This window comes from Pteronotus mesoamericanus, unplaced genomic scaffold, assembly GCF_021234165.1.
Source record: "Pteronotus mesoamericanus isolate MK-2021 breed Mesoamerican mustached bat unplaced genomic scaffold, CSHL_Meso_final contig_98, whole genome shotgun sequence".
Lineage (NCBI taxonomy): Eukaryota > Metazoa > Chordata > Mammalia > Chiroptera > Mormoopidae > Pteronotus > Pteronotus mesoamericanus.
The window spans coordinates 8,290,439-8,412,334 of NW_026555295.1; the positions used below are offsets into that span (position 1 = coordinate 8,290,439).

The 121,896-nt window shown below is 42.4% G+C and overlaps 1 protein-coding gene, 1 long non-coding RNA gene and 1 pseudogene across 2 annotated transcripts; 1 reads left to right on the forward strand and 2 right to left on the reverse strand.

The window, feature by feature from the left end:
- Positions 1–61,916: 61,916 nt before the first annotated feature.
- Positions 61,917–95,681, reverse strand: B3GNT2 (UDP-GlcNAc:betaGal beta-1,3-N-acetylglucosaminyltransferase 2). The gene is made up of 2 exons (XM_054586917.1): positions 95,419–95,681; positions 61,917–64,495 (listed from the first exon to the last, which is right to left on the reverse strand). The coding sequence occupies exon 2, from the start codon at positions 64,484–64,486 to the stop codon at positions 63,293–63,295; it is 1,194 nt and encodes a 397-aa protein (XP_054442892.1). The 5' UTR covers positions 64,487–64,495; positions 95,419–95,681; the 3' UTR covers positions 61,917–63,292.
- Positions 95,682–96,249: 568 nt separating this feature from the next.
- LOC129081355 (uncharacterized) lies at positions 96,250–110,400 on the forward strand. The gene is made up of 4 exons (XR_008530302.1): positions 96,250–96,666; positions 97,585–97,659; positions 98,362–98,545; positions 109,090–110,400. It is a non-coding gene; the product is annotated as an uncharacterized LOC129081355 (long non-coding RNA).
- Positions 110,401–115,528: 5,128 nt separating this feature from the next.
- On the reverse strand, positions 115,529–119,185 carry LOC129081379 (phosphatidylinositol N-acetylglucosaminyltransferase subunit P-like; annotated as a pseudogene).
- Positions 119,186–121,896: the final 2,711 nt, after the last annotated feature.

Here is a 121,896-nt window from a genome sequence, read left to right on the forward strand (position 1 = left end):
CCCACATCTATTTGTAGTTCGATGCCATGGTTTGGGTTGATTGTTGTTTTTTTTTTTCCACTTGATCTGCCAGGCCATTAATTCATTTTTCTATTTTGCCCATATGCTCTTTAAATTAATCTACTGAGTTTTTAAATTAGAAAACCATATTTTTAATTCCAGGAAGAAAGTTTTAATGCTGTAGTTAAGTCTTCTTAAATGATCTTGGGGTAGATTATTCCCAATTATTTGTTGTTCTCTCTGTAAGTTGCCTATACATTTCTACCCCATTGACATCATGCTGGGAGGGCAACTTGCTCTAGCCAGTGAAATGAGTAGAAGCCACATAATTCACTTCTGAAAATAAGTTTTAAGAGTCTTCATGTGCTTCTGTCATTTCGTTTTCCCTCTTCCACGAACTTGAACACTCCAGAGAGAAGCCCATTCCTTTAGTATGAGTCCATAATAGAAAAGGCATGCAGCAGGGCCAAAGCCAGCTTGTAAAAGAGATACAATAGGACTGAGACGTAAACCGGTGTTTTCACAGGCTGGTGAAATCCTGGGATTAGTTGCTATCACAGCATCATCTAGCAAAAGCCTACTCATAAAGCTAATAGTCATTTTTTGTTCAAATCATTGCATGTACCCTCCAGCAATTATGCTTGACTCAGAGCCACTTGTGCTGAGTGTGCTCCTAGTTTTCATTCTGCCTAGTTACTGGGTTTCCCTGTGTGCATTATTTTCATTTGATTACATGGCTCTGGTTACCTTTAGGGCTCAGGTCCAGTCAGCTAAAGTTTCCTTAGGTGGTGGCAGGCCTACAGTCTTTACACCATAAGTTAGTAATATACCCATTAGCAAGTTGTAGTCCCCAGTCCAGGAACCAGGTTTAGGCACTAAGAGACAGATTTTATATCCCTGTTCTTTTCAACTACAAAGACTAGTGTTCTCCCAGCCTCCCAGCTAGGGAGAAATCAGCTCTCCCATTTAACTACCTGGGGCCTGAGAAGAGTAGGTCTCCCAGAACCACTCACAAATTCTGGTACCCCGATCTTTTTGCAAATGGATTCCAATCATTGCATGTATTAGACTGTTTGATACTCTCCTACAAGTCTTTGATATTGTTTTTTTACTCTTTATTCTCCTTGTGCTTCATTTTGGATAATTCGACCAATTATCAAGTTCACTTATTTTTGTCCTCAGCTCTGTACAGTCTACTAATAAGCCTGTCAAAGAAATTCTTTATCCCTGGTATTGTTTTATTTCTAGCATTTCCTGCTAACTCTTTTTGATAGTTTCCATATTATCGCTAAAGGTCTCATATGTTTATATACGCTATCACCTTTTCCACTAGATCCTTGAACACACTACTCATAATTATTTCATGTACCTGGTAGTTCCAACCTCTAGGCCATAACTGAGTTTTGTTCTGCTTATTGCTTTTTCTTTTGTTTTTAATATCTCTTAATTTTTGATAGATGCTGAAGATCATGTGTTAAAAAAACTATATATTATCTTATTCCCAGAAATAGGCACATCTCTTCTGTCAAGTCATTACTGGGGGGAGGTCAGGACAGAGGTAAAGTCCATCTGGCCAGAAGTGACCTGAGTTGAGGCCTTGCTGCTGCTGTTGCACCCTCAGTGCACCACTGTTTCCAATTCATTCAGAGGTAGGCTGCTAGTGCTTTGTGCTTAGTAGGGGAGCTGAGGTGCTAGAGATACTAAAATGCTTTCTCAGTGTTCCTAAGCTTTGAACACCTACTCTTGCCCTTTGCCCTGATATAGATGGCTATTGTTTTATTACTTGATGTTAGACTCATGACAGGGTCTGAGAGCATTCTTGGCTCTCCGGATCCAGTCTCCATCTAGGCAGAGCCTGTGAGCCTAAGGGGGTGGGGCCGTCTCCAAGCTTCTGCTCTTTCCCTATCACCATGGCAGCCAAACTCTGCCTTTTATCTGTGGCAGAACATGCCTCCCCAATGTACCACTTTGGCATGTGAATTATTTTGAGCTGAAGGCAATTGAGACTCTGAGTGCTCCTGAAAAAGTTTTACCTCTCCCTTAAAGAGTTTAAATATGGGGCCTTGCCTAAAATAAGAGTTATTACCAGAAATTACCTTTTATGATGTAGGCCACAGCAAATGTCTAATTATTAAACATCTGTTCTTGTCCTATGAATGACCTTCCTCCCCTCAGAAGCCCCAAGGTGCCATATCTCATCCTTAGCTCAGAATGTCATATATACCTCATTTTACTTCCTGTTTTTAAACCTTCTGTGTATGTTCGGTCTCTCACTCTCTCTTGTGGGGTTCCCATATGTACATAAGTAACTAAATTTGGTCATTTTTCCCTGTTACTCTCTCTCGGGTAGATTTAATTATTAAACCAGTGGAAAGAACTTTGAAGGGCAGAGGAAAGTTTCTCCCTCCCACCCCCACTCCAGGTTTGGGTATAGAAGAGCCCCTTCGCCTGTCTTAGCAGAACTCTGCTCTATATTGGGAGAGGATCTTCAGCCCAAGAGGTTTTCCAATTTCTGCCTCCCCAGGGGAAGATGAACTTTGTTTTGATTCCTACCCCAGATACAGTGGATTTTTGCCAGTTTCTGGAGTTAGAAGTTCCTACTTACTCCCCAAAGGCAGCCAGATTCTGCTTCTGTTGAGAATGTTTGCTGCCCTTCCTCTAGTTGGATAGGCTTTTACATGACAATGGAGCAGTCTTTGGAAGTGAGTGGTGTTTCTTGCTAAAGTCTGGGGACAGGCTACCTGCATCATCTTGAGTCTTACTCCATTAAGAGTACTTCTCTCGTTCTTTTGCTCGTCTCCAGTCTTTCTTATGAGCACTTAGTGAAGGTCCATGGGAAAGGGCTTGTATGTGATTAAAACTCCTCATCTATCTGGGGCTCCCAGTTATTCTAAAATGATATAATAAACCACACTCAGCCTTAGGGATAGAACAAATTTTAGTTCCTTTTTTTTTTTCCCCCACACTCATGATGACTACTTCTTGCTCATGTTCTCTGCCAAAGAAAGGGCCCACTTCAAGGTTCTTGAGTTGAGTGTGGGTATCCCACACTCAAAAGGTTCCTGCATTTTCAATTTTACTGGGCCCCATAGATTACATAGCCAGTCCTGGCCAAAGGTAAAATAGTTCCTCTGTCCTGTCTCTTCTCAGACGGGCTTGTCACTCTTTAGAATTCAGTTCATTTTGTTGCTTTGTAACTTTAGTTCTCTGATGGGTTAAAAAAAAAGTTATGACTTCCAGACTCCAGGCATACCCCATTTGATTGCATTTCACTTTATTGCACTTCACAGATGTTGAGGTTTTTACAAATCGAAGACAAGCCCCTCCACCAGCAAAAAGATTACATCACTTTATTGTGATACTTGCTTTACTGTGGTGGTCTGGAACCACACCTGCAATATCTCTGAGGTGTGCCTGGATCTGTCTTTTTCTCGTTGTTTAGATGGGAGCTAAGTTCTTTATTCTCTTGTAGCTTTCTCCATCCAAAGTACAAACAGAACTCTTTCTATTAGAATCTGGGGCCTCAAAGGGAGGTAAGAATGATGTGTTTGGCTATAAATCTGTACGTGATAACCTGCCAAAGGGTAGGATGGTGAAAGACAATTAATTATCTCTGGATGGTGTGACTCTTTTTTCCTACTTTTTATTTGGCTGTATTTCCCAAATTTATTTTTAAAATGAGTAATCATTACTTGATAAAAACAACCAGAACGCCAAAGCTTGAAGCATTCCTTTTAAACAACTGTTCTAAACGACACTGCAACATTCCTGAGAGCCCATTTTCTAGACTCATCAGAGAAAATTGCATATTCAGGGGCACCTGAGGATACTGTGTGGAAAGTCCATGCAAAAATGAACAGACCTCTGCTGTTCTAGGACACAGCTCCTTCTGCCCTGGCTCAGGTGGCAGGAAGGCCACTCTCTGGACATTTGGTTCCAGAGCTACCACTCTCCCCCCTTTGTCCTGGCTGGGGAGGGCCAGGATATGGCCCTGTTCCTCTGTTCCCATTTGCCCTTGGTGGGAAAGAGCCAGATGCCAGCCCAGGGGGTACATGACTATTCCCCGCTGAGAACACATGATTTCCTAGCACTCTGGGAACTGCCAAGATCCTAGAGAAAAATAAACAGAATGGAGTAAGAACAATGGACAGGGAGTCAGAAGTCTTACTCCCACCTCTGCCACTAAGTCTGTCACCTCAACCAAATCACCAAGTCACTGTGAGCCTCAGTTTCCTCATCTGCTAAATAAAATATCAATCAGGACCACCTCACAGGGTTTTTTTTTTTGGAGGACCCAATATGATGATGTAATACAGAGTGTTTTGCAAACAGTAAAGAACCATCATCATTCACCTTGTTAAGTAAATTAGGCCTGGGAGTAGAATTGGGGTAGGGGAAAATAGACCCCCATAGCCACTTGCAAATCTAATATGGGAGTTGGCAAATTTGGAGATAATAACAGTATATCACTGTTTTCTTGTCTCTTAACCACTGTACTCTCCCCACCCATTGTGAAATCTGTGTGTGGGTGTGGGTGCAGGTTCTGGCTGTCCCTGTGATCACAATACTCAGGGGACCTCCTTCCTGTCCCCTTCTACCACAGCTCAGTGGGTATGTGTGTTGCAGAAAGGCCTTCCTTGTACAAGATCAAGTAGAAATGATTAGGTACCTAGCAAGTATTTCTCTGCTGACCCATTGTTAATCCTTTAGTAGAAAAGTAAGGGCCCCTTAGTGACAATGGCTATGACATCCTCTCATCCCGCCATTGTATTCGATATAAATGCTGCCTCGCTGATCTGTGTAGAAGATGGAGCTCCTCCCTCAAAAGAATGTGCTCCAGTCCTTGGGCCATAGACACACACGGTCCCTCTGCAGCTCCTCAACCCAAAGGGGACTCCAAGGTGCAGAGCTGAAGGAATATATAACTGGGTTACCCCGGAAGCTGTTTAGGCGGGGACTGGACTGGGGAAGGAATTGACAGGGCTGGCTGGTGGGCAATGGGACACATTTAAAATGGTGTTTCCTTTTGGTTAACTTTTCTTTGTATCATAGAACCACATGACCACTGATAAATTTTTTTTAGCACGGCTTTCTTTTATCATAAGTTATTAGTTCATTTCAAAATTATATATATGTGAGCATCTGTGAAAGTATCTCCTAACTCGAGATCTACAATACAAATAATTACACTACTTATATGTTGTTCCCCAACTCCTTACTTTCATTTTGCATTTATAATTTCCTTCCTCATTAAAAGTAGTTTAATGCTATACTGAATTACTGTTTAATTAATGTTAAATTATATTTAATTGATCTAATGTTTAGTTTTAGCTGTTTTTAAGCTTATAAAAAGGGTACCAGTTACAGACCATCAATATCACACTGCACATAGAATTATATTGTAGGAACTATGCTGCACATATTTGTTCATAGTTTTCATTGTCTCACTGTGTGAATATACCAGATTATTTATCCATTTACCTGTCAGTGAGCATTTTGTATTGTTTACTTTTATTATTATGTATGGAACTGTTAAGAGTATTCTTATATATGTATCCTGATATACATGCCAGGTCATGGAGAATGTCAATATTCACTTTTATAATACAGTTAATATGGTCAAATTTATCAATCCTTTCTCTTTTGAGGTGGTGCTTCATTGAACTTTAATAAAGATTTGTTAAAGGAAAACCTTCTTCTAGTGCAAGAAAAATAGTCATCTATCTTTTCGACCAAGATAAACACATGAAGACATGCTTTGACACTCTCCTGAATCCATTTAGAGCTGATTTCATTTGTGTGGTGTTAGATGGGGATCTTGTTTCATTTTTATCCATATGTGTCTTTCTATCTACAGTTACTGAATTGTTCCTCCCTTCCTCACTGATATGACATAGTTATTAACATTGTATTTCACACTGATTATTCAGAGGAGAAACATATTTTTCATTCATTGTCTTCATAAAACATTATGTTGACATATTATGATTAAAACATTACTTCAGAATATTATTGTACCTTTTTAAAAAACTGTTGAGAAGTTACCACTTCTGGAAAAGGTATTGCCCACTGGCTATGCTTCAGTCCTGTTCTTCCTCCGCTTCCCTCTCAGCATCAGGCAAGCACCTGATTGGTTCATCAGAGGCTGGAGCCAGAGGGAGGTTCTGCTATTGGTCAACATGGGACTCATGGGTTCAGTTGCACTAAAATCAGAGACAACTTCAAACGCCTGAGGGAACAGGTCTGACGATGCTAGTCTGGGAATGGGCTAGCTTAGAAATCAGTCTGAACAAAAGGGCAGCGTTATGGTTTGGGTTGAATCGCATTCCTCCAAACGCTATGTCCTAGCCTCTGAATCTGTGCATATGACCTTAGTTGAAAACAGGGTCTTTGCAGATGTAATCAAGTTAAAATGAGGTCATACTGAATTTGGGTGGGTCTTAATCCAATGACTGCTGTCCTTAAAAGAAGAGGGAAATTTGAACACAGACACATAGGGGAGAAGGACATGCGAAGATGGAGTTAGAGACTAGAGTGATGCATCTGCAAGCCAAGAAATGCCAAAGATTGCCAGCAACCTTGAGAAGCTAGAAAAAGGCAAGGAAGGATCCTCCCCAAGGAGCCTTCTGAGAGGGTGTTGCCCTGCTACTGCCTTGATTTCTGCCTTCTAACCCCCAGAACTATAAGAGTACAAATTTCTGTAGTTTTGGCTCTGGCCGGTATGGTTCAGTGGATTGAGTGCCGGCCTGCGAACCAAAGGGACAAGGGGTTCAATTCCCAGTCAGGGCACGTGCCTGGGTTGCAGGCCAGGTCCCCAGATGGGAGAGCAGGAGAGGCAACCACACATTGATGTTTCTCTCCCTCTCTTTCTCCCTCCCTCCCCCCTCTCTAAAAATAAATAAATAAAATCTTTTTAAAAAATAAAATAAATTTCTGTTGATTTAAGCCACCCAGTTTGTGGAATTTTGTTAGGGCACCTGTGGGAAATTGATACAGGCACCTTCTCCTTTACCATACTGTAACAATGGTTAGTGTGAGGGGATCACAATAACTGATAGTTCCCTGCCTTTCCAGTCCCCGTGAGGGTCCTGGCTCTACTCTCCTGAGTCTCTCTTGGACCCCCACCTCTGAGGCAAGGAGCCGTGCTCTGCAAACCATTCTAGAGATAAAATCAGGGGACGGAGGGAAGAATGGAAACAGCCGGGGCAGGAGGACCCGAGAGCCAGGAGGACGGTGGGAGCCCCCGTGGGAGAAGGCGGAGAGGAAGTATGAGAAACACTACGAATCTCAGCCTGCCGGCTGGGGGAAATCAAAAGACAATGTTAATGGTGGTTCCTGAGAAATGCAGGTGCAAGAAGTGAGTTACTTGTAGATTAGTTTTGGTTTCATGGTCTCTTGGCCACATCTTAGACCCAGCATGGAGCCTCTGAGCTGAGGCACTGTGAGATTTACTGCCCCCACATCAAATGTTTTCTGCTCACCAGGCCCTGCTAAGTGCTTGGCAGACATATCTTCTCTCCTTCTCACAGCAACCCTATGAGCAGAGTGCTGATTTAGATGATAAAACTGAGGCTGGCGAGTATTAGTTAAATAATCAAGTTCAAAAAGCTCTGACTGCCTTGTGCCCAGTTCAAAACTAGAAGAGGTCAGGAGTCTCAGGGCGGCCCCAGGAAGCTGGCCACCAGCCCTACAATCACACCACAGACAACCCTGCCTCCTAGGATGTCTTCAGAAAAAGGGAAATAAACCTTGTGGTTCTTACAGCAAGGCTCCTTTCCTGTGTTTCCCCTGAGTATTTTGGATGAGAATGTGTTTTTGACATTGAGGCCTAGCCAGCAAGGGGGACAGAGGTGGCAGCTATAGAATGGGCTCTGGAATCAAACTGACAGCGTTCCCCCAGCTCTGCCTCTCTCCAGCCGTGTGAGCCTGTTGTCTAATTCCCTGGGCCTCTTCTGTTCCCTTATCTTTAAAATGGGCATGAAAATAGTTTCCACCTAGAGAGTGGTTGTGAGGATTAAGTTAGTACAGTGAGTGATGCACTGGCACACAGTAAATGCTTAGTAAAAGTTGGCTCTTGTTATTATTAAAAACATGAGGCCTTCATCAGATCTGAGAAGACCCTAGCTACAAAAACATGTAATCAAGAAGAATCTGATAGGCAGATTTAATTACGTACGAATCAGACTCACTCTAAGTATATACTGTGCATAAATATATATTAGCTAATTATTGTACAATACTACATATATATTCAAAAATACATATATCAACAAATTTCCCCATGCAGGAGAATTCCAAATAATTTGTGAAGATAGGCTGCCCTGGAGGGGAGCCTAACTCCTTAATCTATCAAGTGTGGGCTACACATAGTAACTTCCTTCTAAGGAGTACAGTGTGGAGGAGGGTATGGGGGGAGCAATTTCACAGTGGAGAACCCTCACAGACACCACCTCAACCAGAGGCCCAAGGTCAACATCAAGAATGATGTCATGTCTACAACAAGGAAAACCTCAGACAAATCCCAATTGAGGAACATTCTAAAAAATACATGACCAGTGCTCTTCAAAACTATCAAAGTCATCAAAAACAAGGAAAGTCTGAGAAATTGCCAGAGCCAAGAAAAGGCTAAGGAAACATGACAACTAAAATGTACTATATCCTGAATGGGATCCAGGAACAGAAGAAGGACACTAGGTAAAAACTAAGGGTCTATGAATAAAGTATGGACTTTAGTTACTAGTAATGTATCGATATTGGTTCATTAATTGAGACGAATGTATCGTAGTAATGTAAGACATTAGTAGAAAGGGAAACTGGGTGTGGGGTACATGAACACGCGGCTGTTTTCATGGTAATTCTGTGAGTCTAAAACTGTTCTAAAAAACAAAGTATATTTAACAAAAATATTGGAAGCCCATGCTTTTGATTACTGATCCGGTGGGTATACAACAGTCTACCCCACTCATTTGTAATCCTGTAGTGCCACACGGTCTTTCTTAAGATTTTTGTCATGTTACCATTTAATATAGAAAAGAAGGCACTGAATTGGCTGTTTGGAACTGATTCTGCCGCTCTCCAGCTGAGTGACCTTGGACATGTTCCTAAACCACCCTGCCTCCCCTTTCACGTGTGTAAAGTGAAGGAGGTATGAAAGGCAACAATGATGATAACAATAGCTAAGAATATTTACCCTGCACTTCCTATGTGCCTGGCAATGAGCCTATGAGGAAGGTATGAGTATGACCCCCATTTTTAGAGGAGAAAATGGTTTCTATCCAAAGTCCTTCTAGCTCTTAAGGTGTAAGAACAACAAGGTTTCATTCCCTTTTTCTAGCCGCATGACTGCTTAGTCACAACCCCTCCAATCTCAGTTTCTGCTTCTGAGGATGAGGCTTCCCTATCTACAATCTAGAGAGACTTTGTGAGCATGAGAGAACAACACAGGATTTGCAGCAGGTGATAAATAAAACTACCTCCTAGGTTTAAAATGCCCAAGTTCATACACTCTTAAAATAGGTGCAGGAGGAGACTACAAGCAAATAGGTAGGTACAGGGAGTGTGGGTCCAGGCTACACCCAGCCCCTTCTCTGGCTGGATGTTCCCTCTTCCTTCTTCTCTCTGAGACCTGCTTAGGGATTACATGGTAGGAGGGCCAGCCAGGAGAGAGTCATGGCTCCCCAGCAGCACGAAGTGTTGGGATGGTCATGGGGACTCTGTGGCTGATACCTAACCACTTCCTAAACAGTCAAAGAATTGGGCCAAACCAGGTCTGCTTCAGTGGCAGCATGGTACAGTGGGGTCAGACAACAGAGAGACGCATTCACATTCTGCTCTCATTACCTTCTTGGGGACCTAGACGATTCTAGTCAAGTCTAATGTGTGGGCTAGGGGGTGGGGGGATGGCCCACACCAATAAGCAAACCTGAGACACCTGCTGGCGTTCAATTCAACTCAATTCTAACACTGTCTACCTGTAGATAGCATCAGATCCCACAGGCTCGGTCCCACAAGACTGCACCCTCCCCACTTCAAATGCCAGTCAAAAAACCAGGTTGTCACCTGCACTTCTGACCAACCAGCTATAGATCAGAAGCTCCAATGGCATCCCATCTTCCCTCTTCCCTCTTCAACATTAGGTTGGATTAATTTGCTACAATGGCTCACAAAACTCTGAGAAACATTTCACTTACTAGATCACAGGTTTATTTTAAAAGGACATAACTCAGGAACGGCCACATGGAAGAGATGCATACGGCAAGGTATGGGGGAAGGGCACAGAGCACCCTCTCCAAACATGCCACTGTCCCCAAATTTCCACATGTTCACCATCTCTGAAGTTCTCCAAACCCCATCCCTTTGGTTTTTCTATGGAGGTTGCATTACATAGGCAATACTGATTAAATCATTGGCTATTTGGCCAGTCATTCAACCTTTAGTCCCTCTCCCCTTCCCAGAGGTGGGGAGTGGAGTAGGACTGAAACTTCCAACCCTCTAAGACAGGATAGTGAGAAGCTACAAAAATTCCTTGGCAAGTGGAATAGAGAAAATGAGACAAACAGCTGAATACAATGGCTGAGCAATTTACAGGCAGGCACAGATGGTCGCCAGGGAGTGCCTGGCAGGAGGCAAAACTGGGAAAACAAGGACCTCGCTCCCAAGGTAACCTCTTCTCGCCTGGCCTTTCCTCCCTGGAGATAACACCTAGGCCTCAGTGGTAGTTCAACTCCAGGCCCAGAAAAGCAGCAAAACCAGGTGAGCGATGGCCAGAAGCAACTGCAACGACTGAAGACCCCCTGCCCTGTCACAGACCCATCACTGGAGACCATAACCCTGAAGGGGCACACCTGGAGAACCGGTGAGTATTCTACTGACACTCTCCCCTGAGACCTCTCCTAAGATTCTCCCCTGCAAGAGAGAGATAAAAGCCTCAAGACCAAGGACCCAGACCTATATCTCCCTTCTTCTCCCACTTCTTTCCCCACAGGCACGTGTCTCCTGAACTCTAAGCAGGGGTGTCCCCTGAGACCCATGGGCCACATGCAGCTCAGGATGGCTATGAATGTGGCCCAACACAAAATCATAAATTTACTTAAAATGTTATGAGATATTTTCATGATTACGTGTCACAATGTATTTAATGTGTGGCCCAAGACAACTCTTCTTCCAGTGTGACCCAGAGGTGTCAAAAGGTTGGACACCCCTGCTAAGGCAATCAGCCGCTGGCAGCTTGTCCTAAGCTAATCCTCTGAACCTGTCCCCAAAGCCCTCTTTTCTCTGACTTCTCAATGAACTAAGGTAACCCAGCCTGGGCTCTCATGTTGTTTCTTCTATGCTAAGCCCTTCTTTGTTTCACTGTCCCCAGCTTTAGTAAATGTATCCTCACAGCCTCCTGGATTCATGTTGTGAAATCTTTCCTACACAAAGTCAAGAACCTACACACTAGCACTGGCCCTAGGCAGGCCTGCTCTGGACCAGGCCCCTGTCTGGTAACATAATCGTTTGGTCAGTCCTCCTGGCAACCAACCCCCATCCTCATGTGTGGTCCAAATAGACACCTTCATGTGTCTCATCACAGGAAATTTCAAGGGTTTTAGGAGCTCTGTGCTAGACACCAGGAGGAAGATCAAATATATATTTTTTATTGTAAATCACAATATCACAGTACCTCATGGGCCTCACCTGCAAAATGGAGATACCAAAGTCTGCCCTGTGGAGCTCTTGCAAGGATTACAGGAGATACTCCTTGGGAAAGCACCTGGCCAGGCACCTGGCATGCAGCATTTTCATAGAAGCCACTTGAAATATATAGTCAATTATGTTAACTTTGGGTGGTGATAGAGGGTAACTGGACTTGTGGGGATCATTATGCAATGTATAAAAATGTTTAATTATGATGCTGTACACCACATATAATTTTTTACATCAATATATTATATGTCATTATACTTCAAAAAATTTCAAAAAAATTGAAATTATACTTCAATTTTTTTTAAGTCATTTGAATCTGAGATTCCTAATCCAAGTTCCTGTCCTTGGTTTCCCTACCTGTAAAATGGGGATGATAGACCAGCACCACCTCCCAGACTTGACATGAGGAGTCAGTTTGGACAGCTTTCTGACTACTAGATAAAGGGTCTCTCAAACTAATCTCAGGGACCACTCCTACAAGAACTATATAAATGAGGCAATTGCTCCCTGACTTTTAGAAGTCCCTGGCTGGCAGAGATACCTGTCTGTCTTAGAGACTCCCGCCCCCCCCCCCCCCCCGCCCCCACCTCCCCCGCCCTCCACCTCCCCCCCCCCCCCCCCCCCGCCCCTCCACCTCCCCCCACCCCGCCCTCATATCAAGGCCCCAGGTCTTCTTGCCTCCTTGCAGCCCAAGGACTAGGCCTGCCTCCTTTTCATCAGGCTGCCCCACCTACTCCCTGTGGGAAATCTGTATGTCCACAGGGGACCTGGGTTCAAGATCTTTTCTTTTTCCATTGCCCCATAGCTCAGCACACAAGCTATTTTTGTTTCACGAGTTTCACACCTAATGATTGTAGAAAACACAAATGAGAAAAAAGGCAGTCCTGAGAAGTTACAAAGTCCTCCCAGGCTGGTACCTGACTTTCCTCCTGAAGACTGTCAGAGCAAACGGGACTTTTACCTTGAACAGGAGATCCAGACACAGAGGAGTGGGTCACCAATGGAGAAATTTTAGCCAGAGACAGTTGCCTGTAAGAAAAGGCAGAGGGGAGACAGGTAGCCTCCACTCTTCACAAAGGACACCCAGTGATGGAATTCCACTGCTATAGAGACACCCAGATCCCTTGTGTCCTGGCTGAAGACAACCCAGGCAACAGAAATACTCACCAAAAAAATGAGTTATGAAAAGAAAGTAGAAAAATCAGTGAGATGTGTAACCAGGCTTTCTTCTCTAGTTCATAAAGCAGGGAGAGGCTGTGACGAAAATACCAGGGGGACCTTGCTGGCAAAATCCCACTCCCCATCACACTTCCGGCCTTGGGCTGAGGTTGAGACGGGAAACCGACACTCAGCAGAGGCAGGAAAGCCCCAGCAGGAAGCCGCCACTGGAAGAAGCCTTTACCTCAGACAGCATCAAATAACAGCACGTCTCATGACTCCCGTCTCATTTAACCCACCTCTGGAAGGAGTTAGGTCCAGGGTGATTATACCCATTCTCACAGGTGAAGAAATTGAGGCTTGAGATGGTAAGTAACTTGCCTAAATGTACATGACTAAGAAGTAGCTCAGATCCAACCTGAATTCTGAAACAATACATATTCATTCCCCCACACAGCCTGCCCATTGAATCAGTGGCATGTGGTTTTCTCAAGTGCTCTTATATCTCTGAGTACACGCATTGTGGCTGAGAAATACCAGGCATGGACCACGCCCCTCTCCATCTCCCACATTGCAGGTGAGAAACGGGGGTACATGGAGGTGAGGCTGCCAACAGCAGCTGTCTGTGTGGTTAGCCAACCTCTGACATAGACTCAAATCTATGATACCAGCGGGCTGCCTTCCACCTCTGAACACCTGGAAAAAATGACTCAGGGCACAGTGAGCTACGCAGGTCATCCTCATGTACAGAAGATGCCGCATAGTTTATGGAACACTTCAAAGTGGGAACATTGCCCTGGCTTTTCCCCGGGGCCTTTATTAAGTAAAGGTCACGCTATTTGTTGGAATTTGAGAATATTGGTGCCTGCCTCACAGGAAAGGGCTTCGGAGGCTATGCCCCTTTCAGGCTGCCAGTCTGGAGGCCTCTTTGCAGATAGGCCTGTATCCCACCCACCATCATGCCTCTTTGGACAATCATGCCTATGAGCTCCAGCTCACCCCTTCCTGCCTGGCTGTTGCAAGCTCTGTGTCTCTCTGACTGGACAGCCACTTTTCTCACCTACCTGAGGTCTGTGCTATAGAACATTCCAACCAGTCAAGAAAGGCACGAACAAAGAATGGCTCAGGCCCAAAGATGATTTCCGGTCTCCCTTTAGAGTGGCAATTTTTCTGGCTATGAAGAAAAGTTTCCGATCTTGACTTAATGGCTCCTGGCTCTTGATTCCAGATTTAGGGCCCCGAGATGGCCTGCAGCCCTGTACCTGGTCATCGCACTAAGACTTGGCTCACATATTTGGCTTCCTTCTCTGCCCAAAACAAAGAGATCAGCAACATCTGTAGCTGTCTCTCTGAGGCAGTACCAGAAAATAACCCTCCTTAGTCAAGCTCCTCCGGTGCGCCTCTGTCCCAGCAGGTGATAATTGTAGAGATGGTGACAGGTAAGTTGGTGGCGAGCTGGATGGAAACTTTAAGTGGCCTTGAATCACCCATTGCTCCTGCCTTTCTTGAGTGGGCCAACTGAGTTTGAGTCTTACTATCCAGTGGGTGGTGGTGCTGGCTGGGATTCATGCCTGTCTACAGAGAGGCCTCCAGAAGTCAGCCCTATCTTGGTCACAGCCTCTGAAACCCTTTCCTGGAGATCCTGGAACCAGGGCACACAGAAAAAAAATTTTTTTTAATTAAGACATTTTCGAGCAGTTTTAGGTTCACAGGCCAAATGAAGAAGGTACAGAAAGTTCCCATATACCCTTTGCCCCTATTCACGCACAGACTCCTGCATTATCAACATTTCCCTCCAGAGTGGTATTTGTTACAGCTGATGAACCTACATTGACACATCATAATTACCAGAAGTCCATAGTTTACACTAGGGTTCACTCTTGGTGTTGCCAAGTTTTTACCCACATCAAACAACACTGCAATCAACCACATGTGATGCAAGCAGCCAGCATCATTCTTGAAGAAGCCCAAATATGATGCCGTTAGGTCCTTTTTGGGGACATTAATTGGGTATATGGGCACAGCTGCCCCCCAAATAAGTTAGACACATGTCTTAGGTGTTCTCTTTTCTTAAACCTGGTTTGAGGCTGCCTTGAGGCTGAAAATAATCCCTGGCTCCTGGGGGATGTGGATATTGAGTCGTCCACATTTGTTCATGGGAGATGTGGTGACTGGAGGGTGGCAGACCTGACCCTTTCCTTACCCCAGGCTGGAAGAGAGGCTGGGGCAATGCACGGGCAAACAACAGTGCTATTTATACTGGCCTGTAGCTCTGAGACCAAAAAACTCACACTCGAGACTATCATGGCTACGATAAGTCAAGGGGATCAGGCCATACCTTTTGGCAGATGGGTGGGGACAAGGCGGCTGTCTCTAACACAAAGGGGAGTTTGCACTCTCAGTTCTCGCATGGCAGGCAAGGAAGAGTGCCTTAGGCTGGGGGAGAGAAAAATCTCCTCCTCTCTCTGTGTGGAGTAAATGGGCCTAGAGGCTGTTGTTAGCAGGGGTTTGGGTGGCCCTTGCCCGTTGGAGGCCTGTAGGTACCAGATAATTCTCTTCTGAGGCAGATGGTAATTACTTTCTACAGCTGCTTGCTTTATCCCCAGGCAGGGTCAGAAGTCACCAGCCATCAGCTACCATCCGCCACTCGGGAACATTCAAGAGACTCCTCCCTATCAATTTCAAAGCACAGCCTTCTACATTGGAGTGAACATTTTGCCCACCCAGGCCTACTCTTCGGGGGTCAAGGTCACCTTTGTCTTTTCTTTCCCGACTAGAGCTGTAAACCTGCTCTCCTAGGGTTCAGCAGTTAATTCTTCAAGTTCTTTTCATTTCATCCAGTAGTCCCAGCAGGTTCTTACACAAAGCAGATACCTGAAATTCCGTTTGTGTGTGCCAACACATATTCCTTCCCTTGCCCCGCTCTCGGCAGCCCAGTCCTGGCCTGCTCTGCGAGGGTCCATGTCCCAACACGAGTCACCTCTTGTCCCTTGGTGTTCATTCACAGTGGATGCTGATTAATAGCCAAAGCCAACTCAACCTACAGTACGGCATTTGACTGAAACCAAGAAGCCCCTCTCTCTAAATCTGCACTGGATTAGATGTTTGGGAAAAGAGAACGTTAAAGAAGCAGGCATCGGTCATTGTTCCCTGAGCATCACCCTGAACAGAGCTGTAGGATAGAGGCAGAGGGGACTCTAAGATGGATAGACAAGGCTTCTTCCTGGTAGAAACTTTCAGTTTAGTTTGGAAGATAAAGAGTGACCAGATTTGCTGTGTGCTAGCCACAGTCCCAGTTTATACATATTGTCCCACTGTAATTAGTATTTGTACTGCTTTCACTCCTAAAAATGTCATGGTTTGGAGACCAAATTCTACAGTCACCATAGAGATAAGGCATATGAAAAGAGAACTTAAAAATCTGGGGTGAACACACTGTTGGGTAAAGAGCTGTCGCAAAGTTTCTTAGAGAGGAAACCAAGTGCCCAGGTATTTGAGTGGCTTCCCAGGACCCTGAGGCCTATCGGGGGTGGCTGGAACCAGTATCTAAGGCTCCTTTCCTTACTAGCCCCTTCACATAGCTCTCCTAGCATGGAAAACAAGGCTTCCAAAGAGAGAGAGAGATGCACAGGGGTAGATGCAGTGTACAGTTAAGGATTTTAAACCTAGGAAGACTACTTGGCAATTACACACACTACAGATGCTGAATGCAGAGTGAAAAATAGCTTAGGATCAGTGTGTGAGAGACATAGAGACAGAGGTGATAGAGATAGACAGAGATGGGAGGTTAGGAGAGAATATGTCTGACTGCATTGTAGAGGCCCAAGTAAATTATTTAAGGGTGTTGCTGGGAACCGCTACCCCTGTGGCGGGTCCTGCTGTTGCTACACACTGGCTCCCTCTCCAAGTTTGCAGAGCTCTCCCGATGCGCACCTGTCCCAACGCTCATCATGAGGAGCTCCTCGCACAAAGGCTGAAGGTGAAGGCTCTTTTATCCCCTGCCAGTATCTGAAGTAGGGAGCTAATGGGACACCTGGCTTGGGTGCCCCTGTTCAGCTCAATTATTTACCTTTCTCGGGGAGATCCCCACTACCCACACCCTGGGATGTCCTCAAAGTACCCTGCTGATTCAGTCTGGGACCCCAGTGGGGACTTTCCCTGGACTTGAGAGAAAGAACAGATGGGGAATCCCCCACAGGCTGGGGACTGGTGAGGATGGGCAGGCCAGCGACACCCTCCGCATCCCCCTGCCAAGAATAACTTTCAAAAAGTCAAAAACATGGTATGATATGGATGAAGACGGAGGATATTGGGCTACGTGAAATGAGCCAGTCACAAGAAGGCAAATACTGTATGGTTCCATCTGTGTGAGATCTGAAGTAGTCAACTTCATAGCTATAGAAAGTTAGAATTGGTGGTTACCAGGTGCTGGGGCGGGGGTGCAAAGGGGGTTGCTATTTAATGGGTACAGAGTTTCAGTTCTGCAAAATGAAAAAGTTCTAAACATGTTTTACAACAATGTACATTTTTTTCAACACTACTAAACTGTACCTTAAAATGGTTAACATGGTAAATTTTATAATGTGTATGTTGTTTAACACACACAAAATCAAAAACATGATTCTGTAGGCATGGCACAAGGGAATTTTGGGGGGTGATGAAACTGTTTTGTATCTTGATTGTGGTAGTGGTTGCACAACTCTTTATATGGGTTGAAAGTATAGAGCTGTGTATGAAAAAAAGTCCATTTTGCTGTATGTTCATTTTTCAAATTAAAATTTAAAAAATATGGCTTTCATACAAATGGATACTGCATGTATATAAAAAATATATTTAATCAATGAGAGAACCAGCAGGATGGTAAAGTTAGTTCAAAAAAGTACAGGGGATACTTAAGTATTTATAATAACTGAAAAAAGGAGTATTAAAATAACTGCTAAATTATATCATAAAATAAACCCTCGGCCTTCTGACTAAAATATTTTTCCGAGATCAGACAAGATTGGGCATGTTCAGGGCGATATGGCTGTAGATCCGACTAAAATATTTTTATTTGTATCATTATACATCAAACCTGCATCACTATTCTTTTTCTACACCTTTCCAAATAAAGTTATAGAACACCCTAAAATCAATAGTAAACAGAAAGTCAGACACAGGTACACACTCCTAAAAAACCAGGCGATTCCCCTGGGCAGGCCTCGGGACAATGCCCGCCCCAGCGTGACTCGAGGGCTTTCAGGAATCCCTCTGCCCCGATTCTAGGTTTTGGACAACTTCTCTTAACTGTCTAGATGAAGGGAGGCAGGAGGATGTGAGCAGAGGGGGAAGCAGTGCTGTCGCAGGAGGGAAGGGCCCAGGGTGCCCGTTGCCCTGAGGAAGCTAGCTGGTCCACATCCTAGCAGTGTGTCAGGAGTTTCCAGGAAATCAGGCATTTAGAGAAAGCACTGCAAGAAAGCGAGCCAGGAAGGAGTTTCTGGCTCCCCAAACCACCCGGATCACCCCTAGACCCACCAGGCTCATTGTTGCCCCAGCATTTTAGACCCACAGCAGAAAGGTCCTGGGGTGGGGCCTGGCATCACCCTGGCACCACAGGCACCATTCTGACCGCCACGACTTCAGGTGGGTCCCCTCGCCTTTCTTTTCTAGGCACTAGCAAGGGGATGCTTATGGGACACCCTAACTGCTCCGAGGGGAACCCCAGAGTAAGCTCCAAGCAGATCTGCAGTGGGTTTGGCCTGCTCTGGACACCTCCACCTGCATGGGAGGGGCGTCTCGCCAGCCAGTTCCAGGCTGACATCTGAGTGCGGTGGACCCCAGTGACGTACCCCGAGAAACGGAGGCTCTGGAAACCGTGGCCCCTGGGCAGCTGCAAGGTCCTCCTGTGTGGAAAAGGGAAGAGGCTAAGCTGCTTTGCAGGAAGGGGAATGTAGAAAATGTGTGTGACAGGGGAGCTCAGAGCCCAGGGAGATGGTGAACCACAGCCTGTAAATCAAAGGCCCTGAGAAATCTGAGAAAGAGAAATCCGGCTGGGGAGGCAGGGACGGTCTCGGCCAGGGTCCCTCCAAGGCCAGTCGGGCGCCCTGTTTACAGTTCTGGTCACGCTGGGGCTGCCTGAACTGGAAGCTGCTGAATTCTTCACCTCTTGGGTGACGGTGAAGGGAGCACGTCACGGGCGATTGGTTTCCCCCTGGCACCGGGGCCAGCCAGCCTCTCTCCCGGGACTGAATAATTCAGGCCTCTCCGCCTAGCGGGCCCCTGGCCTGCAGCTGAGGCAGGGTTTCTGTTTCCCTGGGCGCCTCCCTACACTCTGAGCTTATGGGGGTTCGGAATGGGCTTGAAGTCAACACTGATAAGACCCTCCTGAGCCCCACCCACCAGCCTAGGTAGTCCTGAGCGACCTTCAGCTTTATCTCAAACAGCCGCCATCACAGGATAACAGGGAAGGTGTGTGTGGGAGGCAGGTGCGGGATATGGGGGGAGGAGTACGTGCTGTACCATATCTTGTTACCCCACACAGGGGTTCCCTGGCTGCCACACAACCCCTCCCTTGGGATGCTAGATTCACGCCTCGCTAGACACAATTCAAGGAAGTGAAGTCCCCATTACCCTCCCTCTGCCTTGCCCTTCTCCTCAGTTCCTCCTCCCCAACCCCCTGCCCCAGCCTCAATCCCAGCTTCCTCCATTCCTAAACTCAAACTCCCTGCCAGGTGGGAGGACCTGCACGGCAGACAGCAGGACTCCTGCCCCACGCCTCGCTCAGGACTCCAGGTTCTGTTCTCAACTGTCAGGAAAAGCCCCAGAACACAGATGTGATGGCGGGGTTGGGCGTATGATAGTTCTATGACTTGAGGAGCAAAGAGAGATCCTGTGGGATCTTGTTCCCTCTGGAAGGGCCAAGGGAAGGGCAGGCTCCTGGCATTCCTGTCATGGTCCCAAGTCAGGAAAAGTGGGGGTTAAGAGCCTCCACCCCAGACACAGGATGGGGCAGGGGGTCAGTCGCTGACCTGGGTCTAGGCCTCCCACGGCGCACCATACTGGCGACAAGCAGGGGTCTGGACAGAATAGGAGAGGGTTTCTGACTGTTGCTGTTACAGCAACAAAAACAAGCAACTCAGCCCTGGCCGGGGGGGCGGTGGGGGGGCTCAGTTGCTCGGAGCATTGTCTTGTGGCACCAAAAGGTTCCCGGTCAGGGCGTGTACAGGAGGCAACCGATGGACCTTCCGTCCTTCCTTCTTCCCCTTCTCTATCTCTCCCCCTCTTCCCACCCCCCCACAAAATCAATAAACACATCTTTCAGTGAGGGGAAAAAAAACCCAGCCAGCTCACATGGAACAGGTAAGAAGCCTTCTGCCTTGCCACGTGTAGTCACCAGCAGAGGCCCTGGCAGACAGCAGACAGGGCCTTCAGAGAAATCAGGGGAGGAGGAATGTGAGGATACAGAGGAGAGAGTAGTCCCTAGAGGATTCCAGAAAGTCCCCTCTCTCTTGGACAGCAGGAGCCATTTCAGTGGGGCTGAAAGTTTCTGTATCTCTTCCGTGAGAAGAGCCTAGAGCTCGGATTTGCTGATTTTGGCACTGAGACAGAACCGCCTGGATGAGAGGCAAGGAAAATACCTCTTATACAACCTTAGTTCACAAGCTGAACTTTTTAAAAGCCACAGCATGCCGCTGGTTCATAATAACATTGCTTTGATCTGCTCCACAGTTGGTGTTCTTACCACTAGGCCTCCTTCTCACTAGAAAGGGTCCCCTACCTGAGCAGCTGCGTTCCAGGCCTGTGCTGGCCCTTCACACCCTCACCATAGCCTTGTGAAGTGGGAATTAGCAGCCTGAGATAACGGAGGATCCAAAGGTAAGCAGCTATTCCTTAAGCAACTGTCTTCACCTTGGGTTTCTACCAATCACGTTTTGGATCCAAATGTAGATTGTCACATTTCCCTGTTATAAGTAATTTTGTAGCCTGTCACAAAAGACCACATATAGTATGATTTCATTTCTATGAAATGTCCAGAATAGGCACATTTAGAGACAGAAAAGAGATTGGTAGTTGCCTAGGCCTGGGGGAGGGTTAGGAGACATGGGAGTCTAATGAATATAGGGTTCCTTTTTGGAATAATGAAAATGTTCTGAAGTTGATTATGAAGATGGTTATACAACTCTGTGAATATATTAAAAACCACTGGATTTTATACTTTAGATGGGTGAATTGTATGATATGTGCATTCTATCTTAATAAAGCTGTTAGAAATAAAAAATGTTGACAGATTTTGAGTCATAATATGATCTGTCATTTGACCTGTGAGCTCCACATCTAGCCTCAGGTGAGCTATCCTTCTGCCCAGCATGCCCTCCTCAAATGCATTTTAAAAGCTTCTGGTGCAAAGGGTTGTAGTCACCCGCCCTGCCCCACCCTTACTCGTGGCAGTCACACTAGCCTCAGCCGCAGCAGGGCTCCATAGAGCTCCATCTGACCCTTCTGTGTCCACTCAGGTGGGAAAGGTTACAAGGGCCCAACTGACATCTCACCTGCCTGCCACGCCTCTGAGCATGGAAGGAAAGGAGCTATTTCGGTCGTCAAGAACATGACAGGAAGAGATCAGCAGAGGCTGCAGTTGAACAGGGCCACCTTGTACCCCGCTCCAGACTCAGGCACCCAGACTTGCACTAGGCTGGTGGTAAATTGAGGCCTAAGAGTCCAAAGAGAAGTCAACATAAGATCCCTCAAAGCTGTACTCCCTCCTATCTCAGGGTTGGTGCCGAGGCCTTTGGATGGTCTCCGCAGAGGACAGTGTGCCTTAAGATATTGGTTCCCTCCCCCGGGTGGGCCTGGGATGGCCAGAGCCCTTGGGCAGGTAACCTCAGGCTGTTAGCAACCTGGCCCAGGGCTCCAAATGTCCTCCAGTTTACCCGAGCAAGCCATCTTGTGCCAAGAAGTAAAAATGTTTTGGGCAAAATAGTTGTCTAGCCCAGTGGTTCTCAAAGGGTGAACCCAGGATCAGCAGCGTCAGCTTCACGTGGGCGCTTGTTAGGAATGCAGTTTCTCTGGCTACCTAGAGCTACTGAATTGGAATTTCTGGGGGTGGGGCCCAGCAATTTGTTTTAGCAAACCATCCAGGGGAATCTAATATGGATTAAAGTTTGAGAACTTGGCAGAGATTCTAAGGCCCAGGGGCAGAGAACCTGGTTCTGGTGTGTAACCTCAGCTCCTGGCCGGGTCCACCTGGTATACGGTAAGCAATCGTGAAAACATTACTAAATGGCGAATGAGTGAATGAACAGTGTACAGCTCCACTAGTCACTAACTTCTTCTCTCCAACTAGGTGCCAACCAGGACAACAGCAAGCTGATAAAAAGAGAAGGATGTATGTATATCTGATCATTCTCTCCAGCTTCTTGTTGGCACGGTTTGGTCCCTGAATTATTAAGCAGGACTCCCAGCCTGTTTCACGTTTTTCTTTTTAGAGATGAAGCCTTGGCTCTTTGACAACTTTTTCCTAATCTCCAGAAACAAAAGCGCCTTTTATTTGATTTCAGAACCAAGCTTTCCCCCTGCATTATTCTGACGGTGGAAAGAAAAGGAGGACGCAGCTGGAAGGATGTTTTTGTATTTTCAAGTTAAAAATGTAACCCCAAAAACACATCTGGCTCCCAGGAGAACCAAGAAATATAGGCCAAGCATTTCTTAGAAATCCTGTGGGGGGTGGGGGGCGGCGGCGGCTATACAACAAGAAACAGACCTGCTTCCCTTTCATACTCAGTTGGTGGCCAGAGGCTGGGTGGAGTTTAGTTCCTTCGCTCATATGATTCTGAATTATGGGCTGACTTTCAGATTCTCTGCTACTGCCACCTCCCTCTAAAGGCACAAAGCCAGGATTTCTTTGGGCTCATACCTCCCAAAACCATTGGCTTTGTCATCCAACCCAGTTCCCTTTTCCCTGTAACCACACACATCTCAGCTAGCAAGATGCTGGCCTCAGACAGGCCTGGCACAGTGCCAGGAGACTGAGGTGTTGCCTGTTTCTGGAGCGCATGGCTGCCTGCCACAGGCCCCACCTTAACAAGGTCACCACACTCCACTGACAGGAACTGATCGCCCTCTGGGGCTATCGCACCCGCACCGGACATCCAGCACCTTCCTTCTCCGCTCTTGTTTTAGAACAGGGCCCCTGCGGCAGTGTGATAGAACCACCAGACTGAGAAACACACCGTCCCTTATTTTCTGGGCTGTAGGCTCATAATGAAAAAAAAGTATTCCCCTTCCTCCAAATGGGTATAACCAAGGCCTGAGTCCTGGAGGGCTGGGTTTCCCTTGCACAGAAAAGTTAGCTTTAGCCTTAATATTTTTCAAGTGGTTAAAGAGCTGGTGGGAGGGCATGTGGGTAACTAGACAAGAAAGCCACCCAAAGAGCAAGAAAAGAAGAGAGAATGAGTCACCCACTCTCACAGGTCCCCTAATTCACAGGGGTCTGCACCCAGGGGTGGTGGGGCCTTGAAGGTGACAGTGGCACCAGGGGCGCTGGCCTGAGAACCTCCACAAAGCTGCGTCCTGGCTTAAAGAGGAGCCATGAGCCTGGAAGAGATCACGAGGGCAGAGGACAGAGGGCACTGGGAGGAACAGCCAATGCTGGACTGATGGTGGGGACTCTCCCCAAGCCTATGCAACCCTGGGCTTCCTGTGCACACCCGCAGCTGGGTGGGAGCTTGGGGGAGAAGGATGGAGTGGGAGAAGAAGAAGGGAATCCTAACAAATGACAGAATGTCTTTCCTACCAACCCAAGAGCCAGACAGACTGTCTTTCCTACCCCTAGGGTATGGGGTCCAGAGGAGATTTGATTGGTCATTTCTTACACTTTGGGGATCATGAAGAAAATTTCCCTTCTCCAATAGATTATCAGTTCCTAGAGAGAGGGGACAGATCTCATACTTTTATAATCCTGCTCTAGCACTTAATAGTGACAGGCACAAGGAAGGTGCTGGATTGACTGGGACTTCAATCACTTCTATGTGCTACTTTTCTTCCTCCTTCTCCTCCTCCTCTTCCTTACCTTCTTCCTTTCCTTCTCCTTCCCTCCTTCTTTTCTCCTTTTCCTTCTCCTTCTTCTTCCTCTTCCACTTCTCTTTAAAGTAACTTTTTAAGGTATAACTTAAATACACTGGGATGCACCCTTTTTATTATACAGTTCCATCAGTATTTACAGACTAATTTAGTCTTTTAATGCTATCACAATCAAGTTATAGAACATTTTCATCATCCCCCAAAGTTCTCTTGTGCCCGTTTGTGGTCAATGCCTTCCCCCACTCCTAGACCCAGCAATTGTATATCAACAAAGTCACACAGCATGTCATCCTTTTTTTTTTAAGAGGGGGAAGAGAGGGAGAAAGAGAGGGAGAGAAACATCAATGCGTAGTTGTCTCTCAGGCATTCCCTACTGGGGACCTGGCCTGCAACCCAGGCCTGTGTCCTGACTGGGAATTGAACCAGTGACCTTTCAGTTCACAGGCTAGCACTCAATCCACTGAGCCACACCAGCCAGGGCAGCATGTCATTTCTTTGTATCTGGGTTCATTTGTTTAGCATGATGTTTTGGAGAAGTAACCATATTTTTGTATGTATGGGCACCTCTTTCATTCTCATTACTGAATAGTAACCCCGTGTAGGATTATATCACAATTTGTTTATTTATTCATCTGTTGATAGAACTTTGGATTGTTCTCAGTTTGAGACCATAATAAGCTCCTAAGAACATTCAACGTATGTATTTTTTGTGGTCATATGGTTTCATTTCTCTTGGGTAAGTATCTAGGAGTAGAATCACAAGATCCTATGATAAGTATATATTTAACTTTTTAAGAAACTGCCAATTTTACCATTTATATCAGCAATGTGTGAGAGTTCCAATTGTCCTACATCCTTGTCAACAGAATTTTGTCAATCTTTTAAATTTTAGTTATCTAATAGATATGTAGTGATATTGCATTGTGATTTTAATGTGCATTTCTCTGATAACTAACGATATTGAGTATCTTTTGATATACTTATTGGACATTCATATACCTTCTTTTGTGAAGTGCCTGGCCAAATCTTTTGTTCATACTTTTAAAATAAACTTCATCTTGGAATAACTTCAGATTTACAGATAAGTTGTATAGATAATACAGGGAGTTCTAATATACCTTTCACCCTTTTGATCATTTTAAAAATTGGGTTGTTTTCCTTATTACCGACTTGTAAACATACATTATATATTCTGAATATAAGTGTTTGGTCAGATATATGCATTATAAATATTTTCTTCCAGCCTTTGGTTTGTGTTTCATTTTTTAATGGTATTTCCCAAAAAGCAGATGCTTTTTGTGTGTCTTGTCAAGTATACTCTTGCCTATCGTCACTTCTCAGCCTTTTGGCTAAGATCAAGCAAAGTTTTGCCTACCACAAGTTTATGAATTTCACCTATATTTTCTTCTACAAGTTTTGTTAGTTTTAACTTAATGTACCTCCAGTGATTAGTTAACATTTGAAACATTATAATTTTGAATAACACTCCAGGGGTTGTTAGTTAGCAGTTCAAAAATGCTGTCATATTCTACAGCAGAAGATTCATTAACTGGCATAAAGAAAGTTGGAAATGCATTTTCATGATATCCATGATATCATATCATATCAGCGCACGTAGCCATAGCAAGATCCAGGAGCTGGCTAAGCAGTGGCGCAGGCTGCAGGAAGGAGCTCTGAGGGCCTGTCAGGCCAGCCCCTGCCCTCTAGCGCCTTCCCCCAGCATCTGAGGCAAGGCCCTGCTTGATTTCTAACCACTTTTGCTGCCTGCCTTCTCCTTTGGAGCCAAGACAATTTGCTGCTAAGTTGTCACATTTTATTTTCTAGAGCCCCCAACCTTATATGATTTATTTTACTACTTATTGAATATTTTGGTATTAATTTTAATATTAACTAAACGTCTGTTTTGTTGTGTCCTAGTTTACTCTTCAAAATACCCAGGGAAATAGGTATTACACCCCTTTTGCAGACTAAGTAACTGAGTCTCTGAGATCATGGATCCTTAAGTAGCAGAGCCAAGATTCAAACACACAGTTGTCTCATTCTAAAGTCTTTGCTGTTTCCACTTAAGACATGGGATCAGGCCATCCTTCTAAACTTTTTTGAAATTTCCCTTCCTAAGGTCTAGGGTGCATTGACCATATACTTGTCTCATGCTCATCCCGAGATATCATGTATAAGCTTGCTGCTCCTTTTTGGCCAGAATTCAGTGACAAGCAACAATTCCTTTGACATTTCCTACATGTGAAGGAGCACTGAGACCCTGCTCTCTGATGCCCAGGACCGGAAGCAAGCCCATCCAGGCAAGCGGGGCCTTATACCCCAAGTCTATCTGGATGATCACCATTGAAAATCAGCTGTAGCGAAGGGTGCAGCTCAGAGCTAAAGGCCCCCACAGAAACTGAGCCACAGAGAACACCTAGAAAAACAATGAGGTTTCTCTCTACAGTGAGGTTTCACCTAAATTGTGTCCCAAAATGTCGATTTTTCTACAGTTGGCAATTTTCCAGAGCAACTCAATTCAAGACCAGTGTGTATTTATCTAATAAGAATTTGGCTCCTAAGATGCCAGAGTTCCTGGAAGTGAAATGAGAGCTGCTGCAGTCAGCTTGCAAAGCTGTTGCAGAGCTGAGGTCTGAGCAGGTACTGGGGGTGGCTTCCGGTGTGAGGCATAAACAGGCTCCTCTGATCCCCCAACAACACGCTAAGCCAATCTGGGTAGATCATTTTAGTCCCACTTTACAGATTGAGAAATTGAGGCTCTAACGGGAAAAATACAATTAAAAAATGAAATGTAATTCAATGTAAAAAAAAAAAAGAAAGAAATTGAGGATCAAGTTAAAAGTGACTTGAGAGGTCACTGATGATAAGAGGTATAGCCTGGCCAGCAACAGACCTTCACCTGTCAGACCCGAGTCCTGTCAGGGACACTAGGAACTAGAGACATGATCTGACTAGATTCCTGACCCGCCACCCTTCTCGCAGGCCTTGGCTACCGTCCCCGAGGCTATTCTCTTCCTTGACGGACTTCATGGCACTGGGCCTTTGGCTTTGGAACCCTCCTCTAGATAGTCTCTTGGCACATTTCACTTTTGTCTTATTATCTACTGTGGCAAATCAATCAACAAATGATTTCAACAGAAATGTATCAATAGAAAACCACCTTTATTATGCTTCCGGATTCTGTGGGTTAGCATTTGGAGAGGGCACTGTTGGGGTGCCTTTTCTCTGCACCATCATACCTGCGGCCTCAGCTAGGAAGCGTCGAACAGGTACAGGTGACTCCCAGGGCTGGGTACTGAAGTCATCTAGAATAGCAGTGTCCCAATACAGTAGCCACATGTGGCTATTTAAATTAATTAACATTAAATAAAATTAAGAATTCGGTTACTCAGTGGCACTAGCCACATTTTAAGACTTAATACCCATATGTAACCAGTGGCTTCTGAAATGGACAGTACAGATAGAGAACATTTCCATCATCACAGAAAGTTCTGTGGGGAAGCCTGCTCCGGAGGCCTTTTCACTCACATGATGGTGCCTGGTCTGGGATCTTTGAGTGGAATATCTGTGTGAGGCGTGGGCTTCTCACAGCATGGCTACTGGTTTCCAAGAGGGTGTGTTCTGAGGGGCAGCATCAGCAGAGCAAGTATCCTAAGAGGCCAAGGCAGAAGCTGCAAGGCTTCCTCTAACCCAGGCATGGAAGTCACATGCATCCCTTTTGTCACATTCTTTTGGGTACATGAGAGTAGCGTTGCCAGATAATATACTTATATTTTATGGAATGTACTTATACTTTAAAAATCCTCCATTATTTATCTGAAATTCAGACTTACCTGGACATCCTGCATTTTTATTTTCTGAACCTGGCAACCTTACATGGGAGTTACTAAAGCCAGCCAGGTTCCAGGGTGGGAGATTTAGATCTACTTCTTGATGAAGGTGTGGCAAGGTGACATTCAGAGAGCACATGGGATGGGAAATACTGCGGACATCTTTGGAAAAAATGATTGGCCACACACTGCCAGCTGGATCCTCATTCAAGTTTTGTGGCCTGAATGGCTAGATTTGGGAGAAAGGACTCTCATTTATCTGTTTTCCTTTTCACTCTGAGGTTTGGGGCCAACTGTTCTCAGATAATAGTTCTAAGCCCTAGTGACAATAGGCATTCTTCTCCGCCTACGCCATGGCCAAAGTTACAAATAAAAACAACCAATACTCCATAGCACAATTGGACACAATGGTTTTGCAAAAGCAAGTCTGCCTGAGGTGACAAAGCACTGTGGACACATCGAGTAATCAAAAAATGTTTGTTAGGAACCAATGGCTCCCCGTGTAGCACTCCCAAAGGTCCAGCTCAGTGGGAGAGATTCTCCTGTGCACACCTCCCTGTAGCTGACATAATGGTATGCATGATGAAGGTATAAAAGACGCTCTGTGCAGACCGAGATTACCCCCTCTCTCCACATATCTGCTGTGGAGCGCAACAGCAGATAGGTTTATTCTTTGCACAACAGTTGGTGTTATTAGGTCACATAAAGATATAAGGCCCACCCTGACTGGTGTGGCTCAGTGGGTTGGGAGTCATCCTGCAAGCCGAGGGGTGGCCGAAGGGTGGCTGGTTCAGTTCCCAGTCAGGGCATAGGCCTGGGTTGTGGGCCAGGTCCCCCACTGGGGGAGTGTGGGAGGCAGCCAATCGATGTTTCTCTCACACATCAATGTTTCTGTCCCTCTCTTTTTCCCTCCATCCCCCTCTCTCTAAAAATAAAGAAGTAAATATATTTTTTAAAAAGATATAAGGCCTGAAAGGGTGAGGCCAGAACTGTCCAAGGGGGTGAGTGAGGTTGGTCTCAATGTCAAGTCCTAGTCAGTCCAGAGAAGAATATACTCATTCATAATCTCTCTCTCCTCCCCTCCCGCACACTCTCAACCGAGGTGTCCTGATGTCCTGAGAGTCTGCGAGGGAGCTATTTAGAGAAGAGTGATAAGCTGGGATACCTCTTGCAGGCAGCAGTTAGAAGCAGGAAGTCAGGGCCTTCCCACATCAAAACTTGGTTTTTATCTCAGTAATCACTTCATGGAGACCTATAATGCATTCTGTGCTTCTTTTCCTTTCCTTTGGACACATGTAAAGAGAAGCTGGGACCAAGAGGAAAATAGCAAGGACATCATAAAATGTTAAGTGAAAATAGATAGGATACTAAACTAAATTATATATAATATAGTCCCACCTTTGTGTAACACATTTATTTATATATATGTATTTATATAGATATATTTATATACATACACACATACTGATTTTTATTTTCTTGTATGTATTCTATATTCTACCATTGAGCAAACAACATACGTTGCTTTTATAATAGGAAACACATAGACATTATTTTCAAACAAGAAAAAGGAGAAAGTGATTATTGACAGAATTCTAATTTAAAAAGAACAACTGGCCCTGGTGGTTCAGCTGATTGGAGTGCCATCCCCATACCAAAAGGTTGTGGGTTTGATCCCCAGTCAGGTGCATACCGGAGGCAATGGATCGATGTCTCTCTCTCTCTCTCCCTCCCCACTTCCCTCCCTCCCTCCCTCCCTCCCTCCCTCCTTATTTCTCTAAAATCAATAAATATATCCTCAGGTGAGCATTAAAAAAAAAAGAATACCAACTGAAGACCTATGAATAGCAGTTACAGCTGACTGTTTACTCAGCTGTCATTTCCTCTTCTTTCTTGTTAACCTAATTTGAGTCAGGGTCTATGTGACCAGCTAAGATGATTCATTATCGTTGGCCCAAAGCTCTTCTTTGTCAATAATTGATCTAAGCATGGGTATAGGACCGAGTTCTGCCAATACAACATGTGGAAGTCCACTGATGGCTTTTAGGAAAGATTTTACTTCTTGGTTAGAAACAAGAGAGAGAGAGAGAGACATACAAAAGGAAAAAGCCCTCTATGTCCTCCTTAACCTTCATATTAGGATGCTGTCATATGACAATACTTGGTGCTACAGCAGCCATCTTGTGACCAGGAGGGGAGGGAGACATTGCCAACGTGCTGAGGTGGCAGAAAGAAAAGAGGAGAAGCCTCCAGGTTTTCAATGAAATCACAGAGCCATCAAATTCACCCTAGAACTGCCCACTACCAGACTTATTATATAAAATAATTAAATCTGTATTGTTGAAGCTATTTTAGTTGATATTATATTATCTGCTGCCAAATACATCCTAAATAATATTCACTATCAGGTGACAAGGTTAGAAACCAGGATATATTCAGATAGGTGAACCCACTTGAAGTGCTAGGGAAAAGCCATGTTGAGTGAGTCAGGTCAGAGTGATATTGAAAGTATTTAACGACTGGTCTATCACGAGCACAAAACAATCCGAAAGAACACTGGCCCAGTCATAATGTGACACCAGCCACAAACAATGGATATTCCAATGCCAGTGTGTCCCAGCTGAGTATCGGCACCAGAGTAGTTACAGTAAATCAGGAGACTCAACTGAACCTATGCTCGGGGGTGAATTTGCCTGGACCAGAATCTGCCAACAGTGTGTCTCCGGCTCTACTTCCAAATCCAAGCCCTCTATCAGCTGAAAGTGTATCAGTGGCTGATTCAACTGTGAAGACAGTGCCTGGAAGTTCTCAACTTGTATACTGAACTGCTATTATGTTATGGTGGTGGTGGTTATGAACCGTTGATTTTGGGCTTTTTTTCATTGAAAAAGTAAGGTATGATCTTGATATAAAAAATGCCAACTTTACAAAGATTTAAAAAAAAATAAAAAGTGAGTCTCTCTTCCATCCTGCATTCCTGGAGGTATGTTACTAACAATTTTGCATATATTTGCATAAATTATGCATAGATATGCATATATTTATATATCATTTTAATACAAACAGAGCCTACCCACATATATGTAAATACACTGTTATTTCCACGATTTCTTAGCACTGTTCCATATCTGCATATAATTCCAGTTCTTCCTTTTTTACAACTGTGTAGCAGTCCATTGTATGGGTATTTCATAATTTATGTAGTGAAACCTCTGTTGATTAGCATTTAGGGTGTTTTCTATTACAAACAATGCTAAAATAAACACTACCGATTATAGTGTTTTCTGTCAAAAATAACAGAATACCTGAATAAAAGTAGTTTAACCCATAAGGATTTGTTATCCTATATAATAAGAGATCTAAGCTAGGTGAGCCAAGGGCGGGTTAATTCAGTGGCCCAGCAATGCTGTTAGGGGACCAGATGCTTTCCCTGTTTCTCTGACCATCCTCAGAGTGCTGAACTTCCTGCCCCGGGTTTGCAAGTAAGATGGCTAACACAGTTCCAGACATCTTATCATCATCCAACCCTATTCAAACAGAAGTCCATTTCTCCTTAGACACCTCCTTTCATCTAGGAGGAAAACTTTATCCAGAAGCCCTGCTGCAGACTTCTCATCACACATTACTGGCTAGAACATGCCCGTCCATAACCAATCACTTGCAAGCAGGAATAGAATTACTGTTATTGGCTTATACCAATCAAGATTCATCCCCCAGAGCTGGGGAAGAACACGCTTTCCCCGAGCGCAGTGCACCCTGACACTTGAACAAACTCAAGTTTCCTATTGGCAAGGGAAATGGTGAAATGTCTATTGGATAGCAAGCAAGAGGGTCTTCCCCTAATACTCTTGTATATCCACCTGTGTGCATATATGCAAGTATATTCATAGAACAAAGTCCCCGCAATAGACTTTTTGGGTCAAAAAGGTTCATTCATTTAAACTGGTGAGAGACATCAATGGAAGATTGGATAAACAAAATACAGTAATAAAATAGAATATTATTTAGTCTTAAAAAGGAATGAAATTTTGACACATGGTACAATGTGAACAGACCTTGAAGACATTATGCTAAGTCAAAAAAGCCATACACAACAGGATAAATGTTGTACTATTTTACTGATACATGGTAGCAAGAGTAGTCAAATTTGTAGACACAGAAAATAGAATGGAGGTTACCAGAGTGAAGGGAGAGGGAGCGGGAGCATCAAAAGGCTCCGGAGACGGACCGTGGTAACGGTTGCACAACAGTGTAAGTGAACTTAATACCACTGAACTGTACATTTAAAATGCTTAAAACGGTAAATTTGATGTTATGTATACTTTATCACAATAAAAAAAATGGACAGATATCGCCAAATTGTCTTCAAAGAGGCTTCAGCACTTACCTCTCTCACCCCTAGTGCATAGGGAGGTGCTTGGGTTCCTCACAGTACTTTGAGCCCAGTGCTAGATCAAGGGGCCTCAAGGGGTGACACAGAGCACCTTGGTGGATCTAAGAGAACAGCAGTACCTCTATGAGATCAGTAACAAAAAGACCGAGTCTTAGAAGCAAAGGAAGAATCCCCAGGAGGGGAGGTCTGAGCAGGCATTCCCTTCTCTTCTGGAGTTTATCGCCTGCGCCTCTTTCCTTAGGCGCTTCAGCCCCACTGTGGTGGCTCCCACGCTCTGCTACGCCTCTAGTTCTCTAGCCTAAGTGAGCACCTTTGTTAAGAAAAATTATCCCCAAATTGGAAATTCAGCAAAAAGGTCACTGCATATCCTTTCAATGCCATGTGACTGAGTCTGTGTAACAACTTTCAATACCATGTGACTGAGACTGAGTCTGTGTAACAACCTGCTGACAAGTCACCAGATTTTCTAAAGAAAGTAACTTTACACGACCTTCTAGTTACAGCTGAGTAGGCCAGGCTCTGTAAAGCTACATTAAATATGTAAAAGAAGGATACATTTTGCGAATGACTTTTCTTCCAGTAGGGACGTAAATGACTTCTGCCTGGTAGAATACATAAGCCCAAAGGTTGCAGTGTGATTGCCGAGGGTGCTCACCGGGTCCAGCTCAGCCATCTTTTCTCAACGTTCCTCTTTGCACTGACTGGATGTCCTTCAGTCTATCCCCCTTGGGCTAGCTGGTCATTATGCTGGTTCTCTCCTTAATGAGCTAAATGAAGGACAAGGGCTCATTGTCTGTTTGTATGAGAGCTATGTTTTTAACTTTTCGGAAATTATAACACTCTTAGCTCAAGCAGGCTGTCAAAATGGCTTCGTTAAGAAAGAAAGAGAATAAACAGGGGACATTTAAGCATCAACAGTCTGGTTTCTGATGCTATCATAGTTAAAGTGTTATCTACTTCATACCTTGTCCCCAAATATAACAAGCGGCTGCTCAGAAGACCACAGTGACACTTCTGACTGTCCCTTTTAGCTCTTCAATATCCACAGAGAGTGCCCTCTGGCCAGCTGCCAACTCCAGGCCCTCTGGCACCTCCAAAGTTAGACCACAAAAGCCCCGAAATCTACGACTCAAGTTTGGACCCTATTTTGTAATTTGCAGCTTGACTTTCCTTGGTTGGTGAAGAGGACTATAGGGACTGGTCATGGCTGTGTCCTCCCTTTTGTGGACGCCACTCTTCCACCACCAGTTGGAGGGGACTCAGTCCCTTTCAGCACCCAACGGTGTAACTGCATTTTCACTATGTATGACTCAGATGTGGTCTGGGAAGTCCTCACCCTCAGGAACTTGCCCCATCACTTAACTTTTGCATCTGAATGGCTTGGAGTGTGTGCAATCCTGGCCACCTCACTCCAATGGCTTATTCCCTGTGCACACCTATCTCATGCGCCCTGGCTATTTCCTTCTTTTGGTCCACCACTGGAACCCAGGTCCCTCCTGATTTCACAAAGCCATCACTTGCCCCAAACAGTTGCATACAGCAGATCTCATAAAGGTTTGGGAGAAGTTACCACCATTTTCACCTTTACTATTAGAACCTGCAAACATTCCTGCCTTTTTGAGTATTTTGCTGGCTCTCCCTTCTCAGGCCTCCTGCAGTGGTATCTGGTTATAAGTCCTTCCATTCTCCTTTTTCTAAACCTCTCCATATTCCCTCTTTTCTCTTCCCTACCCCTCAGCCCCTCCCTCTAGGGCTGTCTGGGAATTCACAAGTCTTCCCACCTTAAGGGGGACGGAGTAGCCCCAGCCCATTTGGTCTTAGATCTGAGTATTCACCTTTAACCCTGAGGCCAAGAAGTGAAAGGGTTCAGAGCAGGCCTTCCCAAGATGTGCCACTCTGGCATGTGAATTATTTTGAGCTGATAATAATCGAGACCCTGCAGGCCCCAGAGAAACTTTTACCTCTCCCTTAAAGAATTTAAATTGGTGGCCTTACCATACTAAGAACTATCACCAGAAATAACTTTTTATGACCTATCTATAGGGCAGGGCAAACTTCTAATTACTGAATATCTGCTCTTCTTATCATCCTGAAAATGACCTTCCTCCCCACTGAAGCCCCAAGGTGCTGTACCGCATCCTTAGCTCAGAATGCCATGTATACCTCATTTCCCCTTTCTCACATCTCACATCTCTTACTCTGTCATGTATATGGGATTCCCATATGTATGTATGTAATTAAATTTATCTGTCTCATGTAGATTTAATTATTAGAGCAGCTAAAAGAACCAAGAGGGTAGAGGAAAGTTTCTTCCTCCCACAAAAAGTTACTCTCTTAGACTAAGAGTCATTTCCCCTCATACAAAATAAGACATTTCTCTAGAATTGGAAGTTGGCAGCAATTGATTCTTGTTTAAAAGAGCAAAATTTTCTTCTCCCACCACACATGGGAGAGGATAATATAAATATACAACAAAATGGAGATGAGGAAGAGGAAATTTTTTGTCACACGGCTCCCAGAGAAAACGTTCCTGAATTTACCATATTTATATTCTCTTTCTCAGACCCCAACAAAGAGTTGGATCAGGATTTCCCTTTAGGGAAAGCCCAGTTTTCCATAAGGAACAGATAGATCACTTGTGGCCCATCCCAGGCATATAGTCTGAGGGCTCCTAGCTGTTGCAGAAATGATGGGCGCCCAGGAGACACTCTCAGCAGCTGCTAGACTGGTCAATACCAAAGCAGCAGCATGAAACCCTGAGACAGCAAAACAGTCCTGCATTGATTATCAACTCATAATCTCTACACTTTAGTCAGCAAAGAAATCAAAGAACAGTTAAGCTGCATGGTGTAATTTCTTAAAATAAAACTTCCTGAGTTTCTGAGACCTCATTTGGTTTTGCAATATTTTGCATATGTTCTTCTTACATTATCTCAACTCTCACACTTTTAGCAGACTTGCCTTTGCAGAGGCTGGCTTAAGAAAGCTTGATATTAACCTTGCTAACTTTGAATATGGGATGATACCAGACTGCATTAGCCTACTCGGTTGCCATAACAGGATACCATAGACTGCGTTGTCTATACAATAGAAATTTGGACTTCCCAACAGCCTGGGAAGTCCAAGATCAAGGTGCTGGCAAGATAGGTTTCATTCTGAGCTTCCTTCTCTTGGCTTGTAGGCAGCTGTGTGCTCTCTCTCTTTCTCTGTCTATGCACAGGGAGAGAGAGAACTGTCTCTGCACAGAAAACTTTCTGGTGTCTCTTTTGTGAGGGTACTAACTCCATCATGAGTGCCCAGCCTCATGACCTCATCTAATCCTAATCTAAGCGCCATTTCCAAAGGCTCTGTCTCCAAACACCATCATCATATTGGAGGGTTAAGGCTTCAACCTATGAATTTGGGGAGGACACACTTCAGTCCATAACAGGATCTCAGTTTTTGGGGCAATCTCCTCAAGTCCCAAAATATGGAACATGGAAATGACTATCAAGACCATAGGCTGCATTTAAACTTTGCAAAGTTTCCCATTTATCTTCCATGGCTTGAAATAGGAAAGCATTTAAAAATTATTACCGTAGTTTTTAAAAGTTTCTTACAATCCTCTTTGGATACTTCACTAGATTCGTAGGTAGTAGCATTCCTTTGAATTTCAAAAAGTTTCTGCCAAATGGCAGAAACTCACTCCTCGCTATAACACATTAAAAATGAACAATGACTTTCTTTCCACCCTTTTATATCTCCATTTATAGACTTTGATTCATAAGAACCCTCTGCCACTGGAAAAGTATAAAAATAAAATTTCATCATGGTATATTTATTACTGTTAGGGAAATATATAGTGTTGATTGTGCCTGATATTTTTTCATTTTTTTCTTTCCTATGTTGTTACAATGTTGACTGTACAATTTTAAATAAACAATAGTAAAGAATGACAGCTATTATTGATTGAATCCTTAGCATGTGCCAACAACTTGCCAAGTGTTTACATTCCTTATCTCTTTTAATCTCCACAAAGGTCTCATAAAGTAAATATTATCCAGGGAACCATGCCCAAAAATCAAATGCTAAGTATGTATAATTGCCTCCCTGCTCTTTGCCTTCTAAGCAGGTAGATTTCTTGAAGGACTCTATTCTCCTTTGTGGGCAGCTGTTGGAACAGGAAATGGAGAAGCCTAGAGAGAGGGCTGAATTGGAATAAAGAGGTGGAGACCCTGAGGGACTGGCGGAATCTGGACAGATTAAGGGCTGGAAGGAGAAAGTGAGGAGAAAGTGAGGGAGGAGGTGAGGGGTTAGGAGTTGCCCAGCAAGGGCTGGCAGCCTTCAAGAGGAGGCTACAGAGAAAAAGAAGAATGTGTCATGGTCACTACCATGGGGAAGAGAATTTTGGGAAAGAGCAGGGACACTTAGGATTTTTAAAGTTCTCGTAGATGAACTATAACTTACTCCTTCTTTCCTAGCTCCAGAAAAACCTCAATATAAAATATGCCATATTTCATTTAATCCAAGACCACAGGCTGTAAGATATTATCATTGCAAGATATATCATTATTTTTATGTGCCAGAAAGAAAGGAGGAACAGAAGGAAGGAAGGAAGGAAAGAAGGAAGGAAGGAAGGAAGGAAGGAAGGAAGGAAGGAAGGAAGGAAGGAAGGAAGGAAGGAAGGAAGGAAGGAAGGAAGGAAGGAAGGAGGAAGGGAGGGAGGGAGGGAGGGAGGGAGGAAGGGAGGGAGGGAGGGAGGGAAGGAGGCAAGAAGGGAGGAAGGGAGGGAGGGGTGGGAATTAGTGATACACTACGTAACGTTTCGTAACGTTTCGGGGTGTGATGGATCACATGTGACAGTAGTATACCATATAGTCTAGGTGTGTAGCAGGCTATATCATCTAGGTCTATGTAAGTACATTTTATGGTGTTCACACAACAACAAAATCATTTAACAATGCATTTCTGAGACCACAGCCCTGTCATTAAGTAGTGTATGGGCTGTACAAGTCCCCATCAACTGAAAATATGTGATTTCAAAAAAAAGAAGGAAGATTATTCTTTAATCTTTTTGTAGTCAGCTATACAGCTTTTCTTTTCTTAGTCCATCACTATTTGTGAGGTTAGATCTGAGCTTCCCAGGAAAGATTGGTTATATTGTATTTAGTTACATCTATTTTACAAATGAGAAAATTGAGCCTCAGAGAAGCAAAGTTACTTACCCCTGGGCTCTCAACTAATAAATGGAGAGCCACTATTCCAACCCAAGTTAGCTTCATTTCCAAGCCTGTGCTCTCCACTTTTTAAGTAAGACACAGTCAAGAGTTGGCCAGTTATTAAATCTGTAGTTAGCAAAAATAACTTAGGGTTAAAAAAAAATAACAGCTGATTTAACATCTCATACATGTTATTGTGATTCAGAACCTCCTGCCCCATCTGGAGAAAATTGTAGGAAACCGTTATTGAGATTTATGGCTCAAGAATTCCTTTCTCTCCTTTTCCAATGGTCTTAATCAAATAAGGCTAGGATGGTGAAATGCCCAAATATCCATTAGGAAGAATATCTGGGTCTAAAATCAAAGCAGATTCTGCAACTCTACCACTCAAGCATTTTCTTTCTGATTCAACAAAAGGGAAGACTTTCTGTGAGTCATGTAAATGGAAGAATATCAGGCTCTAGGACCAAACTCTAAGGACAATTTCTAAGATGAAGACCAAATATATAAAATGTAAATGAATGAACAGACCATGAATATGGGAAAAACTGTTCAACCTCATTAATTACAAAAATCCTGGACCCTCCAGTTCAATAGCAGGCACGGGACAACATGGTTTTGACACAAACTGGCGCGTTCAGCAATCTGTAGATTTTTGCTCACACTGATCCTCCACCCAAGAATGCCCCCACCGTGCTCATCAAAATCCGTCAAGGTGGGATCAGAAACTGCGTTTTCTGTGAATCTCTCCCAAATCCTCCCACAAAATGAATGGCTCTTTTTGGAATTTCCTATTATGATTCTGATTTTCTTCCTTTTTGTTACACAGGGAGTAGATGAAAGACCTCTCAACTAGATCATTGGCTCTCCAAAGGCAGGCCTGAAGCATTATTTGCTTTTCCGTTGGTGCATTTTTAATGAAGCCATGCCTGTAAAGCTTGAACACAATGACTGGTATGTAAGAGGAGGGCTGACTGAGGCCCAGAGCAAGGACCACTGTAAGAGTCCAGAATATGCCAGCCCAAATGCGAATTATTCTGAGAAACAGCAGACACAGCAGCTCTGAAAACAGAGCAGAAACTTCCCTTTTGTAAGAGAAATTTACGTCTATAAAGGAAATCTCCATTTGTTAGGCTGTCTCCTCTATTCCAGGAAAGCTGACTCTAGATCACAAGATCAATGGAAAAGGTATTGACTTAAATCTGCATAACAAATTTACCCATGTTCATCTTATTTTTCCTGGTCACTTTCCCATAACTTGCCTCCCCTGCACTTTGTGTTAGTGGAAGGTGTCACTGAAGCTCAAGTTCTAGCCACCTCTTTGAATTACTCTTCCTGAGTTTCTCCCACATATATGATATACATATTAATAAGCTACTCTGTGTATTCTCTTATTGATCTTTTATAAAAGAGGTCCCAGCTGAGAACCTAGAAGAGTAAAAACACAAGAGTTTTTCCGCTCCCATACACCACCTAGTTAATATTAGAACCAGCTGGAGCTAAGAACTGTAAGCCCAGACTGCAATGCCGCCCTCGCTCCTGCTGCCGCCCTGGTAGGCGGTCCCATAGCTATTCTTGATAGCAATAACAAAACCAACAACAAATACATAAAAAGTCCAAAAACTTAGAATGAAACTTTGAGGGGATAACATTCATTCATTTCCTTCAAATTTTATTATGAAAATTGTCAAACTGTTGAATCAAAAAGTTGACATGGATAATAGAATAAACTTCATCTGTATTCATCAGTTAATATTTTTGCTTTTTTTTAATTGAAATTTTTAAAAGTAAATTGTACAGCAAGACAGTGTACGATGGCCCCGATTGGTGTAGCTCAGTTAGTTGGTCATTGTCCCACAAACTGAAAGGTCACTCAGTGGCTTCCCAGTCGGAGCACATGCCTGTTGCAGGCCTGGTCCCCAGTTGGGACCTAGGCAAGAGGCAAATGATTGATGTTTCCCCCTTTCTTTCTCCTTCCCTTTCCCTTTCTCTAAGAATAAATAAATCTTCAAAAAAAAAAAAAAAAGGCCCCACATTACTAATTATTTCAGCACACATCTCCTAAAAATAAGGACATTGACCTACATAATATCTATAGTAATAATTTCCTCACATTATCTAATATCCAGTTCAAATTCAGATTCTCCCTAACTGTACCCCAAAATGTCTTTTACACTGTTATGTTTTCTTTTTCCAACTAGGATATAATCAAGGTTTATGCATTGCATTTGATATTTCTCTTTAGCTTTTTTTAATATAGAGCAATCCTCAACTATTTTATTACTTATGACACCGACTCCGAAAAATCCAGGCCATATGTCTTACAGAATGTCCCCCTGTGTGCACATGTGCATGTGTGTTACGGTGTAACTTCCTCTGTGACCTGTGTTTCCTATGAAAGAGATGTTGGGTGATTCAAGCTAAACATTTTTGGTAAAATTGTTTCACAGGTGATACTTTATATTTCATAGTGTCACCAAACAAAAGGACCCGTGGCCGGGGGAGGGGTGCCCAGATAGCTATCACCGAAACGAGACCCTCCTTCCCCGGGACCCCTCGGTTGTGGGTCCTTTGCCTGCCGCCCTTAGATTACGGCTCTGAATGGCAGAGTTTGGTGAAAAGGAAAGGAACTATTTATTCAAAAGTTATACAGGTTTGATTAAAGGCTAAATGTCACCCTTAAACCTAAAATCCCTTCAAAACTACCACCAGCACACACACAGCGTCCTGCCTTCCCCGCTTTGCCCAGTTAGGCCAGTCAGGGGTGCCGTCCTTCAGAAGAAAAAGAACGTAAGTCCGGGGCTCGGCTAGGCAGGCCTCTTGTGGGTCTCAGCACCATCCTCTGCGTCGCCAGGATCTCAAGCTCTTAATCCATAACCACGTGGCACCTTCTCATGGCCCACTAGCAAGAGTCCTTTCTCCCCTCTTTCTTCCCACGTGGTCTTCACACTGTTCCCCAGAGTCTGTGTCCCTTTGTCTCTCCTGCGGGCCCCTGTCTCTCCTCTCTCCCAGCTGCATTCTGTATTAAATCTTTTAAACCTTCCTGATTAGCTTTGGTGATATGCAAAATAATCCTCTTTGCAAATGAGGAATGAAGCAATCCTGTTATTGACATGCAAAATGGCTTCTCAATGGCCCTGCTCAAGGCTCCCATCCCCCATGGCAACCCACCCTGAGGTGGGGAGAATATATTTTTCTTGGACACCCCAATCTCTGGACCCCGTTACAAAATACCCTTTGTGGGGGGCCCTGGCTGTGCCCCGTTACAATAGGGTATCCCAGCAGAATGCACATGTCAGGTGTTCCTCTTTTAGTGGCTAGGTTGGATTGCATGGTTAAAGTGCTGATCAGCAGATATCTCCCTTGGCAATGAATAAATAACTTGTGTAATGACACCCTGTTCACTGTGTTCATTGCTGTAGCTCTCAGTTCCTAGCACATGCCACACCCAGTAGATGGATGAATTCTACCTTGGCCCTACAAACTTGGACTGAGCACAACACTGAGATCTAAACAAGGCACTTCTGCTATTCTGAAGTAATGGAGATGCTGTAGCCCTTACACAAGGCGGTAGGGACCCTGGAGCAGCTGCTGAGGGTTAAAAAGCTCCCCCAGCCAATGCCCCAGGCAGAGTTCCAGGGTCCACACTAAGTGCCGGAGATGGGCCCTCTTTCAGAGACTGTTGGGAGGCTACCCAGAGACTGCTAGAAGGCAGAAAAACAAAAATTTAAAAATCTGTCATTTCAAAGCTGGGAACAGTTTTCAGTTTTGCAGTAAGTGAAGACTCTAGAATCTCTCTGTTCTTGAAAAACCACCTGCCTAGTTCATTAGTGTTATGCAAATAAATGTTAAGAAATGTTTGAGCTACATTGCTTATTGTAATGTAAAAAGGTGTCTGTGTTTTTTGCAGAGTCAAAGCTCGTCAGTTTGTTCCATCAGAAGAAATGTGATAGAGTATGTGAGTGCGTGTGTTGCCTAAACACAGTTTGAAAATTCTCTGCACATAAACACTGTTGCTGGCAGATCTAAGATGGCAGTGGACTAGGTGGATGTTCTGTAACCGAGCAGACAGAGGCCCATCCACGTGACACCTTGGTGAATGATCCAACAATTAATGCTGGAAAGAACAGGTCTGTTTTTACAATATTCCAACCTTGGGGGTACTCAGAGCACTTATGCTCGGACCCCTCTTTTCCCACGAGACCCAGCACTTCCCTTGTTCCCCAAAAGGGTATCAGCCAAAACCAAGCCCAGTAGTTCCACATTTCTTAAATCGGCTGTGCAGTCTCGCAGCAGCTCTCCCCTTCAGGATCTGGGGTACATTGTCATCAGCCTCCATGGAATAGTCCAAAAAAACATGTGCCATGGTGCACTGGGTCAGAATGAAGTCCAGGAAGTCCAGATAAAGTCCAGGTTTGCATGTCAGCAGGTCAGTGTCTTGAAAGGCAAAGTCCAGAGTCAGCTAGACCAAGGCACAATCAGAGCAGCAACATGTCTCCTTCCTATCTACACCAGGTTGCATGGCCAGATCCTGACTACAGACTATGAGTTGCTTGCTTACTTCTTCCTCTCATGTGACTACTACACCATTCCTCCCTCACGGCTCTTCTACTCCCTTCCAAGCCACATGGCCGAATCTCTCATGGCTGCCATCCCCAGTCCAGGCAAGAGTGACTCAGTGATCCAGGACGAACTCGCCTCCCCTGTCTGTGTCATGAGTCAGGATACACCCTGAAAGTCATGCCCACCTTGCCCCAGCTGGTCGTACCGCTATTAACACAGCTATTAAATTAGCCTTTGTTATGGAAAGTATCTTAGGCTGTATCATCCATACCCCCCATTGCCCAACCAGGGACTATGGGGGTTTTCTCCTATATTCTCAAGCATCCTTTGCTCCATTACAGTTCCACTCACCTTTTCCCAGGACCTAAGTAGAATTACAACTAAAATACTGAACAATCAACTGAAGACTAGCTGAATCAAAGTCTTATAACCAAGGATTTACAGAAGCCACATTGAGACTGGCAGGAAGAGGCAAGCCACAAAAAGGGCTAACCCCACTCCTATGAATGGTGGCTGAGATTCCAGAGGGATATCTCAGCTGCAAAGTTTCCCCTTGAGGAATGTGGGGTCTCAAACCTAAGCTGGGCTCCCCAGCCCAGAGGACCATAGCTAGGAGGAGTGGCCCCCACATAACATCTGGCTGTGAAAATCAGCAGGGACTCTGCCAGGGAGAGACCTGCCAGAGAGAGACTGGAGTCTGCTAGAGACACAGGGGCCCTCTTAAAGGGCCAACACACACAATTTCATTCACAGCCATTCACCCTGGGCTCTGGTGGACGGAGGACAGAGGGGAATGGAGTAATATGAGAGAAGACTGGGATTTGTGGCTCTGGGAGAGAGCCGAGGGGACAGCTGCTGGGACCCCTGTACTGTGTCATTCTCCTGCACTGCAGATGCTATCTTTCTTGGATGGAGCACTCGCCTCCTTAAGGCATCAGCCTGAGGGGATGCAATAGCCCCACCCTCTGGAATCTCTGTCTCCCCCTCCTACGGAGCTCACACCCTGCTCAGGAGTCAGCTGCCTGGGCTAGTGTGTAGTGCTCTGAGCAGACTCAGGGGGTGTCAGTGACTGAGTGCTGTGACTTTGGGGCAGAGGCCATTCCCCTACTGTCCCATGAACCTGACTGGAGCCTCCCCGTCACAAGAGATCCTCTAGCCCCGCCCTCCAGGTTCTACCGGGCCTCATCCTCTGGTCTCCTGGTGGCCCCACCTTGCCAAGGTCTGGGCAGAATCCATGACAGACTGAGGTGTGTGGTTCTGGAATGGCACATTTTAAACAAAGACTGTCTTGTCTTTTTTGGTTGCCAGGTTTGGAGGGTACCTATCTATGCAATGTCATTTAAATGAGTTGGTGTTCGGTAAATAGCAGTTCTGTCACCTGCTGACATTGATACATTATGAATGGGTCAGAATCTGGCCACATTAATGTGGATCTCTTCACTGGGATGAACACATTATCCAAAAGTTTTCTTGACTCCTGGAATTTCGCAACATCTTAAACCTCTTAGCAATAAAATTCAGAAACAATTCACCAATCCCTACTTATCTCAAACCAACAATAAGCCCCCTCTGACGCCCTCAGGCACAGGCGATGCACTCTGAGGATTCACCCTGTGAAAGATGTTGGGCAGAGCTGGGACTGATTCTGTGCAGGGCCCAAGAACTCAAAATCTTTTCTGTCTAGTTATCTTTCTTTGTTCGTGAAATGTTTTTTTTTTTTTTTGCCTTGAGAGATTATCTATTAAAATAATCAGCGTTCCCTGCGTAGGTAGCTCAGTTGGTTTGAGTGTTGCCCCAATACACCAAGGTTGTGAGATTGATCCCCAGTCAGGGCACATGCAAGAATCAACCAATGAATGTACAAATAAGTGAAACAACAAATTGGTGTTTCTGTCTCTCTCTCAAATCAATAAATTAAAAAAAAAAATTAAATGAAAGAATCATAGTATTTTTGTTTTAATTTGTTAATACGGTGACCTACATTAATTTGGTTTGAATGTTGAACCAAACTTACAATCCTAGAATAAGTCCTACTTGTCCATGATTATCATTTATAGATACAATTGGATTTAGTTTGTTAAAATTTTGTTTAGAATTTTTCACCTGTGATCATGATGAATATTGATCTATCATTTTATTGTAATGTTTTTGCCCAATTTTGAAGTATGAATAACGCTGGTCTTATAAAATAAGTTGGGAACTGTGCTCTCCTCTTCAATTTCCTTGAAGAGTTTATATGGAACTGGTATTATTTCTTCCCTAAATGTTTAGTATAATTCACCAGTAAAGTCATCTGGTCTTGCAACTTTCTTTGCAGGAAGGTTTTTAACTATAAATTCAACTTCTTTCATAGAGATAAAGCTATTGAGGTAAATAATTTTTTCTTGAGAAAACTTCGGCGGTTTGTGTCTTTTAAGGAATTTGTCTATTTCATCTGAGTTTTAAACTTGTTGGCATAAAGTTTTTCAGAATGTTCTGTATGTTCCTGCTAATAACTTCAGAATCTGTAGTGATGTCAACTCTTTCATTCTTGAATGGTAACTTGTGTCTTCTCTTATTTTCCTTACAGTCTGGCAGGAGGTTTATCCATTTTATTTATTTTTTCAAATAACCAGCTTTGATTTTTCTCTATTGTATTCTGTTTTCAATTTCATTTATGTCTGCTTTGATCTTATTTCCTTTCTTTTGCTTTAGTTTAATTTGGTCTCTCTCTTTTTTAATTTTCTTAAGGTGAAAGTTGAGATTATTGATTTGAGATCTTTTTTTCTAAAACAGGAATTTAGTGCTACAGACTTCCTCCTAAACTTTGCTTTTACAACATTCCACAAATTCTCTGGTGTGTTTTCATTTTAAATCCTTTCAAAGAAGACTTTCTATTGTCCCTTTTGAATTCTTCTATTATCCATAGCTTATTTAGAAGTGTGTTATTTAGTTTATAAGTATCTGGAGATTTTTCTGGAGGTCTGTTACTGATTTCCAATTTAATTCATTATGGCCACAAAAAATACTCAATATGACTTTAATTTTATAAAATTCATTGAGACTTGTTTTATGGTCCCAAATGTGGTCGATCTTGGTAAATTTTCCATGTGCACTTAAAAATGTATGTTTTGCTCGTATGGGGAAAGTGTTTTGGGTCAAATTGACTGATAATGTTGTTCAAATCTTTTAGATTCTTATGTTCTGACTTTGTGCCTATCAATTATTGAAGAAATGGTATTTAAATCTCCAGTAATTGTGGATTTATTTCTCCTTGATGTTCTACCAGCTTTTGCCTCATGTGTTCTAAAGATCTATTAAGTACATAAACATTTAAGATTTTTATATCTTCTTGATGAACTGACCCTATTTTCATTATGAAATGTCTTTATTTCTATGAAATCAAATTTGTGTAATGTTTATAGTCACCCTGTTTTGACTAGTGTTTGCATGTGTCTTTTTCCATCTTTTTACTTTTACTCCAAATATCTTTATATTTATGTGTGTTTCATGTATGCAGCATATAGTTGTTGTTTTTTTACAGTTTTGCATGGAGACTTTATTACAGATATATGCATGTATCCTCTGTGAAGTATAAAAAAGAAGTATATTGCCTAAATGTTTCAGTTCTTTTTTTTCCCAATAGAATTTCTCTTAAAAATTTTTTTAACTTTATTTTCTTTATTTTTTCAAATACATTTGTCTCTGCCTTCCCCCCACCACCTTCCCCTGCCCCCTCCCCACCTCCCTCCCTCAATACTACCCCTTTGGTTTTGTCCATGAGACCTTGCAGCATATAGTTTTCTTGTTTTGGTAACCTATCTGACATTCTTCATCTTTTGACTGAAGGTTTCTTGATCATTTTCATTTAATGTAACTTGTCATAAATTAAGTTTTAGGTCTATCATCTTGTTACTTGTTTTCTCTTGGTTCTCTGTGTTGTTTGTTTCCTTTTTCTTCTTTTTCTGCCTACCTATAGAGTAACTGACCATATTTTATGATTCTATTTTATCTCCTTTATTGGCTTATTAGCTATAGCTCTGTTTCTTTAATAGTTGCTTTACAGTATATAATATATATCTTTAACTTACCACAATCTACTTTCAAGTGATATTATACCATTTTATGTATAATAGAATTTCACAGTAGCATACTTTGATTTCTCCCCTTCCAGCCTTTATGCTATTATTTTCATGCATTTTAGTTTTACATGTGTTATAAAGCCCACAACACATTGTTTTTATTATTTTTTTTATCCTCATCTGAGGACATGCTTATTGATTTTAGAGATGGGGAAAAAAGGGAGAAAGAGAAGGAGAGAAACATCCATCAGTTGCCTCTCGCAGGCACCTGGACCAGAGACCTAACCCCCAACCCAGGCATGTGTCCTGACCAGGAATCAAACCTGCAACCTTTCAGTTTATAGGACAACAACCAACCAACTAAGCCACACCAGCCAGGGCACATTATTATTGTTTAAACAGTCAATTATCTTTTGAGATGTTAAGGAATGCAGCCTTGTATTCTTAGCTCTGTTAAGAGAGGCCTTCTCAGCCTGTGATCTGAAATCTAAACTGAAATGGAGAGTCAGAAAATGACTTACGCCCCAAGCCTTTCTCAGAAATATTAATAGTGCTTCCTATCCATATTTCTCAGCCAGCACAAAAGCATGACAGCATAACGACAAAGACCAGATTAAGGGCACTGTGTTCCTCTTAAACCTACTTCTGATGGCCTCAAGTAGCTGCCCTTATGTTAAGGGAGAACTGAGCAGAGCAACTAGCAAAACTGAGATTTCAGAATGTTGAGCCATGTTTATATGAGCTATTATGAGATATTTGGCTGTGATTTCTCACTCATATAGCTGACAGGAAGCAAATAACTGGAAAGCCTCTTAAGTGTAGGGAGGACTTGTATTGCCAACAATACCACCAGTCAGGCCTGTAAGCTGGTCTTAAACCAGGGGGATTCCATCTGGTTCCCCTAGAGTCTGGCATTTGACTTTGCTTCCTTCAGCACTACTCCTTTCTCCAGGCTGGCCTTCTGTTTTGCTTGGAGCCCCATAGCTATAATACAGACCTGTTCCACAGCTCCCAATACCCCTGTACTACTCCTAACAAGGTCTGCTTGACATCATTCATGGGCCTGGGGTAGGCCAGCTGAGATAGACTTACACTAGGGTCTGCACCCAGGCTCCACCCTGCCCTCCAATTTCAAGTTAATCTACAGGTACCAGCCCCTACGGTCAGGCATGAAATGCCAATCTCAGCATCCAGGGGGTTGAAAGAGGAGACTTGAGATGTCATGGAATCTACTTGCTTGTCCAGGCAGGGTCCTCTATAGATGGACAACTATTAAAAAGGTCTTTCTCTCAAATAACTGAAGTGTCTTAGAAAATAACTTCCACTCAAGTTTCTGATTTTGTCATCTTCTCAATTAAGACAGGACTTTTCTTCTTTCCCCTCTACCCGAATACCTTACAGACAGAGACACCTTTGGTCATGTGTTCCTTTTGACTCCTCTCCACAAAATCAAAATATTTTCCGTTTAATTCAATTTTAAAAAATAGCCCTGGCTGGTGTGGCTCAATGGATTGAGCGCCAGCCTGTGAATCAAAGGGTCGCTGGTTTGATTCCCAGTCAGGGCAGATGCCTGGGTTGCAGGCCAGGTTTCCCAGTGAGGGGTGCATGAGAGGCAACCACACATTGATGTTTCTCTCCCTGTCTTTCTCCTCCCTTCCCCTCTGTCTAAAAATAAATAAAATCTTTAAAAAACATGTTTTGAAATAATTATTACTGAGCCCTCATTACTAAGGATATGTAATACACAGCTGGACTTAGAGGTAGAAAAATAGAAAGGAGTCTCAGTCAAGGAATGTTCTCTTCAGCTCAATGGAAACTGGAGTAGATCCCAGCTTTGGACCGGAAGCTTGTGCAATTTTGTGACCTCTTTGAAAAAGAACACAAAACTCCAAATACACACAAAATTTCTTTTCTTAAAATAAGGAAGAAAATCACAATTAAAAATTGTATAAGACATAGAAATACAAGAATCATAAAACCCAGAAAAATAACATATTTTCATAAACTGCTTAACATACCTCTATAATACCTTTTTTTTTTTTTTTTTTGGTCTGCACACTCTCTAATCACTACTTTATACAACAATAATTTTATGCAATAATTTTTATAGAGAAAACAGGATAATTCAGTCTTTTCTCTAGTATATTTGATCAAAACTTGCTTTTCATTGACTGTTTAGAAGTCTCTTTCAGCCTCACAATGGATTGTTTGTAAATGTCATGTATATTGTTACAATTTTACCAAATTTGAATAAAAGTATTAAGTTCATTTTATATAAGAGCTATATATAATTTCAGAGACTGTTAAGTTTTCCTGTTCAGTGACTCCTTGTATTCTTTGAATTGACTACATTCATCATCCAGTTTGTCACCAATGTTCTTTTAGTGGCTTATGATGAGTTTTATGTTATGTTAATATTTTATATCAAGAAAGAAAAAACTTAATAAAAATCTACATTGATGTGCTTGGGAGAGGCCATTTCAGGCTGAGATGAAGTATGAACAGAGCAGAGGCAGGCCCAGAAAAAACAGGAGTTCCATGGATCAAGTAAACTCTACAGGGGTGGTAGCAATGACTGACACGGGTGTTAAATCAGGTAGGAAGGTAGAAAAGAGTGTCAAATGTAGCAAATATCTGAGGACAGACTCTCATGCCTTTCAGTTAGGAATCAAAACCACTTCCAGCCAAGATGGAGGTGTAGGCAGATATGCTTTGCTTCCTTGCACAATCAAAAGAAGGACAACAACAAATTTAAAAACAAAAAACAGCCAGAACTGCCAGAAAATTGAACTCTATGGAAGTCCGACAACCAAGGATTTAAAGAAAAAACATTCATCCAGACTGGTAGGAGGGGCGGAGACAGGCAGACAGGGTAGAGAGGATGCACGGCAAGGCAGCAGCTGATGAGTGGGCAGGCAAGGAGGCGGCTGGTGGCTGGTGGACCAGTTCCGCATTTGAGTGAGGATAAATTGGGAGGAACAACTGGGGGGCAAAACAGACCGCAAAGTCCAGGGTTCCAGCGTGGGGGAAATAACCCCCTCAAAATCTCTGGCTGTAAAATCTGTGGGGGTTGTGGCAGTGGGAGAAACTCCCTGTCTTGCAGGAGAGTCTGTTGGAGAGACACACAGGGTCCTAGAACATACACAAACCCACCCACCCAGGAATCAGCACCAGAAGGGCCTAATTCAGTTGTGGGTAGTGGGGGGGATGACTGAAAGTGGGGCAAGAGCCAAGCAAGAGACATTGTTCCCTCTCTGGCCCCTCCCCCATATATGGTGCTACAATGCAGCAACATGGGTTGCCCTACCCTGGTGAATACCTAAGGCTCTGCTCCTTACAACATAACAGGTGCATGGAGACAAAGAAATATGGCCCAAATGAAAGAACAGATCAAAACTCCAGAAAAAGAACTAAGTGATGAGGAGATAGCCAATCTATCAGATACAGAGTTCAAAACACTGGTAATCAGGATGCTCTTAGAAATGACTGAGTACCGCCTCAAAATAAAGGAAGAAGTGAAGGCTATATAGACTGAAATAAATAAAAATATAGAGGGAGCCAACAGTGAAGGGAAGAAAACTGCGACTCAAATCAACAGTTTGGAACAGAAGGAAGAAATAAACATTCGGCTGTAACAGAATGAAGAAACAAGAATTCAAATAAGTGAGAAGAGGCTTAAGAACCTCTGGGACAACTTTAAATATTCCAACATCTGAATCATAGGGGTGGCAGGAGGAGAAGAGGAAGAGCAAGAAATTGAAAGCTTATTTGAGAAAATAGTGAAAGAAAACATCCTCAATCTGGTGAAGGAAACAGACATGCAAGTCTAGGAAGCTCGAGAGTCCCAAAAAAGTTGGACCCAAGGAAGCACACACCAAGACACATCATAATGAAATTACCAAAGATTAAAGATAAGGAGAGAACTTTACAAGCAGCAAGAGAAAAGGAGACAGTTACCTACAAAGGCATTCCCATAAACTGATTTCTCAAAAGAAACCTTACAGGCAAGAAGGGGCTGGCAAGAAGTATTCAAAGTCATGAAAGGCAAGGACCTACATCCAACCAGCAAAGCTATCTTTAAGACTGAAAGGGCAGATAAAGTGCTTCCCAGAAAAGATAAAGTTAAAGGAATTCATCATCACCAAATTCTTATCATATGAAATGTTAAAGGAACTTATCTAAGAAAAAGAAGCTCAAAACTATGAACAGTAAAAGGACAACAAACTCACAACTATCAACAACTGAACCCCAAAACAAAAATAAAAACAAAAACAAACTAAGCAAACAACTAAAACAGGATCAGAATCACAGAAACAGAGATCACATGGAGGGTTATCAGCAGGGAGGGGGAGGGGGAGAATGGGGGAAAAGGTACAAGGAATAAGAAGCATAATTCGTAGGAACAGGGGGAGGTTAAGAATAGTATAGGAAATGGAGAAGTCGAAGAACTTGTATGTACGACCCATAGACATGAACTAAGGGGGGCAGAGGAATGCTGGAGAGAGGATGGTGCAGGGTAGAGGGGGATAGAGGGGTGAAAATGGGACAACTATAATAACATAATCAATAAAATATACTTTAAGAAAAATTGGCAGCGCATGGAGATATGAAAACCAACCTAGCCCAGTGTTAAAGCCATGAGATGAACCTTGGCTTGAATCCTAACTCAAGTACCACGCTTTGAAACTTCCCTAGCAACAACACAACTTCACACAGAAGTGACTGCAAGCCACATGATGTATCCCCCTAAATCCAAGTAAATGTATCTCCAAATCAACTTCACCTTAGCCAAATACTCAAACTCCCCAGCCATTCCCACACCTCCAGACAGTAGAGGAAGTATGAGGGAGGGGAAGTTGAAATATAAGAGGCACCAGCCCTGACTGACCACAGTTAAAATATTTTCTGTCATACAAAAGTCATAGAAAAATATATGACTATGTGAACACTTTGGTAGGGACCCTCCCAGGGCCAAGCAAGGGGCATATACAAGTGAAGGGCCCAGAAACTTGTTTCACTGGCTTCATAGTAAAGTCATCTCTATGAATTTAAGACAAAACACATACAATATGTGAGCAACAAATTATACCAAAACTTAGTGCTTTCAAACCACATACATTTATTATCTCACAGTGTCAGAGGTCAAGAATGTAGGCACAGCTTAGCTGGGACCTCTGGTTCATGGTCTGTCACAAGGGTGCAGTCAAGGTGTGTCGGCCTAGTGTCTGCCAACTGAAGGCTCAACTGGGGAAGGACTGGCTGCTAAGCTCATTCTTGTGACTGCTGGCAGGATTTAGTTCCTTGAAGACTCTTAGACTAATACATCACACTAAGCTGGAAGATGGCCAGAGGCCATGCTCAGTTACTTTGCCACATAGCCTCTCTAACATGGCAGCTTGCTTCATTAAACCCAGCTAGAGAGAGTTTGCTGTTGAGACATTTATAACCTAATCATGGAAGTGACATCTCATTATCTGCTATATTCTGCTGGTGAGAAGCAAGTCACTAAGTTTGGACACAGAAGCTCTAAGAAGCAAGCTGGTCTCTAGAACCATTTTCAGTCTCCCTCTATTGATAGGGACAGTGGGGAAGATACAATCTGTCTGGTTGACCCACAGGGGCAGGAAGCAGGAGTTTCTCTTACGCATTGTGGCCACACGCAGGGCTGGAAATCAGATGCCAGACTGCAGTCCAATGGCTCGTGCTGAGATTCAGGTCTCAAAATGAGTCATCAAATGCAAGACGGGTATCAAAGGACAGATATCAACACTAAGAGCAGAAGCAAATGGGAGTTGGAGGACTGGACGATGAGATTCAGGCAGCCCTTGAGGTCAGTGAATGACTTCTGTGGCTGCGTATTTACCTATCCTCACAGGTAGCTTGGGTCCATGTAAGAGCCCAGGACAAGACAGATAAAAAGACAGTAAAGAGTTAGCAACTACGTGGAATAAATACATCCCTGCTCTTTCTCTCTCTCCTCTCTGGAGAACGTCTGAGTGTCACTCTAACTTTTCTTTTTTCGACAGATATTACCACGTTCATCTATTCATTCATTCAACTCTCTATTGAGCTCCTATTATAGACAAGGTATAAAAGTGAACACAACCGATACCTACCTACCATTATGGAACCTCTCACCTACTTTCACTTGAAAACTGAGTGGAAGAAAACAAAGATTAAATTGAAATTGAATTACTCAATCTAGTAAGTTCAAAATCTTAGGGAAAACACTTTGGAAATCTGAAACTATTATGTAATCACTCACATACTTCTTTCAACAAACATTACCTATGTCCATTCGTTCATTCATTCAACAACTAACTCAGGAGCACCCACCATGGGCAGGAACACAGGTTAACAGGACAGACACACCTTTGCCCTGTGCAACTTCTATTTCAGTGGGTGGGAGACAATACGCAAACAAACCAGTAATTACAAGATAAGGTGGAGGAACCAGACATCAGGCACTAGGGACTCAGGGACAAACAAGACAGACCTGGCCTCTACCCTGTGTGAACTCGTAGTCTAATAGGACAATAGACGAGAAGGCAGCAAAGTGACTGTGCCCAGTAACTTACGCATTTGAAGCAACCAGCTCACTGACAGCCAGGGGTCTCCCGGCATCACAGAATTAGAATTACAGAATTTCAACATCAGAACAGGACTTAGGCCTTTACTGTCTCCAGAACTGTTCCAAGGAAAACTTCCATCCTGGGGGAAAAGCATTAAAAAGACTCTTCTAGTGGGCAGTAAGCCAAATACAGCCTAATGCAAAGGTCCTGTCACTGGTATTGAGAAAACAGTCTGTTTTGGGCAAGATGGAACTGAGGCCCTATCTTACTTTTTTTTCTCTTAGATTCAGTGAAATTTTATTTTTCATAGCAACTTTATTGAGATATGACTCACATATAATTTACCTATTTAAAGTGTACAATTCAATTGATTTTAGTATATTGAGTTGTGCAACCATCACCACAATGAGTTTTAGACCATTTTTATCATCACAAAAAGAAACTGCTTACCCATTTCCCTCCATTACCGCCAAACCCTAGGCAATTATTAACACTGCCTATTTGAAATTAAAAGGTCACACCCTCTATGAGCCTCGTTTTTTTTCACCTAATAACATATCTTCTCAGTAGCCGCACACCTTCATTAACAAACACTGTCACAGGTTTGAGTAAAATACCAGGTTGGAGCTGGGTCAGATTCTGGGATGACAAAGCCTGAGTGAGGCAGCTGATGGAGGCAAGAATTTCTGATGGAGGCAGCAGAGTCAAAAGGTCAGGCTGAAGTCCATGGCTGCAGATTTTGGCAGAGGTTAAACAGCACTGGCACTTCCTGGGCCCTGGTGGCCTTTCATGGCCTCTTTGGAAAACCCAGGGAGACAGTCCCTCATCAGGGTAAAGACTTTAGGGCTTTGCAGTCAGACCTCAAGTATAAATCCTGGCTCCCCACTTGCTAATTCTGTGAACTTGGGCTGATATGAATGATGGGAGGCTCAAGAGTTGGAAAATTTTGGTTTTAGGCCACAGTCAGTAAGCTTAGTAATTAATGCATGTAAAAAGCTATTGTTTTAGGAACTAAAGGCTAACCCATCCTGATTCCAAGAGACCACAAGCAGTTCCACCTTTGTGCCTCATAAGGACTGCAAGCAATCAAGATGGTATCTGAGCCACTGTACTCCAGGGTTAAGAAGTCTACAGCCCAGGACACAGATAATGACCACCGCCGGGGGCACAGATAAAGAATCACCAGTCAATAGATGAAAGAATGCTGCAGCTTTTTATTTTACTAACCTTTTCTCTGAATTCCAAAGCCCTTACCTACACTTTTCTTCTCCCTAGAGAGAGTTAGTTTGACACGTAAGACTGTCTGTTACAGTACAAAACCTGCCATCTTCTCAGATCTCAGGCCATCTGGATAAAATGCCCATAAAGATTCAATTCCTATTTCTGTTTGTTGGTTCTGGTAGTGACGGGCAGCACAAATACAAGCCTGTCCGGTTTCATAACTTTTTAAGCTTCACTTCTCCCATCTGTAAACTGAAGGAGGAAACCAGGACTCGGTGGATCACAGTGCACGCGCACACTGGACTCCTCTCCCTGGGGCTGGAGTGCTTACCCCATAGCCAGATCTCAACATTTCCCACCATGAGGCACAAGGGTCCCATCTCCCCATATCTACCAACACCAAGAGGTTTTCTGGAATAATCACATCCACTATGAAAGCAGGGGACTGTCAGTTGGCTCTTCCCACCTCAGCATTGTGTGCTGCCAGTCCCCAGCTTGCTTTGGCCCAGGGGCATACTGAGCAGCTTGGGGCACAGAACTTGCTATTGAGCATGTGTCCTCTGTCTCCTTCACAGCTGGGCCCGGCTGTGCACCACCCCACCGCAGAGCAGCCAGGAGCTGCACCCAGGCTTCCCCTTCCTGACCATAAGACCCACACAGCACTGAAGCTGCTTTTTGGGATATTTATTTTAAGCTATTTATTAAGAAACAAAAGACTCAGAAAGAACTTTTGAGTCTCCCCTTTCTCCTGCCCAAGAGATTCAGACATAGAAACCTGTTTCGAGAATGTCATCTTAGCTCAGTTTGAATGAACTATGGTAAACAAGAGGGCTTTCAGCAGGGGCCTGTTAGCCAAATACCCATGTCCCGTTATTCCTGAGTCACCTAGCAAGAATATGACTGCCATGTATGTTACCCTCTTCCTCAACTACCTGTACATCACCCATTCTCATGTCTGAAATCTAATACCCCATTCCCCCCTTTCTCCTTTGTCCAAAATATCACATATACCCAATGGTGCCTCACTGTCTTTGAAATTCTCATGCCTATGTGAATTCCCATGCACATGTATTAAAACTTTGATTTTTTTCCTGTTAATCTACCTCTGTCCATTTGGTTATTAGCCCAGCCAGAAGAAATCAGAAGACGGGAAAGTATTAATGCTTCTTTATCCCTCACAGTACCCCGGGGGATACTCAGATGTGCTCAGGCAGATGAGCACAAGGATATCACTGTGGCACTGTTCCTAACAGTGAGAACTGGAGACAGCTTAAATACTTGTCAGGAAAGGAATGTAGAAATTGTAGTATATTAAAAATGTACAGCAGTTAAAGTAAATGATGACCAAACTTTGATGTGTCAACATGGATAGATGTCAAAAAAATAAATAAATGAAGAATGCCAGTTAAAAAGGGCATCTTTCAGGGAAAATTTTTAAATACAGGTTTAAACCAAATGATATATCTCATTTATAGACATATGAACATATACACATATGTATATATTAAAACTATAAAATACGTCAGGAAGACACTTCAGAATAGTGACATGTCTGGATAAGAAATGACAGGAACAAAATTTGAAAGGATACAAGGGGACTTCAATTCTAGTGTTAATTTTTATTTTACAAAAAAATGATTTGAAGCAATATGAAAAATGGTAACAATTTTGTTAAATGTGTTGAGGTAAGAAACATCCAAAACTGTAGAGAATTTTTTAAGAGTTTATTTGAGACAAACTGATGACATGCTGGGAATCAAGTTCTCAAATGCTCCAGAGGACGATAGTTTTGCAGTGTCTTTTATACAATTGGAATTAAGGAGAAAAAAAACAGTAAGGCAAAGAAAGCAAGGTCCAAGATAGTTAACAAGATTATATATTCCCTTCAGGGTAGTATTAAAAAGATGATTACCTCTGGCATTTCAAAGGTGTGTTAACCTAGATGCATAAGAACAATGAACAGGGCTTGCTTACAGCAAAGATAAATCTTTTATACACATGAATACCCATTATGATCTGCCCAGTTAGGAATTTATGACCAGTTCACTTTGTGAGGTTACTTTTCAGACAGATTTATTACAGAACCCTTGTCCACGCATGTATATTTGTTACATTGCTCTTTGCACTTTTCTATGTCTGAAATATTTCACAACAGAAAACAAATCAAATTGAAATGGTATTTATAATATTTAAAAAAAAGACCCACACAGGGGATTCATACCTCACCTTGAACGTGTAGGCAACTAAGCACCTGCCCCTACTCAATCATTTCCCAACCCAGAAACATTTTCTCCCAAGGAACTGGATTCTACATACACACACACACACACACACACACACACACACACACACACACACACACACACACACACACACACACACACACACACCTCTAATACCCGCCACCGTTTTTTCGGTTCTTCACATCACCAGAGCAAACACTTACAAACTTAGCCTGTAAACTAGATCCTGAAAGAAAAGCTATAAACTATCTCAGTTTCCAGATCTGTGCTGAACACACCCTGGGAGAAAGGAAGGACTACTCCCGACCTCCCGTTCCCAAGTTTTCCTACTCAGATTCTTTGACCTAGGACAAGTATATCAACTTCCATCCCTAGCTGCCTGCTTGGAACAAGTAACTTGAAATTGATTTCTCAGGGCAGGAATCTGAAAGCACTCACAGCTGGGCCTAATGTAGAACTCAGTGAAGAAACTAAACATTCATGGTATCATCAGCCAAGACCAAGAAATCCAACTCCAGTGAGCCTAAGCAAAAAGGGAAATACATGGCTGGGAAGCCAGAGGTGGAGGTGGGTCCAGGGCGCAAAGGCTCCCATGTGTCACCACTACTCTCTCCAATCCCCCTTCCTCGTTCCACACGTTGTCCTTCTTCTTCCACTGGTGGGAAGCTTCCCACAGACAGTCTGGGAGCTGGCCTCAGCAGACCCATTCAGCAACCCCAGGGAAGAAGAGAACCCATCTCCCAGCCCAGAGAGGCCTCCAATAGGCTCTGCTGGGTCACATGCCCAACCCTCCAGTCCTGGGGTCTCTGGAGGGCTGGATGGAGGAAAGCATGCTACACAGGCAAAAACAGTACAGTCCTCTACATGACAGCTATTTTCAAACATGGGAACTTTCTCATCTCTGAGTAAAAATAGAGCCCAAATGCTATAAAGTAGGGGAAGAGTCAGGGAGGCCAAGAAAGCTGCCAAGAACAGCTATTCCATAAATAAAGCTCTGTGCTAGAGTAGGACAAGGGATCTCCTGGAAAGCAGTTCACAGCAGGCTGTCCTTGAGCACACTGGCATCTCTGCTCTCAACTACAGGGAACCAAGGTTGTTTTAACTTGGGCATTCTTGCCCATCGTGCAGAGGGTTCTCCCACATTGAACCTTGATGCTTTGTCTACCCGACCTGACTCCTTTTCCACTGTGACTCCTGAAGGTTGCTCAGCACAGCAACCTCACCCCCTTGCCACAGGAAACTCTACCTTCCACAGGAAATCCACCTCTGGCTCAGTCCTGCTTCCAGGCCTCAGCCAAGTGGGCTTTGCCTTGTCCTGGCCCTCCAGGTTCAAAAGGAGAGTGAATATGGGTCCTTGGGTACTGGTCCAGACCTCCACCACGAGGGATATGGGCCTGCTGTGCCCCACTCCCCCAACCAAGGTTACCTCAGAAGCAAACAAAACCTGCAAAGACAGAAGAACCCTTCTTCCTATTAGCATGGTTGTGCCCTTAACCTTGAGTCACAGTAGGGTCTTGCCCCACCCAAACCGCCATGTGCTGACAAGCATTCAGCTCTTCTGTGTCCCTTTTTTTTTTAAAGGCAAGAAGGGAATTCCTCTTGAAGTTTTAAATATTTATTTTTTTAGAGAGGGGAAGGGAAAAGAGAGGGAGAGAAATATCGATGTGCCAGAGAAAGAGATTGGTTGCCTCTTGCACACCCGCAATTGGGGACCTGGCCCACAAACCAAGCACATGCCTTGATTGGGAATCAAACCAGTGGCCTTTTGGATTGCAGGCTGGCGCTCAATCCACTGAGCCACGCCAGCCAGGGGGATCTTCTGTGCCCTTCTTAAGACCACAGATAATTTGGACGAGAGCACTAATGTGAGGAAGTGACCAGTCAGAAGTGGATCAGCATGGGATGCAGAAAATACGGAAGGACCAGTAAAAGTAGCCAGTACCAGAGAAGGGAAACCAGGGACAGAACTGAGATAAGAGCAACAACGATGATTATGAAAAAAAGCCACAGCTACCATTCACTGAACACTGACTACATGCCAGGCTCCAAACAGTTTCCATGCATTAACTCATTTAATTATTGTACAGTTTAAGTGTATAAACTTTTAAATATACCAAAGTCCCTCATGAAGTTTCTTAACTACAAAGAGAAAGATAGTACCTTACAGAGGAGAAACCTCATTCTAATTGTGAGAAAATATCAGACAAGTCAAAACTGAAGGACATTCTACAAGGGCCACTACTCTTCAAAGTATTAGTCATGAAAGGCAAGGAAAGGTTGAAAAATTGCAACAGATTGGAGGAGACCAAGGAAAAATAAATGCTACGTAGGAACTTGAACAGGATGTTAGAACAGAAAATGAATAATAGTGAGAAAAAAATGGTAAGAATCAAATAAGATCTTAGTGCAGGTAACAGAGCTATAGCAGTATCGATTTCCTGTTGTTGGTCAGTCCTATGTTGATTCTGAACATTGTAATACGGCTTTGTAAAATGTTAACATTAGGGAAAGTTAGGTGGAAGTATATAGGTACTCTATCCTATAACTTTCCTTTAAGTCAAAAATTCAAATTTTAAATTTTAAAATTACTTTTAAACTTGTTTTCTAAGGGCAAAATTCTCCAAACAAGTCAATCCCATCTCAGAGGGGTAACTTGTTAGGTCTACCAGCAATGAAAAATGTTCAAACTTTGGAAAGAGCAGAAAATACTTTCAATTGTCTGCCATATTGTTAAAAGTCTGCCACAGCTGTGTTTTTTTTAAATTGCTTTAGCTGTCCTTATTGGTTGGGCAGGTACTCAGTTACAGGGAGGGTGCTAGCTCTCATTTCAGTAAGCATCTTCTGGAGGTGTGACTGACAAGACAGGCTGCCTCCTACAATGAAATGTTCCTCCCCCAGCCTCACGTGGCAGCAGGTGCTCAGTGTGATTGTTCTGCCATCTGTCTTGTTCTTCAATCCAGGAAGACTTCGTAAGATACTGCTCTAGCTTTCGTTGACAATGCATCACAACTCCTCCTTCTACATTCCTTCCATGGTGACTCACTTTTGGAGGATTTTGCAACCAAATAAAGGCATTTCCCACCAACTTGAAGCCATTCAACTTTATCCCCAAATTCCACCACCCATTTCTCATATCCCACAAGGGGGAAAATGAGAAATTATTGCTATTTTGCCCACATTTGATTATTTTTTCTTTGTTCTTTTCCAAGTTTCTCCCATCTCACCAGCCAGGAGGATAACAGCAGATGAGAGGCTGCCGAATATGCAGCTCTGGCCTCCTAGCTGACCGCAGCACTGGGATGGGGTTCGTTCCTCTTCAAAGGTTCCCATGAACAAAACAGGTAGTACTTGTCCCTTGTTACTGTGCTGGATGTTGGCACCTGTTATATGAGTCCTTTCTGCTAGGCCCCTACGAGCCTGTCCCTTGGCTGTCTTTGTCATGTTCCAACAAAGTTCTGTTTTCATTTTCTTCTCTCCACCCCACAGGCTGGAAAATAAATTATCCAATTATTAGTTAACACCTCACATCTGTGCACATTTTGCAGCAAGATGGGGCAAGTGGGAAAAGGCATTCTAAGCCCAGTGCCTTGGACCCTTAACAAGAGGAGAAAGAGACTGGAGGACCATTGATTCAAAGAAGGTAAGAGCTGGGCTTTTCTCTAATGTACAGGGAGATCTTGGGGAGGGCCAGACTGAGGCTGGGAGGGCCTGGCCACTTCCTGCCCACCTAGGAAAGTTTTGGCAGCTGAAGGAGTGCTGTCTGGGCAGGGTTGGGTATCTGTAAAAGAGCCCCAGGGCCCCTTCCAAAGGCCACCTCCCTGGCTACTGAGCTCTGCACAGAAGGCAGTGTGGAGGACAGGGCTTAGGTGATAAGCAGGAAGAGAATGTTAATTGAAGACAAGCTGGGTAAATACTGGTCACAGGATGGTAGGTTTCCAGGGCAATGAGTGAGCCCTTGCTAACACTTAGGACGCAAGTTCACCTGGCTTACTGCTTGAGAGGATGAAAGTGCACTCCCCTGATGCTGGGCAGCTGTCAGAAAGTTGCAAGCACCTTTGTTTCACCACCAGGCCCTCACTTAGAAATAAGCCCTTGGAATAAAATCAAATTAAAAATTTTACATTGCTACTTCACTGCAATCAATACAACGCCTTTTACAGTGCACAATGCACAGGAAGAAAGCAACTGCCAAAGCTCAAAGCCACCACAGTTGCTTGGATGAAAATTCCTAAACACAGAAAGCGAGAGAAGAGAAGCAAGGAAATACATCTAAACAGGATTCCACCTTTCAACTTAAGGGTGTATGTCATTGAAATACAGTATTTGTGTATTATTGTGTGCATATATACACAAGAATGTTGTATTTGTTATTCTAAGATAGAACCTTTCATATTTTAACATCTCTGCAATTGAGCCACATCTTACATTTGAAATAAATCATATTGAATTGGCAGTTTTTTAGTGGTATATAAAAGTACTGCATCTTAAAATTAGTAAGAATGATAATTCACATACAAAGTGATAAGATTTGGGGGGCTCCCTAAAGACAGAAGGGTCTCATTCATGGCCTCTATCTTTCAAGATACAGTATCATGGGCAAAAAAATATTTCTAGTGTATCACTTTAAAATCTGAATGAATCAGGATAATAGATTAATTTTTCAGATTTATTTTCAATGTTACTAAAGTTCATCAAAATTATTTGGCAGATGTTCCTAGCAGATAAAGAGTAAAATCAATATAGAATTAACATTAAGGGAAAACTTAATTTATCCAATAATCTCAACAGCCTAGCGCATAATGTATTTGTTTTTCCGTTCCAAATAAGAATTTTTACTTCATCTGACATTTTTCATATGAAGGTAAATCACAGAGAAGTTAACTTTTGGCTCAAGGCTTCTTTTTTTTTCTGCTTTCCTGGAAGTGAAAATAAGTCACCCTTTGCCTTAACAATGCAGTCTCCCTTTCTGCATAAGAGCCAATACAAACTAGAACATCAAATATTCCAGACCATTATCAATCAGGAGTATTAAGGTAGGAGATAGTCACATTTTCAGTGTCTTTAATTCTGAAATCTATTTCCAAATATGGCTTAAAATATTCCCTCAACTTCCTGCCCTTCTTTTCCATTCTCCTTCATCCAACTCAAGAATAAAGATGGGTAGCTCTGGCCAAGTGGTTCAGTCGGTTAGAGTGTCATCCCATACATCAAAAAGTTGTAGGTTCGAAGGCCCAAGCCTATCAGTCTTCAAACCCACATACACTATGAGTCTGTAATTGTTCATATATGGCCTCAACATTCCCAGCAGGACAGGGCAGTCTGCTAAATGTTCTCATAGCACTTATCCCTTCTGTTTTTTGAGCTTCCTCAAATGTCTACTTGTTCTTAATTGACAATTAGCAATTTATTCTCAGCATGAATCTAGGTGAGGAACTTGGGTGGTAAAGGCTGCCTCTTCCTTCTGTCCTTTCCTCCCTCCCTTGATTTTCATTATTTGATTTGAGAGAGAGAGAGAGAGAGAGAGAGAGAAAGGGTGGGGGGAGAGACATGGATTTATTCTTCCACTTATTTGTGTCTTCATTGGATGATTCTTGTGTGTGTACTGACCAGGATCGAACCTGCAACCTTGGTGTAGCAGGATAACTGAGCTACCTGGCCAGGCAGGCTGCCTCTATATTTCATCACTGTGGATACAAACCCCAAAGTGGACATGGTTTAGGATAACACAATTTTTTAAAAAAATGCTGCTCCATTTTCTAGTTAAATTCTTTATATTCACTGAAAGCATAAATAAATAGTCATACTCCTCTTTTAAAGACTTGAATTGGGAAAGCACTTTTAAGAATTTGAAATGTGAAGATAGATGACCCATTGGGACACAGAAAAAGTTATAGTTCAGTATCACTATAATAGTTTCTGGGGAGTGGCCTCTTTGGAGAAAGTGTAATCAAATACAGAAAGAAAAAAAAAATATAGATTACAACCCATTATACATGACAATTAAAAATACGACTTTATTTTCACCTTCTTACAGTCCCCAGAATTACATTTGGTTAAGAATCCTGATCTCTATAAACACAAATAAAAATTTAAGAAAGCATGTTTTAAGATGGTATATATAAGCAACAGTTTGGCAGAATTTTGTCAACTCTAGCAGTTCACAGCTCTCCAAAAAATGAATTCTAAAATTGAAAAATAACAGCTTTATTGAACATATTTTACACCTTACATTTAAAATACCATGCTCTAGTTAAATATTTTATCAACAACAGTGTATACAAATAAAACATTACACAAAATATATTTAAGAAAATGTTTTGGTCATTGATCTTAACAATAAATAAAAATACAGGCACTTCTACACTGAGACAGGGAAGCAGTCACTACTCAGAATAATTTTGTATAAGCAACACGTGAAGATATGGCAAGAATAGAATTCTAGAGAAACCACTCATGAAAAGGTCTGCCACTTCAATCTTTTCATTTCACGTTCAAAAGTTACATATGCTTTTCTGGTCGACATTAAAAAATCATAAACACAATATGATTGCCAGTGTCAACTCAATCTTTAGTTGGCCATTATGGAATCATACTAGTTATTTGCAAATACTAAAAATAGACTACTACTACGATACCATCCAGCAAACCAAATACAAGAACAGTTATTATGTTTCTGTATTACAATCTCTTTATTATGACCAAAACAAGATAAACTGGATAATACAGTGATTCTCATTTTTCAAAACTAACTGATTGTATTAACACAAGAAAATACTGCTGGGGTGGCAGAAAATGTTGACGGAAGTCAATTTCTCTAGACAACTTAAAAAATGCATCCAAATTAAAAAAAAAAACAACTTTTATTCCATTTCACAAAAACTGTTCAACGATGTGTAACAAATCATTTGTAGCCAATAGGTTTATAAACACTTAAATTGCAGATTATTCATTCATTATAATGGAAAGTAGGAATATCACCATATTAGGGGAAAAAGAAAAATAACTTAAAACAGCCAAATTCCAAAAACTTATTATTTCAGGTAAGAAGGGGCAAATTAGAAAATAATGACAACTAACGAGGAGGAAGAATCAGAACCAACTATCCTGCCATATCCTTCTCTAAAAATTACGCTCTTCTGCTTTCCCTCTTCAGAAAGTACCACATTGAAGGGTTTAGAGACCCTTAAATAGATACCACTTACGAAGGCAATTTTGATGGTTAAATGCATAAATTACCCCTAATGAGAAGACACAAAGTGGGAACTATCCAAGATATGTCTTTCTATGAAAAATTATTTGTATATATTTTAGCAATTTAAATGAGCATTTTGCAACCGAGACCAAATATCAATCATCTCTTGAGGTTTTCTACTATGTACTAACATCAAATCTAGATAGGAGCAAATGTTATTCCTTTTTTTCTCTTCTATATCAAATGTCTTGAAGCCTTTGTGTTTCTCTGGAACGAGGCCAAGTTTCTGAAGGCACATTCCAGTATAAACATCATCAATGGGGTAGAGAAAGACCTGGTCAGTTACACGGTACAGCCTCAGAGCCAGGTGGCCAGAATAGAGGAATCCACCTCCCCCAGCATAAGGCGGGTAGACACCAGTGTAAACAACTTCTGGGATGTAGTATTTCAGTTTCTTATCCCGATGAGGTCCAGCGTTGTGGATCACATCACCTATAAACAAGTCTTTGGCTTTGTTTTTGGATAAGCTATTCAAGTAATTCAGGATATGATGGGTATTCACAAAAACATCATCATCACCCTTAAACACGAACTCGGCGTTTGGGCAGGAAGTGTTCACCCATCTGAGAAAGAGTACTTCTTTCAGGGACAAGTTGAAGAAAGTGTCTCTGTAGTTCCACATAAGAATGTCTTGGTGCTTCTCACTCTCAAATTTCAGCATATCTGAAAGATCAGGATGGTTGTCCTCTGGGGGTGTCTGGCCCAGTAGGAAGACACGCACGACTGTCTGGTTCCCAATGTTGGTTTCTCTGCCCCAAGATTCCCGAATTGCTTGCCTTCTAGCGAAATGTGGAGTGAGGGACTTAATTGCCAGCAGTAAGAAGGGTTTCTTTACACACTTATCTGGTTGATCTATAAGCAGTGAATAATTTCGACATCTCAAATACAGCAGAAAGTCTTTAAACCTGTCCGGCAAATTACTGAAACCTGAAACTACAGATGTGACCCTCAGGTCAGGTTCACAATAATTCAGATGGCTTATATTGGAAAACCCATACAGTTCGCCTGTATGGTTTGCCAACATGCTCAAAATGGGATTATACCTCCTGTTCAGCTTCTCTTGTTCCCGGTTCCAATATGCCACGGGAAGGTCAGAAGTCTTCCAGAACTTTTCTTTGGGTATTATCACTTCCCCCTTTCCATTTTTTTCTTGGTTACTGCTTTTGGAGACTTCCACAATCAAATAAATGAAGACATTTACCATCATCAGGATACCCAGCAACTTTATTTTCCGACGTCCAACACTCATTTCTCATATCTGGAACAAAAGGGAGGAGCATTGTATTAATTGAATAATTATTAATCTGCATTTGCTCACATATATCATTTGCCTCTTTGTTGTTACCTTCCTTGGAAGAGTGAGATAGAACACAGACTCTAGACTTTCATGGCCTAGGTTCAAATCTTGGCTCTACCATTCTAGCTTTGTGACCTCAGGCATGTTGTATAACTGAAGTCTCAGCTTCTCCATCTATGAAATGGAGATAATAACCCACTTCATGGGATGGGTGTGAGGCCTACATGATTTTACATGAAAAGCTTTTAAAACAGTGGCTGGCCCACTGCAAGCAGCATATAAGTAGCTGTTAACATTGTGGCTGTTTTAGACACCCGAAGGCAGAAATATGCATTTACTAAATAACCTCACAGCTGTTCGACTTCCTTGCTTACAAGGACTCATACAAACCAGTGTGCTGCAAACTGATTTGCCCACAATTCATAATAACAAATACATTGTACATTGTAATCCAATACACACATAACTTTAGAGTGGGGCAAAAGTAGGTTTATAGTTGTGAGTATGCAAAACAAAGTTTATTCTTGTATTATTATTTATTAATGATTGTGTTACTTTCTATATAAACTGTAAACCTACTTTTGCCTCACCCTGTATTTATAGGTGTTGCAATACACATAGTTCCATGTAATTCACTCCAATTTTTTATTTTATTCTATTTCATTTTTTAAAAAGCGGTGGTCCCAACCCTGAATTGTTTCCCAACCCACCATTTCATGGATTACAAAACAAAGGCTGAGAGATTACGACAGTTGCCCAGGATTGAAGAGCCGGGAGGTGAAAGAGCCACAAACCACACTAAGTGTTCATATACCAGCTTTATCCTAATATCCAAAAACTGGCAAAAACCCAAAAACCATCAACAGAAGAATAAATTATCAAACTGTGGTATGTTCATATGATAGAATAACCCCCAGCAATAAAAAGAAAACTATTGCCACTGGCAACAAGAGTTCATTATGCCATTCACGTCAGGTTCAAAAAGGCAAAATTAATCTAGGTCCTAGATATCTGAAAGTGATGGGGTAGAGGTCTGGTCTGGAGAGAAGCATGGGGGAATGTTCTAGAGTGTAGAAATGTATTATGTATGTCTTCATCGGAATGAGAATTTCATGGGAGTATACATTTGTCAAAACTCAAAGTGTATACTTAATATCTCTGCTGTTTATAGAAAAAGAGAAATGAAAACGACATTTTAATGAAATATCAAAAGGCCAAGAACAGATTTCAGTCTGCAGCCAATAGAAGAACAAAGAAAGAATAATGACATGGTTTGCTGGGGATATAATTCCAGAGTTCTGACACTGCTGAGACAGATGACCTACACAAAAATAACCATTTAGATAAGCTTGACATTAAAAGACAAACCAAAAAAGTGGAATGGCAATACATTGTAAAAAAAATTTCAGATTAATTCTATGACTGAGTCTTTATGCTTATAAAAGAAGCCCAAAGTAGTATTGCATCCCAAGCACTGTGTATTATCTAGCTTGATACAGTAAACCTATGAAGTAGGTGTTATTCCTTTTATTCATACTTTATGTCTGAGAAAACTGATTTAAAGAGCTAGCTGGGTTAAGGGCAGAGCTGGAATTCCAGCCAAAGTGATGGGGTACCAAGGCCACTGTGTCCACTCTTCTCCAACCTCTAAAACTAGGTCATGGGACTATTTTTTTAATCATGGGTAGTGTTTACTTAAAAAAAAAAAAAAAAGGTTAAGAACATTTTTAAGTTCACTGGGTTCAAACAAACAGCCCCAAGGTAGAAGAAGGATCTGTCCTGCTGAGAATGCCGTGCAGTTATTACACATTGAACAGCCCAGATCAATTCATCAGAAGCCCCAAGTTATTTTCTGTCTCTTAAAATCTGTTTAGTGATCCTACTCTAATTGCTTGTATTTACCACTGCTAAATAGCTTTGTTTATGGACATATACGTAAAAAGTGTTTTTAAAAGATAAGCCCCTACTCCCCCCAGGCCTCTGCACATCTAGAGAGTATGACAGATAAAGTTGACCTGTGTGCCCTCTGCTCGCCCAAGTGCAGACTCCCACCACCGCCCCCTTTCTCTCCCCACTTCACCATTACCCACCTCCACCCTGCAAGCTCCCACCTTGGAGCTACCAAGAAAAGGCCCTCTTAAACAGAGGGCCAGAGAAGGTAATAAAAAAAAAAAAAAGACATTTCTGACTCCTTAACTACATTTTTAAAGGACCCCAAGTCACCTACAGCCTGAACAATTCAAAATGTCCATCCCTAAGTCAAAGGTCCAAACCCTCCTTTGGTCAGGTCATTTCAAAGGAGCTTCTGGGCAAACCCTTTGAGCAAACTGAAGGTGCGAGTCCAGTACACCTTTGCTATGGGCCTTACTTACAGGGATAAGAGAACTCAAATGGACACCAAGAATGAATTTCCATGAATATTTCATATAGTTAGAAGCATTAGTCATCTCTTTAGAAAATGAATCACTGATAGTTTTAAGCTTTTTTGGGGGGATGGGGGAGGGGAGAGAGTGGCTTCCAGATTTGAAGCTAACACTTTTCAAAAACAATTCTCTCTAAATTGGGATAACTCTCCTAAAGCTAAAGTAGCACTTGACCCAGTATCTTGGACCTCTAGGTCTTAGGCTCTTCATATGAACAGGTTAGAAAAAGGGCAACGAGGAAAGGTATGAGGGTGAATAGAGAAAGACCACAATGAGAAAAAAGATCAGGAAGGGTACTCAGGAAAAGCAGCATGCACTTTGAACAGCTAACTACTTGGCAGAAATTTTCAACTCAGAAGAGGAATAATGAGTATCAGTAGACTAGCCCTGAAATTCTAAGGTAAAGGAGGACAGCTTAAGGAAAAAAAGGGGAGTACAGTACTAAGTTAATTTTCCTAGGAAAAGATTCAGGGTGAATATGTGAGATGATTCTAGATAAAAGCCAGCTGTGAATCCAGGTTATGGGGGCAAGGCCATGGATATCTGGGCTCAGCCAGAACCATCTGAAGAGAGGGCTGAAGTGCCTATCACGGAAAGCATAGATCCTTCTTTTGGGAATACTTTGAGGAATACCGTGGGCTCGCTGACCCCGGCCAAGATTTCCAACTTCATTCACTGCAATTCAGGATTTTATTTCCACGATCAAGACCCAGACAGGGCCTCCCATCACCTCAGCTAAGACAGGCCTTTGTAGCTCTCAAAGGAATACCATCCTCACTTTGTGTATGCTCAAGGATTCATCTGCAGAGCCTTTTCCTGCCCATTTCTCATTTGCATCCCTTAAGGGAAGGTGAGAGGATAGCACTTTACCAGTGAGAAAAATGGAGGCTCAGAGCTGCCTAAATGTAACATACGCCTCAAGTTACAAGATCTCTTTGGATCTCCTCCTTTCTCATTAAGGTACGTCCAGGCCAACACAGAAGGCCCTGGTCTAGATCAACAGTGAAGTCTCAGGGCTGGCCCAAGACTGAAAAGACCCAAGGCTCAGGGTCATGGTACATTTGATGTTACCAAGACTCTCCAAAAAAGGGAAACTGGGACTACCTAGAAGCACCTACCCCCTTCTGAGAGTGACCCAGCCGTCCTTGTCCAAATTTCCAAATGCGCAGCTGGAGCTAACTCTTACCACTACTTGCTAAAGGGCACTCCTTTCCAACCAATCTGAGAAGGAAGGATGGGAAAACCGAGATTCTCAATTGTACATATCCATCAAGTTTAAATGTCATCTTTCATTTGGGAACTGGGCACAGTTCCTCGCATGAGAACTCTGCTTTTAGCAGACTCTTACCACAAACCAAAGTTCATGGAAAGGAGGATAGAGCAGTGACCCCATAAAAATATCTGTGGGAAAAAGCTCTCTGAATATCAGACTAAACAGTCCCATTGCAGACATAAAACCAATTCTGTGTCCTTTTTTGAGCAGGATGCTATTCAATACATTACTTAAGAAGAATTTGAGTAAGAAAGTTTCCCCAACACTGTGGAAGATGTTACACAACCCTCACTGTGAAACAGAATTTTTACTGTGAGTAACAGAAATAGGAGAAAATGCCATGTACAAAGAACAAAGAATGTCCTTAGCTTTTCACCTTGTGCTTGGGCACGGAGTCTCCCCAGTAAGGACTGAACAGTGCTGAAATTTCTAAAACACATCAGCTGATTGGGTTTGTTTAATGAAAACCAACTTTCTCTCCTTTATTTTGTAATTAAAATATTTAGAAAAACAAGATAGAGACAGAAAAACATACTGTTTAGCTGAAAATGGATTACAAAATAGTACAGACTATGTGAAAATCCAGATAAATACCACAGAAAAACAAAACCAGTTTCATCAGGGTACTAGGATTACAGGCTATTTTAATGCTCTTTAATGCTTCTGCACCATCTCTCTCCTTGCACAGCCACTGCCACATACATCTAGACTGCCTGGGATGGGTGTGGGAGCACACTACACAAAACTCCTGATTCTGTGTTCTCATTTTTGTAGCCCACATCGCTCACCTGTGTCATGGCTTCACAGAGTACCACAGGCGTGCCACCACTGTGCTGGACCCTGCAGTGTTCAGCAGAGGCTCTGTCACATCCATCCCTAGATCGCCTGCACACCTTTCCTTGGGTCTATGCTGCTTGCCTGAAGCCCTCTACTAGGAGGATTCCTAAAAACAGTAGTAAAATATGAACATCTGCTTTATTATAATAAATACTCATGTACCTGCCAGGTACTTGCCCTCCTATGAGGCAGTCACACAGAACTTGCCCAAGGTCACATATCTGGTAAATGGCAGAGCCAGAATTTAAACCCAAGCTGTTCAGCTCCAGAGTAAGAGGTTTAAACCGTGATGCCAGTGAATGCTTGTGCACAGGATTATGACTAAAGGAACTAAAGGGATGCAAGTCTTTTTTTCAAAGATTCACCTTCTTTAAAAGTATTAAATGTTTTGTTTCTTTTTTAAAAAAGGTTTCATTTATTTATTTTTTAGACAGAGAAGAAAGGGGGAGAAAGAGAGGGAGAGAAACATCAGTGTGTGGTTGTCTCTCACGCACCCCCTACTGGGGACCTAGCCCACAACCCAGGCATGTGCCCTGACTGGGAATCGAACCAGTGACCCTTTGGTTCGCAGGCCTGTGCTCAATCCACCGAGCCATATTGGCCAGAGCTGAAAGTATTAAATATTTTAAAGCTTTGTACATTCTAACTGACAAAACTACCATGAGTCAAAGTTAGATATGGGAGGCACAGTGGTATCATAAGTAGCATTTATTTAATTGAACACTCTATGGCCCAAGCTCTGGGCAAAACACCCCGCATACCTCATTTTATCTCCCAATATGCAGTCCCTCTACATATGTTTCACTCACAGACACTACTGCCCTGGGAAGCACTGAAGAGAATGATCCTAAAAGTCTCCCTCCACTTCCGAAAGCACAATAAACAATGAAGCAAAGTGCTGGCCAGAAGACACTTTAATATGGCCATCAACAGCCACAAAGACTCATTCTCACAAAACTCCTGAGTCAGGGATGGACACCACCCACGATGGGGCTCCAGCAAGTTAGATAGGTAGCCATGGGTAGCTAGTCAGAGACAGAGCCAGCAACCACACCCAGACCCTCAAGTACCGAAGTTAAGGATAAAAGAAAGGCAGAACCTTCTTGTAATTACAAAATCAAGTGACCAGGTACCTCCATCCAGTCAGCATGAGGCAAGCAGGCTGGAAATCCAAGCTGATTCGACCACAGGAGGCTGCGCTAGCAGCGTCCGTGTCCATGGGGTCCTGCTTCCTGACCACTTTCTTGCACAAATCTGACACAAAAACCCTCAAAGAGGAGAAGAGTCTAAGCCAGATGCCATGTCATGGGGGAAGGGGAACCAGGCTCACTCTTTGGAGAACTTGTCTATCATTCTCCCTGTCCCCTGTTCTTCCCCACCCTCCAGGATCTTGGCCAGAGTGCCTTTCCTAAATATCCTTTCCTACCAGGCTGCTTCCATCTGTTGCCTGGCCCTTACCAGGTTCTGCTCAGATGAACAGAGACAGGGACAGTTGGCAGTTAAGTGGTTCTCAGGGAGAGAACAGCTTCTAGCACACAAGGCAGACAGTAGGTGACAAGGTTCGAATGAGGTAACTCAGTTGGACCTGAGAGCGCGGCCATACCTAGGGCTTGTTTCTTAATAGAAACAAGAAGCCTGGTCTTGGTTCTTGCCAAGCCTGGGGCACAGCCCCAAGACTGGCCTCACAACCTCATCTAGAGATTGGGATGAAGTGAGATCGTGTGTCTGACTCTGCTTTCTGGTCTGTAAGTCTTGGAAGCAGATAAATTCAAGGAATTTTGTTCGTTGTCATTACTAGTACCCTTCATGTTCAAAATTAAAAGTACATAAAATGAATCTGTTCATCTGCACATCCCCACAGGTGACATCATACGTCAAAGTATCTGGCAGGACATATTCTGGTACCCATTGATTAAATTCCCCTAAAGCCCTGCCAGCATAGCATGGCTGATCTTTTTCAAATGTTATCCATCATTTAAAATCAAATCAAATCAATCACTAGGTTAATTCTTCAAATAAATACATATGGAACTTTCATAAAAAAGAAGAAAATTTAGCTGATAGAGAACGAACCCTACCAGAAGCCATCCTGCCCCACTGCCTTTAGTAAAATTGTCAAGAGTTTCAGATCTTCACTGTAAAGATTATAATCCCAGGTCCGTTTTCACTTTGGAAAGCTAGCCTGGCATCTGCGGTTAGATAGCCCAAAGTTAAATTCTAGTTATGCCACCCACTTAGCTAAGTGACCTTAGGCAAATTGTTTTACCTCTTTGGGCCTCAGTTTCCTCATTTGTAAAGTGGGGATGACACCACCTACCACACAAATTTGTTGTCCTGCCACACACTGGACATTCAACAGTTCTCCTTCAGATGTTTGACTCCTCCATCAAATACTAAATAAAAGCACATTTCTAAAGTTTTGTCGTTCACTGACTCTTATAAATTTAGTCTTTGTAGAAACTCATATATCCACTACCTTAAACATCACCTCCAAAAGGAGGATTACAAACTGATCCAGTTAACTCTAGATAATCAGTTTCTAAATGCTTTGTGAAGACACCCTTCCCAGGCCCCCATGTGCAATGAATCAACTTCCCAAGCACCAGGGTGCACATCCCAGTACAACCTTGATTTACTTCTCCCTGCTCCCCACATCCAACCAGGAAACAAGTCTTGTGTTCCCACCTCTCTAAGGCCACCTGCACCCCCTCCTCGCCTCTCCTCTATTCCATTCAGTTTCTGCTACTGGCTACTGCAGTAGCCTAATGCCTCATTTCCCACCATGCTCCCAGATATGCCCTATTTCCCAGCCACTCAGCCTTCAGTCCCCAGTATGTACAGTCCCTGTTCATGCTGCTCTCCTGGTTCGGTCAGACCACCACAACACAACATGCTACACTCCCCCAGAGCCTATCTGCAAGTGTCTGTTGCTTTCTAGAACTCCTCTCTTCTTTTTTTATCCTCATAGCTCAAGCTCAGAGCCTCAACCCTCGTCCCTTTTAAGAGATCTCCTGCCTGGAGATATTCCCCATCCTGAATACTAGCCTCATTCCTCCAATTTTCCCGCTCATATGCCCATCTGGTCCCAGCCAGGGCCCTTTATGGTGATCTGTTCTTCCCTTCACATCACCTCCTGCCAACGTCTCCCATCTCCACACTGTGTACACTTTAACCTCTAATCAGAGCAAGTATGTTTCTGTTCCAGCAAACCCCAGCTTCGACCTTCTGCTATGCCTTCCTGGAGAGCTGCTAGTCCTTCCAAATTAGCTTGTGTCACCTCCTGGCTGAAGCACCCACCTCCCAGGAGTTAGAGCATCCACTCCTGGTCATGGTGGCCTACGCCTGGGCATCTTCCACAAGCAAGGCCTTCATACTGTACCACCATTACCCCAGCACATGGAACTTGAGACTCAGTCAGCATTTGCTGAACAAATATTTTGGTCATCTGGTCAAAGAGTTTAATGAATAAAGTGAGGTGTTCAGTAGAAACTGGATTAATTAAATACATACACCTTTCTCTAAAGAGATGACAGTGGAAAATTATTTATATGTGTGCTGGTAAATAACACATATATTTATAAAAACCTGTCTCACTTTTTTTAAGTACTAAAGTTACAATAGAAAAAATTTAAAGACTATTCTAGGGTTGAGGGAGGATTAAGAGTTTTAGAAGTAGGGAGTCAATATTAGACTAAAAGGGTGAGGGCAAGACTTGAAGAGGTAAATAGGGGTGGAAAGTCAGCCCCAGCTCCGTCAAAGGCACACTAATAGGGATGTGTTTGGACTGAGTCCCCTGCATGTGTGATTCAGCAGTGCTCCTGCAGCAGATTCAAGCCAACACCAGCTCCACCCTATCCCAAAGTAGGGAGCCCTCAGATCTCCTTTCTGGTGAGGGGAAGACCTCCCGCAATTTTTATCCCGCCAAGGCCATGATAGTACAGGGACAGGGTGAACATGCCTAAAGGAAGGCAGGACCCTGGCACAGATGCAGAACCTGGGGACATCTACTTACCTAAGGTGGAAAATCATTTTTAAAAAGAAATGTTGCAATACAGGTAGTCACCTCCTGGCTATGAGTTGGTAAATGTTTTTACTCCCTGCTCCAGGACCTCAGGACCTATGTACAAACAACTGTAGTGTCTCAGGCTCTCAACGAGCTCTCAATGAAATCCCTAAACAGCAATTTCTAACTTTTTCATCTCCTGGCACACATGAACTAATTACTAAAATTTTATGGCACACCAAAAAATGTATTTTTTCCAATCTGACAAAAAAAATTAGGTATAATTTTGATTCATTCACACTGGACGGCTATTGTTGTATTGACTATTATTTTTTTTATTTGACAATCTAAGGGAAAAGAGGTCAGTGTCCCTAAATAAATAGGTATTGCATGTTTTAAAAATTCTCGTGGCACACCAGTTGAAAATTGCTGCCCTACAAGCTCTTCTCTCTGATTCCTTCTTTTGTTTGCTCAGTTGGGTTACATGGGACGTATTTCAGTCTGGGTCCAACCAGGGGGCAAAAACAAAAACACCACAGTAATTTAAGCAGAGGAAGTTTAGTGTAAAGAATAACTGAGTAACTGTAAAGACGCACTAGAACTATAAGGGGTGCCCAGTGCAGAGGAGAAGTACCTGAAAAAGAACAAGTGTGGAAAGCATGTTCAGAGATAGTCCACTCACCAGGAAAGCAGGGACAACCCTCTAGGATGCAGGCACCAGGCCTGGAACACAGTTTCCCCATCAGAAGGGCTATAGGAAACAAACCTTGGGGATGCAGGTTGCCTAGACTGCTGGGCGGGCACACAGAGAGGATGAGGGTGCAGAGGGAGCCATGCACACAGAGGCAGTCAGGGTGCTGCTGGAACTGGGAACTGGAGAGACCTCCTTCTGCAGGAGCTCAGAATGCAATGGGTGGCTTGGCCAGGAGCAGCTCAGGGCAGCTGCTCAGGACAAATATGGGGTGGGCCAGCTCATTAGATGGCCAGGACCACAGGGCCCACAATATGGGATTTGAGGAGAGGGTGCCGAGAAACAGTGAACCAGACTGGGTGCAGGCTCCCCACCCCACCACTGCTGCCAGAGCTGGAACAAGCACAGAGCAGCCAAATGCTAGAAAAAGCTGTGCACAGCAGGAAAAGCAGCAGGATCTCCAGGAGTTTGAAAATACTCAATACACCAGGATGCAAGAAGGAAAATCCCTTCCTCCTGCAACATCCTCTTCAGAGCCCTCAACTCACAGAAGACAAAGGAAAAACATTTGAAGGATTCTGATCCCTTTTCCCAGATCAGACAACAAAGGGTGGATTTGGAGCTGAGAGGCAATAGTCAGAAACTGGCACACGTTGTAAATCTCTGTACCAACTCAAGTTCATCTCCAGCAACAAACATTTTTATTTTAGTCTGGAGTTAGGAGAAAGGTCCTAAAACATAGGTCCTGTACACTGAATTGGCAGATAGTCAATAAATAAATACATGGCAGTTTATTATCCGACAGCAAGGGAAGAGGCAGGGCTTGAGTGGGGCTTGAAACAAGGTAGATTTCAGAAATGAGGGGATAAACCAGGAAGGCAAAGAGATGGGGCAGGGGCACAGGGTGTCTACAGGTAAAGACTGACACAGCTAGTTGGCGGGCAGATGGTTTCTGATGCCACAATGGAAAGAGCAGGTCAGTGCAGGTGGGTCCAGGGCCTCTCTTTCCACCAGAACGAGCTGAGCTGAACCAAACCATGCCTACACCTAACTTAATAAATGCAGCTGCTGGGGGATTGTAGGAATGTGTTTCCTGCCATAGCCCCTCAATTGAAAAGGAAAAAAACCCCACCAAAAACCTGACTAAATCACACAGGTATATGAAACAAGGAAAAAACAAAGAACTCCAAATTGGACATCCATATTGATCATAAGTGTCATTGGCTTTTGTGTTCATTGAGATTTAATTTCTACAAAGCAGATTCAGTTCACAGGGAGGAAAGAACATGATCTGAGTAGGCTGTCTTCCATCGTCAGATCTCCAATGCACCTCTAACAGAATACAGGTATTTGGTGTGTTTTACCAATCACTAACCCATGGGTTGTTTTTAATTTTCCCTATAATAGAAAAAAATTGATAAACAACCTCACATGTGTCTTTTTCCATTGTCTTTTATTTCCTTTGGAAAAAGTACAAAGAGAAAAAATATTTCCAGTCATTTAGACTATAATCAAACCATTCCCCTTTCCTCCCCTTCCGTCCGCAGCACCAACCCCCCAGCAAAAAGGCCAGGCTGATTTACCCTCTCACTGTGCACCCATGAGGACCACGGAGCTGTTCACAGTGACTGTGGACACTGTCCTTTCTCACCTTTACAAAAAAGGGCAGCTGTCTATTTCAATTTGCACCATCTTTTCGTAAGCTTCCTTCCTGATTTCCCCACTCCCCATGCCCTTTTGCTCATTTTTCTATGTCAGGAAGTTTTCATCTCATTTAATCTTTACAAGCTCAAAAATGTAAAGCAATTACTCTGAGGTCACAGAGCTAATCCCAGTGGAGCCAACACCTGGACCCCAGACCCTGACCCCAAGTCTAAGCTCTTACTCTTTCTATCACACAACTGTGTCACTCAAAGAGGACTTCAAGAATCCCTAAGTTGCACTTTAAAGAAATAATTTAGAAACTAAAGTCATTACATTTATGGATACCTAGAAGAGGTAGACAATTTCAAGGCTTAATCAATACAAGGAAGGAATGATGCAGATAAAACTGCAGGTTGAGACCTGTTCACTGCTCAGGTGCTCAGAGGTCCTGGTCTGTCAATGCGGGCACCTTCTCACCATAGGAGAAGCCCCTTCAGAAGTGTGTTAGGTATTTATCCACACTCAAGAATGAGAGATTGGCAGGGGCTTAACCTGGCCTGATCACAAACAAGTTGAGGCAAACCCTTTTGTCAGAGCTGTTTACACAGAGAAAATGCTGCCTTTTCATTCCCCTCCCTTCCAGCACCACAGCCTGAAATGAAGGGCACCCAGTGCAGCCCCAAGATCTGTTGCAGGTTGGTGCAGAGATGGTCTAGAGCCCAGAAATCCTGGCTCTGAGAGGAAAAGTTGCCAGCCTGGGTCAGAATAGTTGACAGAAGAACAAATGTTGGCCACAAACTAACTGGACCATCTCAGCCTTTGTTTTCTGTTAACATGCACACACACTGCACACACAAAACATAACCCAATTTCATTACCACAAATAAACTACAAGAATTTCTTTACCAGTATTTGGATTCACATATTCCAACCACCTCATTTACAGAAGCGGAAACCAAGGCTCAGGGCGCCGCAGAGCCACACCTCAGGTCACCCAAAGGAAGGACAACCAGAATGGTGAGAATTACTTCTAGTGGCAAAAGTCTTGTTCTCACACAATACAGCTTCAATTCTAAGTCACCAACATAAAAAACAAGAAGGCCAAAAAAGCCAATTGCCCCAGCACTACCTCCCTACTGCCCACTGGGTGGGTGTGTTTTTATTATTGGTTTGGCCAAAAAGCCCTCTACGTTTTTTTCTGTATGATGGCTCTAGTAGTGCTTAGTTGTGTTTACCTTCATGTGAAACAATTTTGTTAGACTGTATTGTGACAACTGTCTTATCAGCCTGTATTTAAAAAAAAAAAAACAACTTATCAAAACTGGTGAAGTGTTGTGCAGCCATTTTAACATTGAAGATATGCAACATTTTTGGTGTATTATGCTTTATTACTCCAAGGAAGTTAAAAATGCAACTGAAACCCAAAAAAAGGTTTGTGTAGTGTATGGAGAAGGTGCTGTGACTGATCAAACATGTCAAAATTGGTTTGCGAAGTTTCTTGGTACTACTGACATTTTGGCCAAATAATTATTTACTGTGGGGCTGTCTCATACACAGAAGATGTTAAGCAGCACCCCTGACCTCTACCCACCAAAAGCCAATAGTGGGAGATAGCCAACATATTCAAAATATCCAAATCAATGAAGTTATTGGTGAAAATGAAAACAGTGTCTTTTATTTTACAGAAAAAACTCAACAGACTTTTTGGCCAGCCGAATACAGTATTTTGCTGTGTAAATACACACTTTATTGCCCACATTTTTGAGGGAAAAATAAGGATGCGCATTATGCATGTGCAGCACTAATTCTGTATCTTTATAAATGTTTTCAATTCTTTTATTTATACTTATGCACTAAACTGTAACTCTGGAGAGCAATAACAATATCCATATGCAAAATACCCTGGAATACAATAATTGGTTTTGTTTCTAAATATAAATAACTTAATTTAAAAATTAAAACTAAAGATTATTTTTCCCTGAAAGTATGGGCCAAAAATGTGGGTGTACATTATACATGGGAATGGACACACAGCAAAATACAGTACTTCTCCTTTTCTGTTACACCTCACACTCGCATTCACCTGACTTACCACACTTTGTGGTTCAAGGGCAGGGGATGGGCCATGTTCATTTTCTGTATCTCTGGTGTCTGCCTTTCAGACAATTTACTGCCTTTCAGGACAAGGAGGACATAAAAGGGGCGGGCAGTAGAGGAAGGAAGATTAATTTTTATTCATTGATCTTTTTGATCAAGAGTCTTTTACATTGCTCTAGACAATTCACTGCTGAATAATTTCACACACTGGCCCTGAATTTCCAGACCCTTCCAATCTCCTGCCAGGGCACCCTCCTGACCCCTGGCTGTCCAGTCATCAGGGCGGACCACTCCTCTTCACTAGGGTCAGCAGCCCTTTCTAATTCCTGTGCTTTCTCCTCAATGCCCCACCCCTCACCCACCAGGGCAGCATTACCCGGGGCCATCTCAATGCAGTACAGCACCTAAAAACATCTCGGGGAAAGTCTCTTACAATTAAACAAACCTGTAAACAAATACAGACCTCATGGGTGGTGGAGAGGAGGAAGAAAGCAATCAGAAATTAATAAAAATGGTCCTGACTGGCCTGGCTCAGTTGGCTGAGCAGCTTCCTGAGGAGTGAAAGGTCACTGGTTTGATTCCCGGCCAGGGGACATGCCTCAGTTGTGGGCCAGGTCCCTGTGCGGTGCATGCAAGAGGGAACTGATCGATGTTTCTCTCACACATCGGTATTTTTCTCCCTCTCTTTCACCCTCCCTACCCCTCTCTCTAAAAATAAAAATAAATAATAAAAATGAAAAAAAAATTAATAAAAATCCGCAAGCATAAATTACAGTACTGGACTAGAAAGAGAATCTCATTATATAGACCAAGTTGTCAAAGTGATCTTGTATAAATGCTTCTGGAAATAGGCCATCAGCCATGGCTTGGCAATCTTGGTGCAGAGATGGGGAGAGGAGGTCGTAGTCTAGTGCCTGCTATGTAGGCTACTTTTATCTACAGGCACATATTGAGAAAGGCTGGTGAAATCAATGAAGGAAGTATTTCCATATAGGAATTGGAAAAGATTAGTATCATTTTAAAATGCACCAAAAATGCAATTAAAAACAAAGTGAACTTAATTAAACAATTACTTTCATAATTACATTATTTCCTATCACTTAATACTATGAGTTGTAAAAAATGACCACAAACAGAATTTGAAACTTTCGATTTTAAAACCATCACTAAATGAGTTGAGCAGCCAAACTCAATCTGCCATTTGCCTTGGCATAAAGAGTCATCTATGTCATTTCCAACATGTATTCTACAAACTCTCTCAAGTCAACCATCAACCATCCCAATTCTATTACATTACTTTTTGGCAATTCCTGTCCTCATCAAACATAGTGTTTGAGAGCATCTACATCAGTTTTGAGGTTCAAATTCTACTGCAAAATAGAACTTCACACATTTGTCTTCCTTCCAAAAAATATATATATAACCTCCTAGAATCAGGAAAACATGCTGCAAGTTGAGACTTCATAAGCATATTAAATTAGCCTTTTTAATAACTTCAAGAAATACTTAAATAACTACTAAAGACATTTGTTGTGTTCATTTTACATAATTTAATAAATTGCCTTTGGAAATCTCAACTTCTTGGCTGTTAGGATAAGGCTTTCCACTAACATGTTTTCTTAAAGAGCACTTGCCCTTGGTTACAATGAAGGGGACACCAAGGAGCATAAGGCCCACATCTCAGGCTCCAGGACTCCTGACTGACCATTTGGAATCCCTGAGAGAAGCTTTGAGGATACTGCTTCACTGATTCTCTAAAACCATGCATGAAAATCACAGAAAGTTATGTTAAACTGGCACGTGTGGAGATTTAAATAATGTTGTATTCAAACAAAAAGGATCAATAGGTCTAATACCTTGGGGGAGGAAAAAAGACAAGAAATGTGATGGACCTATCAGGGGCACTCTTTATAACAAGACAAATTAATATAAAGGCACAACAGCCCGCACCCATGCAAGGGGGGCGGGGGGGGGGGTTGCCCTTGAGCCAGAAGTATGCCAAGGACCCAACTGGAAACACAGTTCTGTGAAGTGCTTACTGAGGTATCTTCGTTTTACAGATAAGTGAACTGCTTCCAAACACTGAGGTTCCCAAGGTGGAGAGTGGAGGGAGGGGACAGAAACTCGGGACCCAGATGGGTGGCTCCCAGCCAGAGAGTCCATCCCAGCTGCTGTCAAACTTGAAGACAGGCAGGGACGGCATGGCTGGCACAGCCGGGATGGAGGGGAGGTCGCCGTCCCTGACCTCATTCAGTGTTCTCACAAAGACCTGACCCTAGTTCCAAGTGTGCCACCCTCAAAATCCCTTGCGGTAACCTGCTGGGCACAGGCATACCACAAGAACGGCTGACACTCCCCACTCACACCTTTGCTCACGTGGCTTCTCTCAGCCTATAATGTCCATTCCCTTGCTTCTCAATCTCACCCCTATCCTTGATGGGCCAGGGTCAAATCCCACTGCCTTCTCCTTGATTCCTCTAGTGGATTGTAATTAATCCTCCCTCCTGGCACTCGTGATCCACTCCACCCCCGTCCTCCCAAATTGGAACCTCTCAAAAGGAAAACCAAGAACTCATTACCTAGGACCCAGCCCCAAGTCCATCAATGATTCTCTGCCCGAATGGTTCCAGGTGAGTCAGAGATCCACCCTCCACATCCCTGAGAGAGGCTGGTCTGAGGTGCCCCAGGCTACTACACGTGCTGTAACCTTAAGGTGAGCACCAGGCACTGCTCACTACATGAACTGAGTATCCAATTAAATTGGGCTCCTCTAGGAAGCCACCCCTGCTCCAGAGTCAAGGACAGTCCTCCTCCCAGAAGACAACCTTTCTAGTGACAAGTAGCCCTGGGGTGGCAACTTCAGAATGGGGTACCCTCTTCCCCAGCTCTCAGGCTTCTTTCTTGCTCCCTTTCCCTTTCTCAAGGGTTGTTAAATTTCAGCAAGTTACTGACAGGTGCTTGAAAACAGTTGTTTTTAAGTTGTTTTTTAAAATATCAAAATAGGTGCTTGGCATAAAATATATATATGTGTATGTGTGTGTGTGTGTTTGTCAAAATAAATCATACGGGTTTAAAATACATAGCCTCAACATTCTGGCCTTTTATCCAAATGCTCTATGGGAGGGGGTGCTGTTCAACCAAGGCTTATGATTACATATTTAAAGAAGAGATGAAATGGTGACATTGCTTTTTCTGGTCACCTGCCAAAAAAAATTTACTTGCCAAAATAAAAGAGGACATGTTGTTTGCTGAACATATGAACACACTACTAGCAGCTTAAAAATTGGGCCTCTTTTACCAAGAGCAGTTTAAGTCACTTGATTTTAAGTATGTCTGTGAATGTCACCCTCACATAGCACAGGGGTAAATAATCTTTGGTCTCCCTGTATTGAGCTTCCACCTTCTGCCCACTTCTCCCTCCCCCAGGGGTCCAGTCGCTCCCATAGCCTCTACTGGCTCTGCACTGACGACTCCCATGCTCGGAGCCTGGCACGGACTTGCTCTCCCAGTCTGGGCACTGCCCACACGACCTCCTTAGTCCTGTGTGGGGTAGGGACAAAACACAGAGGCCATCATGCTGAAACCAGTGATGGCCACCAAAGGCTTCATTGTATCACTCTGGGTCTGTACTTGTTTGAAACTTTTCATTATTAAGAGATTTTTTAAAAAAAGAGGATCCATCAGAACCTTGAGGAAAAAAATTCAAAAGAGGAGCGTTCAGTTAAAAATAGGAATATTCATGAGAGGTATTTTAAGTTCATATGAAGAAAATCCTTATGTGGTGAAGGAAGAAGAAAGATTAAATGGCTGCATCTCATTTACTTAGAGAATAAAAGCTACATGAATTCCTCACACACATGTGTCAAATTCAGCCCCCAAAATAATACATGTTAAATACATATTGTTTGTTCCAAATGTTAAATATTTAGAAAGAATGGTATTTGTAACAAACCCACTTTGACCCTTTCAATGCTAGACAAATACATTTGATTCTGAAAACATCACCAGGCTTCCCATTGAACAATCTAGAGCCAGACTTGAAGAGTTTTGTTTTGTTTTTTTTAAAACCACAATTATGTTACTCCCTGGTCAGGACTCAGAAAAAGCAGCACTTTAGAGAAGCATTTGGATATTAAAGTGTTTTTCAAAGAAAATAAACAACAGAATTCTGAAGCACAAATTTTAAGGCTTAGCAAGTTTATGGTCCATAGAAATAACATTACTGGAGTGCTAGTACTTTCATATTCATGCCTGCATTGGAGTCGAGCAATCAATATGTGAGGTTGGCTGTGCAGGCTTTTTCTTCAGGGGTGGGATGGAGGAAGAGAACAGAAGCTAAGTGGTTTCTATGGTTACAAAGCCATCTGATGTCAGCTCTGGGACCAAAATCTACCTCACGCTCCCCACCTGGACCAGTCACCCTTTTCAGTAAGTCACAGCCCCCACAAGATCACCATCGCTTGCTGCTCCCTGGGGTCCTGCATCAGTGGCGGTCTCCAATTTCTTTTCCACTTTACCTCTTCTGCAGTGGCTCCAGGCACAGGTTCTTTCCCTTCTCTGCCAGCTTCCTGAAAAGGTCATGTCCCTTTGTCATGCCTTGACTTTCCCAATCCCCTTCACCCTCTAGAATCTTCAGTCCTTGGCCTCTCCAGTTCCCAGGGCACCTAACACTGCTGGCCATCACCCCTACCCCCACCCCAAGTTCAAGACCACCCCTAATCCTGATTCTCCCCTTCCTGGTTCTTTTGCACCTTTGCTCCTGGCCTCATCCCCTAAAATGGGTGATCTCCACAATTCTGGGCTCAAGCGTATTGCTGGGTCTTCCCTTGCCCAACTCTCCTGTCCCCTGGACCCTCTTAAACACAACTACAGCCTCCAATGTCCTAAATGTTAAACAATGTCCCAATCTACCTGTACGTGTAGCTCACCTCCTCGTATCTCCCTGCACTTGTTTCCAAATCCCATCCCACCCACCATGAAAATCTTTTTATGTCTCATTCCCTTTCAAATAAATCTCACACCCACACACCTAAATCCTGTACCATAGCTGGCCTGGTTTGAGCCCTCAGTTTTCCCCCCAGCAAGATTGATGGAGTAACTTAATTCAATGATTATCAGGCACCTACTTAAATGGCAAACTGTTTAAAACAGACAATGAAGAATAAAGTTATGTGGTCAATTTTTGAGGTTGATAAGTGCTTATTAGACAAAATATAAAACAGAGTACAGGGGATAAGGATAGTCAGAGAAAGCCTCTCTTCTCATAGAGGAGGTAGGGAGAGGGGTGAGGGACAATCTCAGCAAGAGGGGACAGCCAATGCAAAGGGCAGACTCAGGCTACCTCAGAGGCCAGTGTGGCTGCAGTGGATTGAGCCAAGGGCTTGGTAAACACTGGAGGATTCTGAGTAGAGAAATGTGTAAAGTAATTTCACTTTTTAAACATTCCCCTAACTCCTTTCTGAGAACGTACTGTTGTGGGGCAAATAGGAAGCAGGGGGAGCCCCATCAGGAGGCCGTAAAATGCCCTAGGACCCATGATCACGCCTGCTTCTCACTTACCTCTCTGCCTCAAGCTCATCTTCCTAAACGCAAGCCTGACCTTGACATGTCACCTCATCCCCTCCATGAGAACTTTTCCAGAGCCCCCCATGACCTCCATAACCATTAGGTGCCACTTCTCTGCATGGTCATCACGGCCATACTGTGTCCTGTTACTCCTTCCTGAGTACCCTGCTCTCTGAACCAAGGGGTCACATCTGCTGCTCCCCCGAGACATGATGCCACAAGCCTCCCCCACCCTCCTGGATGGTTACCAGAAAGTTACTTATTCACTGCATGAAGGCTAAGCCCAAACACCTCTTCCTCAGGAAGCCTTTGGCTGACCCAACACTGCCCTTCGTTTACACCTCTACTAACCGCTATTTCATCAGTTCCTGGTCAGAGTTCCCACCAACTGCTAACTCCTTCTGGGCAAGAACTGTGCCTGAATGCAGAGAAAAGCACCTACAAAGATCCAAACCTAGTTAACAGTAGTTAGGGTTAAGAGATGATGGAATTAACTTTATTTTCCTTTGCCTTATCTTGATTTGTTTCTCTAAATAAACATGCTAAGGAGGGGAGGAAAGTCTTTTAGAAAGAATGCAAATTACCAATTTAAACATTTAAAAAATGGCTCCCACTCCCCTTCTATGGCATCAGCCTAAGGCAGCGGTTTTCAACCTTTTTTAACTCATGGCACACATAAACTAATTACTAAAATTCTGTGGCACACCAAAAAATATATTAAATATATTAAATTTTTGCAGATCTGACAAAACACTTAGGTATAATTTTGATTCATTCACACTAGACAGCTATTCTTGTGTTGGCTGTTGTTATTTTTTCATTTGACATTCTAAGGCAAAAGAAGTCCATATCCCTCACTAAATAGTCAAGTATTGCATGTTTTTAAAAACTCTTGCAGCATACTGCACACCCACTGAAAATTGCTGGCCTGGGGGAATGCAACAGCCCCACCTTGCGAAGGTCACACCCTGCTGAGGAGTCAGCTGCCTTGGCCAAGGGTATAGAGGTCTGGGCAGACTCACGGGGTGTCAGTGACTAAGTAGGGTGGCCTTGGAACATGAGCCATTCCCCCTACTTTCTCAGGAACCTGACTGGCGCCTCCCCCTCAGGAGAGATCTTCTAGCTCCGTCCTCAGGATTCCAGGTAAACCCCAACTTTTGGACTCCTGGTGGCCTTGCCTGTGGCTCTGGGGCCAGGGCCAGACAGCCTGACTGGCACGTGCCCTCACAGGAGGTCTGTCCACTAGCCCCACCATCCTAACTCCAAGAACACCAAGCCAATGAGCTCAGACTCCTAGCAAAATCTTGAACATACTGAGCTATGCAGCTCTAGGATGGGTTCATGCCCCCTGCCCTGCACACATGTCTGACGAGTGAAGAGTCATCTCTTCATGCAGCCATATCTTAGTTTACTTCAGACTAATAAACTCTGCTGGCCTCACCCTGACAACTCTCTGAGACCCTGCCCAACCACAAAGGTCTACAGGCAACCAGCAAATGGCAGCTTGACTTGGTATACCGTGGGGCAATTGTTGAGTAGCCTCAGACCCAGCACTGGCACTGAGTTTGAACCTGTATCATTCTGGTGAACACCAGAAGCCCCTACCCGATGACTTTGAGCCCACCAGAGGCTCTTTCAGTTACTGAGCCTATCGGGCAGAAACTGACAGGCAAAGGCGGATCTCAGGGTGCCTTGAGACTCTTGCTGACCTGCCTGTGGGCCTTGTGATACTAAAAGCCAGCCTTAGTGCACAACATAGCCCTTCCCACAAACACCCAGACCCAGCAGGGACAACCAAAACTGGATCATTTTGTAGCTCCAAACAGACTGCACAGGGCCAGTCACAAGTAGTATCTGATACTGGTGTGAACTAGGGGCTCTCCCAGGAGGCCCCAGAACCAACATACTCAGTGGCCAGTTTCAGACAACATCAGAGCAGGATCCAATTATCTTCATAAGTAGCATAGCCAAAGGGAGATCAGTGGGCATCAAACCCTCTGAGGCAATTTCCACTTCGTGTGGTCAGCACTTGCACAGCTTGTACATAGTGGTCGGGGTTGATCCTTACAGCCAGCCAGCCAGCCTGAGGGCTGACCACACACAAAAATGGACAATAACAAATAAGACTCAATTAAAACAGGAGGGCCCACATAACCCACACAAGGGACATTCCTGGAGCATCCAGATCAAGTGATCAAGGAGACTGCACCACTGGGTCCCACAGACGCCTACTACATAAGGCAACCATACCAAGTCTGGGGGTTCCATAGATCTCATAGCAGATCTACCTAATACATAGAAACAAATATTAAAAGGCAGCCAAAATGTGAAGATAAAGAAACACGCCCCAAATGAAAGAACAGAGAACTCTCCAGAAAAAGCAAAATGAAATGGAGGCAAGCAATATACCAGATATAGAGTTAAAAAAAAAAAATGGTTATAAAGATGTACAAGTAACTTAGTGAGAAGTACAACAGCATGAACAAAGATATGGAAACCACTTAAAAAACCCCAGTCAGAAATGAAGAATACAATATCTGAAATGAAGAACACACTAAGAGAATAAACTATAGGTTTGGATGAAGCAGAGGATTAAATCAGCAATCTAGGAGACAAGGTAGCAGAAAACACCCAATCAGATTTGCAAAATTAAAAAAAAAAAATTTTTTTTTAAATGAGGATAGTTTAAAGGAACTTTGGGACCTCATGTGCATCATAGGGGTACCAGAAAGAAAAGAGAGAGGGCGAGGGATTGAGAACCTATTTAAAGAAATAATGACAGAAAACTTCCCTAACCTGGTGAAGGAAAAAGATACACTAGTCCAGGAAGGGTAAAGAGCCCCAAACAATCTGAGTCCAAAGAGGCCCACACCAAGGCACATCATAATTAAAATAGCAAAGGTTAAAGACAAAGAGTATTTTAAAAGCAGCAGGAGAAAGACAGTTACCTTTACCTACAAGGGAACTCGCATAAGACTTTCCAGCTGATTTCTCAGAAGAAACAATTCAGGCCAGAAGGGATTGGCATGAAATAGTCAAAGTGATGAAAAGCATGGCTCTACAACCAAGACTACTCTATCCAGCAAGGCCATCATTTAAAATTGAAGGAGAAATGAGGAGCATCCCAGACAAGAAAAAACTAAAGGAGTTCGTTATAACCCCACCAGTATACAAGAAATGTTAAAGGTAAGAAGAAAGGAGGAAGAAGGAGGATGATGGAGGGAGGAGGAGGAGGAGGAGGAGGAAGAAGAGCAACAACAACAGAGGAACAGTTAAAAGAATAAAATGGCAATAAATCATACCTATTAAGTCACTTTAAATGTAAATGGCTTAAATTTAAATGTAAATGGCTTAAATGTTTCAATCAAAAGACATATGGTAGCTGAATGGATAAGAAAACAAAACCCATATACACGCTGTCTACAACAGACCCACCTCAAGATACACACAGACTAAAAGAGATGGAAAAAGATATATCATGCAAATGGAAAAATATATTTCATGCAAATGGAAATTTAAAAAAAAGGTGGGGCAGCAATATTTATTTCAGACAAAAGAGACTTCAAAACAAATGCCATAACAAGAGACAAAGACATTACATAATGCTACAGTGATCAATCCAAGAGGGTATATCCTTGTAAACATTTATCCACTGAACATAGGAGCACCTAAATATATAAAGCAAACCTTGATGGACATAAAGGAAGAGACCGAAGGTAATATAGTCGTAGTAGGGGACTTTAACACCCCATTGACATCAATGGATAGATCTTCCAGACAAAAAAAAAATCACGAGAAAACAGCAGCCTTAAATGACACACTAGATCAGATGAATTTAATTGATAACTTTGGAGCACTTCACCCCAAAGCATGGGAATACACATTCTTTTCAAGTGCACATGAAACATTTCCTAAGACAGAGCACATATTAGGACACAAAACGAGTCTTCACAAATTTAAGATTTAAATCATATCAAGCATCTTCTCTGACCATATGGTATGAAACCAGAAAATCAATCACAAGAAAAAAACTGGAAAGACATAAAGACAAGGAGTCTAAATAACATGTTACTAAACAACAATTGGGTTAACAATGAGATTAAGGAAGAAATTTTAAGATACTTTGAAACAAATGAAAATGAGAACACAACAACCCAAAATCTATGGGACAGAGAGAAAACAATCCTAAGAGGGAAATTCATAGCATTACAGGCCTACCTCAGAAAATTAGTAAAAAGAAAAAAAAAACCACCTCAAATAAACCATCTAACTTTACACTAAAAGGAACTAGAAAAAGAACAAGCAAAGCCTAAAGTGAGAAGAAATGAAATAATAAAAGATCAGATAGAAATAAATAAAATGCAGTAAAAAAATATCAATAAATTAGGAGCTGGTTCTTTGAAAAGATAAACAAGAATCACAGGGCTTTAAACCAGACTCATCAAGAAAAAACAAGAAAAGACTAAAATAATTAGAAATAAAAGAGAAGTAACATCTGACACCACAGAAATACAAAGGACTGTAAGAAATTATTACAAACAACTATATGCCAACAAATTGGACAATCTGTATAAAATAGATAAGTCCCTAGAAAAATACTTTTCTAAGAACTGAATTTTCCAAAATTGAATTATGAAGAATCAGAAAATCCAAATAGTTATCAAAAAAAACTCCAAACAAACAAAAATCCTAGACTGGGTGGCTTCAATGGTAAATTTTACTAAACATTCAAAGAACTAACACCCTTCTCAAACTATTCAAGAAAGTTCAAGAGGAGAGAAGATTCCCCAGCTCATTTTATGAGGCCAGCATTCTCCGAATTCCAAAACCAGAGAACACTATAAAGAAAGAATATTATAGGCCAATATTCCAGATGAACATAGATCCTAAAATCCTCAACAAAATATTATTAAACTGAATTCAGCAATACACTAAAAAGATCACATACCATGATCAAATGGGCTTTATATTGCGGATGCAAGGTTGGTACAATGTCCACAAATCAATAAATGTGATACATCACATGAACAAAATGAAGGATAAAAATCACATGATTATATCAATAGATTCAGAAAAAGCTTCTGATAAAATACAGTACCCATTTATGATTTAAAAACAAAACAAAACCTCTCAGCAAAGTGGGAACAGAGGGAACAAACCTCTACATAATAATGGCTGTTTATAACAGACCATAGCCAACATCATACTCAATGGACAAACACTATAAGCATATCCCTTAAGTTTTGGAACAAGACAGGATTGTCTGCTTTCACTCTTATTCAACATAGTACTGGAAGTCATAGCCACAGCAATCAGACAAGAAGAAGAAATAAAAGGCATCCATTAGGGAAACTGTAATAAAGTAACAATTAAAAAAATTTTAAATAAATAAATAAAAAGGAAATAAAAGGCATCCATACTGGAAAGGAAGAAATAAAACTGTAATTATTTGCAGATGACATGGTAGTATATATAAATAACCATAAAGATTCCACCAAAAAACTACTAGAACTGATTAATGAATTCAGTAAAGTAGCAGGATACAGAATAAACATCCAGAAATCAACTGCATTTTTTATACTAATAACGAATTATCAGAAAGGGAAACTAATAAAACAATCCCAATTACAATTGCATAATTGCATCAAAAAATTAAAATACCTTAAAATAAATTTAAGCAAGGATGTTAAAGACCTGTATTAAAAAAGTTATAAGACACTGAAGAAGATACAAATAAGTGAAAGCATATACCATATTCATGGATACGAAGAATCAACACCATTAAAATGTCTACATCACTCAAAGTAATCTATAAATTCAACACAATTCCTATCAAGATACCAATGGTATATTTCCAGATCTAGAACAAATATTCCAAAAATTTATATGGAATCACTAAAGTCTCCAAATAGCCATAGCAATCTTGAGAAAGAACAAAGTTGGAGAAATCATGCTACCTGATATCAAACTACACTATAAGGCCATAGTAATCAAAACAGTATGATACTGGCATAAAAACTGACATATAGTGCAATGGAACAGAATAGAGAGCCCAGAAATGTCTTTATGCCTTTATGGTTAATTAATATTCAGCAAAGGAGGCAAGAACATACATTAGGGTAAAGACAGTATATTCAATAAATGGTACTAAGAAAATTGGACAGATACATGCAAAAAATGAAGCCAGACCACCTTCTTATGCCATACACAAGAATAAACTAAAAATGAATTAAAGACTTAATTAAATGTAAAACTTGAAACCATAAAAATCCTACAAGAAAGCAATAGCAGTAAAACCTCTCATTTTCTCATAGCAGTATTTTTTCTGATACATCTACTTGAGGAAGAAAAAAGAGAAAAAATAAATGAGAAGGAAACCATAAACAAAATGAAAAGAGAGCCCATTGAATGGAAGAAAATATTCGCCAATGATACATTTATTTGATAAGGGGTTAATATCCAAAACTTATTAAAAAACTTATACTACTCAACACCACAAAATCCCAAAGAATCCAATTTTAAAAGTGGGCAAAGGATCTAAAATAGACACTTCTCCAAAGAAGACAAACAGATGGCCAATAGGCATATGAAAAGACCCTCAATGTCCCTAATCATCAGAGAAATGTAAATTAAAACCACAGTGAGATATCATTTAATCCTTGTCAGAATGGCTATCATCAATAAATCAACAAACAGTAAGTGTTGGTGAGACCTGGATAAAAGGGAACTCTCGTGCCGTGTTGGTGGAAATGCAGATTGGTGCAGCCACTGTGGAAAACAGTATGAGGTTACCTAAAAAAAATTAAAAATGGAACTGCCTTTATGATCCAGCAACTCTACTTCTGGGAATATATCCAAACAAACCTGAAATACTAATTTGAAAGAATATACGCACCCTTACATTCATTGCAGCATTATTTACAATTGTCAAGATTTGGAAGCAGCCCAAGTGACCATCAGTAGATGAACGGATAAAAAAGCCGTGGTTTGTTTACACAATGGAATACTACTTGGCTGTAAAAAAAAAAAGAAAAAGAAAAAGAAATTTTACCTTTTGCCATAGCATGGATGGACCTAGAGAGTATTATGCTAAGTGAAATAAGCCAATCAGAGAAAGACAAATATCATATGATTTCACTTATATGTGGGCTCTAGTGAACAAAATAGACAAGATAGAAACAGACTGGTAGATAGAACAGTCTAACAACTGTTAGAGGGAAGAAAGGTTGAGGGCTGTATGAAAAAGGTGAAAGGATTAAGCAAAAAAAAAAAAAAAAAAAAAAAAGATATTCATAGATACAGACAACAGCAGTATGGTGATTACCAGAGGAAAAGGGGGTTGGGGGGAAGTAGAATAGGGTAAAAGGGGGATAAATGGTGACAAAAGGAGACTTGACTTTGGGTCTTTGTGAACACACAATACAATATACAGATGATGTATTATAAGTCTGTACACCTAAAACCTGTATTTTAATAACTAATGTCACCCCGATAAATTCAATAAAATTTTTTAAATGCCTCCTCAAAAGTATCCAATAAAACCACCAAAGCACTGGGGATATGATACCACTGAATATATACCACTTTAGATTAAGATTATAAAAGTTTAAAATATTTTAAATGGCTTGTCTGAAGCACGCAATTAACAACTGGTCCTGTGCTTTCACTTCTGAAATAATTATTTCACAAAACATAAGCAGTAAATGTTGTTCTGGACATCCTGGGCACTTACTGATGCCTCTTTTCGAAACTGAAGTCTTCCATGGGCCTTACAATAGAGTGTAAAGTAGCTGTCATCACTGCACCCTCCTGGACACTAGATCATATCACACAAGTGACCAATCAGCTCTGAATGGGACATGTAATGGCTGTCATCTCGGCTTACAAAGAAAATGTCAATTAAAAATAATGGGGGATCAACTATCAACAAATAATGTTTTATTTAAGCTAACTGCTACATCCACAAAGTGCTGAATCAAAATTTGGCCTGTAAGTTTCAATAAGAGACCTATATAACTTTATCATGAAATAGCACATCAAAATACATATAGTTGTTTTTGTTATCGCTTTTTTAAAGAAATAAAAGGGAGATGAGGAAACTGCATGTCAGGCACAGTGCTAGCTAGGTATTTTAGATATTTCATAATGCTAATTTTCTTAGCAAATCTAAGGTAGGATTTTAACTGTCCCTTTTCACAATTGAGAAATTCAGGCTCAGCAAGGTTAAGTAAGTTAGTAACCACAGTCACACAGTTAAGTTGCAAAAAGGAACTGAAATCCAGGTCTGTTTCACAAAAGACTACATATTGTATGGTTCTGTTATTCCACTTATATGAAGTTCAAAAACAGGCAAAACCAATCTATGATGATATGAGTGACATCTAAGATGATATTAAGTCAGAGTATCAATTGCCTGTGTGGGTAAATGCTGACTAGAAAGGGACACAGGCACCTTTTGGGTTACTGCAAACATTTACTTCTTGATGGGCAGTGGATACACATTCATGAGTTGCACACTGAATATTAGTGCACTGCACACGCTTTACTCTATGCTATACCTGAAGTTAAAAAAAAATCCTCATTTGATTGACCGTAAGTTCATGCTCTTAACCACTAATCACCACACGGCCACTCTGACAGAATGTGGCCACAATCTAGAATTGATTTTCTTGGATAATCAGTTTTTAAAAACTTTCTGGTAAAGCAACATACAGCCTAACCATACCAGAGTGGAGAAATCAGAATAATAAATCTATTTTTAAATGTCACTGAATGAAAAGTAGAAAAGTATCAATTTCCTGGCTACTGGGAATTTCCCCTCTGTAACCACATCAGAATGATAACAATTTAAAACCCTGCTCCAAGGCAATGTTCATAGATGCACAGAAAATGATTTGTAACAAAATTCTTAGAACTATCTATGTTAACACAAATTTAAAATTACACCAAATATTTCAAGACAGATGTTGTAACTTTATCAACAATGCTAAGTCTCAAAAGAAGTATGAGTTGTTACAATAAAGCAAGAACACAGCCTGATGGGCAAAGAGCATAAAACTCATATGAGCAATGTGAGTGCACAATCTCAACCCAGAGTTATAACAAAAGAAAATTCATACAAGTAACTTTTTTTAAAAAGTAACTGTGCCACATGTGTCCTCATAACAAATTCTTCATCAAGTAACAAGTTCTTCTCACAAGAGCCTTGTTCAGACTAGCAAAGCCTCATCATCAGCCTTTGATGATGAAATCATTACATCAGTTCCCTCAAAGCTTTCTCTCTCACATAGGCACCTCTTACTCAAACAGTAATTGCCTCTCCAGAGAGAGGAATTCACCCTACAATGTGAAAAGTATTTGGTAAGCACCTAGTAACAGTTATTCCACCTTGGGGGTTTGGAGGAAGGCAGCTGGATCCGCACCTGTTGGATATGTGTCTCTACTGGGTGCTTTCAATTATGCAAGCCAGGAAACCTAGTTTTCAGTGTCAGAATCTGGTTTAATTCAAATTTAAATGTTCTGTAGAAATGCCAGGCAATTAACTAAAAGAATTTTAGTTTCCCCTGGGCAGCTGCATATATAAGATCAAAGGCCTCTTATGAAAATTTTTCAGTTTTGATAATTTATACACCATCATTGATGTGCTGCAATAGATTATATAATCAAATACTATCCCGGATGCAAGAATCTCAATGTTTATAAAAGTAGCCATTTGAATTTATTTTTAGTCATTAACAAACTGTCAAAAAAACTAAGTAGAATCAAATATTGTAGTTATTAAGCAAATTAGAAAGAATTAAAAGGACTGACCCAGTATGTTAAGAACAGAGTGTACTTCAGGCACTTTGACAGTGCCAGGTCGGCATCCCTAAATTATGGTGTTGGCTTTTTTTTCTTTTTAACCAACATTATTAGAAAACTAAAATTTAAAGTTTCAGTTTCTTTGAGAAACAAGACTCACCACCTTTCATCATATCCCTGAATCAGCTGAAAAAGTCCTACACATTTCTTACAAATGCATCATGTAAAGCAAAATAATTTTTTGGATTCTCATTCATTTCCCAATTTAACTTTTATTTTTTTAAAAGCCACCTATTTAAAAAAAACTGTACAGGGAAAAATCAACTGTGAATTATCAGTTCCACTTTCCTATTCTTAGCAACTTATAGTATCGTAGAATTAGAGAAATGTAATGGATTTTGTGCTTTTTTTAAACAAGGAAATTTTAAAAACTACAAGCCTTCTGTATAGCTAGCTTTCCAACAAACCCAGAAAAAACTCAATTCATAAATTTTGCAATCATATTATGTTTATTTTCCTCAAAAGACTACCTTATTCCTTGGACTTTAAAACTATCAGCATCTGCCAAATTTGGCTGGTTTCAGTCTGTCAGACAAATCTAAACCGTTTCCACAGTGGTTACTGTTTTTTGTTTAAAGGTAAGTTGATGCATGGAGGAACTTCTACGGTATACTGATTACACAATGTCCACCACTAATTAAGCACTCCTTAAGTGCCAGGATGCAAAGCTAGGAGTCTGGCAAACATTATCCTGTTTGTCCTCTGAAACAATCTGGTAGAGCAGACATTACCCCAAAGCCAAATATGTCAAAGGAGGCTGGGATGCTAAACTTGCCCAAGGTTACACTGAATCACGAGGACCAAACAGTGAGGATGGAAACTTTGAACTTTTACGGAGAATTAGATCTTTCACCATACATCTCCCATCTGTACACAAAAAGAAAAAAATAGTGAGCCTCTACTGTATGGAGATTCCCAAGGGAAAAAAATCAGTATTCCAATTTCCAAAAAAAAAAAAAAAAAGAGCTAAAAAGAAAGACATTCATAAAGGCTGGGCAGCAGGGACAGGTTTACTCAAACTGGTTTTAAAATCTAATCAAAGAGTACAGACACTCCGTGTAACTCTCCCAAATTCCACCAGGTTTAACAATCTCTATTCAAAAGAAACAGAAGTGGGAACTAGGACAGTGGGAAGTGACCGCCCAGCCCTCGAATCAGCTATCATCAAGATCTACACAAGTGTGACCACGAGACTGCTGGAGAGCCTTCGGACTGGGATCACCTCGGTCCCCACCTTTCTAGTCCCAGTCGGCCACATCGTTAACCATCCCAAGGCACAATTACACTGGTTTGCCCATATTCACCAACCAGCTTCGTAATCTGAAATCTACAGCAAGCCCCCAACACGGGAAAGGCAGAAGGATATGGTATAATTGTTCTAAACTACCTTTCTACGAAAATGAGGAAGTTCAGGAGGCCATGCGGGGTAGGGGAGCTAGGACAGACATATCACCCCCCACGTTTCGTGCAGGAAAAAGAGAGCCTCCTCAACAACCTGGGTTTAAAATGTATATAAATTTTCACAAACGAGCTTTGGACGCTGCGACACTTGTGGGGAATCCCTGAGCAGTGGGGCTGCCCAGCCCTAAGTGTAAAATACCGTGACCTGGAAGTTAGGGCAACTCGGTTTTATTGCCTCCAGAAGGGACCACCTGCCATCCTGGTGCAGCTGTCAGGACCTGCGCCCGCTGTCCCCTCGGAGTGCCCACCCAGCGCCCCGGCGCCCACCCTGCCAGTGCGGTGTTTTGCATAAGCCAGTTGGACGCACTCCCCGCAGCACCTACCCTTCCCCCTCCCCAGGTTTCAACCCGGTTAATCATCAACGCGGGCACTGTGGAATATTTTTTTAGAGGTCAAAGCGAAAGGTTCTCCCCGAGTTTCGCAGAACCCAGCCTTTGGGGATCCGGAGGTCAGTGGCAAGCAGTTGGAGGTGGGGAGAGGCCGTGGCGGCTCTTTGCCTGACAAAACACCTGATCTTCCCGTGCAGCAAGGGAGACTAGCGCAGTGCGCGTGGGGCGTGGGGCGCGAGCGCAAATTCGCGCACGGCCCCCTCCCCAAAATACCAGAGCAACCCAGAGGAGGCCCCACACGCCACTTCGCATTGCCTGCCAGCACCCCGGCGCGGGCTCCCCCGGAAGTTGGGGTGCAGCGGGGCGGGGACAAGAGGCAATGGGGCAAGAGGCTCCAAAGACACACTGCCGCGGGGTTTTGTTATCCTCTTCCTCTAAGGTAGGAAAGGTGGCGCGGAGGCCGGGGGCGGGAGGCGGACGCTAAATGCGGCAGGAGCCACCTGGAGACGGTTTCCTCTGCTGGGACCCGGGTACGACGCCGGAGCCAACGAGGAAGGTGGTTGGCGGTGGAGATGAGGGAGGCCAGTGGAGTGGGGGCAGGGAGCAGTTAGGTGGGGGGAGGAGAGCCGGCCTGGGGAAGTGGTGGGGGAGGAGAAAGTGAAGAGGGAGGCGACAGGATGCACAATCCGCCCGGCCCTACCTTGTCCAGAAGCAGCTCCTGCTCAGCGGGGCGGGGGCGGGATATCGCGGCCACATCCACGTCCCGGCCGCTCTGCGCGGCTCAGCCCGGCGACCGCAGCTGCTCAAGCTCCATGCATTGCGCCCGCGACTGGCGGCCCGGCGGTATCGGCGGCGGGGACAGCTCCGTCTCCGCCCGGCTCTGCTCGACTCTGGCACTTGTTGCCGTCCTGGTAGCTGCGCCTCACCCCAGGTTCCAGCTCCCCGCGCCGTCCCCACTCCGGGCGCCCGAGTGCGGTCCCGCCCCCGCCCCCGCGCGAGCAGCCAATCAGGCCCGGCACCGCCCCTCACGTCACCTCCCAGCACCTCCCTCCGCCTTGCTCCCCAAGTTTGGGGAAGGCCCATCTCCGGCGGATCGGCTAGTTCTCGCCCGGGACGTACCCCGGTTTGCGCTCCTTCTACCTTCCCCGGACCCTCCCGGGCCCCAGGCTCACACCTGGAAGGCAAAGGGTTAAGCTGGAGGAAGACGACCCCAGGAGGTAGACCCTTCGGAAAAATGGGGCAGCTCGAAGTTTAAAAGAATTATATTGCATCTCCGGTCTAACCTAAATCCCTCCAGCTGCTGGTCGCCCCTCGTGTAGTACGTCTGATGTTGGGGGACTGGGCACGTGGCCTCGCGAGGGCTCCAATAACCTCTTCTGGATGGAGCTAGTTTGTGACTGGACCTACACCGGACCCTGGCCATGCCTCAAGGGCTTTGGTTAGTTTTCCCCCGCAAAACCCGAGATTCCGCCGTGGGAGGTGGGAGAAGGAGGAATCAGGGCCAAAGCGGGACTTGACCAATGCTCTTTGCCTACGCACTTCTTAGGTACTCAAATGATGCCCTAGAGCCCAAGGCCTAGGGCGGTGCCCTGTTTGCCACTGCCACCCTGTCCAGGTTTTTAAGCCGCCTAGGACATGGTGAGGGGGGAGTAGTTTTCCTTGCGGTGTCCTGCAGAAAATTTCCTTGAGGTTCCACGGGTGCCTCGGGAAACTGGAAACGCAAGATTCCAGATGCTGGACCTCCAAGCCGTGCGGTGGTCCAAGGGGCAGGGCGTAACCTGGGTGCAACCTAAATGGCTGAACTCTGACACACACAGCCACCGGCTCCCCGGGGCTGGTTGGGGGCTTGGCGCCAACGACACCCACGGGCCAGAACTCTGGGGACCACAGCAGACGCACCCTCCCAGCCCAGCGCCCCCGCGAGCTCGCCAGAGCACTGCATTCTCCGGTGAGTAGGAGCCGGTGTTGACAGAACGCTGGGAGCCCCAAGTAAGCCCGGAGCGACCGCAAGGAGAGGTCCCAGCTTTGAAAGGCCCCGCTCCGCCGGCTTGAAAGCTTATCAGCTTTTTCCAGAGCGCGCCTGAAAGCGGGCCTCCCTTCTTCCATCCCTGCCTGTGGTCCTTATCTCTCCGGGAAGAAAGCAGAGTTCCCCTTTTAGATAATCAGACTGAGGAATTAAGGACACTTCACCCTCAACTCTGCATTTCTGAGAGGCGGAATTAACCCAAAGGAGAGGCATTGTTACTGTAGGAATTCCATGCACCTATGAGCTCAGCCCACTAAATCATAAACTCAGCGCCAAAGAAGCGCACTTGCTACTGGATGCACTGAGCCTAGGGAGCGCATTAGAAACAGAAACTCTCAGATCTAGAAAACTTTATTCTGCTGTCAGACCTTTTTTGTGTTTATCACATGATTCTCCTAAGAGTACGACATAATGCCCAAGAAACAAGCTAGATTTTTGTATATTAATAGAAAAACATCTGGAAGGATGCACACTGTTGACCGCTGTTACCTGGAGGGTAGGATAGAAGTGCAGGAGGAGGGGAGATGAATTTTATACCCTTACTGACTTTAAATTTTGTATTTTTGCAGTTATATTAACTTGCATAATTTAGAAAGCTAATAAAACATTTTAAAGGTTTTATTTATTTTTAGAGAGAGGGGAAGGGAGGGAGAGAAACATCTATGTACTACAGATACTTCAATTGGTTGCCTCTCAGCTAATAAAACATTTTAGAGAAATATAGGAATTAGAAAACCTTTAAGAAATCTACAGAAAAGTATAAATTAATACACAAATGCCTATGTCTTTCATTTTTGTGTCAAAATAATCCTGAGTCCATGTTCTTTGGTTTAAATAAAGATATCTTCAGGCTGTTGTTCTTTAATCACTGTGACTGGACAACACAAATATCTGAAGATTTTTTCTGTGCCTCAGGTTGGTATATTGTTTCTATGCATGTGTCTTCCCTTAAATGCACTGCCAATAGCCACAGATATACTTTCAGGAACTGTCAGCCAAGGAGATTTCGGTCAAGAAACTGCTACAATGTCAGCTGGCAGCCAACAGAGAAATTAGCTTGTGTCCTTTGTAGCTCCTAAAAGCTGCCCAGGCCCTGAAATTTAAAAAAATAAAGGCATTCTATCCATTGTGCTATTAATTAAAGTAGCTGTGAGTGTATCTGTAACAGTTACACTGTCTTTGGGGACTAAATTCCACACCCACTTGGCTGTAGTCTCTACTCTTGGATTGGGGCCTGGCTCCATCATCATTAGTTAAACATCTATTATTCATATATTTAACAAATACAAGGGGGACCGCCCCCAAAAAAACCAGAATTATCTTCTGAAAGGTGGGCCCACTGTAGTACAGGCTTCCCCCAGCAGGTAAGTGTTCTAGGAATCCACCTGTATCAGTGTACCAGATGGTGTTATTATGAGAGGCTGCATTTGGCTTCAGTGAATTTATTTTGAAGGCTTTCAACGCATTTGCCCATTTCATGCTGGGTAATACATGAGCACACCTGCCCACAAGGGCGCTGAGAGTTCAGTTTTTGACCAAAAAACTGCCCGACCCCTATGCCCTACTCTCCCCATTCATCCAGTCTCACCCCAAGCAACTTTTTTTGTTTGTTTCCAGGATGAAAAAAGTCCTCAAAGGGAAATGTTTTGCCGAAGTGGAAGAGGTGAAACAAAAATAGCAGAAGCACTAAAAGGCATCAAAGTCACCAAATTCAAAAACTTTTGAGCAGTGGAAAAAAACACCTTAGTAGGTATATTGCATCAAATGGACAGTACTTTGAAGGTGACTCCAGTTTAAACATGTAAGAATAAATACACAATTTTTATTAGTAAATTCTGAGTTTTGGGGGGGCACAACCGCCCTCCTCGTATGTCTGACCACCTACTAGGTGCACAGCACAAGGCCAGACACCGGAATGGTGAACATGGCAAACATACTTCATTCTTGAAGCTCACCATCTAGCTGGAGAGAGAAGGACTTAAACAAATGCACTATCAATTTTATAATTACAGTGGTGATATGGGCCAAAGGGAGTATAAGGTCACATTTGTCTCGGAGTCCAAGAGGAGGTTACATTTGAGTTGAGCCCTGAAGAGTGAGCAGGATTTATTCAAGCAAAAAGGAGAGTGGAATAGAGTTCCTGGCTATTTCAGGTTACAAAGGGGAATGTGGTGGAGAAGGAAGGTGGAGAGATAGGCAGAGGCTAGATCATGCAGGGCCCAGTATACCACTTTCAGTGAGATCACTCTGATTGCAACGTGAAGAAGGAGTAGGAGAGAGGGAAGAAGAGGGTAGAGGGACAGATAGGAGTTTGTTGCTGTAAGTGAAAGGGATTGTTTAAGGAGTAGAGTAAATGGAGAGACGTGAACACAAACAAGAGTTGGTGACTACTTAGGGAGGAATCAAGGCAAACTCCTAGGTTTCTGCTTCTTCAACCATATGGACGGTGGTACAGTTTTCTGAATTGGGGAATCCTCAGGGTCAGGGGTTGAGAAAACCTTCCCGAAGTTCATATTTGGTCAAGGTTTGAAGTGCCTGTGAGGTATCCACGTGAAGATGTTCACTAGGTAGTTAGTTGTAGGGTCTGGTACTCTGAGTAGAGGCTGGAGCTGGAGTAGCTGGTATAGAGGTGGTCTCCTGGGAGAGTATAGGGTTCAGTCAGAAGGAGGCCTCAGACTGAGCCTCAGGGAACCTTTATCTAAAAGCTGGACAGAGGTAAACTATCTGGCAGAAGGGGTGGAGGAGCAGCCAGAGAGTCAGGAAGAAAACTAGGAGCTTGGAAAGGTATGGTCACAGAGCTCAGGGAAAGAATGTGTTATAAGAAGGCAGCAGTAGTCAACAACATTCAAAATGGCTGAGACCAAAGAAAAATGGATTGAATGGCCTTGGTGTCATTGGGACTTTTACAGAACAGTAACGGTGGAGTGAGGTGGTGGAGGGCGTTAAGGAGAGAGTGGGTGGTGAAGAAATGAAGAAAGGCACTGAGTACAGGCAACTCCTAAAACATTTGATGATGAAGGATCAGAAAGAGAAATAGCTGGGGAGAGATATTATGTCAGCAGTGGGTTTATTTTAGTTTATATATTAATTTTTTTTTAGGATGGAAAAGCTTGAGTGTGTTTAAATGCAGATGAGGAGGGTCCTATAGAAAGGAGAAAGAGAAAGGTACAGTAGTAAGAGGTCAACGGACAATAAAGCTTCCTGTGACCATGGGAGGGAATGGAACCAGAGTATGGGTGGAAAGACTAAAGTCATGCAGGAGATCGCCTCCTCTATTCTAACAGGAGGGAGGAGGTTGGAGGAGGTCTAAGCCAGACAGGTTTGGTGTGGAATGCTGAATCCTTTCACCTGATAATTTCCCCTTATTCTGTGACATACAAGAGGCTGGGGGTGGGGCAAGGAGAAATGAGAGACTTGAAGAGAGTGGAGGCTTGACACATTGCAGCAGATGGGAGAGTTGAGATGATCAGAGAACATGCCAGATGGCAAGGCAGCATGGCAACCCACTTGATTGGTGATTTGAACTTGTAAGGTACCCATTTGCCCTGCTATGTGATTTCCTTCAGCAGAGTTTAGCTGTCTCCTCTGGTGCAGGCTCAGGTGAGGGAATTGCTAGGGCAGAGGAGCAAATTGGATACCTCGGCAAAAGTGAGGTTGACATGATGTATGATCCGAGAGAAAGGGCTGAAGTTGGTGGGTTGGATGGGTCAGTGGGTCAAGGCTCCATCGTGTAGAAAGGAGAGGGAGTCGGGTTAGAGATCTGAATGCTTACATGAGTGGTTCAGTCCTGTAAATAAAGGTTAATTTCCATCTTTGTCATTTACTTCAAGAAAAAAAAAATTAGTGATTCAGGAGATAGACAAGTTTAGGGCCATAGCAAAGCCAGGATGTGATGGGGAAAGGCAGAGGAGAAAGTCATGAGGAATATGAGATCAAGGGATTCAGAGGCAGTACCAGATGCGTCATCTTTGTGGAAGTGCAGCTATCCAGGATGCGGGCAGGAATTGCGGTATTATTGTGTGAAGGCTGTGGAGCTGTGAGATAAAGTCATAAGAGCATAAGCGGGAGAGTGACCAGGAAGTGAGAAGATGGGAACCATCAGCAAGAGGAGAGGGAAGATGGCTAGGTCGCAGCCTCTTCAAAGGAACAGGGTGTCGCAAGAGGTAGAAGAGAAATGATCGGGGAAAGAGGACTTGAGGCCCAGGGGGACGCAGAGGTGAAAGAGTGAGCAGCTTCATCTCCTACTGCTGCAGGAAAGGCAGAGGAGGTGGGAATTTCATTCTGAGCAGATCTTAAGGATGGATGGACAGATGAATGCATTGATGGACCACTCTTCGATTCTGTTTGCCTGTTGAAGTCTGCAGTCGTAGAGGCCAGAGATAAGATTTGGATGGGAGGGGTGAAAGGAGAGGGGGAGATCAGGTGCTAGACAGAGCAGAGCATTGTGGTATGACAGCAGGATAGAGGATCTGTTCGGGAATAACAGCGGAAATAGAAATGAGTGGCACAGCTGTTTTTGTCCCAGTTGTCTCTGTGAAGCTTGACCCAGTAGCTCTGCAAACCAGGGCCACACCCCCCTCAAATCTTTCTTCTCCCCAAGATTTCCATCAGGGAAAGGCATGTGGAAACTTCCCCATCTACCCTCCTCTTCTCCACTGAGAACTTTGTTGTCCAAATGAGCCCCTATGGGATCCTGGTGGTCAATCAGGAATCCGAGGCTTATTCTACCTCTACTACACTCACCTTCTCTCTTCCTCAGACAGGTTGTTGACCTCTCCTATCTCAGTTTCATTGTCTGTAAGATGAGGATGCTAAAACACACCACCTCTCCGGGCAGCTATAAGGAGAAGGAGAGATAAGTGAAAGCACTTCCTAAACTGTAAAGTGCTATAGGAATGGGAGTGACTTCTCTGCTTCAGAACCCCACCACATAACGCCCACATCTCTCCCAGAAGCCTTCCCAAAAAGCCTCTGAGTCCCTGCCTCAGAGGAAGCTGTAATCTTGCCCCAGAGACAGGACAAACACACCAAAAACAATTAGAGAGGAATGCACAGCTGTGTCTGATTAAGTGCTAAATTGTAAGGTGCAGAAAATAAGGGCTCTGAGATCAGAAAAGGGAACAATTAGCCAGAGTTGGGAAAGTCTGGGAGGCTTCCTGGAGCTGATGGAGTGGAAGGTACCCAGACTTCTCACTTATCCTAAGGATAATATTTGCAAATATGCCCATTCCTTTGTGGCTGCAGAGACTCGATCTGACAGTCTGCCATAGGTCTAGAAAACATTTTTAGGTCACAAACTTCTCTCTTGGCACCCCTGCTTCCCAGCCTGTGGTCAGTCCTAAAACCCTGTCATCTCTCAGTCCCCTCCCCGGTGGTTGGGCAGCCTGAACTACACAATGTATATGCTATCTACATGCTATGCCTGGGCCTGTCATGTTTTGGTCTTTGTCTCCCATTTTCCTGATGAAGAAACAGGCTGATCTTCTGCAAGTTTTCTGTGCCTTCATTGGTGCCAGCACATACCTGGTATTTTTACCCAGCCGAGCTGCAGGCTTTTGAGCAAGCAGTCCTGGATACTCTTCCTGCTGTTTGCCTCGCTGTACCTGGCCAGCCTAAGGCACCTAGCTGCATGTCCACAGAGCCAAAGCCCTGAGTCAGCTCTCACACCTGCCTCCTTTGCTTTTGACTGCCCCTGCCTCATTGTCCAGGAGCACCCACCAACCTACCATTCAGATACAGGCCCCAGGGGGCTGCCACATTAGGGCCCAAGACCTGCAAGCACCCAGAGCTGTTTTCCACCTCCTTGGTTAAGTTGGAGCCAACTGCTGCAGGCCTTTGTCCTCAGTGGCTAGCCCCATGGCTTGGCTGGTGCCTCAGCCCTGTACCTCCCTCTTCCCTTCACCACAGGCCTGGAAATGCTCCCAGCAAACCAGTGGGCCAAGTGCACACGGGTACAAATCAGCAGCACAAATCCCCAAATTTTATATATGCTATAGACTTCGGTTGCTCCAGAAGAATAGCAGCGTTTTCATTTGTCAGTCCCAGGTAGACCATGAAAACTTAAAAAAAAAAAAAAAAAAAAATCCAGCCACCTCTGTCAATGGTTAAAATATTCATTACTAACAGAAAGGTGGAACCCTGTCACTGGAAATCTTAGGGTTCCAGTCCAAATCCCTTGGAACTTGCAAATAAGAAAATGAAGGCTCCAAAAGTAGCCTTCTGGAGGCCAAACATCTGATACTAGACATAATGTGAATGTTGAACAATTGAGTTACAGGTTAAAAACTAACTGGCTCCTAAAGCAAACACATTCCCTCAAGATTATTTTGACTTTGCAATAGCAGAAAAACTTAACACCTTATTATCAGACAATGGTACTAGAAAACAATATCGTGATTCTGAGATTTCCTGCATATCCCACAGAGTCCTGATGCACGAAGAATTCAGAATCCCCAGGTCACTAATGTCCAGCTTGTATATGGCATTGTGGTATAAGGTCAGCAATTTGAAGGGAACAGTCATCTCTGTTAGGATCATTATATTGTTTAATCAAACGTTCATTAAGGAGAAATGCAAAATCATACTCATTATCAAACTACAAAATTACATTCAAGGGGAGAAGCCCATAATTGTAGCATCAAGCATGAGACAAAGCCATTAATATGATTATCAGGGCATAAGCCTATTAGAGAACCTAATGCCTCTTTGCTAGCATCATCCTTTGTAAAGCTTCTCTGGGTCTGGAAACCATCTCAGTTGTAAACACAACTGTTACGAAACAGTGATTTCTAAGGGTCATAACAAAGATCTGCTGGCCTTTTCCAAAGGTCAAAGCTGTCCAGCTAAGGAGAACAAAATATTTCTATAAGATGACGATTTATCTGCCAACTCTAGTTGGCTGTTATTGAGAAAGGGAGTACCTCTAGCTCCAAGTCCTCTAGCCCTGCAGCAATCCAGTCATGGTTATAACTGAGAGGCCTAAGAGTCATCTGGAGATATGCATGAGCCATCTCAGATGGACACAGAGGCCTAGGTCTGGGCTCCTGCTGGTGAAAAGTCATGGTATGGAAATCCACAAACCCAGGCTCAAATCCCACTCTGGGAATAAGCCCCGTATGCCCTCATAGGTATAGTAACACCCATCTCAAAGAGTTCCCAGGAAGTAGAAATGAGGTCATTTATGGCCAGGTGCCTGTAGACACTTAATAAATGTTTGTTTCTCCCTTGGCCATGGCAGTGAGACCAAGTCCTCACCAAGGTGAAATACAGGTGGTATCTTGGCATAGAATTCTGAGGATTTGTCCTGGGAATCCATAGAAGGAATTGCTGTTCTATCCTCATTCCAGAGAGTTCAGACATCATCATCATCACTTTGTAGAATGGAAAGATCAGTTGGCTGTCCCTAGGAAGAGCCACTTGCTTGGTCTTTAGGACTCAGTGACTTAGGACACTCACTTGGCAAGTTGTGTCACAGCAAAACCATCACCAGGAGGGGAAGGGCCTCTTCATTTAAGCATGACAGAGAAATCAGAGAGCAATGGTCCACATGATAGTTTTAAAAGGGAAGCAAGATACATGTAATAACATGGATAAATCTCAAAACATGTTGAGTCAAATGTCATACACAAAAAAATACACATGAAGTTCAAGAACAGATAAAAATTAGTCTATGGGTATAGAAGTCAGAATACTAGTTGCTTTGAGGATAAGGAGCTTTCTGAGATGAGAGAAATGTTCCATCTGTTGACTAGAATGATAGTTACATGAGAGTACACCATTGTCAAAACTTACCACACTGTGCACTTTGAATTTGTGCATTTCATTGTTTATGAATTAGACCTCAACTAGCAAAAAAAAAAAAAAAAAAAAAAGGAAGCAACAGTTTTTACATGGAGGGGAATACTGAATACTGGCAAATGGAAGAAAGAAGTAGGTTCCACACCATCAGTTCCACTACCATGCCAGGCAATTTCTTCTGCGCCAAACTCTGGGGTAGCTATGAACTGACATTTCAAAATAAACTACAGGTAGAGGAGAATACATTTTTCTAAAAATAAATACTTTATTCTGGGCCAAACATTAGGTTCAAGCCCTTGTTTCTCTACAATTTGAAAGCCTTTTCATCACCATTTCTTTTCTAAAACCATCCCAGAAAATTGTTTTCCAGAGTTAGCATCCTTTAGGAGTTACTCTCCCTCCTCCACTGCCAGCTGCATGTACATGTTATTGCATAACACTAACTGTATAAACTTCATGCCCCTAATGCCACAGAAAAAGGAAGCAGAGTTGAATTTATCAGTCAAAGTCAAATTCATGATTATCAAAAGTTAGGAAAAAAAGAGAATTTGGGCACCAGAAAACTTTCAAGAGAGAATCCTGACAATCAAACATAAATACAGACCCCCCAAGGGTGGGGAAATGGAATGGGCAGTTGGAACTGGAACAAAAAATCAGTGATCGTAGACCTAATTCCATCATTAAGTACTTGTGTGACAAATTCCTTCTGCTTGTTATCGCAGATGACAAAAAGGTCATAGGTGAGGCGGACTCTGCTTCAGTTTGATTCCTCTGCTGTTCTTTCTGCTCCATCTCCATCTCTACCTCTGTCCCTTTTTACAGCTATTTCAGGAATCCCATTCAGAGCTAACATTGACAGAAAAAGAATTTCTTTCCCTTGCCTCTTTTTATGATAGGAAATCTTTCCTATGGTTTCCTACCAGATTTCCCTTACCATCTCATTGGCCACATGACCCTTCCTAAGCCAATCCCTGGCTAAATGAATGAGGCCACCTGAGTAGCTTAGGCCAATTATGGTGTACTCCTGAGTCTTCAAGTGAAGGAGGTATGGACCCCCAGTCAGTCAATCTAGTACCAATCAGGATAAAGGGAGTGTTGCAGGTAGGGTTTCCCCAACCCTGAGACAGAGGTTTTTATGTAGGGATTTTACTGGGGAGTACTCTCAACATCAACGCATGGAGGAAGTGAAGTAAGCAGGAATGTATAGAGAAGTTGAACTAGTTGAACTACAATACAGCCAAAACAAAGGCCTTAGCTGATCTTTCAGGCAGCCCTGGTGCTAGGATAGCTCAGAGTTGTCCTAAATCAGTGTGAGAGCTGAGCCTTTTTACTCTTGATCCACCAGACACTGGATGAGGGTTGCCCTTTGGAAAGAAGCCATAACCATTGGCAAAGTGGCTGTTTTCAGCAGAGGAAAAACCTCAGAGGAACTCTCAGCTGACAGTTGCTGCTGTTAACACTCCCAGAATATTGGGAAATGAGAGCTTCAATCTTGGAGGGGTAATCTGGGTGGCATCCACTATAGGGGAGCCATCCCTAGCTCAACCCAGGTCTCCTAGATACCAACTTGGAGTCGACATTTATGTCCTGAGAAACCATGTCAGCCTTTACCAGAACCACTTCTGGAACCCAATTATCTTACTACCCATCTACTTCCTTAGGAAGAAGTGATAGGAGAGCTTCCAAGTGTCAGCTACTATCCTGGCTTTTAAGAGTTAAACAGCTGGGAGATGGCTATGTGGACTGAGTTTGGGTGGGACCCAAGCCCTCAGACTTAAGAGGCATGATGCCCACAAGAATGAAAATCCACAGGATTAGTCTCAAACAAGCTGGGAGCCTGCTAAACCCTGGCATCTGCTGAACTTCCCAAATTACACACATTAAGCTGTTCAGTTCCACATTTTCATAGTGTGCTTCCTGCCAAGCTTCCTAGCACAGTCTACACAATAGGAAATCAAATGAGCAGTTAGAGCAATTATGGATATGGCAGGTCAAACAAATAAGCCCTTATTTAGGACTTAAACAGACATAGTCAACAAGGGTCTAATCCACAACTGAGATTTGGACAAAGAAAGGCTTTATAAAACAAAAGGTTGGGGGGGGGTAGTGGGTAGAGATATTTGCATGAATTTTTTTCTCTGTCTCGCTGAAAATACTAAAATAACATTTTATCCAGCCTTTGCATGATGCTTCCCTGTCTCTCCACCCCAGCCCCTTGAACATTCTCTAGCTCTGTTATTCATCTTGTAGGCTCAACTCATAGGAAGTGTTATGCTAGAGTATGAAAGTAGTCATCATTGAAAAGAGTTAGGGAATTAATTTGTTCATTGTTATATACCTAGTTAAATACCCAAGAATTAAAGCCATACACATGTATGTTTGTGTATATACTCAGGAAGTACAGAGACTATGTGTTGCAGAAACCTCAATCATTTCAGCTAAGTAAGAAATTCTAGGTAGAACCCTGGCTGGTGTGACTCAGTGGGTAGAGTGCTGGCCTGCAAACTAAAGAGTTGCCATTTTGGTTCCCAGTCAGGGCACATGCCTGGGTTGCAGACCAGGTCCCCAGTAGGGGGAGGGGGCTCAAGAGGCAACCACATATTAATGTTTCTCTCCCTCTCTTTCTCCTTTCCTTCCCCTCTCTCTAAAAATAAATAAATACAAACATTTCTTTAAAAAAAGAAATTCTAGGTAGAGTGAGGTGCTGGATTCTGATATTGCCACTATTGTAATGAGGAGTCAGATGTGGTAGAACTTTATATATATATGAATATATATTAATAAGAATATATATATTCTAAAAAGAAAAACTGTTCACGAAAGTTTGGTTACTCCTCATTCTATAAGGAGAGACCTCAAGTCTGGTCATGAACACTCATCATTCTGTGGCAAGAGAAATGCAGAACAGTTTCCTTTTCTTTATCTTTCTTCCCTCTCTGGACTGACAAAAGCATAGTCTTCTCTGCAATTTTGAAGTCCACAAAACTCTGAAAAATGCAAGTTTTCTCATAAGGTGGCACTAAAACTAACCTGGAGCAAAATCTGAGTGGAACCTATGAGAGGGTAGTTATAGTTTTTATGTATCCCATGTTTCACTACAAATACACTAATGTGATCACAGGTCCTGCTCCAGACATATATCTGAATAAAGATATAGCTTTTGAGGAATTATCAGCATATAGATGGTAACTGAAGTCATAAGAATGGTTGGAATGGTCCAGGGAATGAAGAGATAGAGAGGAGAAGAGGGCCTAGGACAGAGCCCCTGAGGACCAAATTTAATGAATGGATTCAAGGGAGGGTCCAGCAAAAGGAAGCCAGGAAGAAGTGAGAGAGAAAGGGGAAAAACATGACGTGGACATGCAGCAACTCAGAGAAGAGAATGTTTCAGCAGGGAGGGGTGGTTTTCCGTGTCAGCTGCACGGAGGTCAGCACTGGACCAGAGGCAATTTGGATTTGCAGCCTCAGAAGTCTTGTCTCCTGGAAGGCTGAGAACATGTCTTAAACCTTTTTACCTTTTTAACAGTGCTGAGCTGTGCTTTGTTCATTGTGGGTGCCCAATAAAGACTTGTCCATTAATTGAATATGTCAGTTAAATCCATACAGCAGAGAGGCAAACCTGCTTTTGTGAGGCCTCGTATTAGGTGAAAGACTGGGAAGACAACAGAAAGAGCAGAGAGAAGAACATAAAAAAATGACCAAGAAGTGAGACACATTCGCTCACTGGCATGAACAGTTGTAACGGAGAACATTTCATTCCTTATTACAGGGAAAAATGGTAGGGCTGGGTAATGAGAACACAGTAAAATTTGTAGGCCTTTGAAGTGGAAATGGTAAGAACCATGGTGGAGAGAGAAACTAGATTAATCAAATAAACGTTTTATTCTTAAACTATGGCTCAGGGCAGTTTATAGAACCTTAGAAATAATCAAGCAACTAATATTTCACAAATGATAAAATAAACACACAGAGAGGCTGCCTCTCTCATAAGGTAACAGCTAGTTACTGGCAAAGCCAGGACTCAAAATGTTTATAATGGAATAGCAGTCCAATGCTATTTCCTGTCTGTCCCTCTACACTTTTATCAGTAAAATCTGGTTAAAATGAACATCCAGATAGCTGTGATCACCTTCATGAAATCACAGGCACTGGGGCCAAAGCTCTTTCAATGGGGAACAGGTACCACGATGGAATCAAGGGTCAGAGATAGGGCGTTTTACTCATCCACCTCCTCTTAAAAACCCCTGGGAGGGAAGAGTCAAGCATGGCTTCAGAAATTCACTCTGGAAAATCAGTTTTTAAATGTATTAGGGGTGGAAAGAGTGTATTCTCTTTTCCAAATGGTGTTTATGATTTTTATAATCAGAAAACATACATTTTAAATATGTTTTTTAATGAAGGAGTAGGCAGATGGGAAGAGTTAAAGTGAATCAGGCTTTTTCCAGCGTGGCTTAGAATCAGGCTGTGCCAGATGAAAACGAGGCAGGGCTCAAGGGAAACCAATTTCACTTTCCCTTCCCTCTTGTTCTCTTTTGGTTTGGTTTGTAGGTTGCTGGTTTGGTTTAAAGGTGAACATCTGTGCAAGGCAGCAACTTGAATAGGGAAGACAACGGATACATTTTTCTTGACTTGGTGAGATGGCAGATGAGTTAAAGGAAGAAAAGAGAGAGAAAATGGACACGGGAGAATGTGACTTTGGGGGAACCATTTTCCCCAGAAAGGGGACGTTTTAACCTCTACAGCTTGGAACAGAGCATTCCAAAACAGCTGGAAAGTCCTTGATAACTTCTATAGATGAAGTAAATTAAAACCTTCTCCTGCCCCATGGGTCAAATCCTGCTGTTCATGAATAATCTTCAGGTTGCTGTCCAGCTGTCTCCAGATGAATGAGTCTCCCAAAGACTTGACAATTTGGCCTGAGAAGATGCGCCACGCTGAAAGTTCCAGTTGTCCCTGTAAGGGACTGGGTTTTTTGTTTTTTGTTTTGTTTTGGGGGTTTTTTTGTTGGTTTTTTTTTGCCTCAAAGATTCTAGGCCAGAAGTGTAGAAGAGCCCAAGAATGTTTCTGCTAGCAGCTTTTACTATAATTCATACCCCCACTTTTTAGTCAAAGAAATTCTATCCCTCAGGTCCACCCAGGAAGAAAACATCTTAGGATACACAGCACAGAGTCCTATGCTTCACATCAGAAAAGCCATCTTCACTCTGGGAAGAATCTATGGTGTCTCTCCACAATGTCAATAAGCTCATATCACTGATACGCAATAAGAGGGGTACCATAGCAGGAAGGCAGTGCCTTACTTGCTCTCTTGTTACTGTGAGAGGTTTCTTAGTTCAAGGAACTGAGCCTACTGCTGGGAGGCATTTCAGGGAAAAGGGAGCCATTGTCCCCAACAGGATGCACATTTTAAGAGCATGTCTCTTCATCAGCCTAACATAGGCTGGCTTCTCTGCTTGTGGATCAACAAAGTCCTTCTCAACAAATGTCAAATGTCTTTGTGTTTTAAAATATCCCCAAGAACAAATATTACTGAGGTAGATAATTATAACGTAGGCATTATTTTACCCAGCCTAATTCAATAAATATCAACTGAGTGGCTGACTTGAAAGAAACGATGCCACATTCTACTGGAAAACTAATGCAAGACCCTGGTCCCTGACCTCTAGGAGCTTATCATCTAGTAGTCAGGGACCCAAGGCATGTCAGCTATGGGCTCTGTCACACCAAATGTTTCCTATAGAGGGGAACCTATTGCTCCCTGCTCTGAGAGAAAGCACCAAGCTCTTCCATGTCCAGGAATGGCCACTGATTGGTCCAAGACCAGGGGACTAGCCCAAGGGTCACCCCTACCTCCATAGGTGAGGGGGTGCTCCATACCCCAGGAGGCTGACCTATAGTTACTACATTTAAGAGTTTCCTTATCCTCTGACTTGTAGTGGAGTTCAGCCAAGTGGGGAAACCTAGCCAGAGATAAGAAGGAAGTGGGCAAGTGATATTGGGATATTCACACCTCCACTGAAGGCTACATTCTTGTAATGTGGCCCTCTCTCTGTCACCCCTCTTCTGCTTACACCTCACTTCTTTAGGCCTAGACCTAGTAATGACTCCCAACCCAATGTTACCAGCCCAAGCTAACACCAACCTGTTGTGGTTTCCCCTCCAACCTTTGTAAATAATCCTTTTAATAAACACTCCTCAAAGCACCCAGTGTGAATGTATCATCTGTTCCCTGCTGAGCCCTTGCTTGATAGAGGTTTACAAAACTCAAATGTGCAGTCTTTGCTGGTTTTTCCTCTCTGTATTCTGCTCAACTCTATCAGCAAACACTCATTGCTTCACAGAGACAAGATGACCAAGAGGACATTTTCTCAAACTAGACTAGTGTGAGGTGAGGGTGGTGGGGTGGCAGAAGAAGAGCAAGGAAGTGTCCTGCCTCGATGCCAATAAATTCACTGCATGAATGCTAAGTGAGAAAGACAATCTGGTAGCTACCTTCCCCAGGATAAAATCTGGATCCAACCTTCTGTTGGGCAGGAAAATTTCCGTCTCAGATAAAATTCATTTCTTTGGCTAAAAATGCTATAAGTTACACAACCACAAAATAATCATTGGAAAGGGTCTCTTGGTGAGAAGGCCATTGCTCTGCTCCAACCACACAGTTAATTTACCCAAATTAATGCCGCTGAAGCAGAGTGGGAGTAGAATCTTATTTCCTATGTTATTTTTGCCTTTTAAATATTGATAAGCTCTCAAAAAGCAAAGGTTAGTGAGCCTATCAAGCTATGCTCTTCTTTCAGCCTTTAGAATGAGGTTAGGGAGAGTGGGTAGGCTGTAGGCAGTAGGGCTATTTTTATTTTTGTGACTATTTACCATCTCTGAACACACTAATGGGGAAAATTACATTGTAAATTTTCTAAAAAGGAGACTAAAAGGGTCTCGAATGATCCAAAGCTATCTCTCACCTCTAAGAAAAATATCCTCCTTCAGCTCTTTGGTGCATATTGTCTACTTGGGATCTGGCTTTTAAAACAAGTTTCCCAATGGGCAGATTCAACAGCAGTCTAAGATAGAAGTGCCTTATTTCCTATCTAAGATTCAAATGGGAAAACAGGATCTTACTCTGGCCAGTGTGACTCAGTTGGGCGTCGTCCTGCAAAGAAAGCAAAAGGTTGCAGTTTCGATTCCTGGTCAAGGTCAAATGCCTGGGTTATGGGTTCAGTCCCTGGTCCAGGCCTGTATAACAGGCAACCGATCAATGTTCCTCTCTCACATTGATGTTTTTCTCCCTCCCTTTCTCTCTCTCTCTCACTTAAAAAAAAAAAAAAAAAGCCGGATCTCAATTTATTTGTTTTCTTTTCCCCTCCTGTTCCCTTTTCCCCTCATCCCTTTAAGAAAAGGATATACTGGTTTATTTAGTCCTCAGTCTTTTGGCAACAGGCATTAAAAAGAAAGAATCATGTGGTAATTATTAATTTTGCATGGGATCAACTCTGGCTTCAGCTTTCATTTGAAATGCAGTTACATGAAAAACAGATTGCGTTAATTTCATCCCCTCTGGGGTTGCTTGGCAACAAGGCCTTGTTCCAGATGATTTCCTCTCCTTGGCCCAGAGTGATCTCTTTGGGGTGTCACTCATGCTAAAGCAATCATCAAACTGTTGCTATCGCTTCTGAATGTGTCCCTATGGTCCTGATAGCACAGGGGATTGGTGGCTTTGCTCCAGTCATACTGTCTGGGGTCTTTATAACCCCTGAGCTTGCCAGCACATAAAACTATGCATGGGGAATTTGGGATTCAAACAATCAAGTTTAGACAAAAAAGAGAGAGAGCATAAGCAATTCCTGAGGAAATACTGAAAAGCAGGAGGGCTGACATGGGATAAATACTGACGTCCCTTAAAAAAAAGCATAACTATGTTGTGTTTTGGAATTCTTTTTAAGCTATATCATTAAATGAATAATGCAAGGTCCAGAACAGAATGCATAGGATTCTAGCTTTTGAGTGGAGGCGGAAGGTGGGAGAAGAGGGGAAGGTATGAAAATATTTTATGTTTGCATAAAGAAAAATACAGATGGTCACCTGTGAGTGTTTGTGAGGAGTGAGAATGATGGACTAGAAAGGGTAGAGGTGAGACCAAGATTTTTCACCTGCATGTTATCTAGTTTAAAAAAAATTTTTTTAAATAAAAATTAAACAAGTGTTGGAAACCCAGAGGTAGTTTTTAATGTTTGGCAGTGTTGAGAAACTTGGGTAAAGATTATATAGGAATTCATTTGTAACTTTCTTTGATGAGTCTGAAATTATTTCAAAATTAAAGTTCAAAGAAATGTTTTCAATATTAGCAACCCCGACACATTTTTTAGGCATTCCTTCCTGTTTAACATCGTTCTTGCTGTCTGTAATGAAGGGAGTCAGTCTGCATATTTTGAATATTTTGAGGGACGTGGTAGGAGATGGGGGCATATCTGAGCATTTTAAGCTGCAGAGAAAAGCGTTCGGCTAGGACCATTAGCTTTAATCAGAGTGCAGTTTCATCCACATCCCAAATGGCTTTAGTAATGGTCCCTAAAGGTCTAAGGAGAAATAAGTGACAGCCTCCTGAGGGACTGGACTCACTGAGTATTGAACTCCCATAATGAAAGCATCACTCTTCAATTCATATAAGCCCTTAATTGTGCCTTCATGATTTTCCTGGACAATCTTTAGAGTTTTCTCTCATCTCTGCAGCAGACAACCATCTCTTCATTTTCTGAATGATTCTATTTTTATCTTTCTCCATGAAACTAAGCTCTTTGAGGGCAGGTGCAATAGCTGAGTCATAGACATACATAGCTTCCTAGCATAGCATAATACATACCTTCTTCTTAAGTTTTTATTTTGAAATAATTATAAATTTACTTGAAGTTGCAAAAAAATATACAGAGAAGTTATAAACACTTATATTTTTAAAGAAGAAAATTCTTAAATAAATAACCTCACTTTTTCCCTAACTAAAAGTAACTAGAAAAAGAAGAGCAAACTAAATCCAAAGCAAGTGGAAGGAATGAGGAGAGTGGGGAGATTAGAGAAGAAGTAAATGAAATAGAGAATAGAAAAACAATGTAGAAAACAGTAAAACCAAAAGTTGGTTCTTTGAAAAGATCAACAAAATTGACAAACATTTAGCTAGACAAAGATAAAAGGAGAGAAGACTCAAATTACTACCAACCTTACGAAAATGAAAAAAACTAAAACTGAAAACTGAACAACTGTATTCCAACAAATTAGATGACATAGATGAAATGAAAAATTTTCTGGGAAGACAAAAGCTACTGAAACTGAGTCAATAAGAAATAGAAAATCAAAACCACAACAAGATATCATTTCACACCCACTTGGACAGCTATAATTGAAAAGACACAATGAAGTGTTAATGAGGATGTGGTGGACTCAGAACTTTCATATGCTGATGCTGGGAATGTAAAATGGTAGAGCCTTGGAAAATTGTGTCAGCCCTTCAAAAAGTTAAACACAGAGTTAGGACATGACCCAAAAATTCCACTATTCAAGAAAATTGAAATGTGTGTTAAAAAAAAGCTGGTTCATAAATGTTCATTGCAGCATTATTCATAATAGGCAAAATATAGAACAGCCTAGATGTCCATCACTTAATGAATCAATAAACAAAAGGTGGCATATCTATAAAATGGAATATATTATTCAGCTATAGAAAAGAATGAAGTACTGGTACATGCTACAATACAGATGAATCTTGAAAACATGCCAGGTGAAAGATGCCTGACACAAAAGGACACATATTTTTATGATTACACTTATGTGAAATATCAAGAATAAGCAAATCAACAGAGAGAACAGTGATTTCTAAAGGACAGGGGAGGGGAAAATGGGGAGTGATTACTAATACATATAGGGTTTCTTTTGGGGTGATGGAAGTGCTCTGAGGTTAGTGGTGATTGTGGCATAACTGTGACTATACTAAAAACAACTGTATTTTATGCTTGCAGGGGTGTCCAACCTGTGGCCCATAGGCCAAATGCAGCTCAGGATGACGATGTATGTGGCCCAATGCAAAATTGTAAATTTACTTAAAACATTGTGAGATTTTTTTTGGTGATTATGTACCACAGTATGTTTAATGTGTGGCCCAAGACAACTCTTCTTCTTCCAGTGTGGCTCAGAGATGCCAAAAGGTGGCACAACCCTGCTTTAAGGGTGAATTTTAGGGGGTATGAATTATATGTCCATAAGAAAAAAGAATGCATATAATAGCAACACCTAAATGCCTTTTAAAATGTAATGAGAGATTCCATTTACTCTTTACTTATTTTCTCCAATGGTAACACCTTCCATAACTATGGTTTCATATCACAACCAGGAAAATGACATGAATGCAATCCATAAAGTTTATCCTAATTTCACCAGCTTTACATTCACCTGTGTGGGTGCGCATGCAGTTCTATGCAATTTTGTCACATGTGTGTATTCATGTAATCACCACTACAGTTAAGATACAGTACTGTTTCATCATTACACAGTTCCTTCCTGCTACCTGTTTGTACTCGTACCCTCCCTTTTCCCTTCATCCCTAAACCCTAGCCACCACTAATCTGTTCTCTATCTCTAGTTTATTTCAAAATTTTAATATAAATTGTTATTATTATATACAATGTTGTATAAATGTAACTTTCTGAGTTTGGCTTTTTTCACTTAGCATAATTCCCTTGAGATCCAGCCAAGCTGTATGTACCAATAATTCATCCCTTTTATTTATTTTTTGTAATGCAGTGTTTTTTTTATCATGTCCATTAATAACTAACATATTTAAGAACATTTACAATATAAATAGAACTGAACCTAAAGAAGTTCAACTTTTCTTCTTTTACAACTCAATACTAGGTATTTATAAGAGATAGTCAAAATAATTATGGTTAAAATTATTTCAAAAACATATACACAAATGCTTGGTGTCAGTATGTCTATATATAACTCAGATTTTGGTGTTAAATACTTTGGATGAAAGGAAGAACATTTGGTTTACTTCACTGATAGGAATCATAATGCTGGGATGATATTTCTCCTCTCTTGATATTTATTGCTCATGCTGTTGATTTTTAGCATAGTTCTCTGTGACTGTTATGAATGGAGTTGAGTAAAGTAGTACTCATCTTGTTAACTCTAAATAAGAGTACATAGCTGGTTATTGTAACCAATTACTATAGAAAAAAGGAGATATCCAGGTAATGCAACTGCCCAATATTTTTGGGACCAAAAGTTTAAACCTAAGGAGTTCAGTCAAGATTCAGAAACAAAAGCCTACAGGAAATATAGTGTGAAGTCAAATTAAGAGCTTAAGAACAAAACCATAAATTGCTCTTTCTGGCAATGATGATGGTGAATATCCCACAATTTTTCCAGTGGCTTTAGACAATCTCAGCACTGAGTCCTTTGCACAAGCAACATTTGAGTGGGGGTGAAGAGGGAAATGATGAGGGAAAAGCCAAGGCGCAATGGTGCTCCCACTCTGGGCACAAGTGGATGGGATCCTCTCTAAGGCTGTGGAGGGACCATGCCCAACACTTAACTATTTTAAAATACATTTTTATTTTTAGAATAGTTTTAGATTAACAGAATTATTGTGAAGCTAGTACAGAGAGTGTTCATATACACCAAATCTTGTTTCCCCATCATTAGCATTTCACATTAGTATGGTACGTTTGACACAATTAATGTACCGATTTAGATAACATTCTTATTAATTAAAATCCATACTTGAGATTTCCACATTTTCTCCTTGCTATCTCTTTTCTTTATCAGGATCCCATCCAGGATACCATATTATGTTTGTAGTTGTATCTCCTCAGGCTCCTCTTGACTGCACCTGTTTCTCAGACTTCCCTTGTTTTTTGATGACCCTTGAGAATTTTGACAAGTCCTGCTCTGATATTTTGTAGAATGTCTTTCCATTGATTTGTCTGATGTTTTCCTCATGGTTATATTAGGGTAATGTGTTTTGAGGAGGAAAACCAGAGATGTAAAGTCCCATCCTCCTCCCATCATAACAAGGGAATACACTATCAGTATGACTTGTCACTGCTGATGTCACTCTTGATCACCTGGCTGAGACAGTGTTTGTCAGATTTCTCTACTGTAAAATTACTCCTTTTTTTCCCGCTTTTTTCATACTGTGCTATTTGGAAGAAAGTCACCATGCACAGCCTACATTGAAGGAGTGGGGTATATGTTCCACCCTCTTACAAGCAAAATATCTACATCAATTATTTGCAGTTCTTCTGCATGGGAGATATATCTAAACTCCCCCAATTAATTAATTAATTAATTTATTTATGCAATCATTTATTTATGTCAATCTGGACTCATGAATATTTATTTATACTTAGTGTAACAATACAATACTACTTTATTCATTTTATTGCTCAAATTGTTCCAAGTTTGGCCATCAGGAGCTCTTTAATTTGGCTCCTATATCCCTTTGACATATGACCATCACTATGAGTTATTTAAAAAAAAATCTGGTGTTTTGTTGTGGGGGGCCGGGGGGCGAGGGTTAACTTCCTGGCACTAGAAAATGCTCTAGGCCCAAATTATATCTTCCCTGTCCTCTTCCTAGAATCAGCCTTTTCTCCATGAAGCCCTGATTCTTTTTATTGGAGAATGGTATTAGAAACCAAGAGCTGGGATCTAGGTGTATTTATCGCTACTGAGATCTCATTTCTTTTAGGTTCTCCAAGTTGACAGAGCAAATAAACATAGGTGTGTGTGTGTGTGTGTGTGTGTGTGTGTATATATATATATATATATATTCATCTTGTATCTAAAGTAAGTACTTGTACCTCTGTTAAGCTAAACATGAGTTTGTACTTATATTTCCAACTCTTACTGTTGAGTTCCAGAGGTATTTGTGAATATTTTTGTATATTTGGATAATTCTAGTCTCTCCCCCTTGCTTATCTGTGACTTCCCACTTCAACAACAACCTGGCTCCCATCACCCATCATTCATTTATTTAATTCTTCAATTCCAGTAAAGTACATGCATAGTGGTTTCAAAATTGCTAACCCATACTCCCATGGGAAAGTACTTAAATACAATTCTCTTTGCTTTTAATCTCACAGACTCCTCTCATTTCCAAAATCACTGAGGTCAATACCTTGTTTTCCTCCCTCCTTTAGTGAGGTTGTTTCATACATTTGGAATATATTTATAGTCTTTAATCACATTCTGTATTTCATTATGGGATTTCTAAACTCCTAAATGATGTTTTAAAATTTGCATACATCAAGATTTACTTTGTGATGCAAAGCTCCATGGGTTTTGAAAAAATACTAATGTCTTGTAGTCACTATATGGAATAATTTCACTGCCCTAAACAATTCCCTATGTTTTACTTTTCAATCCTCCTCCACCCTGACCCCTGGAAGCCACTGATCTGTTTACCATCTCTATAGTTTTTCCTTTTCCAGAATTTCATAATAATTGGATTCATACAGTATGTGGGTGTTCCCCCCCCTGCAAGACAGGCTTCTCTCACTTAGTAGTATGCATACATGATTCACCAATGTCTTGAACATCTTGTTTCTTTTTTATTGCTGTATAATATCCCACTGTTTAGTCATTCACTATTGAAGGATATGTTGGTTGTTTCCAGTTTTTCGCAGTTATGAATTCAACTGTTATGAGCATTCACATGCAGGTTTTTGTGTGGCCATAATTTCTGAAGCAGTTTGGGACACCAATTTTCAAATTAGGAGCATGATTAATAGATCATATGGTAAGACTATATGATCTATTTCTTTTCATCAATGTTTTCTAATTTTTTCCATGTAGGTTCTGCACATATTTTGTTAGCCTTATATCTAAGTATGTCACTTATTGGGTGCTATTGTAAATGGAATTGCTTTTTGAAATTTCAAATTCCAATAGTTCACTGTTGTTATATAGGAAAGCAATTGACTTTTGTATATTAACTTTGTTTCCTATGACTTTGTTATCCTCACTTATTAGCTCTAGGAGGTTTTTTTGTTGGTCCTTTGGGATTTTTATGTCATCTATGAAGAGTTCTATTTCTTCCTTTCTAATTTATACATGTTTTATTTCCTTTTCTTGTCTATGCACTAACTAGGAATTTCAGTATAATGTTCAATAGAAGTAGTGAAAGAGAACTTCCTTGCCTTGTTCTTAATTATAGAGGGAAAGCATTCAGCTTCTCACTGTTAAGCATGATGTTAGCTGTAGGTCTTTTGTCGGTGGTCTTTGTCAAATTGAGGAAGTTTTCTTCTATTCCCAGTTTGCTGAGTTTTATTCATGAATGACTGTTGAAATTTTAATTAACTGTAGATTTACATGTAGTTGTAAGAAAGAATACAGAGAGATCCATGTACTGTTTACCCAGTTCCCCCCAATGCTAATAGTTTGAAAAACAGTATTACAACCAGAATATTGACATTAATACAACCCACCAATCTTATTCAGATTTCTTTAGTTTAACTTGTATTCATTTATGTGTGTTCATACAATTTAATCACATGATTAGGTTTGTATATTCACCACCATAGTCAAGATACAGAATAGTTCCATAAGCACAAGGACTTTTCTTGTTGCCTTTTATAACCACACCAACCTCCATCCTGCCCCTTCTTCCTACATCCCTAATCTCTGGTATCCACTAATCTGTTCTCCATTTTTACAATTTGGTCATTTTAATATTACATAAATTGAAATGTATGGTGTGTACCTTTTTGGATGGGCTGGATTTTTTGGGACTCAGAATAACTTGAGTTCCATCCAAGTTGCTCTGTGTATCAATAGTTCATTCCTTTCCATTGCTGCATAGTATTCTATGATATAACACTACCAAAGTTTGTTTAACCATTCAGTCACCTGTTGAAGGACATCTAGATTATTTCTGCTTTTTGATTATTATGAATACAACTGCTGTAAACATTCATGTACAAGTCTTTGTGTGTGTGTGAGCATAGTGTTTTTATTTCTCAGAGATAAACACCCAAGGAGTTCAATCACTGGGTCATGTGATAAGTGAGTGTTTAGTTTTGTAAGAAACTGCCAAACTGTTGTCCAGAATGGCTTTACCAGTTTACATTCTCACCAGCAAGGTATGAGTGATTCAGTTTTCCTGCCTCCTTGCCAGCATTTCGTGTTATCACTAATTTTGTTTTAGCCCTTCTGCTAGATGTGTACATGATTTCTTCAGAGAGCCATAAACATCTTTGTGCCTAGTCCAAGTTAGGTCCTTTGAGTATGAAGGAGACCCAGCTCCTGCATGAAAGAGCATGGAGAGGCAAGACTAGAGCACAAGAGAAAGCCTATTCCTCCAAAGTTATCACTATAAACCCTATGGACAGTAATGATGGGTGTTTCTTTGATGAACACTGAGCCCCTAACAAGAACCTTGTTGTCAGGGAAATCTTTGTGGCACCAAAAGTGTAACAAAAAGAAAAAAAAAAAAAAAAAAAAAGGAACAACCAGGGGTTGGGAAAGGGGTAGGGAAGAAAATGATTATCTGGATCCAGCATAGGCTCAAAGTCAGCTGTTTGAAACTCCAGGTAAAGAAATGACATTTACTCTCTGGATCTCCAAAAAGGAATTCAGATTCTGCCTGTGTTTTGAAAAGAAATAGGACAAAGGTAAGAAAGCGCCCCCTGTGGCAAAATGGGACTGACTTTCAACCTGAGAAAGTACCCTATTGCTTTTTAGTGGGTTTTGTAAAAGTAGATTCCTAGATTATTATCCAAGTTTGCTTCTCTCATTCTCCTCAATTTCTATTGTATCCAGCCAGGGCATTAGGCCCTATTCAGGCCCCAAATGACAGTTGTAAATATAGATAAAAGCATGTTACTGTATAGTTCATTTGGATCTCAGTTACCTAAGGAGTAGGGGGCCTTGATGTATCAAAAATATTTGATTTTAAACAAAATAACTCTTTAGACAAAGGTCAGTTTTGTCTGGAATAACAGAACATTGTGCTCCAGAACTCATAGAGGCATAATGCTATCAGGGGATATTCGGTCCTTCCTGGCATTCTTTCTCCACCCTGCCCTTCTGACCTTCACCACAGGTACACCTATTGTCTACACTACGGTATTATTTTTCAAAAAAAGTACTTATTTATACTCCACCCTACTCCAAAACAAGCTTTGAAGAAATTTTTAAAAATCAAATATTTTCCTACATAAAACAGAACAACAAAAAGGAAAATAGAACCAAAACTAGTTAAAAGGAGCAGAAAAATAGGTGTAGCCAAATTAGTATTTATCATCCAAAATGATTATATTTCGCTTTCAAGAATGTTCTTAGCTTCTAATACTGAAATGCAACTACATTCTTTTACAAAGCCATCATTTGAATTTCCCATATGATGTCTTCAAAGTTTTATGTTCAATTTATACACATACAATTCAATTTTTACATATTTTCTATTTTACTATTTTATTCACTTCCTAAGCTGTTAGTGGCTTATCCGCTTAAATAAGCATCTTAAGAAAGATTTTCCAGTAGTCTAAGGCTCCAGCTGATGGCTATTAACCCTTCTAGAAAATTCAACAGTTGGCCACTCTCTTGCTCCCATGGACAAGCATTATTGATCTTGAAAACTTTTTGATGATAATGAGCAAAGATGTGATAAGGCCAGTTTCTCAGAGAGAAACATCAACTGCTGAATAAATATATATTGAAGTACTCCTATTAATACAATATATGCTATCTGAAGTTAGGGAACTCTTGTCCACTAATATGCCTTATGCAGTGCCTGGGATATAATACAGATTCAAATACTTAATGAAATTGTTGAGTCCCCTCTCTGAGCAGGGTACTTTCCTCAGACATCCTGGGAATATGCAGAAATAAAAGATTCAGGAGTTCGTGATTAGCACCTTACACATACACCCACCAAGACCCATCATAGTACATATAACTAATGGTGGATGCAAGCTTAACTTCCTATGCAAAGGTTTTTCAGAAGAGATAGATCCCCTTTGTGGTTCCCATCTTTGGAGATCACAGAACCCAGCACAAGTCCGGCATGTGAAACTGGGAGGGACCCATCTACAGAGAAGCCTTGGCTAATTGCATACAGAGATATCCTAGCAGCCCTGCCCTGTTGAGCTTCCAGCTCCTGGCAGAATCTTGAACAGACTGAATTGTGCGACTCTAATATAGGGGCCATTTTTCCCTCACACGCCCGACCCATATACAGCCCTCCCTTCACATGGCCATGTCTTGGTCTGTTTGGGCCTGGTAAACTCTGCTGGCCTCACCCTGATAACTCCCTGAGATCCTGCCCCACAAAAAAGGTCTACAGGCACCCGGTGAATGGCAGCT

Coding starts and splice junctions, on each gene's coding strand:
- B3GNT2 (XM_054586917.1), bottom strand. CDS start 64,486: ATGAGTGTTGGACGTCGGAAAATAAAGTTGCTGGGTATCCTGATGATG.